Genomic DNA, 144,179 nt, shown 5'->3' on the forward strand with positions numbered 1-144,179 from the left:
ATGCTTTTAAGCTATCTATTTTAAACTATGAAGCACCGACACAGACACGTAGACACCTGTAATATTCAAAATATAAAATATAGTACAGGTTTCGTGTCGGTATCAGACACTAACACGAACGCGTGTCGAACACCGGACACGACAAGGGACTGAAATGTCCGTGTTTCATAGATTCTGAATATATAGTCATAACCACCGATATGAATGTGATCTCTAGTTTGAATAGAGAGGATTCACTCACTCGCTTCAAATAAAAGTAATAAACTTTTTCGTGCATTTAACAATTCTTTAATAGTTGCTTTTTTTATTAATAGCAATTCTATAAGAGTTATAAACGTAATTATTGGTGGAATTTAAATAAATTTAAAGTATTTGTATTTTATAAATAAAATTGATTAATTAGACTTCTACTTCACTTTTTATGTTACATGAATTTAACAAAATATTCGTTGAGTCATGTAACATTAATAGAATAATTATGCTTGTCAAACTTTAAATTATTTAACACCAGTCCAATATAAGAAATATTTGAGGTGAAATTTAAAATCTTGTATGGTCTTCCAAGAGTCAAACTCCAATTAGATCTTGGATTTGTTATATGCTTAATTATTCATTAAGTTTGGATGATGAATATTATTGGACTAACAGTGTTAGGCCATATGGGCCCAAGTGAGTCTAAAAGTGTCCCAAAACATAAATAAGTCAAAATATCAAAGGTATATGATGTTATAATTAACATTTAATACTATTTTAAATGAATTTATTTGATGAATTATCAACTTGTGATTATATTTTTTTTTTGTGCTGGGACAAATATCAGGGATGTTCTTTAATTCAATGGGTTAGAAATTAATCTCCCTTGTTATATGTGACTGTCACTAGTCTTCACTAGTCTAAAGAATTTTTGCATAAAAAAAAATTAAATACAATTTTTGCTCTTGTTAAATAAATTATATGTAAATATAATAGGACCTTACATTATTCTATTAATTCTATGAGTTTAATTTATAATTATATAACATATTTTAAGCATCATCTAACAAGAACGGCAATTATTCATAATAAAAATAGAATGATTTTTTTTACAATAACGATAATAAAGATCAAATTTAAGTCTTCATGCATCAATTTCAATCCTATCACGAGGCTGATCCTAAAGGTTTAATTATAACATTTTTTAACTTTAATAGAGTAAAGTTAACTATACTTACTATTGCTATTTTTTTTAAAGAGATACTTACTATTGTTATTTTTTTATGTCTACTTACTATTGTTATTAATAGTTTTAATTTTGATATTTTTACATAAAACTATGGCCGATAAAAAAAACATAAATTCAACCATACACTATATTTCAAATCCAAAACATAAGGGGAGAGGCTTTCTCATGATTGAATTTTTTATTAAAAATAAAAAAATGCTATAACTATTATTACTATATACTGATTCAAATTGATTTATAAATTGGGACCAGCTAAAAAAATATCCTCGAATGATTTGAAAGCTCGGAGAAAGAACAACTCCAAAAAGCTGGAGGGTTCAACCAATGTTTTATTTTGTTTTTGTACATACAACAAACTGTTTGATAAAAAACTAAGAATGACAAAAACAACGGAAAGCAACTGAGCAGTGATTAGCGGAATTGATCATCAAAATCACAATCAACAAAACATTGTTCAGTCATTCAACGTGGCATTCACATTCACGACTCTAACAAAGTAGTAGCATCACTCAGGTATGCATACATGTTATGTCAATTCGATTAGCCCCACAAGATAAACCAAATGGTATAGCTAGAAGATTTTTATACTTCAACTATTTATTTTGATTTTTGTACATGATTTCTAAAATTACTTTACATATGTCACACACATTAGTTAATATTGTTGAAAATAATTCACATCGACTAAAAGTAATCCCATATTAGAATATATAAATGAGGAGCAATCCTTATCCCTTTAAGAATTAGATTTCTCATATTATAAATTCTAAAAAATACAAGTTGAGATAAATGGACCCGTGAGCTAACCAGTCAAACTGAGAGCACACAAATTCTAAAATTTATACAGCAGTTTTCTTTGTTAAAAAGTTGGATAAATTATTCACTTTTCTTCCTAATTAAGAAGAAAAACACCTCAGCTTTATCTTTTCAATATGAATAAATAAGTATCTCGAGTAATTTTTTTCTACGACATTTAATTTTAACATCATTTGGCTTTTAAATTTTAATAAACGAAATGAAGTTTTGAATACCTTACTCGTAATATCATTTTAAATTTTTGTAATTTTATCCAGTGATGAAGCGAAACCATTTGTTACTTATAATTTAAAAGAAACTAGCGTTCAATTTACTAGATGAAATTACAAAAAATTTGCAATTAAAAAAGATTTAACGCTTCACAAACTCACGATTTGCCCAACAAGTTCATTTCACACCCCATAATCTCCATCAAAGATAAATTTTATTATCATCAAAATACCCAAAATTTTCGAGCTTTTGCATTCTTTTCATCCCAAATGCCTTGTATTTGGAGCCCATCAAAAGGTTTCTCTTCTTCTACTTCTCTGTACTTTTTATGGCAAAATTTGTATCGAATCTGAGTAAACACCTAGTGTTTCTAGTTTTAAGTTTTAATACATGCTTGGAATGGAAAGATTTTAGAGAAAAATATTTCTTTTTTAAACTCTTTCATGATGATGTAAAAAGGAAAATTATTTCTCTAAAATTAACCTAAACATCTAAACTCCGGTTAATCTTGGATCATTTCAGTCTCAAAAAAAAAAAATGTTCTCAAGCAAAAGATTCAAACTAAACACTTAAAATAAATAGGCATGAAGATTAACCGGAAGCATACATAATAACATATGAAATGCATCTACAGGGAGGATGCAATGGAAGTTTACATGCGGAAAGCCACCAAAGAAAAGATGCTGGAATGATGTAACATTTAATTTCTTATACGAGTTATTTTAGCTTCTTGAATTCCCATGAATTGGATAAGCATCTTTATTTTGTTCTAAATTTCAAAATGCCATCAAGTGCTTCCTTGTCAGCTTCATTGTCATATAGTCTCTTTTAGATTTTGATGGAATATAGTCTAATGAAATCGATTTTGAATTATTAAACAAAGGGACCTTAAACAGGAATTACCCTAAAAGATCATAAATTCAAAATGCAAGTTTAACTATTATAAAACCTTATTTTCAAGGCCCATCTATGATCCCTTTATTGAGGGGTGCACCATAAAACTGCCCTTGCTCTTAGCCAATCAGCTTCGTTGTAAAGATATATATAATCATTGAAATTTGAGAACCGGGTTAGGGAACAATAATATTTATAAGGGATTGCTAGATAAGAACCACATGCTCCAAATTATTTGATCGTTGAAACTATGATGCGAATAATCCATATTCCTTGTCAGAGTACATGTGCTATCCGACACGAACAGTATAGAGTAATCTTAAAAATATGCCGAGTTTTGACCCAGAAGAGCATATTTTTCGAATTAACATATTAAAAAAAAAGCTGTTGGATAATATTCTACTTGGTATGCATATCCAACACAAAACTCACATATTTTTACATAATTAACACTTTTTGTCTTTTAAATTTTCATACGTATATAGCATTAATCAACATCCGAGTAAAATTTTATTTAGATCTTTTGATTAAAGTCTCAGTTCGAATGGTGTAGATAAAAAAGACATAATTACAAGAAAAACTTCAAAACTTTTAATTGAAGTCTCAGTTTTAAATCTTGTAAAAGACGTAATTACAAGAAAAACTTCATTACAAACGATTAGGTACTATGATGGAAATTAGTAAGTTTTGCATATATTTGCAAAACTGAGTTTACACCTGTAGTGCAGTAACAAAAAACTGTATATAACATTATCCAAAAGTGTTGTCCAATGACCAATATAAATTTCAGATTTTAGCACACTGATAAATATACATTCAAATAAATATATTGGGTAGAAAATATGAGATTTCACTAGTCTACAATTTAATGAAAGGCTATACATAGTAACATACTATGACTATAAGCATCTCAATGAAGAATGCTGATTGCAGGGCTGCCTATATAGTACATGGGGAGCCAAATGTCTGAGCTAAAGGTCACAGACAACTAAGTGTGTCAAATGATAATTGTTTAGGTGGACATGGTGGGAAAAAAACAGATCCACTTTGTTTATAATTTTTTAGACTTTAGATTCATTCTATTGTCTTGATGATGATTTCAGGCACCAATTATTTGTCCACAAAAGCAAATGCACTTTTGCATTGGCAGCAAGACATCATGTTCCAGGCAAATTGCTGCCTGTGCTGGAAAGAATTATGAAGGCACAGACAACTGAAAGTGAGAAGACAGATAACCAGGTGTTCTCTGTGTACATTTCCATTGCATCGGTGAAAGAAAATCGGGCTCGATCTTCAGCCCAATTACGAAGTCGGTCTGCTTCAGCTGCATATAATGCTCTTCCCTGAAACACACACATGGCTCTAAGTTTTGGTTCAATTTATATCTCTCCATTTAACCATAGCTAAGTAACATTGGATAACACACAGCAAAAGAAAGGGTTACATATGTACCTCAATAACCTGAATCAGTTTTATCGGGAAAAATCCAAGTTCCAAATTGACTAGAGATTGTGTCTGATAAGAGCTTATAAAGCTTGAAGGTAGGGGTGCCTAAGCTTTATACGCTCTAATCAAGCAATATCTCTAGTAAATGTGGAACTTGGATTTTAAGTTTAGATTAAAAATTAGGACACATCCCCAACTTGGTCCAGCAAGCAAATTAAATTGATTTTAAATTAAAATTTTCACTGAAATATAAGATAAATACTGTGTTTAAGGATAAACATTCATATGCACTTGCAAGCTTAATCCTTCAGGTCTCCCTTATATGCTATTATAATTTTTCGAATTCGAACGAAGTATCTTCAAAAATATATTTGACATTATTGAGACTTTTTCGTTTATGAAGTATACCATGTAGTGAAAGTTTATATCATCATAACATAATAATATATTTTGATTTCATCCCCAAAACAATTGTCACCTGATCATCAAACCAGCGACCTCGCCGTAACCAAGCAGTGACCAAAGCAAGTAAGATTCTGGGAGGGGTCAAGTAATTGATAGCTTTGCCTGTTCCCTTAACAACCCGCATGCGTGGAACTAGTGTTCTAGCAACAGTTTCGGGAAGCTCACAGATGATGTTAAACATCTGCCTGTTTTGGACAGTTGAGCCACTGTGAAGAAACATACTTATCACCATTATGAAGCGATATTCATTTGATCATAGAAAGTTATGTGAAGTAAACACAAGAAAGTTCTTAATTGTGGGGGAAAAAGAGACCGACTATGTTATGCTCAAATAAATAACTAGTTCTTATAAGAACAATGAGGGCCACCAGAAAATATTGTTGAAGGCCGGAAAAGAAATTAGAACTTTAAAATTTGCAAGCTTAGGGAAGTGACCCGTGCAGAATAAAAAAGCACTTCGGAGAACCAAGTTGAAACAGGTTTGCAATAGACATCTACCTTAAAAGCAGATCTGTAAGAACCATGCCTGGAGATGCAGTATGGACACCTACTTTGGATCGCTTGCACTCCTTTAATAGTGATCCTTGAAGTTGCCTAAGGCCACACTTTGTAGAACCATATCTACCATATTAAATGAAAACAAAGAATGGTAAGCATCATTAGCAACCACCACCCACCATGACTTTAGAAGAATATTGCAAAAGCTTAGTGGAATCATCAGAATCCTCCCATAGAACAAACTACATTCTACTCACACAGCAGTCAAAGGTGTGCTAGAGCCTCCAGAACCCGCACCATCCATATTAAATATGTGACCTGCAATGGCTTGGTTTCTCATAACACGCATGGCTTCTCGAGTGCAGAGGATAGATCCAACCAAATTTGTTGAGACAATCTACAACAATTATAGACCAATCAATTTTTCAAGATGAGGTTAAAGACAAAAAATTGATAATTTAGGAACAAAACTTTTACATCTCAGTCTCAAGAGTCAAGACTGATAGAGGACTATTAAACTTAAACAACATTTTGTTTTAGCAAAATAAATAAGAAATTACTCATAACATATACCTGTTTAATATCTTCGTCACTAAACTGAAGCAATGGTCTAAAACCTTTATTTGTTCCGGCATTGTTTATCTGTTGAATAGTTTTAATATAAAAATGCAAAAACAAAAAGATTAGAACCAGAAACATAAAACTGCATTCTGCAATGGAAAACTTAACTTTCACTGAAGGGATAACAAGCATATTAGTAGAGTCACTCAATTAGCACAACAGCTCCTTTTCTCCAAGGCTTATCTTCATCAAATTATTGCATGTAGACAGACACCTAATTTATTAGTTTTTAATTACGCATACTAAAATGTAAATACCATAAAAAATGACTACAGAATTTTTTTATCTGAATATATTTCTATTTCTTCATAACATTGGAAAGTGACAAGATGAATATAAATACATGAGATTTTGATTGATAGTCAAGTTTTACAGCTGCAAAAACTGATAGTTTACAACTATTAGCTTCAATAGTCAGTGTTCATGTACAGGTTTTATTATTATGTTCCCTCTTAGTTTAGATTCCGTATGCACTTCTCTGGTTTTATTTATAAAATCCGATGATGTTCAACGACAACAACCACAACACTTACCCAAATGTCAATATGACCAAGTTCTTTGACAGCGAAGTTAGCCAGTCTCTGCACATCATGAGGTTCACAAACATCACAAGCAATGCCTACAACTTTTGCATGTGAAAGCTTTGTCAGAGAAGAGCCAACTGCATTGGCAATGCCTTCCTTTAGATTTTCCTCAAGCTCTTTGATAGTTGCTTGCACAGACTCGGGGCTGTCTTCACAAAATGAGAGAACAGGTGCAACGACAACGACATGTTGTTAGTAACGCATAGATGAAAGCTGCAAAATATATTATTTCAATCTCTATAAAATGTTCTCATAGTTCAAAACACCACCTGCGAGAGGTAACAATCACACGATCTCCAGAAAGAAGAAACTCCCGAGCTAAGGCTTTACCCAATCCCCTTGTACTGCACAAACCATTTACAAGATGCAATAAACAATGTCATGAAGACATCAGTACATATTATTACATATTATCAAAGTAAACCAATTCACAAAGCCATAAATGTTCATGTAATGATAATTTCTATCTTCCACATCAAGCCAGAAATATATAAGATATCACAGGTTCATTAAATAGCAAAAATGATGATAATCACTTAAGAAGAAGAGCATGAAGTTACTTTACCTCCCCGTTATGACAACATTACGTGGGCCGGCACGACAATGTTCCTCCAACACCATGTTAGCACCTATCATTGTCCCAATGATTACTCCTCCTAGCCAACTATACCATATTAATGCATCCATCTGACTGTCTCCACCTTCACAAAACTCACAGAAAATTTAGCATCCCATTTGGGGAACCAATGCATAACTAGAATTTCATATACATCAACAATTAGGAAAAATTGCATATAGTCCAACCTGACATCTGAAATCCAATTGAAAGGATGACCCCAGTGCTCATCATAGTCACAATATATCTTCCAATTTGAATGGCGATCTAGTTTTTGCCAATACACAAACACAGTTAGTTACGTTCAGCATTCAATACTACACAATATCAACCAAAATATAAACTCAGTAACATGTTTTTACAAAAAAACAATAAAAGAAAAACAACAACTTACCGAGGATAGGAGACCCTCCACCTTGGCCACAGCTTGGCGATACTCATCATCTGATTTTGAACCCACCATGAAATTCCTCAACAAGATAGACTTGAGGGAACTCCAAAACCCACTTTCCCTTTTGGTTTTCTCTTCATTTTTCTTCAAATTTCGTAACTTTTTCTCCTTTACATCCCCACCATCCTCAGTCCTAAAAGCCCTGCACACTTTCACAGAGAACCGATCACAATAATGGCCAAAACCAAGCACCCCAGGGGAAGGGCATGAGCCAAATCCCCTCCTGAGCGACCTCGTTTTCTGTTGGTTCAAACATTCTGGGACAACATGTAGCTTCACAACTGTGGCCATGGATGTGATAGAATAATAATGGTAGATGCAAGTTTCATGGAAAAATGTTTGTTTGGTGACTGAAAGCTGTTCAATTTGAGATGGCTTGTTGCTTTATTTATTGTTATCTTTTTGGTGAAAACTGAAAATTATGTTTTTGTAATTTTCTGGTGGAAAAAAATATCCAGACGAAGCTTGATCTAAGGGATGTGTAACTAGAAACGTAACAAGGAACATAGTAGAGTGTGATGACCACACGTTGAAGCAACCTAATCTTCATTGGTTAAAGACACGTGGCTTTGTGGGTCTGCGGCCACCTCACTTTCCTTTCTGCTTGCTTGCTTGAGATTTATCAACCCTTTTCGAATTTATCTTAGATTACAGAGAGGACAATGAATAATTGTATTTATATTATACTTAGATTGTATAACTTTATTTTGTTTAAGGAATTCAGCTTCTAGAATTTGTATTTATATTATACTTAGATTGTCAAACTTTTTTATATACAAGCATGAAATATCTAATAAAAAATCATTCTAGATTCTCCAAATAAGACTCTTGTATCAAAAAATGTGAATTTGATTTCTATTTTTTATGTAAGATTTTTTTGAATAATTTATAAGTATTTTTATAAATATTTTGTAAGTGTTGAGTCTATCATGATTTTGATGAGTCTCGCCATCTAATTCACATAAATTTTTCTTATAAAAAAAATAACTGTATTGTCACATTATTTTATTTATTATTAATATAAGTGATAAAATGATAAAGATTTAGGCTAATTGATAGGCCAGTGTAACCCATTTTCAGGCAGGTTAGGTGAAATCCAACCCAACCCATTAGCTTGTGTGGTTAGCCTTATTTCAGTCTATCAAAAACAGACTCGCAACAGGTCGGCATGCCGCATGGGTTAGCTTGACGAGTTAAGTTTTTTTATTAAAAATATAGGTAAAAATAATTAAAAATAGTACTACTATAAGATTTCATATTTTTATTTTATTTTAATATAAAAGTAGTGTTTTGTTTAGGATCCAATATTTTAAGTTTAGAGATAATCAATACATTTATATGTGTATCTGAAGTAATTTTATTGTTGTCTTTAACATTGAAGACAAAGTAGGCAGAGAAATTAAATAAAAGGAACAATTTGTTTAAACTTTTTTTCCGCATATTTTGTCTCATATTTTTAAATTTCCATGCATTTTTTTTTCTTTACTTTCAAAATGATTTTGTCGTTCTATTTTTAAAATTTCACACATTTTATTCTTAATCATGTGTACTGCTAGGCTGACATTAGAGTGTCACGTTAGTAAAATTAAAATTGTTACGTTATTAGTTAATTAACCATAATCAATATTTAACTAACAAAGAGGCAAATTTTGCAATTTTTAAAAAATGGGAGGTAAACTGGGTGAGAAAAAGAATTTGTAATAAGATTTGCCAAATTATAAAAATAACAGAACAAAATATACGATCATTAAAATTAGGTGAGTAAAGAAGTGTTTGGTTTGGTGAGTTATATTTTTATTTTCACTACAAATAAAAAATGGTAATAAAGATGTGTTTGGTTAAAATCAGAATCTTGATTTTGGGTAAAATAAAAATGTAATGACAATAAATATAATTTTAAATAAATCTAAAAATATATTTCTTGTTGAAAATATTTTTATTTTTCTAAAAATAAAAAATAAAAAATTAAACCAAACATATTTTCAAAATTTTAATCTTTTAAAAATGAAAACAATTTAAAAACAAAATACAAATCAAATATATCCTAGATATGCATGAGATTCAACGATTAGTATTGCTCTAGCAGCCTGCTTGTATCTTAGGTGGATCTTATGTACGTGGGGTTGCTTCAGGTAAAACTCAGTGTTCGGATTAAAATAAAATAAAATAAATCTAACCACTTATTCCACAATGACTTCACAATTAATCATAATTATTTAATGTTAGCATACATAAAAAAAAAAAAACCTAAAACAATTCATGCTCCGTCGGTTCTTTACAACTCATTAGCATCCTTTGTTTCAAATTACAATGACATTGATCATTCGTGAAATGTCATAATCCTTTCTTTTTTCCTTTTTTTAATCAACAAATATCACAATGCAATGCCAATTATTGAAGCTACTTCAAGCAATTAAACAAAAGGAAGGATAACAAATTAATCAATACAACATTCGATGAAAGTTAATTATCTAAATGATTGAGATCAAGGAAATGCTTGAATGTGACTTTTTGTTTAAGTTTTTTCTAATTTTTTATTATAAATAAATAAATCATTTTGAATGTCACTGGTACAAAATTATTCCAAATTAATCAGTATTTTTGAATTCAAGTCATAAAATACAACTAAATTAATTAAATAATCAGAAAAAAACATGGTTTTACTTGTTTCAAAATCTATTTTTAGGAGTACATGCGTATCTAAATGTGTATCTCAATCGCAAAAATAGTTTGTTTTTAATAAAAAATACATGTGTATCTAAATAGATACAGTAAGTTATTTAAATTGCACTAAATTATTTTTAAAAGAATAATAATATATGGATATCTATTAATTATAAATATCTTCTTATCTCTTTTTTTCATCATTTCATAAATTGTATTATATTTATATTTTTTTTATCTCTCATTAAGTGTTTGGATAACATCATGGTGTACACCAATTTTTTTTTTAAATTAGGCTTGTAAATATTTTTTATTCTTAATAAATATTCAATTTTTGTATTTACTTCTTAATAATTTTTTATTTTGCTTTAGGTCTCTAATAAAATAATATTTTTTTATTCTCAAGAATTTTTTTTAATCTACGATAAATTAACGAATTTTACGTTTGATTTTCAATAAACTTTATTTATTTATTATTAGTCGGGATTAAAATAAAATTCATTAATTTGTGAGGAAGCAAACACAAAATTTATTAATTGACTAAAATAAAATATTAAAGGAAAAAAATAATTATTTTATTAGAAACTCAAAAAAAAAATTATTAAAAAATAAACATAAAAATCAAATATTTATTAGAGATAACAATATATTTAAACACTTAAAATTATATTAAAAGGTAAATTATTATTTTTTTAGAGAAGAAATTAACATGCAAAGTAAAAGCATCTCCAATGAAATTTTTTTGAAAGATTTCTTAATTGGAGTAAATCTATATAACAAGAAAATTTCTTAAAAATAAGATATATATCTCTTATAAGAAATTGTTTTTCTAGTAATAAAAAATAATATTTATCTGACAAACAAAAAGTCACCATGATTAAGTGAAAATAAATTATATAATAAAATGTAATTTTTTTATTTTTTTAAGATTTTCTTACTATTTAATCAAAATTATGTATAAATTTCTTACCACAACATAACATTTTAAATATAAAAAATAATATAAAAACTACAAAAAAAAAACCTTAAAAAATCTTAACAAATTTCTATTGAAAATACTATAAGAGAAAGAGAAAGGAAGACAAAAGGAAAGAGGAGGGAAGAGTGGCAGAGAATCGAGGAGGCGCAAGAGTAGGACGCGGGGAATCCTGAACGCCAAAGACTGAGGCGAATATTTAGCTGAAAATAAATTCACACCACAACCCAACACAAACACTTTCTCTTTCTTTCTCTCTTCAATCTTGATCCCATTTTTTTTCTTCTCTCTTCCTTCCTTTGGAATTGAATTCAGCATCAGCATGAACAGCAGGTCTCAGGATCAACGCTCAAGACCTGCCAAGCCAGCCACAATCCATGGCTGCGCCCTCTCCGGCGACCTCGTTGGACTCCAGAGGCTACTTCGAGACAACCCTTCTCTTCTCAACGAGAGAAACCCTGTTGTAAGATCCCCATTTCCACCGACTGGGCATCCCCAAAATGCTATCCTTTTTCTTATGAAGCTTTGAAAATTAGATCTTTGTGATGTTGTGTGTGAAAAAGTTTGTGCTTTTGTTGATGGGGTAATGCCATTTTCAGTTCTCACTTCTTTTTTTTTTGGTTAATTGGGGGTTTTGGAATGATGTGCATATGTTCAGATCTACTTGGTTTTGACTAATGATGACTTTGGCTGCCGGGTGTAATCTGGTTCCTTGTATGATTAAGTGGTAGGTTTGTGATCTTATGAACTAGTAAACTTAGTGAGGTGGTAGGAAAAGATACCAATGTCATATGGGGATTACCTTGATTGTAGCACTCTTGTTTGATTTGATCCTTATTTTTTGCAATACTAGCACCTTTTTTGTTCAATATGTCAGCTACATTAGGAATTGGAAGACAAATGTGAGACAAGCATGGTGCCTTGGGTGTTAAATATGCTAGGTAGGTATGATGGAGATTGCTCAGGGGGTTACAGCTTATTGACAATTGTTTTTCATGACAGTTTTTTGGCGTATTTTGGTTGAAGAGGAATTGGGTTGGTTTTCAAGGGGAAGACTTCATATTTTTAGACTTATCATGGGAAAGGACTAGTTTATGGCTTCTCTTTGCTGATCATTTTGTTGGGTTTTCATCTTGTGGTTTATGTGACAGATATGGCCAATGTAAAGGGATAGGAGGGTGTTATTGACTATCTATTTATCCGATTGCTTCCTTTTGTGATTCAAGTATTAAGGTTTTAAAAAGGTGGGGTGTATGAGGCATTAGTAAGATTTTTGCTTGGCTTTTCTATGTATTGGTATTTTGATTTCTTGCTTTTTAGGATTAGGATTCCATATGATTCTTATAAATTTTATATGCTTGAGGCTGAGGATCTCATCTGTTATACATGCAGATGGCACAGACACCACTTCATGTCTCCGCTGGTCACAATAGGACTGAGATAGTTAAATTTCTTCTTGATTGGCAAGGGACAGATAAGGTTGAGATGGAGGCCAAGAATATGGTGGGCACACATCCACTTTTTACTAAAGTTATTCTTAGAATATAAATATGTATAATCTAGACTTCCAGCAATTGTCTTGTAATTCTGAAAAGGTTTCTTTGTATACTATTGCAGTATGGAGAAACTCCATTGCACATGGCAGCTAAGAATGGGTGCAATGAAGCCGCACAATTACTTCTTGCTTGTGGTGCTACTGTTGAAGCCAGAGCAAATGTGATTATTTTTGTCATTCCATCTGTCATTTAATCTTGTTTAAATCAAACAAGAATTTTTTTTAGGCTTTATAATGCATATAAAAGTTTGTTCTTGCAGAACGGTATGACACCTTTACATCTTGCTGTTTGGTACTCACTACGAGCAGAAGAATTCTTAACTGTGAAAACATTGCTTGAGTACAATGCTGATTGCAGTGCCAAGGACGATGTAATGAACTTATTTTCCTGATTTATCTGTTATTTTAACATTGTCGGTGAAATCATCATAGATGCTCAAGACTATTAATTGCAGGAGGGAATGACTCCTTTAAATCATCTATCCCAAGGCCCGGGAACTGAGAAACTTAGGGAACTATTACTCTGGCATCTTGAAGAACAAAGGAAGCAGCGAGCCATTGAGGCATGCAGTGAAACCAAAGCTAAAATGGATGAGCTTGAGAAGGAACTATCAAATATTGTCGGTCTTAATGATCTAAAAGTACAACTACGCAAGTGGGCAAAGGGCATGCTTTTGGATGAGAAACGTAGATCTCTTGGTCTGCATGTTGGCAGGAGAAGACCACCTCATATGGCCTTTCTAGGCAACCCTGGAACAGGTTTTTAGAATACTATTCTCATATTAATGATTGATTATTTTAGAATATCTCACTATTATTATCTTGCAATCAATATTGGAAAGATTTCTTATTGTGCACTTAATTTCATTGTCTCCATTCACCATTCCATGCTATACTATTTTTTTTTATCAGCAAAGTCCATGCTATACTATTGATTGTATTTTTTTATTGAATTGTCATGTTTCTATCTGATCAGTTTGGCATGATATTCTGATTGTATATACCCATTTTCATGAACACTTGATTGGTATAGGGGAATGATATTTAGTTCTAAAATTAATTTCTATATGACTTGTGTATTTAATAGGTAAAACTATGGTAGCACGGATTCTTGGAAAATTACTCCATATGGTGGGAATTCTACCCACTGATAAAGTGACAGAAGTACAGCGGACTGATTTAGTTGGTGAATTTGTTGGGCACACTGGTCCAAAAACAAGGAGGAAGGTATGCTATTTACTTTGAAATCCTTCTCCTATTTCAGAAACCAAATTTTCTGTGTTGCTTAATGAGTTCAAACTCCAAACACTGCCTACAGATCAAGGAAGCAGAGGGGGGAATTCTTTTTGTTGATGAAGCCTATAGATTGATACCAATGCAAAAGTCCGACGATAAGGACTATGGGTTGGAAGCTTTAGAGGAGATTATGTCTGTCATGGACAGTGGCAAGATTGTAGTAATATTTGCTGGCTACTGTGAGCCAATGAAGCGAGTCATCGCTTCTAACGAAGGTTTCTGTAGACGGGTGACCAAGTTTTTTCAATTTAATGATTTCAACTCAGAAGAACTAGCGCAAATCCTTCACATCAAGATGAATAATTTAGCTGAAGATAGTTTGCTATATGGATTTATGTTGCATCCCGATTGCTGTATAAAAGCCTTAGCAGCATTGATAGAGAGGGAAACAACAGAAAAGCAGCGTAAAGAGACAAATGGAGGTTTGGTAGATACCATGTTGGTTAATGCTAGAGAAAATTTAGACCTAAGGCTCAGCTTTGACTGTATGGATACAGAAGAACTTCTTACCATCACATTGGTAGATTTAGAAGCAGGCCTTCAGCAATTAACACAGTAATCATTCTTTGCAATCTAGTAGATATTTTGGAGAGATTCATTTCAGCTTACCTCAATTTTCACACAAGTTTGACATCTGCACAATGAGGAACATATCATGAATAAGTTTGGTACAATAGGTTGATTCTTTTGGGAGTTCTTTTCCTTGTATTTTGTAATTGATAATATTATATAGGCTTCATTCATGTACTTTGCTATATTTTTTTAATCTGAATAATGATTTGTAGACACCTAATGCAAATCTATACCTTGAGAGAAAGAACTAGAAGAGAGAGAAGTGATTATTTGATGAGTGATATGATGTGATTAAGAAGGGAGAGGAAGAGAGATAGGGAGAAATGAAGGGTCAAATGAAATGAGTGTTTAGGTAGCTATGTATCATTGTTGTTTTTATCTGCCTTTCATTTGTATTCATTGTATGTTATTATTCATTATTGTGGGGGAGTAACGAAATCTTCTTTTATTTGTGGCTGTCCCAAAATATTTTCATTATTATTAACCATTAATGGTTTGTTAATTGGTGATGCTTTTTATTTTTGAAGTATTGCTTTTGCGCGTATGTATGATACTGAATGGCCGTTGGATGTCACATTCATATTTGTTGAATATCGAGTTTTTCAAGCTTTTGGTCATTTTGGTGTTCGAATATTAAAATAGGCTTTTAATAAACGATTTTCCACGAGAAAGAAGGTTATTGTTATAACAAAAATTGCTGACAAAAAGATTAATTTTCTATATTTTCATATGTAGGTCTTATGAGTTGTTCACAAAAAAATATATACTCTTCACAGATTTAAGATAGAAAATATATTTTTTAATGTTTTTATTCAATGGAAATTCGAATAGTTGTTAACTTGTTATATATTTATATATTTCAATTTAAAAATACTTCCCCTTAATAAAAATCACAAACTAACCCACCTCAATAACTCATCTTTATATTTAAACATATTTGTGAAGACTCAATTAATTACTTTGTCATCGGGAAAATTTTCCAATTACGGGATGAATCAATGTTTTGAAAAAAGATTATGGAATTCGAGCAATAAGACAAGACATTCTTTACCTAATTCATCACCAAAACTTGTTGTGTCTTGAAAAGTAAGCACAGAATCTAAACAGGCCAAATCAACTTCTTGTTCCCATTAGCAAAATTCAAGGAAAGTTTGTAAATCCAGAACATTACGTGCAAGCCAGTAATAACAAACACTTAGAAAATTTGCATTTCTTTCCCCGAAGAAAACCCAACAACGGAAAACAGAACATATACAAAAATAGCAAGACAAAGGTTAAGGAAAACAAAAACAGCAATGCTACATGGTCAAAGATTTTTTTTTGACTGAATATAAAGGTGACTAGGTGAGTGTTAGTGATAAGAACAACCACTTATTCATCTGAAAAAACACCATTACTGAAAAAAATATTAACAAAAAACTGATTCTCCAGTACTTTTCAAACAAAGATGATATAAGAAAGAATCAGATCAGCCAATTGCTTTTTGTTTTAAATTACTTTTGTTTGACCAATTCTCATTTTCTTTTAATGAATATTATTATTTTTAATTTATTTAAATATATTTTTAAAATTTTTCTACTTTATAAAATTATGTTTAAGACTAAAATCATCTTCCTATGGCATATCCTTTTTTTTTCCTAATCAGTAACTATTTTATTCATCTCATTACTTGACTTTTATTATTTCAGTAAGAGTAAAATTGAATTAGTTATCAAAATTGTATAGATTCAACTTTTTAATCCTTAACTTTCTAATAAACTATACCTTTTTTTAAGTGTAGTAAAATTTCATTTAATATCTTTCTGTTTCAATTTTACAAAACTTCTATTAATTTATACAACATATTCCTCTTATATGTATCCTTTTCATCAACATATAGATATATCTCTTATATTTCTTCATATGTAAAAGTTTATTTTTATACATAGTTAATATAAATTTTATTATACTATCAAACTAATTAAAAATTATATTAAATATGATTTTTAAGATAAGTATAATATATAACGAGAAAAAGTATAGTAGAAATTAATAAACTTATTATGTAGTTATGATTGGAAGAGTTATGCACTATTCTCTCCCAATAAATTATGAAAGCTAAAAAGAAAGATATTTTATAAATTTTTATGGGTAAACTATATCTGATTAGCCTAAAATTTTGAAAAGTATTAATTTTGAACTTATAATTATTCTTATAAAAATAAAATATATTTTTACTTGTTTTTGGTGGTAATCTAACTTAATTAACAGATCTAAAAATTCCTAAAATAAACTAAACAATTTATGGCTACTTAAAACCTAAAAAGTTGCAACTTTTTATGACTTTTTGGATAATTTTTTCGCAACCATGAGGAAAATGAAACATTAAGAATTAAGTGTCATTTACATGTACTTGAGAGGGTGAAAAAAAAAATTAGATCTGTTAGTTAGTTACGTCAGACACATCATTAACAAAGTTGTCATTATAAAACAGCGTTATATTTTTACAAATGACCAAATAAATTAATATAATTTATAAAAAAACGAAATTAATATGTTTTTTTTTTTAATTTTACATCAACCTAAACATATTTAACCCAAATTTATCAAACCTCACTAGCGGTGAGTGGTAAGTGGTAATTGCAATAACCGAACGTAGCAGGGTCAGTATTCGGTGACTGGAAAACCAAATCCTAATTTTCTGGTTATCAAAACTCTCTCTCTCTCTATGTGTGTTTGCATAGCATAGAAGAACAAAAATGGTGCTAACTTCAATTTCAATAGTCTCTTCTTCATCTTCATTCGTCTCCGATTCTCCTTCCACTTCTTCCCCTACCACCAGAATCAGACCCTTCTTCTTCCCTTCCTCCAACCGAACCCCTCTTTTTGTGTTCCCCAGAGCTCCCCTTCCCAATGCTACCCTCAGAGCCTCTTCTTCTTCCGTTTCCGCACCGCAGGAAAATGGGTCGCCGGAACAGTTCCTGAAGAGCAATTCCATCGCCGATTTCTTGCGGTTCAAGCGCCGGGCCGATGGTGGTGTCAGTGCCGAATTGCAGACAGCTCTTGTCAGCTATAAGAAGAGGTTCCCTTGGTCACTTATGCGCCCTTTCCTTCAGGTCGCTCTGAAGTTTACTTCTTCTTTTTTCTCAATTGGGTCTCTTTGATTCCATTTTTTTTATTGATGATGTTGTGCTGTTTTTGGTGGTGTTGTAGGTTGACTTGGTTTCCACAATTCACATCGCTGATGAAGAGTATGTGTTTGTCTCTCTTAACTTGTTGCTCTAGTCGGGGTTTGGATTTGGTAGTTGTTAGAAGTAATTAAAGATGCAATAAATTGATAAGTGAAAGGTATTGAGTGTGCGAGTGTGATGATAATTTCCAATAGAGGTTATTCTTGAAATTCTAAGAGATAATTAATTGGTTCTTATTTGGGAAGTCTTTAGGAGTCATCACTACCACTATAAATAGAGGTTTTTAAGATGAGAAGTACAACCCCAACTTGGAGAGGGCATCATGTACCCAAGCAGAAGAGATGTGAAAGAGTTTCTTGTGAGTGAGAGAGTGTTTACCATTCCTGGTAACTTTTGAGTGAAAGACTTGAGTTTGTAGGGTGATACACTATGGTTTTTTCATGTTTTTCCAGAAAACTTGTAATCTTATTTGCGATATAAATATTTGTTGAGATAGGAAAGAGGTGCTAAACCAGGTTTAATTTGTGTTTTTTTTTTTCTATTTTTTTTTGTAGTGTTGATTGTGTGTATTCTATCCTTTGATCCTTGTTGTATGTGCGGAGGGTTTTTCATCATCAGAAAGGAAGTGAGAAAATTATGTGGTTCTCTTAGTTATAAAGAATTAAGAGTGTGTTTGGATAAGGTAATTTAATTAGGTAATGTATTTTTTATGGGGAATTAAATTCTTTTTTATTAAAAGTAACTGTTTGGATATTTTAGTAAAAAGAATTCAAAATTTTAGAATTTTAAAAGAGACTTTAGTTACTTGAAAGAATAGAATTTCAAATTCTATCTTCAAGAGAGAGAATTTTAAATTCTCTAGTTTGAACCTTTTCTTCTTGACCGTCCCATAAGAGCATGACGCTGGCCACCGGGTTTCTTTCTCTGTGATCTTCCAACACTCTGGTGGCTTTCCTCAACGCATCCCCTACGCTGGAGCCTTGACCTATCACTTGCCGGTCAACGATGCGACGAACCACGCGCTGACCTTGGCTTGTCATTCTTCGCAAAGGTAAGAGCCGTTTGGAGGTGGCTGAGAAAGCCACAATGGAGAGCGTGTCAGCGGTGCCAAGCGATGAGATAACCAAACGCATTGCGCGCTTCAGCATGTGAAGATTCCCGCCAGTCATGTTTCCACCTATGTCCAGCACCGTCACCAGATCTATTGGCGCACGCTGGGACAGCACCGCGCTGTTCCGCGAAGGAGGTGGTGGTGGTGGAGCCTTCACTTTTAAGACCAAAGCGTAGGTCTCGTGTGCTCGTGAAGCTGAGATGACCGCGCACTCCGGCATCAGTTTTACCTGAACTATTCTGGAATCTCCATCACTGTTTTTTGGATTGACGAAAAAGCCGTGGAACTCGCCGGGGTCTTCATCCTTGTCCTCGTCGGTAGAGTAAGATCACGAACTTGTTGAGCATGTGATGGTAGAAGTAGAGAGTGATGGAGAAGTTTGCTTTTACTTTAATAAAGGAATCTAAACACAGAATTTTAAAAATAAAGGAATTTAAATTGGAGCATTTGAAATTCTCAGAATTTTAAATTCTTTAGAATTTTAAATTGTTTCATCCAAACATACTCTAAGAGAAATCTATTACGGGTAAAGGGAGATGTTGGAATTCTAAGATGAACTAGTGTAATATCTAACAACCAAAGATATTACAGGAGTTTGATGAGGATGGTTTTAGATATATATGTCCATGCACGTCTAACAAACCACTGTTTTACAGCTCTCGTGGTTTTGGATAAGATCAATGACGATGCATGCTGATGATTAAATTCAAACTTCTGGTTTGGTATTGTCAGTGTGAACTTATATTGATAATATTAATGACCATCGGGGGTATATGTAAATGGTTTGTTTAGTGATGATGCTTGCTTGATAGTATTTTTCTCCCTCCAAAATATGTTGGTTCATAATGAACTTGAAGAGCAAGATGATCATCATGACATTCAAACATTGCAAGGGGGAAGGGGGGATGAGATACCTTCGGTTTATTTTCTAAATTGCATTCCAGACTAATTACAACATGCTAGCTTTTTTGGTACGGACAAAATTCCTAGTTTTTAAGAAGTCATTAATATAAACACTTTTCTAGTTTTGGCCATAAGATTTTCTTTTGATAAGTACAAGTGTTTTTTGTTGCGCTGACTTAATTTGTATATTTATTGTTTTTACGTTTTATTTCGAACCAATATTAACTATTCATTTGAATGATCCTAATAAGCAGGTATTTTCTGGCCCTCCAAAAGGAACTTGAGAGCTATGATTGTGTCCTTTACGAAATGGTAGCTAGCAGGGAAAGTTTAGAAAATAGAAGAAATGCTACTACTACAAAAAGGTTAAAAAGTTCACGCACAAGGGGTTTTAACATTTTGGGATGCATCCAAAGACAGATGGCTCTAATTCTTACACTTGATTTCCAATTAGATTGTCTCAATTACGAGTCTTCGAATTGGTACCATGCAGATCTTGATTATGAGACCTTCAAATTACTTCAGGTTTTAAACTGCTTATTTTTCTTGCTTAATTCAACATATTGCACTGATTATGAAGGCTACTCTGAATACAACCATTGGGGTGTTGTCCTTTCAAGCCAATATCTGATTCCATGCATTGCATTATTCAGTATCATTTCATTTGGCTGTCTCATATATAATATAGCTAATAACCGTCATTTGAAAACCATCAAATAATTGGAATAATTTCCCCTTTCAGCACTTTCACTTTATTTTCCTTGTTCAGGTCTAATTTCATTCTTTAATTTCAGCTTGAAAAAGGTGAAAGCTTCTTTTCTTTCGCAAAAGATATGACTCTTAAGTCTACAAAGGCAGTATTGCAGCCAGCTTCAATTCCGGAAGATCTTGACCCATTGAGATCCAAACTTTTATGGGCTTCACGTGTACTTCCTATGCCCCTTGTTGGCCTTCTTATCATTGGAGGTGTTTGTACAGATGTGGGAAGTCAAGCATCAGAATATCCTGAAATAGAGGCATTGTCAAGGCTTGATTTTGGTGCTGCCTTGAAGGTCTTCCTCGCAAAGAGACTTACATCTGAGTAAGTACCTGACATTTATTCTTTTAATCCAACTCTCTCTTCATTTTGGATCACTAGACAAATATACAAACCCTTGTTTCAGTAGGTTGAGTTATGAGAACACACTTTACATTTTCATTTGAAAGTATAGTCCAAGACATGAAGCTTTGTTGATTATCTCATATTTTTCTCTTTGTAGAGACTGCATAGACATAATCATATTACTTTTGTTGGGTCACTATTAAAAACTTGGGTATTGATGATGGCATATTCTTGTTAAGGTTCACACTGGTGACAGCAGATGTAGAGGAGAAATCGGTTATAATTGGTGAGAGAAATAGAGTAGCAATAGAGGCCCTAAGAGCAGCAATGGAAAAGGGACACAATAAAATTGCAATACTATATGGGGGTGGACACATGCCAGATCTTGGGAGGAGATTGAGAGAGGATTTTGATTTAGTCCCGTCTAATGTACAGTGGATAACAGCTTGGTCCATAACGAAAAAGGACCTAAATACTGATTCATTTCCATTTCTGAAGACAATTGCTAAGGCCTCAGGCTGGCCATTGAACCGCTATCAGACCTTGGCATTGCTCATCTTTTCATCAGTCTTAGCATTGGATCTGTGGTTCTGGGAGCTCTTCTTTGGCACTGCAGTGAATTGGGTCTCTGAACTTGGCTCAGAACTTCTTCAGTATGTTGATAATTCACAGATGATATGATCATTGGACTCGGAAAATTCATACTAATTGCTAAATAGGATGAAGAAATCTTATATATGCCACTGTAAACATCAAAAGCTTTTTAATTTTTATTGACAAATATAAAATTCCAGATGTTCCCATTTTTCAGTGTTAAAATGATACGATTGTTTGCATTCAATGAACTTTAGCCATTAAGCATATGCTTTATTAGCTAAATATATCTTAGTAATGACTTACCTAATTACACTTGACTGTTTACTTTAGTATCCTCATATATATAACAAAGAATTCTGCAAATTGCAAATAGATGTGCACAGAATAGCAAGTTCATATACTCATTTTGGTTACAGTCAACCCAAAAGAAAGATTTGGCTATAATATTTGCAATTTTATACTTTCGAGACAACATATTATGCAGCTGTAATGCTGAACCACAGGTCAAGACAGGCCAAACTACTTAATACATTCGGCATAGCCTTTGCTTTTAGTCACAAATATTAGTAATTTAATACATATTTGCAGTTCATAACTTCTTAACCTTAGTTCACAAGAACAGAAAATACAACGCCACAAATGTAAAGGTTTCCTTACTGTTTTGAAACTGGGTAATTGATTTTGATAAAATTAGTTTTGAATCGTTGAATATTATTAGAATGTCTGCTCAAAGAAATTTAAGTCATAAATTTATATTGAAATGCATGTCAGATAGGAATGGATTATGGATATTTCTCAAACAAGGACAATATGGATGCTCTTTTCTTCCCTTGGAGCTGAGTGCCTCGTTGCAGTGCATTGGAAGAACATGACCAAACAATATCAGAATGCAATAAATTGATATCAAGTTTATTATTTTTAGTTATTTTTTTTATGAGAGCGTTTTTAAAGATTTTTCTTAACTTTTTATCTCTTTTCATCTATCATATTTAGTTTATTATCTTCATCTATCAAGTTTATTATCTTTAGTTTCAATTTTAATATTTTTAAAATACATTATCAATAATTAAAAATTATATTGTATAACAATATAAATTCTTATCATAAATCTAAAATATTATTTATATGTTTAAAAGTATTTATTTATTTCAAATTTTTAATTAAATACAATTTACTTATTTATTATAAATTTTACTGGTAAAAAAAATATTTATTCCATTCAGTGCACAACCTAAATTCACAACCCAAACTACTAGTTTATCATAAGAATTCCGGAATAAAAAATCTCAACATATAAAAAGTTGTTGGATGGGTCGAATCCACAGCTACCGGGGGAATACCTTTTGTCATTATATTCAATAATAACACCCAAAGCATAAATGAAACCTTTGGTCATGCTATTCTTATCTTCAAATTCACTTTTAAAATCTATTATTGTGTGAGTCTGTTTGTGTGTTTGTGTTATATCCATATATTCTCTGAAAATACTCAAAATCTTATGCGTCTGTTTTTGGACTTTTTTGAAATTAACCGGTCCCAGTCCAACTTCATCCTATCTGGCTAAGAAAAGGTGATAAAGAATAATGACAAATGATTAAACGTGTGCTAGGCTGTTTTTGGGTTGCTGCAACTATACAGTGCTACAATTTTGATCTTGACTTTTTTTTTTTTCTCTGGTATTGTGCTTTTAAATTTACCAAACTAATATTTTTTTAAAAATTATTTGTATAGTATAAGTCGACCTTACTTTATATTTATATTTTCCGTCCACTAAAAAATACCATAAATTTTTTTATCGTAAAAAATCACTAAAACTTACTTTTATAAAGCCAAATTTGACTTTCAAAAGGTCGATTTACACTATACAATTATTTTTTTAAGAAAATACTATTTTGATAATTTCAAAAGTAGAATATACCATTTTGGTAAAAAATGTTCGTTGACTGTTTCATCATTTGCTATTTGACTGGTATAATTAATCTCTTGACTTCTTTGACAAAAATAAAATGGCTTGTCTATGATTTTGGCCTTGTTATATTTCTTGGAGTGCATCAGTGTTTCTCAGATAGATAGTAGTGCTATTTGAATTTGCATAATACGCAAATCAATGAATAAGTATGGATGACAATTGAATTTTGCTTCTACTTGTTTCGTTCAAAAACCCTTTAGTAGAGACGGGAAAAAAGAATGAAAAATTGTAGAATTTAATTTCCATCTCTGTTGTCAAGTATTCATGCTTGTGTTGTACTTTTTTTTTTTTTTTTTGAGAAAACTTGTGTTTTATATTGGATGAGTCAGAAATTGGATGTCATATATATTAAAAAAAAAAATAAGAAAACACACACAAATCTATCAGAAGATTGTTCAAGATACTCACGTTACGTCTTTAGAGAAATGTCTTCGTACGACACTTGAGTATAACAAGTAATAATGAGTAAAACTTTGAAATTATAAAATAATTTAGTAGCATAATACATGAAGAAAATGTGTACGTTAATTCAAAAGAGACTAAAGATAATTAATATATCCTTAAAAAAATAAAAAATAAAAGAGCTTCTTTTTGTTAGGTGTTATTTTATGTTGACTCCATTAACCAAGAACAAAATATAAGTTATTTAGTAAAAGCAACATAAGATTTAAAATATTAAAAAATATAAAAAAAATCTTACATATTATTCTAATAAGAATGACATTGATTGAAGTTTTATTTAAACCTCAAAAGAGTATTATATTTTAAACATGTTAAAAGGATATAGTAATTCAATTTAATTTATGTAACATAATACATTGATCAAAAGACTACATACTAACATAATGACTTTTTGACAAACACTAACATAATAACTAAAAAAATTAAAATGGCACTCTATGGCATTTTTTTAATTAGGTATTATTTTATATTGACTCCGTTATCAAAGAACAAATTTGAGTTATTTAGTAAAACAACATAAAAACTAAAATACCAAAACATATAAAAAAAATATTTCTTACATGTTATTCTAATAAGAATGACATTGATTGAAATTTTATTTAATCCTCAAAAGATTGTTACATTTTAAACATGTTACAACTTACAAGGATACAGTTGTCGCTTCCAGGTCCAGTCATATTAGAAGTTACTTCGTTGACAGATTGCTCTTTTTTATTTTTATGATATGGAAACTAAGTAACTTCCGTCGGTCGGAATAAATGATTAATCTTCTGCAGGAGAACATATATGTATATAAAATTAATATTTTTTTAACATAATTTATTCAAAACCCAATTGATCCACTACTTGATGACATACTATGTAATATAAAAATCAGAGGAATATCCTCTCTGAAATTTGTGTTCACACAAAGTTTGTCTTCGTCAGGTTGTCCTCCATATTACTTTCCCTTGGATTTTGTTTAAACTTTTTTGCTATCAAACTTCCAACAATTATGAAATAGAAGATTATTATTCTTTTCCATTTTGATATTTTAGATTTTAAACCTTCCTTCTGTTTTCTTATTTTGTTTTTGTAAAAGATAAGTTTATAACAAAGTAGTAGAATATACATTATTATTATTATTATTATTATTTTTGTTAAAAACAAGGTTTTCATAAAGAATCATAGGACTAACTATGAAAACATAAAGATCGAAACATAAAGATTATGGAAGTAAATTTTATATTTTTCAATAAAATTTTATTCATACGCACCATCACAAAATCAAACTACTTTTAACATTGTTGTTGTAAAATGTTGTGTTCATTGTATAGATAAGGTAGCCGAATCTTCAAGTTAAAAAATTTGTACTTAATTTTATAAATTAAATCATTATATTAGAAGTTCCATGAAATAAATTAGTTTTGTATAATTTTATAAAAAATTGATATTTCATCATATTATATTATTTTTATATAAATATTATATTTTGAATATAATTTTTTTAGTGTTATATTATATCTATGTTTTTTATTTACAATTTAATATATATAATTATTATAACAATAATAATATAGTTGAAAAGTCAATTGATGAACTTTTTGTTAAATATGCGATTTCACCGACTTTAGCACGTGTTACACGCATATATAAAAGCTTTGATATTGATATTATGAGGAGTCTTAATAATATACTACTTTCTAACACATTCTTTATAATACATATATATTATTAGTTAAAATTCATAAAAATTACAAAATTAATTGATAAATGTATTAAATAAGATGTAAGATTTATAAACATTTGTAATTTCAAATAAATTGAAGTTTATAATAAAAATGTGTTTAAAAGAGTATATCTTATTATTCTTAAAAAATATATATATTCATAGTATTTCTCTTGATATGTATCCAAAGTTTAACAATATATAAATAAATAGGTTTCCACTTTCCATAGATGTAAATCCAGCCACACTTACAAAAAAGAGACAAAGGAAGGCCACAAATAAATCTACATGTGGTTTTCACTGGGTCCCTTATAAGCTGTCTGATGGGTGATAGAAGAACTGCTTCTCGGCCAGCAACTACGTGAAACGTCTGAAATTTATATCGATATCATTTTTTGCATTGTCATGCTTCATTATAATATTGCTTGTATCATAGATATTTGTCTAAAAAATATGGTCTAGAAAATGTAATATTGACAACAGCCCTGAAATGGCAATAGTTTGGATCCTTATCAATTAAGAATTTGTCACTCTTAGTTATTAAGTTTATAAAGGCTAATAATTTGCAGAATCACTTATTTTTAACAACTTTTGTGTCTTGTACTTCCAACATTCCAATTTTCTTTTTCTATGGGAGAAAAGATATAATAGATTTCATAATAAATATGATTAGGCTAATCTAGATTTAAACAAGTTATAGACAAATAAGAAACATTAAGAAGATTGTAAATTTGGCCTTTGAGAGAGTGGAAGCCACAATTTTTGGTAGCTTCCAATGATCTCTTCTGTCGGGTATGCTACTGTCGTTTCCATATAGAAATTAGGGGTGAAAACAGATTTGTTTGATTTGATGGTCTGATCAATCCAAATTAAATTGAAGAGATTTTTTTTTTTAGGTTAGTTTGGATGATTGTTTTGGGTTTCAAAATTACAAATCCAAAGAAAAACTAATTCAAACCTTCACTACTTTAATTTCTTTTATCTTTTTAATTCTATAATTCAATAAACCTTATGTTGTATTATTTTATAATTCTGACTTTTGAGATTATTAAATATTATAAGCTCTTTCATTTTATTATAATTGTTTTCTTCTATTTTTCATTTTTTTAAATTTTATTAAGTGATTTGATGACTTAATTGAACCAACGTGAATTTGATTGAAATTAATCAAGTTTGAGTTGTTAAAAAGTATTTTAAAAAATCCAATCCAAATCAATTAATATTAAGTTTAATCTAAATTCAAATTAATCTGATCTTTTTATCACTACTAAAAATAAGTTTTTTTACGATACTTCTTTTACGAAGGTTGTGAGAAAACTGTCTTAGTTAATAAGGCGGTGGCATTACCGTAAATATAAGTGCTCCTGAACAAAGTCTACGACAACAGGTACATTAAAGACCGTCTTAGAAACCACACTATTGAAAAAATGTGTTTTTACAACGCAAATTCGACAACGGTTCTAGTAAAACCATTTTAAAATTGAATGCGGTGGCAATTTGGTAAATAAAAGGTTATGAACGAAGACGGTGTTTTCCAAATCGTATTTGAATGAAGAGTTCGACGGTGGTTTTGATCACAACTGTCTTAGAATACCATGTACCAACTAATTTAATACAATTTTTAAATAGCACCGTTGTTAAGTGAAAACATAAGTTTTCGACTCATGCCTTTCAACTCTACCTCTTGCGACTTAATTTGGATCCCCTAGTATACGTGTCTTTCTCCCTTAGCCTTCCCTAGCATTCCTCTTGCGACGTTCCATAGCTATTCTCTTTATGCCCCTGCCCTTCAACCCTATCTCTCGCCTCTGTCTCCCACTGTTGGATTCGCTCCATCTCTTCTGTCCTCGTGCAAGACGCCAGTCTCCACGACCCATCAAGTTCTATTTTTATTAACTTGTTTTTTTTATGGTATTTCGAGGTTGTGTGATTCCATTTGAGGTTCAAGAATTCGATTTTTATTGTTAGCTTTGTCTTTAATAACATTGTGTAATGTTCCCAATAATGTAGAATATTCAAGTTTCCATGTTGATTCTTAACATAATTGAACCCCCTAAGTTCCAAAATTGCAATAGTAAAAAAGGTATTTTCTATTATAAATGAGCTTTCTTAATTAGATTTTTTTATATACTAGACTTCTTCTAATGATCTATGCTTATTATTTTGTCGTGCTATGTTACAAAAGGAACTATGTAATGTTTGCTAAAGGTACACATCCCCTTCTCCTCGAAAGCCTACTTTTTCATTTGTGCTTTCTTATTGTTTTTAGATTTTGAGGTTCTTACAAACCTTTTTGAGTGGCTAGTATGGAAGACTTTTGTTTTTTTAGAGTTAAAGTTCTCCTTAGTCACACAACTCCCATTATCCAACACTTCTATGATAGCTAGAATGACACCTTCTTTGGATATAAGAGTCTTGTCACCTTCATCAATTGATTAATTTAAAAGTTCTATCACAACATGTTCTTGTATTTTCACTGAACTTGTTGAATTATTATATTAAAATCATAACCATAACATGATTTGTTATTTTAATAAAATAAGTCATGTTCTTAAGAATGAATGTTACATCATCTTTCTGTTGTCACATATCCTACACGACATGATTGAGTTATTGGCTTCATTGTTTATTTAGATTTTCCTGTAAAAGTTGAGAATGATGTAAATATGAGTGACAAATATGTGTTAGAAGCAGACTAACGCAAAGCACACTACACGACACAATAATTAGCAAATGGGTCAACTATGGCTGGAATGTGGACATAATAAACTCATAAGAATGGAATTTTATTAATGAAACCTTTAGACATAATTGTTCTGGTGTTGGATCTTTATTTTTTGGATGTTTACAACAATTGATTCATTTTTCCTCCACTTAATGTTCAAATTGTGTTCTCTTTCATGGGATTATTGTTCTGTTGGTAGTGCTTTTATTTTTTTGGGGGAGACAAAAATCTTAGTCATATAAAAACAAAAGTGAGAAAAAAAAAAGATTAGTTTTGTGCATGCTTTTAGCACCTTTTTATTTTAGAATGATTTACTTGCCATTCTTGCTCAATTCTTCATTTGATGATGAACTCCAAATGAATTATTTGCATTGGGAGATATCATATTATAATGTCAATAACAGTTAGTGTGCTCTAGAAAATTCTGCAACATTGGAATTCTTCAATATCGAAATCATGTTTTTACTTTCCTTAAAAGTTTTTGGAATTCTACATGCTTACAAATTTATAATATTCAAATGTTATTCAGAAATATAGTAAAAAATGTTGCACAATGTTGGCATATCTCCTACCTCTAATTAAGCTCCCTATCCCTATCTTCACTATTAGTGATGGATCTAAAATTAGAATACATGTGGCTGTCCTAATGCACAACTTGGAAAGAACCATAAGTCTTTACTTATTTATACTTCATTGCAAGACGATTTATCTTTCACGCAAAGAAGACTAGTAATATATCTTTTTCCTTTTCAATGCTCAATAAGCCAAGTGTAGCTTTCTTAGGTGACCTTATATCCACAAAATGTAGTGGCGCACTGCTTCATGTAGTTTGCCATTATTTGATTAAGAGATAAACTGCAAATGAGACTCTTACATCAAGCTGCACCAAAAGTGGTCATCATGCAATGCTATAATATCCTCCAAAGCCTAAACAAAACATAGTCTTGTTGCACTTATTAATTTAATAGTACCATACAAGTGCTTATTAATTTAGTTGTTTCTCGAGGGTTGCCTAAAGGAACCAACCAACAATAGTGGGAAAAGATGAATATATATATATATATATATATATATATATATATATATATATATATAATGATATTTGTTATGTAGTCTTCTTTTATTCCTAAAAATAAGATGATAACATTTTTTTTATATTTGTTAGAAGGTTATTATGAACATATATCTGAATCATATTTTATGAGTATTATCCGATATATGTGTGTTGATTTAAATAACAAATGTAAAACAAACTGCACAAGTCAGATTTTTGTAGAAAAACTCCTTTTGACATTTATTGATCTCTGTAGCATGACATCGACTCTTTTTGACATTTGCAGACAATTACCATCTCTAGTACGAGTTCAATCACCAAGGGATAGACGTAATCAATTTCCTAGCATTGATCACTACTCCAACAAGTATTCCACTACAAGAGATCAACATATTTCTTGATTGAACTCAATATACCAAACACTAGTTGTTACAGTTACCTTCAGGATATGCCTTTTCAATTAAGTGGTTGTTTACTTAACTTCATTTTAGAGAATTATTTGTTTTACATGCAGGATCCCATGTGCTATGAACATGGACCAGTGTGAGTGACATTGAAACATCTTTCCCTTGTCTTGAGGTAATTTCTTCTTGCCTTTATTTTTATTGTTTTGGCCAGAAATAAACTACATTAAACATTCTAATTTGTTATGATGGTTCCATTAGTTTAACATCTTAGAAAGTAGACTAGAAACTACTCCAGAGAGTAACAAAGCATTAATAGAAAAAGAAAAAGTTATTGGGGCATTTTATTTTCAGTCCTAATTCACCATTCCATCATAGAAAAAGTCTCTTTTGTATCACTATCAATATATCACCTAAAGCAATTGTGAAGATCCTATATATAAAGTTATGCATGTAATTGACACACTGAAATTGTAGTCCGTAAAATTTGCTACAAGAAAACCATAATAGCTTAGTAACATAAATATGTAATAGCAAACCTTGTCTTTGTTAGATTGTCAAGTAGATATATGTGACATTAGTTGGCAGCAACACTAGAATTAACATGACTCCTCACATTGTAGAAATAGGACCAAACTTGAGCCACCTCATTGTCACTTGAACCAAACACTTAGAGTGGTATTGACATACTCAAATAAATGGTATCCCATCATTAACATAGTTTAAGCAAAATGAACAAGACTTTCTAATTTTGGATGAGACTATACATTATTTTATACGTGTATCCTTTTTCACTATAGATAATGATTATATTGTCAGAGACTATTAGACTAGAGTAATGGTAACGCCTCAACTAATTGTTGCTGACATTACTACAAATATGTTTTTTTACGACACGAATTCTACACAGCTATCAACTGAATTTGTGAATTCATGTTGTTGATGTGAGAGGTACCAAATTATAACAAGAGCCTCCTATGAATATTCATTGTATTATAGAAAAATTCAAAACTGTACCAAAGTGATATAGAACTTGATCACAAGAAACAACAGATGAAAATACATGTTCATGAAATACTAGGAAGTTAAAGAGTACATTTTCTCTCCCAAAAGTCCCTGTCTACTTTAGTCTGACCTTTTTTTGGCAATTTCCCACGATATATGTCCACTGTCCATTATCCCACTCTTTCATAACCAACTGAATAACCGGTTATAGGCTAATTTCTATCTCCCCCCAACTTCCTTGACAATATTTCTCTTTCTTGTAGTACAATATTTACCAAATTTCGTATGTATTTGGATCCCATGCAAATTTATATTTTGGGACTTATGAAATGGCCACTTGTATATTTGAGAAAAAGTGTCATGTAGCTACTTATGAATCAATTAAAGTTATGGCTTACCTTGATCCATATTTATGTAGTATAATATTAGTTCCTGGTTTTCATCATACCATACTCACCGATGCTAGATACATGTTAAAAACTGTGAACTTCTATTTATGTATAGAGAAGTTTTTCGGAACCAAATTCCAACACCTTATATGTAGGTCAAATAAATTGCTAAAGCTCCCACCAAGTAATTGATGTGTTCTTTGTTAACACAGAATGTATCATGTATACACACAATATGTGTTGGTTTTCATTGTTATCATCCTACTCTGTAAGAGAAATTCAAGAAGATATTCATAAAAAATATACTTTTATTAAGAAATTCATAAAAAAGACAAATTTGTCACCATTAATTAATGAAGTGTAGCTTCTGTAAAGGCTAAACAAATAAATGTCAGAATTTGGCTTCATACTATTTATCATCCTATTCCCTTATGTATTGCTTTGTATAATGGTGATGTTCTTGGGACTTCATGTTTCCTTTTCTTTAGTCAACCTCTTTTGACTCCTCACCACTAATTTTAGAGACTCAAGAATAACTGGTGTTGGTTACAAGGAATGAATGCAAAAACAAAACATAAACCACTTATTCATACAATGACACCAAACATGTTTGTAATGATAAGGGTGCAGGCATGTGACACAATTGAGTCCTAATGATTGAGGCATCTATACAAAAACACAAAGAAAAACACTAATATTTATGTTGGGACACTGCATAATAGACCATAATTATACAAAAAATGCCTTTTTTTATAACAATAAAGAGTAGAATAAAAACAAGGGACAAAGCATACAACCAACTAGGACGTGGAATATTCTCCTAGTAAATTAAATGAAACCATTATCTTTATTAGTATATTTTGCAATCATTTGATAATGCCTTAATAGCTTAAATTGTGACTGCCTGTGTGTTGTTTTACTTCATGTATTGATTATTTCCCCCATTGACCTTACATATTATATTTTCTCTTCATAACCAGTTAAGTCTTCTTTTACGAAAAGTGTTTTGTTGATTCAATAGAATAAAGATGATTTATTTATTAATATTCAATAATCCTTTCTACTAACATTTTATGTTTTGTTGCTTTGTTAATTGTTATGCAGAGAATCACTGAGAGACAGAACCACATAGTGATAACTAATAGAATGTGGGCTAGGCTTTTATCTTCAACAAATCAGCCCAGCTTTTTGGATGCCAAGGGTGACAATGAAGAGAAGGAGGAAGAAGAAGCATTGAATTAGTTACCAGATGGACATTGTGCCAAAGACATTGTTACCCAATATAATAGGTTCGATATCAATAGTGTTAAATTGGGCTTTAGCCAGCTACTAACCTACTGTGGGTGTATGTTTTCCTTTTATTTTTTGTTTTATATTTTTCACTTGGGAGACAGTCAAGTTATGTTTGTTTTGCTATTATAATGAGTTATGAACACAATCACGAAACAACATGCTTCATCTTTTATGTATGTATGATTTCTTAAGCACTTAATAGGGTGCATATACCATGTTTAGAAGTCTGATTGATTTACTTTAATTAACATTGGAAGTAATAAAGGAACCAACAAAATTCTTTGGTATTTCAAGTTCTTATTATATTGTTCATAGTTGTGCTAGGGCTCAATCAAACTTCACCCTAGAGACTTGTAGTTAGTTTTACTGAATTATGTTTTTGACCCTGAGATTTGAAATTAGTAGGTTGGAGAAATGTGAACATAATTTCAGATATCTTATTTTTGATCCTATGGTTAAGAAATTTTATTTTTGGTATGTTTCTTATGCATGTTGTCAATCTATGAAGATATTGTGCATATAAAGTTTATTATGGCCATCTAAGTATTTTTGCACAAATTGGACATGTGTCACTACAATGTCATTATATGGATTGTAATTGGTGTTTTATGGACATGTTGCATGTCTTTGAATATTACATGTGTTTGTTTGTTTATTTGTAATTTGCTAATTGTAATTTGGTAGTCATTCAGAAGGCCAATGTAAAAATTGGGTAGTCATTTCAATTTTTAAGACGATTTAGGTAAGAATCATTTTAGAAAATATACATTCTAAGACGATTTTTACCTAAGACTAAGACCCGTCTTAAAAAGCATAAATTCTAAAACAGTTCTTATCTAAGAACTATCAAAGTGTCTTTTCTAAGACGTTTCTTACCTAAGACTCGTCTTAGAAATAATACATTTTAAGACAGTTCTTAAATAAAATCGTCTTAAAAAACGTACATTCTAAGACGATTCTTGAATAAAGATCATCTTAAAAAGATATTTTTTAAGATGATTCTTAGATAATAACCATCTTAGAAAGATTGATTTTTCTACGACGGTTTTAATAAAAATCGTCGTTAATAGTTTCAACTTTCAATGACGTTGAATATACCGATAGTTTATAATTGTCGTTAAATATCTTTTTTATAGTAGTGATATTCATCCTAATAATAATATTTTTGTTGTTCTAAGGTGGAAACAAAATGTCCTTTTTATTATGTTAATATTTTTTTATTGATAAGAATCAAAATCAAGAATTAAGCGATTTATCATAACTCATATGTCATGTTTAACTAATTAAACTAAGCATTTTTGGTAGACTTTAATAATATACTAATACTTATGTTGCTCACATGTTGAGTATATATATTTTTTTAATGAGAAGCAAGATTGAAAAAAAATCCTAATGTTAAAGACCAATGGTTCATTAAAGTGATAAGAAACTTAATTTTCCACATTTAAATTTAATGAAAAGAAAAAACAGAGTGAATTTTATAATTTTTATCCATTTAAATAAGTTCAGTAATTAGGATTCAACCTGCCTATTACAAAGACAGAGAAGAAAGACTTTGTGTTGTGAAATATGAATAATTGAAAGGGGTTGGGACTAAGTGCATGTGGGTGTAAATGAATACGGAGCAATAAACACGTGCTGTCTTGTCCTTTTCACCTTGATTGGACTGATTTGGACACAGTTCCTAGAGAGTAATCTCTATACTATTATATTTTATAAATAAATCTTAAATAATAAATACAATATATATATATATATATATATATATATATATATATATATATAATATTTTAAAAGTCCAAAGAGTTATTACTAATTTTTATTTAACAATTAAGAAAGTTATTTTATTTTTTTGATATCATAAATATTTTTCACCCAAAATAATCACGACCAAATGATCAAATAAGGTAAGATCATTATAGAAATGAAAGCTATTTACAAGAAATTAGCATTTTTATTTATGATTAATTTTTAGAGTGAATATGTATTTCTTGATAGTATAATTTTTATAATAATTAATTTAAAAATTATATTTATACCATGATTTTCTGTTGGTTAATATTAAAAAATTATTTATATTAATAGTATATAAAAATTAAATTCTATTTTTTTATAGTTGCAAATTTTTTTATGCAAATTAGATAAAATTCATTATGAAAATTAACAATTTCATCGTATATGACATTTTTATAATTGAATGATAGTAAATATATTTAAATAAAGTTCTTTATTTAATACTACTAACTATTTAGAGTTACTGGTGTGATTTTGCTATCTTATTTTTTAAAAATAATAATTTTTAAAACGCCACATTCTTAAGAAAATTAGAAAGCCCCGTGATTTTAATCAGACACTCATTGGTCTTTGTATTAATCCCCTAATCATTATTATATTGGTAGATTTTTTTCTTTGATGAATTTTAATATTTGAGGCTGTGGTACAAATTTTTGAAGTCACTGTTGCTTTTGCAATAGAGATGGAAGAGAATTCTGCTCTGGAACACCATTGTTACTACCCTCTTCCTGCTTCTGCTGCAAAAGCTGATCATCCCAATCATAATGATGGTGAAAAAGAAGAAACTTGTGCAGAGGAAGGTAGCTCTCAACATCAGCCTAACACATCACAGAATTGTGTTTCATACCAAAGCAATAAGCCTCGCCTCAACAGATATGCACTTGGTGGTGCTATCTTGGCTTCCACAAACTCCATCCTCTTAGGCTATGGTGAGTTTCACAAATTCCTGTTCAAAGAATTCAATGCCTAACAGATACACAAATATACTTATAATATATTTCCCAGATCAAATCCTCAACCAATGGCAACATCCCAAGTTTCTCTTAGTTCTGCTTTTGGTGCTGTTCTGGAATCAGAATTGGAGTTTTATCTCAGTAATTTTGCGCAATAAAGTTTCTTAGTAATCTGCCTAATAAAGATTCGGATTGTATGTTGTGAGAGATTTAAAAACAGATTATCAAAGTGAAATTTCAATTCTGATAGAAGAGCACTGCAAAAATAATCAAGAAACCGCATTTTAAGTTTTGCCTGCATTCCAAACCCAGATAAAATTGAGAAACTTTGATAACAAGTTTTATGATTGTTGATGCAATTATGCCAAGCTTAATCACAGGAGTACCTTGTATTGAAGAATTTTGATTTTTATGTGTGTGCAGATATTGGGGTCATGAGTGGTGCTTCTCTTTTAATAAGGCAAGATCTAAAGATCACATCAGTCCAAGTAGAAATCCTTGTTGGGTGCTTAAATGTGTGTTCCCTGATAGGATCTCTTGCTTCAGGCAAGACCTCTGATTGGATTGGGAGAAGGTACACCATAATGGTTGCTGCAGCAACATTCCTGATTGGTGCTATTCTGATGGGTTTGGCCCCTTCATTCCCATTCCTAATGGCAGGTCGTGTAGTTGCAGGCATTGGTGTTGGTTACTCCCTCATGATCTCACCAGTGTATGTGGCTGAGCTCTCTCCTGCTCTCACCAGAGGCTTTCTCACATCACTCCCTGAAGTCTTCATCAGTGTTGGAATTCTACTTGGTTATGTCTCCAACTATGCCTTCTCAGGTCTCCCAAATGGCATCAACTGGAGACTCATGCTTGGCCTTGCAGCCTTGCCATCAATTGCAGTGGCACTTGGTGTGTTGGCAATGCCCGAGTCGCCTCGTTGGCTTGTAGTGAAAGGAAGGTTTGAGGAAGCAAAGCAGGTTTTGATTAGAACATCAGAGAACAAAGGAGAAGCTGAATTGAGGCTTGCTGAGATACAAGAAGCTGCTGCTGCTTCTGCTTCCATCACAAACATGGACAAAGCAACAACTTCTGATGGTTCTTTTAATGGACAAGGGGTTTGGAAGGAGTTGCTTGTTACACCTACTAGCCCTGTGTTGAGAATTCTTGTGGTTGCTATTGGTGTTAACTTCTTCATGCAGGCTTCTGGGAATGATGCTGTCATGTATTATAGCCCAGAAGTGTTTAAGGAGGCTGGGATTAAGGATGAGAAGCAGCTTTTTGGTGTTACAATCATCATGGGAATAGCCAAGACTTGCTTTGTTTTGATATCAGCCTTGTTCTTGGACCCGGTTGGGAGGAGGCCCATGTTGTTGTTGGGCTCATGTGGCATGGCAATCTCATTGTTTGTGCTGGGCTTGGGCTGTACCTTGCTTAAGTTATCTGGTGATAACAAGGATGAATGGGTCATTGCTTTGTGTGTGGTTGCTGTCTGTGCTACAGTATCATTCTTTTCTATTGGGCTTGGGCCTACAACTTGGGTCTACTCTTCAGAGATTTTCCCTTTGAGGCTAAGGGCCCAAGGTTCCAGCTTGGCCATTTCTGTGAACCGTTTGATGAGTGGGATTGTGTCCATGACATTCCTTAGTGTTTCAGAGGCAATAACATTTGGAGGCATGTTCTTTGTGCTTTGTGGGGTGATGGTGTGTGCCACACTTTTCTTTTATTTCTTTTTACCAGAGACCAAAGGCAAAAGCTTAGAAGAGATTGAAGCTTTGTTTGAAGATCAAGCACATTGAATCTGAGAATAAGCTTTAAATTAAAGCCTTGATCTTTGTTTGAAGATCAAGCCTTTAGAAGTTGGAAAAAAGAAATAGTGCTGTTGTCCAAGAGATTGGCAAATGAGTGCTATTATTATTTTTTGTTTAATTTGCTGTTTGCCGGGCAAGGTACATAGTGGTTTATACATTTGGATATATACATTGGATTGTAGATTATAGATAGACTAGTCCAAAATTAGACATACCCGGGAATGAATCTCTCCCAGGAAAAAAATTGTTTGGAAATTGAAGCTTGAGCTTCTCTGTTTCATTGGACAATGTATTTATTAAGGTATCTGATTGTTTACTCCGTGAGTGCATGCCCATAAAAGCATATATATATATAGATATATATATATATATATATATATATATATATATATTTTGTGGCCCCTAATATTAATGATGTTACTGTTAAATCACTTCACAGTGAGAGGGACTCTTCAGTCTTCATGGATTTACTGTAGTATGAGAATGAATGAGAGGGCATACACATTTCAAAATTAGCCTCAACCTATTAATCAAGTTGAGAGCAGATTCGGCTGAATGACTTCCAACAATCAGAAATTGAATGCTTCCTTGCTACATGCTAGACCCCAGAGAGAAATTATCGAGTATTGTGGCGAATCTCCTTAAGAGCAAATCCAGATGAATCTTTATTTAGATATAAATTGAATTGAATCCTGATTTCTATTTTATAAGAACAAAACCATGACCCAGATGCCAATCTCATGGACCTTGTCCCTGAAGACTCCATCAACACCCTCTTTCCAAAGAGGCAAAAACAAATAATACACTTGATCACGGGTATATTTATATCAATCAACATTTATCCTTGACATGTTCCAAGGAAAAACTTCATGAGTACAAATGCAGGATAGACAAAACATAGACACATCAAAACGTATTAATCTCCAATTGTTTTTTTCTTTTCAAGTGAAATTCAATGTCTCTAAATCACAAAGTTATTATCAGAAAATGATTGTGTCTCTTGATGAATATAAAACAGGTAGGAAAGTGATACATTTTGGTTGAGAATAGGTTGAAAAACAAAAGGGATGCATAGAGTGCCATGTGTGTAATGTATGAACCGTATCCTTAAGAATCAAGCACGAGTGTATTTAGATTTTAGACTATAGACTAATATTATGTTCCTTGTTTTCTGTGACGCAGACTGGTTCCAAACTCTATAGACGCGTGGCCCATTTTCTATTAATGTTCAAACTTGGCTTGTAGGCTAGCCTCTCTGTTAGTACCCTTACCAAATTTGATGTGTTGTTGCTTAGTCTTGGTCAAATTTTGCCCCAGGCAAGTGGCCAGTTGTTCTCTTTCTCAATCAACTTCCACTATTAACTGTTTGATTAATAGTTAATAGTTATAGATAACTGGCTACGTACCAGGCTTGTATTTTACTATGTATAGCACTACAATATTTAGTCTTGGGACGTTTTCTAATTTCTATCAATAGAAGTAGCCCTATCTATACTTTGCTTCCTAATTATGCAAATGGATAGCATCATCAAGTCAACAAGGACAATCATAAAAAAAAATTATTTATGAGTTTAAGAGTCTGTCACCGTCTCAAATCAGTCTAACAAAAGCTTACCAATACCGATAAGTGGAAAATTTTCAATGAGAGACACACTAAGAACTACCTGTCTTAACATGAAATAAGAGGATAGGACAAAATACAAAATGAGACCTAATTAAATCAGACCCTGTGCTACTTGTTGCGTTGAAAAATATCTATGATGATATTGTGGGTCCAAATTCTGTAAAATAGCTGTAATACTAGTCTCAACACCATTAACCAAATTTGCAAGACAACAATACATGTCCAAGACTGGGAAATAAACAAGGAGGAGGATGGCCTTATTGTCAACGCCGTTCATCAAATCCATGACAATATGCTAAAAATAAAAGATGCTTAACAACAAGATTGAAACTCAGAAGAACGTGCCATTTTGTTTTGAGCCATTTAAGGGCTAATCTATTTTTTTTTTTAATTTACAAGATTTGAACCCCAACACTTTATTTGAGGAAAATTAAACTCTATTCTTTAGACTAACAAATGCTGGTAAAAGGTTTTATTTATTCATTGAATTTTCTATTCTATATATTACGTTTATATGATAAAAAAAACATAAAATACACTCCTTAAAATATTTTTAGTTAATTAAAAAATAAAAGTATTAAATAATTTTTACTTTTTACAATATAATAAATATTTTTCTAAATTTTTTTAGTAACTATAATATTGATACAAGATAGTTCCGTTAGAAACGATGATTAATTTTCGTCCGATACCATGAATGCACATAAGATGAATATTATCCTCTTAACATATATTTCATACCCCAAAAGTCAAATTATGTTAAAAGAAAAATACTCATCTTATATGCATTCACGATTTTCCAACAAAAAATAATCACGATTTTCAATAGAGTTATTTAGTACTATTATGGTAAGGAAAACGAATATTTTATACTATTATAGCCCAATCATTATTTTATATGTTAAAAAAACATTTTTTAGTTATTCAAAAAGAAATTGCGAGCATAACATTAATGCCTAACAAAAGGGTGATTATACATACACAACGGAGGACAGAGATGTGATTCTTATGAGCAATGAAGAACTTTCTATGATGTGGAAAATATAAAAGTCGATGTTTTGGTCATGAGTCAAAGCTCATTAAATGAAAGAAACAAATATCATTCTACTTTTGGGTGAAATACAACATGCTCTTTTTTAGATTATGTTCAGGTGTATAAATAATAAGTAAAATAAAATAAAATTAAAATGAATAAAATTATCATTTTATTAATTGGATATTTTATAATGAAGCAGAAAAAAACATATGTTCCATTATTTAGGAGGTGGATAGAATGATAAAAGATATAATTTCAATGACTAATAAATACATGCTTATATTAACTTATGATTAAATAATGATATACTATCAATACTGATAAAAACAAATTGTGTTTGGTTTGCTACGCCTAATGATGAGCATAACTAAAGATATTAAAACATGAGGTCTGAGAGCAATATAAAAGTTTTACAGGGGTGTAACAAAGGTATCATAGGCTATTAAGCACGAACATTCCAACCTTTTATCGTGTTCGTGGTGTTTGGATTGACATCGACATGATACCTACGTCCGTCTCGGGGTTGAATTTGATGTTTTTGACAGATATTTATGTGTCGGTGTTTCATAGATCATAAGTTTTGATATCTAAAATGTCACCCGTGAACAGTGATTTCATGAAGACAAGAGAAAAATAAATGAAAAAAAAAAGAATAACAGTACATATGCAGTTGTTCAACATCGAAGATAATTGATTTTGACCCGACTATGGTTACCCAAAGAAACGTCCCACACCACACCACACCCGCACGCACCCATATTTTCTTCCATTATTACATTTTAATTCCTCCGTAGAACCACTTGCTTCAGTGTGTGTATATAATTAACACACACATGACCACATGGAACCACCCACCCACGCCAACATTAATCCTCCTTCATCGTTGTGAATAATATACCCTTTGACAATCAAAGAGGAAAAATAAAGTTAAAATTTCTCAACAAAACAAACAAATATTATGTCTAAGCATGTTTGTAGATGTGTATACTAAGTTATATTTTTCTTTATCATATCGTTTATTTTATGTTAGCTTTTCTTTTTTCTTATCATCGCTCTCCTAATTATAGAAAAAAAAGTTATAAAATATACGTATCAGAATAGAATTTGTTGTAGTAATGTTTCTTTCATGGCTTGCTCGTTAAAAAATTAAAATTGACCTGATATGCAGTGAAAATACATTGGCGTACTTGACATGTGAGGTCATTGTACACAGTCACGTGTAGTAAGTTACAGACCTTTCAAGAAAGCAATCTACATTTTAAAAAAATAAATTGTAGTCAAGCAAGCTTTTCTTTTTCTTGTATTCAAACTTAGCAGTATCCAACTTGTCAAAAAAAGTGCTAGTTAATTAAACGTTTCAAAGGTACTAATTGAATACGTATTTCTTTTTCTATGATAAAAGGGTATATTTAGTTGACAGAGTTAAAGACTAATTTAAGGATATAGTAAAATTTATCTAAGTCATTAACTTCTCTTGATAAATGATATTTCATATATACAAATATAAAGATTGAATCTCTAATAATATATTTAAGAAATATGATTTTTCTATCAATCATATCACATTATCTTGATAATTAAAATACGTATATGAAGCAAGGTGAATTAAGACAAATAGTGATGTGATTAGTGACTACTGATTAGGAGAAAAGATGCCATAAAATGTAGGAACCGAACTGTTTAAGAAAGGTCCAATTCAACAACCACCATCCCCTTTCATTTTCCCAAGGAGGCTACATACCAACTCCACCATCAAAAGTAAAGGCAACGAAACTTACAAAACTAGTTTATAATGAAAAAGGGTCACTATCTTCCAAGTTTGGAGATTGTGGGGTCCAGTTAGGAAGCAGAAAGAAAATGGGACAACACAAGAGCTAGAGTGTGAAGACAAAGGAGAACAACAAAAGAATAGGAAAGAAAAGGGAGTTCCATTGATCTTCCAAAAGGAAAAACTAAAGTCTCTTTAATGGCTCCTCTCATTGTGTCAACTTTATAGAGAAATCTTCACTGAGATCATCACCTAAAAAGAGATACATTTACACATTCTCACACAGGTAGATACAACTTTGTGTCCCTTATCTGCATCAGAAGGTACCAACCAGAAAATCTCATTTATAGTTAATTACATACATAGAGGAAGTGGTATTACTACTACCCTTGCCATCACCAATGTTGCTAAGTTCCATTTCCAGAACCAAGAAGTTCTTCCAAAAGACTATAAAGAACTTCAAGTCTTTCTTCTCCCCAGGTTATTACCAAAGGCTTCCCAAAGCTTCTCCACACAGTCATTTCTCTTATTCTGCGGCTGCTGCATCAAGTGCCATGGATATGACCAGCAACACAAGCTATCAAGACATGGAGAAGTTGTACACCGATTTCTCTGACCAATGGGAGTCAGAAAATGAGAAAGCAAGGAGGAGAATGAAGAAGAAAGCTGCATCTGCATTGCCATCAAAGCAAGAAAGTGAGGTCTATAGTGGAAGCTACATTAGCTTGTCCAATGCAAGCCATGCTCAGAAGAAGAACAAGGTGGAGAAAAAAGAGGAAGGTGGTGGCAACAACAACAAGAGGAGCTTAACTATTCAAAAGGGAAGGAAGAAAGAGTCATCGTCATCATCATCATCATTCATGTCTATGTGTATGAAAGAACACAGATACTGCATGGTGGAACAGAAGCTGAGGGAGTTGGAGATGTTGGACATGAACAATGTGGAATATGTATTGGACATTGAAGAGGTTCTTCATTACTATTCTAGACTCACTTGCCCTGCATATCTTGAAATTGTGGATAAGTTCTTCTTGGAAATGTACTCAGAGTTGTTTGGTCCATCTATGCGGCATGCTTCACCTCGCAGTGTTAACTCTAGGCTCAAGATGAGATATCAGTGAGAGGTGTTAGGTTATCTGTTTTGCTTTGTCTTTGTTTCTTAACTTCTTAATAATATCCTCTAAAGATTATTTGACGCTTTCTTGGGTTGATTCTATGTGTTTATTGACCTTGAAGTTTCATGGACGCCTGGTTATAGCTGTTTGTGTTTTGTGTGACCAAATAATTCAAAGGTTTATTTATTTTGTTCATTATTTCATTGTTGATCAACGCATTTCATTGACCTAAGGATCAAATATTTTGTGAAAATAGTTCAGAATGCTTTCTGGAAATTGCTGTTTTTCCGAAAATAGTAAATATTTTTTAAGATAGTTTTGCTGGGTGGTGTGTTCTTGAGACTGAGATGTAAGATGAAATTATTGAGTGCTTTTATCTGCTTAATCTTGTAGGAGTGGTAGGAACCTGAATCTTACAGGCTATTTTTGCTCGTCTAAGATACAAGTAACTACATGTGGTTTATATATATTATTAGTTGGGTTGATTTGATTTGAGTTTTAAAATTCTTTTACTAATGCAAATTAAACCAATTAGATTAAGATTAAGTTGGTTTGATTTGGGTCATTGGATTATAATAAAAACAGGTTAAGTTTTTTTCAAGTATTATTCTTCACTTATTGTCTATTGTTTATATAAGTATTTAATTTATATTAATACAAGGCAATATTCTTTATTCTTTAACGAGTAGTTATCAATTTTATTTAATATTTAATTTTTTATAGTTACTAACTTACATAAATTATTAATATATGGTAAAAAGAAATGCATAACAAATAAGACCAAATTATAACACTTGGTAATACTAAATAAGATAAAAAATGAATAAAAAATAAAAGTAGGAGAAAAATCTAAATTTTAAAGTTTAAGATTTATTAACTTTTTTTAAAAAAAAAAAAATTGATCGGCTCTTGAGATAGTTTGGGTTGAAAACAAAATAAATATGAAAAATAACTAACTATCATTGTTTTGGTTTAGATTTGAAGTAAAAAAGAATTAATCCGAACTAAAATTTATTTGTTTGGTTCATATTATTGGATCCATCGGGTCTATTTGATTCGACAATCAATTATGTCTATTACTTTTAAAATTTTATGAAGCTATTATTTATTTTTTCATGTAGTCCTCTTATCACCTTCGTTAAAATTTGTTGTTATCTTTTTACATAGAATCCTACGTGGAGGGTAAGCATTCTGTGTAAATTTAATGAACATTGACGTAAACATTAAACCAAAAAAACGAGATTAAAAAATTCATGTATCTAAAGGTGCTTTAACTAAAGCAACAAACTGTTATATTTAGATGAAATAAATACATATTTAATTTGGTACTCATACATCATAACAACATGCAACACTCAAAGGTTTTACTCTGGTAGAGATAGTTTTCTTCAACGAAAGAAACTCTACCTTTGGACACAATTTTCTTCCACTTCAAACTCCAAATTTAAGCAATTCATTGGCCCAAAATCTATTACTTAAGCTAACGGTCATCTATCTAACTTTGAGCAATGATTTTTTAACATCTTAATTTTTCAAACACTTAATTAACATTTTTTTATATTTTTTATTTCTCTTCCTATTATATCATATTATTTATCATATTGATATTTTTCTCCCTTTTATCTTTTTATAGTTAGGTGTGAAATAACACTTTGATTGTCTAAAAATCATTTTTGGCGTAATTTATGTTTGCTATTTGTGGCTTAATTTTCTCAAGGGCTAGCTAAAAAATATGTGATTTTTTTTTTGTTAAAGGGTAGACTCACCACTAAGGAAGGTTTTGAGAGAAACCCACTATATATAAAAGTAAAGGACTAAAGAATGTTATATGGATTTTGCCAACAACATTAATTGATTATTGTCCTGATGTGTATTTCAATTGAAAATCCTACCACATATCTTAGTTATTTGTAATTTTGTATTACAGTTTTGGTTTTCTATAAAGATCATAAGGTATTTTTGAAGCTTGCGGTATGAAAACCCCATGCAGAAATATTTGCATACTGGTAACGAAGTACTCATAATAACATCTAAATTCATGTTTTTTTCCTTGACAACAAGATATTTCACAATCGAAAGTCATGAGATTAATTTTTTGAAAAAAAAAATACCAGTTAAGAAAAAATTTCTCTCTCCACAAGTGCGACTGTATTTGTACAATCAGGAATCCGCTTACAGGACTTCATCTACTTGTTCCTTGCATCACATTTTGCGGGAGCATCTAAATTCGTATACTATACTAAAATCTTCTTACATAAAGTAAAATCTGCCTCAGTACATACGTTCCAACTTTGTCTATGACATTATAGTTTATAGACTAATAAAAGTTCTTGTAACGTAAATATTATTTATTTATTTTGGTCTGACATTTTCAGTACGTGATTGAATTAGTTTATTTTAAAAAATAACTAATTTTTTTCATATTTCATAAAAATAATTTTAAAAAATTATTATTTCCTAAAAGAAAGTTTAAAGAAGTAACTTTTTTGTTGTAAAACGCGTACTTATGTAGTGTTACTTAAAATGTTAACAATATATTGTTTAAAATATATTCTTAGAAGTTAAAAGTTGATTAGGCTTGCACTATTAATAAGGTGGGGGAGGAGGGAAATGATTTTTTTATTTAAAAAAAAGATGTGAATATAGGTAATTCGGGTATTACAAAAAATTCAAAACAATTATGGAGTATGAAGAGTAAAAAAGGAAGTATGTATAACAATGCCCTAAAACATCCGCATATAATATACAGATGGGCCAATTCTAATGTGTATCGCGTCTTAATTTGGCTATGGGTCGATCCAATGGTATTAGAAATGGGTTCTTATAGACCTAATTTTAAGCCCACAATAAATACAACATTTTGATCCCAATCTTATAAGTGCACCCAACAAATTTAAGTGAAGTGGCAAAAATATTTTTTACTTAAATTTTAAAAGTCTTCTCCCTCTCATCTCCTTCGCGCATTCCGTACATGCTTCCGCCGTAATGCAGCTTCTTCATCCTCCATCTTTACGTTAATGTTGTCGCCCTGCCGCCGTCGTCAGTCTTCATTGACTTCGTTCAGGCTGTCTACACCACCGTCATGCTTTTTTGTCGTTAAAGTAAGATTTTTTTTTCATAGTTTAGGATTACGTTTGATATTCGTATAATACATACAGATCATCTACTCCGTATGAGTTATACGGATTAGTTAATTCGTGTAATACATATGGATTACTTAATCCGTATGAGTTATACAAATTAAGTTATACAAATTAACTAACCCTCTCATGGATTAGGTAATCCATATGAGTTACACGAATTAGTTAATCCATATAACTCATATGGATTAGCTAATTCGTATGTTTTTTTAATTTATTAATAAATTAATTTTATTTATTTTTTTAATAATAAATATTTTTTTATTTATAAAAATATTATTTTATTTTTTTAAAATATTTACTTTTTATTAAATTATATTATTATTTTTTTGTTTATAAATATTTATTGTTTAATTTTTAAATAAAAAATATTATTTTGAATTATGTTTTTAAATAGTAATTGTTTTTTAATTGTAAATATATTATTTTGAATTATGTTTTTAAATAGTAATTGTTTTTGTAATTGTAAATATATTAATTTTATTTTTGTTTTTAAAGTTATTGTTTCCTTTTCAACAATCATATTAACATATTTATAATTTATAAAAATTCAAAAATTTAATATTTCTTTTAATTAAAAAAATTTACTTAAAAGGAAGTTATATAACATTTAATCCGTATAAAGGATTAACCAATCCATATGAATTATACGGATTACGTAATCTGTATAACTCATATGGATTAATCAATCCACAATCCATAAGAAAACACTTAAAGGGTGTTTTTGGAATTTTGTTTTAATATCGGGTGCAAAAGCAATATGGTTTGTGTACCTAGTAACACCTCAATCTTCACTTATTGGATTCATAAAAGGCCTCAACACTAACGCAAGGGAATGGATTATTTATATGCTAATTAAAGGCCATTATTTTCAATTTGGGCTATATATGCTCTTAACGTAAATAGTGGGAAGCAATGCATGTGAAATTGGATACTGTGCGTCACATGGAGGAATTAATTGCTGTGTGAATGAAAGTAAAAGATGCACACAAACACACACTATAATTGGAAGAAACGTCCAAGAAGTTGAGGATGAATTGCATGACTACTAAAGTAAGTACAAAATTAAAGGTTTTCCACTAAGCATGCATGGTGGATCCCATATCATATTCCCACCTACTAAGATCAAGGAATTGAAAGGAATCCAAGTGACAGACACATGCCAATGATCGTGTTCTCAGGAGATATATATTGTTCTTTATGTGCACCTGGCCTCGTTCTTGAGACAAGGAAGATTCCATAGGTATCCATTGATATTCCAAGAATATGGGGTCAATATCACTAACAAAAGTGACTCCCCTACTGAGTTGGAGTCTCCCCCTTCAACCAAAACAGTAGGGAAATGAGGAGGCTAGACTTTCACTACTGTCTCACTCAAATGGCTATGTTATTGTAAAATGGAATGGAAGAGCTAGGAGTCAATTTAGGGCTATACTTTCAAGGAATATATATTGTTCTAGCCAGCTACCATCTAGGTATGTTAGATTAGAAATTACCACCATCATTGCCCAATTGACCTCATTGCTACCACATAGTACTACTCTCTAACTTTAAAGGCATTAATGGAGCTTGCATGATAGATGGTCACTTCCTTTTCATCCAATGAAAAGTTCCCCCTAGCTAGCTGCCACTAATCGTACACCAAGCACTCAAAGAATATCAAAATTTGATGAGAAATTTAAAGACTACTTCATGAAACTTGTGAAAGATACATAATATTAATCTTGTTGACTAAGACATTGTCCATCTATATAGTCTATCACTACCTCATTATTATCAAGGATTCCTCACATGTAGCTAGAAATATAAAAAGATGTATAAAGGGTAAGAGGAACTTATTTGGTTATTGCCAACCATGTCACGATTTCGTGACAAAATCAACTGATGATCGAGATCATTTGAGTTAAGAATTAGTTAATTCCAATGCACATTGTATGGTATAACAAGATTTTCTAGTTACGGTGATCAAAGTGAATCCCGTTCCACAGCTTATAATAATTAAAAGTAGCTAGATAGAAAACTAAATTTCTATCTAATCAATGTGTACAAGTGTATGTTTTATCGTGTTGTTTGAAAGTGAAACTCGTTTGTTGACATTTGTAGAAGAAGACGCGTCGATCACAAAACCCTTGCTCGGGATCAGTTGTACGATTTGACATATAGTTTATTAGAGCATATGCATGCTTTGATTTGTCAGTGCACTCTGCAGGAGCAAGTTTGTTTTTATTTTGTCTTGTTACATAGTTCCTTCCTCTCTCTTTTTTTTTACGTCCTTTTAGCGTTATTTTATATATATATATATATATATATATATATATATATATATATATATATTATGACCATTGACAAATAACAAATTGATCTTATATATATATAAATATAAATTCATTCCTGGAGGTGGAGGAGTTAAAGATAATGAGATTTCACGAAAGTGGAAATTGAATGCAACATGTTTGGTTTGGAATCCCCAGAACATGTGGAGTGAGGAATGGTGTAAAATGATGTACAAGACAAGTCGCAAGTGGCGTGGTCCATGGCTGGCTGCTTCAAGAGGAAAGCCCCTATTAAGTGTACAAAGATGAGCAGTACCCATCTACAAATTCTTTTCTCAGGACTCTCTTTCTCTCTCTCAATTTGAAAAAGGAAAATGTTAAACGTAAGATGCATAATACAAAAGATGTAACGAGAAATAAAGACATATATGTGAACAAAAATGTTGAATAAACATCCAACATTTATTTGACATCTAGTAAGAAGAAAAAAAAATATAAATACAATAAGATTTACAATAATGTCATAAGAAAAAAGATATGAAGAGAAAAAAGAGATATTAAAAGAAATATTTAAAAATAACGAGATATTTATGTATCTATATATATATATATATATTAAAAGAATGTCTAACATGATAAAAAGAATATTTGGTTTTTAAAGAGTTTTATGTTCATAATGTGCATTAACTTTATTATATCATATATGTACTATCAAAGTTTTAAATTACGGTCAAATCCCAATTATAATTTTGTCCTGAGCTTTAATATTGTGAAAAAATATGAACAAATACAAGTAATGTAGCCACAATTGTGGTAACAGAAAGCTAAAAAAAATCGACATTATAATTATAACGACAGTCACAGATATTTTTTGAAAGAATGAAGATGGATGAACACTCAATTTTTTAGTATATGAACAAAAGAAAGAGAGATAAACAGTAAAATTAAAAGAAGGAAAAAATTATAAATACTTTTTTTTTTGTGAAAAGAGATAGTAAATATATACGATAATAATAATTATTTCTTAAAACCTTGTACAGTATCATTACCTTTCACTAATTAACCATATATCCACACTTTGTATTTAGTATAATGACACGTTAAATTTATTTTTCAGTTCAATTTTTTTTTTTGGGTTTAACAAGAGTATTTAAAGTTTTTTATTTAGCAACTAACTAATTTTCTCCTACCCAATTGATCTATTTTGGAATAAAAGATTACCTTAACTTGTAACTTTATATCCAAACTAAAAATCAAACCTCAAACATTAATTAAAAAAATTTAAATATCAAATCACTTACACTAAGTAGTACTTTTTATGCTAATTTTCCATAGTGGAAGATAATGGTAACCTAGGTAAACGACGTGACACACACAGAGAGCTAGTGTGTACACAACCCAAGAATCTTTGGTTCCATATACGTGTATATCCCTCTTCTGTTTTTCTTCCTTCCTTCTTTTTCCATCTCTAACTAATGCTTCTGACGACTGGTCATGCTCACACTCACACGCTCACCCGCCTGCATGTCTTGCCCCTTTCATCTACACGTAATAAAGTTGCAACACAGCCATTAGCCAAGATCCGTTTCCATGCCAACCTTCGCAACCATCGTGCTGGTGGCCATTTCTTTTGTGTGCATAGATTCGGCAAATATCTCGTAATTTGTAAAGGACCATTATTAAGTCCCCCATAATTTTGTTCTTATGGTTATCAAAGAATACAGAAACAATTAATCTCCTAGATCCCGGACAACCCTTGTTTTAGGGTTTACTTATAGTTACTTAGCCCGCCAAACCTCTATCCCAAATGATGCAATATCGTTGTTTGTCATGTCACGTCCATGAAAGTTAGATTACGTCCCAAAGCTTCTCATTCTTAGTTTATGTACACCAGGTTTTCACTTTGTATTAATTAGGGTTTCTACACTTTTAATTATGTCTGGTGAATTTTGATTATGACTACCCAACACTGATATGTTAATTTTCTTTACGTATTTGTATCCATGAAGCATGAATAATTTAATTTGTTTCACGTATCCGATATATATATCCTTGAATATTTTGGTAATACGTATGTATCCGTAAAATATATAAGCCTTTAAAGTATATTACGGAAATTCAATATAAGTATGTATATTAATATAGAAACTAAGAAAAATAGTTGCTTGATGAACCAAAATGAAAATTGCTCTCCTTACTAATGATTTCAAGAAAAGAATGAGATTGATAATAGTATTGCTATATGTAAATGGTAAAAAATAATTTATATGTCTATTTTTTTTAGTAATTTCTAAGAAGTATGATTTTAATTTAGATTTGCAAATTTACAATTCAATGTAGATCGTAATAACCGAACTGGAAAATCGGTAACTGAACAAACCAAAGACTAAAAAAAAACACAATTGTTTTCATCGGATTGAATTGAATTTTGGTTTCTAAAGTTAAAAATTGACCCAATCCAAAATCGATTTGAGAATTATGTTGTGTATTCAAGATTGTTCAATAATTAATTGGCTACATGCACGGCTATGTATTCATCGAGAATTTGTATGAACTAATTAAGAATTTGTTATCTTTTGTATATTTATTCTTTTAAAGTTTGTAAAATTATCTTCAAATTACAATTTGAATTTATATTTTGAACTATGCTGTGAGTTATATATGAGGTGTAGTGGCCTTTCAAAAAATATATACGAGGTGCAGTGTTTACTAGTAGACTAATTTAGTATCTTATATTTTATGTTAATATTAGTACTCTTTTGAAAAATTGAAACCAGTTTAGTTTAAATTGAAATAAATTAGATTTGATTTTAAAATTAAACTAATTGGATGCTCAAGGAATAGGAAATGAAGTGATTGAATTAGATTATTTTTCTCTTCAATTAATTTAATCCAATCCACGATTCCTAATTAATTGTATCAATTATCAATTGCTAATTATAATTAAATTAATAATTTAATAATTCTAAATCATTCTAAATAATTGATTAATGTTAATCTATAAATATTCTTACACAATCATCATTATTCCTAAAATATTCCATTTTTTAGTGGGCAAGATAGATGTTCTTAAGGCAGTTCTTGATTGTCAAAGTTATTTGAGTGTTATGACGTGAGATAAAATAGAGCAAGTTAATGTACTCTCCATAATAATTGTTCTTGAGTTGATATTGCTTTTGGTTAAGCAATGTTAATTTATTAATTGAAAAACAAATGTTATTTTCATAACAGTTGTCTTCAAGGTAATATTGTTTTGCTTAAGCAATACCAACTTAAGTTGAAGCTTCCATATATAACACATACAATATAAACATTTATTTGATACTTCTTATTTTTTTTCTTATTATTATATCATATCACCTATTAATTAAACTACATTTATTTTTCTTTTGTTTCTTTTTTGAATTGCCTTCTAGTATGGGCGTGAAAGATGAAACAACCTTAGACACTCGGAAGTAGAAGTAGAAGTAGCTAGATAAAAGAGACATATAGATATAGTAAGTGACATAATATGATAAGAAAAAAAAGAAGCCTCAATGAGTATTTACACTGTGTGGGTCTTATGTCTACCAAACTTGGACTTGTAGGTTGTAACTTAATAATTAAGATCATAAGCAAAAGCTATGTCTGACATATTTGCAAGACATGGTTTTGAAGATGAGCTATCTTATAGTTCTACGTGCGTTTCTTTTCCTCCATACATAGTTGGGCAAAATAGTAACGATCCTAGTGTAAAGACGCAAATTAAAGTCATCGTCAGTGGTCATGCATTCCTTCGTCAAAACTAATGGCAAATGGTCCTAGAGAAAGATATATAACACTGATCAATCATATGGTTATTACAATAAATCTCTTTTGGACCACGTTTATTAAAGGCAGTAAATAAACAAATACAAAATGTATGGTATAGATTGAAGAGCATGTGCACCAGCATCCTGTATACCTGCACAGTACAATATGAAAGCTGAGTAGGGGTTAATTTTCTATGGCGTCACGTGCGATTTGGACCATATATATGTAAGTCCTTCGACCCTTAATGTCATCTCTGGTTGACAGTTTGGGCTCATGCATGTACCAGCTAATAATAATGAAATAGTTGTCTAGACTTAGACTTGATCACTACAATATTCCTAACCCTGAAAATAATTAGAGGGTGGGATGTGATAAGAAAAAAACGTTGATACTTGTCATGTCATATCTATATCAAACAAAAATGTATGGTAAACACTTTAACTACTCTTAGTTATATTTTATAGCAACTTCTATTTTTCAAATTTTTATTTGAATAAAATATCACAATAATCAGATAGTTATAGTATTTTATTTTTTATTCTCATTTTTTTAAAACATGATTTCTTTCTCTCTTAATTTAATATTTATAAATTTTATAATGTACTATAATAAATTCATATCTTATAATTTTAATGTGTAGTATTCTATTGATCATGTCATATGATATTTGGGCTTCACGTTTTCTTTTTTTTTTTGGTATACTTTATAAGAATGTGATTGTTTTGATTAAATATGTTGTTGTTTAAGTATTGTAACACAGCTTGCATTGTTTGTACTTTGACAACGAAATGCATGATTACCTTCAATAAGATTATATAAATTTCTAGCTATATATCATTCCATGCTAAAAGAATAAATAAGTTACTGACATGGTTGGAATAAGCTGATAGGATGTACATTATATAAACTTTACACGAAGTCTTTAAACCAGCTACCTACAGGGGGCTTTGCTTTTGTTTTGTGATCCTGCAACCTTTATGTTACTGTTATGGGTATTTCTTGTATCACTATATTAATACATATTCATATTTTCTGTAGCAAAAAAAAAAAAAAAACGAAGTCTTTAAACAAAATTTGATCATATATGAAAAGTACTTTTGAAAGTTTGAAATCAAAGTCATTGATTTCGTTATGTAACATTAAACTAAATACACTAAAATGCGTTTTGTATGCTTGTTTCAATGAAAGTATGAATTTTCAGCTTCAATCTGAAAAGTGTTTTTGACCTAAAAGCGCATACACATAATCATCTCAAGTTGTGAGTGTAATGTTTGTCTCAATCTTTAGTCCTTATGCCATCGCCGTCCCACCCTACCTTCATTACTATCACTACATTAACATTATCACTATCACAGTTCTTGGAATAGATAGAATAAGACACTACATAATCAAATTCGCTATCCTTTTCTTTGAACATAAGAAATTTCACTGCATTAGTTTGAAGTTGGTTGTCACTTTAATGCCCCTATATATATGCAGTCAAGCCTAGAGAAATAAAAAAATTTGGATATATCTTTTTCTAGTAAGGAATCATATATATCATTCACAAAAAGCAATTTAGTTGCGCTATGGTCTAACAGGGAAAGATTTATAAGGTCTTAGTGGCGGTTGTGTGATTTGCTTTCATTTGATCTATATGGTTGCATAGAAATAACATTATTTTTAAACGCAATATTGCAAATGTGGAATATGTTATGAACCTTATAAAATTTAGGTTTTGGTTTTTAGATAATATCAAGTTGAAAGGGTTTTCTTTTTTCCTTTTACGAAGGGTCTATGAACCTTATACTTTGCACGAAAGTCTTATAGGCAGTATGAACCTTATACCCCTTTTAATATATGTTATTTTACTGATAAAAAAACAAAAAATAATTTAGTTTGAATTATAAATTTCCGAACGACATGAAGATACTAAAAGTTAGATATATTTATTCTTGAAAAATCTTAATCCGACTTAATTAATATCAAAATAAATATATATGCTAAATATTATTATACTAAAATAAAAAAATTAAGGAATCTGCTTGTTGGAAATGGCAGATATACAGTTCTATGACGAAGATCTTGGTCAGACCTTGATATCTAATTGTGGAACAAGATGTTGGGGTGCACCTGCAAGCATTATGATGCCTAAGTTAGTGTTTGAGAGAAAAGAGTGGAATGAGAATAAGATTAGAGTTGAGTTCATATACCCAGGTGCTTATTTATATGCTTGAATCTGGGCAACGAATTAGTTAGGCAGTTACTTACATATATATGTTTTTCAGTACAAATCTACATATCGGATAAAGTATTCTTTATATTTTTAATTAATATTTTTTTTCTTAAAAAAAGTGATGATATGATAAATATATAGGATTATAGGTCATATCCCAAAGCCTAAAATCAATTATTTTATGTAAAAAAATTATTTTTATTTATAAATAAAATTATTACCCAAATATATAGTAAACAAAGACCGTGAATAAATATATTAAAGTCTCTCAACATATAACCCTGCTATGATCAAACAATATATCCTACTAAAATGCTAGTAGGGCCAATCTATAAAAACCAAAAGAAAGATGTTAGTGGGGGAGAGGAAACGTGCTCAAATCCAAAAAGAGACGAGATGGATGCATTATCTTGAGGAATCATTGCTCATATGTTGGCTCTTTTCTTGCTTTGATATTATATGAACATAATATTTTTATTTTGATTATGATGAATAAGAAATCAATAATATGGGATATATGATAGGTTAAGGGACAAAAGAAGATAAAGATGGGAAAGAATTAAGGGGTTGTTAAGGATGGAATTAAGAAAAATTCATGGGGCAGGCAATAATTAGTAGGGAACACTTTTGGTGGTCCTGTTTTGGATTGTACCACTGGAAAAGGGAACCCTTGATGCTGATAGTCTGCAATGTTTGTGTGCAGTGCAGGCTGCAAGCTAAGGTTGGAACTTACTCACTGCTTATGAGTATTCGTCTTCTTTCAAAGGCTTAAGATTCTGTGTATAATAAGCTTACCAACACTCTTACTCGGTCGGAATAAAACACACCAACATATCTTTATCTTAATACCGTAACTAACTTTCTCCTTTATATATAGCTAAATTTGTCATTTTCAATTAAAATCTAAATCATTTGCGGTTTATCTCTTTTCTAGAAATATTTTTGTACCAGCTAGCAAGGGGTTTTGTCTAAACAATAAATTAATTAAGTCCTCTATACTATGTATAACTAGTGTACGTTACTTGCATTATATGTCTGTCTGTGTTATATTTAAAAAAAAAAACTTTTAATAATAAGGAATAGTCAAAAGTACATGATCGATCGCAATAAGAAGATAGTCAAGCTCACGACCACAGATAGTTTTAAGATTTATTCAGCAAAAAAAAAAAAGATGGTTTAGAGATTTGAATCTTAAATTTTGTAGCCTGAGGAGGGCTTTGCCTAACTACTTACCACCCCGATTAGAGAATTAATCTTATAAATTTTTCTATAAGGATTTCCTGTCAAAGACCTAACAAATAATAATAATAATTATTATTATTATAAAAATTGACATAGTCAAGTAAGCTAATAATTGTTTAAAACTCAATAGTTGATTCAATAAGAAATATATTACATTTCTTCAAAAAAAATATTATATAAGTTATTAAATGAATCTTAAGTCTAACAACACTAATGTAACTTAATTTTTCTCTCTCACACAGCATATGTGTGTAATTTCTTTTAATCACTACACTCTCTAAAGTTTATAGATGAAAGTGAAAAATGTTCTAACAATGGTTTAAATTGTGGTTAATAACAACACCAAATTTTTTTTGGTTAATGTGCCTAAACCCACGAGTAAATCAAGCAATAAGGGATGAAGGAGTTTAGTGATTTAAAAAAACAAAGTATAGAGGCGTAGGTTGGCAACGTGCAGATAAGGAAGTAAAGTGGAATTTATCCTATATGTGTGTATCTTCATTTTTCATAAAATGAAGCTTAAAGTATTTTTTTTTAATCAAAATGCATTAACAGGGTAAAAACATTATGTTATCATTCAATCATAAATGATTTTTTTTTTGCAATAATTACTTTAAAAATTATCATCTAGTATGTATAATTTCTGTAAGAAAAATTATATTGATATATAGTGTATAAAAAAAATAAATGTACATTAAAATATAAAAGAAACAGTCATTTTAAAAAACCGAATAAAAAATCATTTTAAAAATGATCTTGTTAAGTATAAATTTAAGAACTATATTTTTATTAATTTGAATAATATATAATTTTGCCCCTATATTTATTGAAAGGTCCACAGTATATATTTTTCTTAGTATTCGCATGAATATCTACATATTCATCAACTTAAAAAGTACAAATTATTTAGAAAAGGGTGTGAGTGATGAAGTTTCACAAAAAAAATTTGGTGATCGAAGTTTCATATTAATTAGCTAGGCATGCATTAATCAAGTGAGAATCTTAAAAGTAACAAGATCCATAAACATTTAACTAAAAAAAATACTTATGTTCACTAAGAATGGGGTCCAAATTATCACTAAAAAATTAATTCCAAGTGTCCCTTGAATTATATTTTCTTTTATCTTTGAATTGAAAGTTTATGCACACAGTATACATGTCCACTGGATTTAATTTTCAACCATATTAGCTTGCCATTCATTTATTATTAATAGATCGACGTGTTGGCATTGGCAGAGATCAATCAAAACTAAACCGTGGAAGACATTCTGTGGACTTTTAACAGCAAAATGTGGTCCGTTTTCCTGATAACGATGGAAAAGGCCTGGCAATGAAGATAACGATTAAAGTAATTTATTTTACAAGTAAAATATTGTGAAAAAAGTAACCTGCATAAGTCGTATAGATAATCAAAGGGCCACTTTCATCTTCATGGGAATTGGGACCTTTCCATAGTTTAATGGACTTTTCTTTTGATGCTATTGGATTTTTCTCTTTTTTGAATGCCTTTTTCCAATGTTCTCCATCAGATTAAGATTTTTTATGGTCCTGTGCTCCCAGCTAATTAATTACTAGCTAGATATATACAATGCATACATATAGCAAAGCTTGCAATTCTCTCATAAATAATTAGAACAAGGACAAATCGATGGATACATTACATAATTTCTATTGGCTCAAAAACTATAACAACAGCCCCTTTTCTCAAAAAAATCAACTAGCTAACTAGGTAGATAAGGCAATGTACAAAATATACAAATGTGTAACATGACAATATTCAGTTAATTTCAACCCAACCAAACTAAAAATACATATCAAATTGGTCGCCAACCCAATCTCCCAGTCTGGTGAAAATGGATTTATAGGAATCACACATTCTATACACACATATATATGCCCTCTCATTTTTGTTTTTTTTTTGTTTTTCCTTTTCTTTCTCAAACTCCTTTTTCCCTTTTGAGGCTGCTGCACCGAAATGGGAGAGAAATTGTTTGGTACAAAGCATTGTGTCAAATAAAAGGCACCACCAAGAGGCTTGGCCATACCTTTTTTTTTTCTAATCCTAAAACATTTGCATATATCTTTCCCACATCACGCAAGTGGACAAGGGAACTCCAAAACATGCGTGGCCTCAGCTTTCCAGCTATGTTCAATATCTTCAGCAATCCTCTTTGCATCAATAGATGCACCAAGCAGGCCACGTTTGGTGAAACCCACCGCATAGAGTCCATTTTCACCTTTCCATCCATTTGGGAATGGCTTCCGGGGAAACCCATCTTTCTCACTAAACATGTCACTGCCCTGCTCATAGTAAATTTCTAGCCCAATCAATATGCCAATTATAACATATATTCCATTATTAATACCATCAATGATGAGAGTAAACAAGCCAGTGTTGTCCAGCTTTTGCTGGAATCTCTCCTCTAAAAAAAATTATTAAACACAATTCTAAAAAATAAATGATATTTTAGAAATTCTAAGTAAATTAATTGGAGTTTAATTTTTATATATTGTTAGTATAAAAATTTTGGATGGTCAATTGATAAGAAATTATTGTGATATAAATTTTTAAATAATTACTGTAAAAGTAATAAATTTATAATTAGTTAATAGTGAAAATATTTTTATTGTGGACTATTTACTCAATTAATTAAATGAAAATTTACTTTTATTAGACAAAATACCAAAACAATACCAAATTAAGTTAGCAACAAAGAATTAAAGGAAGCACCTTTAACCAAGAGGGTACATTGCTTTTGTAACCAGTTGCTAGAATGATGGCATCAAAGTTCTCTACTTTTCCATCAACAAACTCCACCGCATTGCGTGCTAGTCGTTTAATTCCCCGGCAAACCTATACACATAATTGGACAAGGTCTAATGTTGGAAACAATGAAACAAAAAATGTCTTTTTTTTTTTCTTTGAAACCTTTGCCTTAGAGGAAAAAGCAATTTTAGTTGATTAAGACAAGAAAACAAGCTAGATAGCTATGATGAGAGCTCTTTTGGATTTGATTGGCACATACAAGAGTAATGTTATTATGTGTGTTACCTTAATTTTTCCATTTTTGATCTGAGTGAGTGTCCCAACATCCAAAACTGGTGTCTTTCCGTACAAGTTCTTGAGCTCTAGAGGACCAAGTTTTGGACGGCGAAGTCCAAATTGATCTGTGTCTCCAAGCATGAGATGTGACATTAGAAGCAAAAATTGATCCACAAAACGTATAGGGAACCACTTGAGCAAGAACATGGATAAACCAAAAGTTGATTTCCCTAGCATCTGTTGTGGCAAGATATGCACCTGCAAAATGAAGAGAAAAAGAAAAGATCTCAATATCACATTAAAAATTAAAAAGTGGGGTGGAAAGGTGATAGCTTAAGAAACTTTTTAGGAAATTGTAGACACCAGGGTGGAGACTAATGACAATAATCTTTTCATGCTTCCAGTGTTGTGTCTGTGAATACTGACACACAGTGGTTGTGTGCAGACAAAAAAGATTGATCTCGAACTCAAAGGACATATTATTCTAAGGTTTTGGGATGCTGACCTTGTTGCGCATGCAAACGAGTTACAATGAATGAAGTGAGAGAGAACAATGACACAAACTCTTTTGAGAGTGCTAGTTATTGCAAAATATAGTATAGTATGTTAGCAGGCTGTGTTCACTCTCCAGTTTCCAGCTTTGTCAAAAAAACATGGGCCTTAGATCAATTGGTCTATCAGAATTGACTATCAGAGCACTATGACGATTTAGACAGGAACATATTTACATTATTATTTCTATATATTTTTCTATATTTCATCTCAAACTAAGATTTTTTTTCTTTAGAGTTGGGCTTTGATACCCTTAATAAAATGTAAGGGTGTTGGTACTAAACCAATAGTTAAATGAGTTTGAGTGCATCAAGAAAGAGAAAGGAAGAGAGAAAGAGAATTTCTCAATAACAGTACCAAAACTCTTAAATTTTGGAGTGCAGCATAAAATTTCTCTATTTCAGTACAGAAAACTCACTATACTTTTTATGTGTATAAACATTTCAATTATATTAATTACTATTAATATCTAGTTAAGAATGGTGGAAGATCTTTAGCATGTTTCATATAATGAGTTGTTTAAGTGCATGTTTAGTTTACCAAAAAAAATTAAAGCAATTATTTTTTCAGAAGTGAACTCACCGTATCTCGAACCACTAGGGAAGGGCGAGCATTGTGGTTGCAGAGATCCAAACAAACCTCCATGCCTGAATTCCCACAACCAACCACCAAAACATTCTTCCCACAAAACTTGTTTCCACTCTTATACTTGCAAGTGTGTACAATCTGCCCTTCAAACTCTCCCATCCCTTCAATTTGAGGCACTACTTCCTCAGCGCACTCTCCAGTAGCAACTATAAGCCATTGGCAAACATATTCTGCTGTGTCCTCTTTCTTGAGTACTCCTTGAGTCTTGACCCTCCAATGATGACACACATGATCAAATTCAGCACTGACCACAGTCTGGCTGAAGACAGGTTTTATGTCAAAGTGGTCAGCATAGGCCTTAAGGTAGGCCAAGAATTGCTGTTTTGTGGGATAAGAAGGCAAGTTTTTGGGGAATGGCATGAGAGGGAGCTGGCAGAATTGCTTTGGGAGATGAAGCCTGAGGCGGTCATAAGTCTTGAACTGCCACATTGAAGCTAAGCATTGAGCTCTTTCAAGGACTAGGCTTGGAATGCCTTTCTGTTTAAGGCAAGCTGCTGCAGCTAGCCCTGAGGGACCAGCTCCCACTATAACTGGTCCAGGAACAAATATAGGGCTTGCCATTTTACTCATCTTTATCTGGTGCTGGTGATAACAATCATGGACACTTTTTCCTTCTAGTTCCTTCAAGTAGTCCATGAAGAACAACCAGAAAAAAAAATGGTGGAGAGTTTGGAGGGTATAAGGTAGATTATTTCAAGACTTTGAAGCCTAGCTACTAAGGTTTAGGTGGTGCTGAAGTTATATATATCAAAGTGAAAAAAACCATAAAAGAAACTCAACTCCTTTAATCACCAACTCTCCCCTCCTATAAAGAATTGAGCTGATGAGATGAGAAGATGATGGATGGTTTGATGTTATGAAGAATATTGGATTTTGGAAATAGGGTATATTATGAAGGTCTAATTTGCTTCAGCAAACTGAGGGTACTGAGAGTTTGAAGTTTGGTTTTGTTTCATTGGAGGAGAAAGCGGGAAGCAAGAGAGTCTCATACGGAGCAACTCTACTTATGGACAGAAAGAAAGTAGAGGAATAAAGGTTGTTATTCACAAGGGATTTGTACTGGGGTATAGTGGGTTAAATATATGTACATATATATATATATGAAATGGTCAGTAGTGCTCATGAGTGTGTTAAAGGGGTTTGGTTATGTAGGACATCTTTATACCCAAGAATATTTTATTTTCTTTAAAAAAAAAACTCACTAGGGGGAGAGCAAATATGCTAGCTATAAAGACAAGTATCAGCACTCAGAGATCCTATTGATGGTTGTAGAATAGTACTTTCAACTAAATACATAAAAAGTGGACATGACACGTAGAAGGCCAGTCAATTCCAAGTATGATTTTTTGGGATGTTTTGTAGTAGTTGGGTCCATAAACAGTTATGGACTGCTTGATTTAATTAAAGGATCTCACGGCTATTAGTCATGAATCATGATGGACATATTAGCAAATATAGCTTAAGCATATATATAAACATTGAGGTAAAACAAAAGCAAAAGAAGTAGCCACATATCACTTCAGACTCACTAGTTAATTAGTATTATTATTTTATATTTAATTACCATGAGCTGGTCTGATAACTTCATTAAAAATTGCTTTACTATAAAATATTATTTCTACTTCGGATGCAGTAGGTGTATGCTTTTAAAAGCAGCAGTAAAATAATCCTTTTGGAAATTACCATGTCAACACAATTTTAGATCGTGTAATTCATCTTGCTCTCTTGATTAGTTGATTACTTACTATGCAGAATTCCTTCACCTTGTCCGTAATGAAGTTGTTGAAATTATGCAGTAGCCTGTCCAAGTCTTGAATTCTGGGTGAGTGACTTGGTATTTTGTTAGATTGTGCTTGAAAGCTGCTTCTTTGTCTAAATACCAAAGTCAATTTGAACTTTTGCGCTAGAACTTTATATCTCCTTAATTATATTTCTTGCATACTCTTTATTTCAACTTTTTCTATTTTAAAACATTAGCTCTCAACTCCAACTGGCCTAGCTTAGTTGTCATTTACTTTTAATCTCCAACTTGAACTTTATTTTAAGTTTGAGTCTTCTTTTTTTTATGTACAATGAAAGCGATAAGATTTAAATTTAGGACATCATGTAAATTACCTAAATTTTCTATCACTAGACTAAATCTAGTGAGTTATTTTAAATTTGAGCTTATGATATTATATATTTATATTCATTTATCTTCTAACTTGTGCTTTTTTTCTTGAGTCTCAAAAATCTAAGGTCTACAATATCTTCTTCATTTAGCAACCAATGTAGTACTTTTTATTTCTACTCATTCATTTGTAAAAAAAAAAAAAAATCATTTAAGGGGGAGATTTAGATCTTAGCATTTTTTTTAATTAATTAGGTTAAGTCGTGAAATAGGTTTAATTCCCAACAATAGCATCTAGTGTCCACTGTACATCGAACTTCTTTCAGGGAACAATTACAGCTCTCAATTCTGGTTTGAAAATGTTTAAAAACCAAAGTACTTAAATAATATCAATATTTTTATAACTAATTATAACTTAAACTTATTAATTTGGTTAAATTATATTTTAAATAGGTCATCTAATATATTTTGAGTTTTATTAAAATTAAAAATTTGGCGTTTTGGTTGATTATTAAATGAATGAATGAATGATACCCGTAATTATATGTTACCCCGTATTATTTTTTATTTAATTGAAAGAGCCAGACAAAGAAATAGAAAATATGACAAATTTAAATGAAAAAAAACTTTAAAATGAGTTTAATAAAATTAATTTTATCTCAAATTCAGTTTTATTAGAATAATTTATTTTAAATATACGTAATTATATTGATAAACATATTATACTTAAAAATTGACTCCATTAATTGTGCTTAAATTAAATAACTAGTTTATATTTGTTATTAATTAAATACCCTACAACAAATATATATTGATATATTACTTTGCCATATGGATCCGTAAATGCATGCCTAATAAATATTGTGACAATATGATACTTTGATTCCTTAATTTAGTTCTGTAAGAAATTGAAAATGTTAACTAGGTATAATTTTGACTCATAAAACACGAGGATAGTGATTTTGTTGTCAAATTACCATAAACGTTAACAAGTATTGTGAAAGGAGAAAATATCTTTGTTGATAAGAGCAGACATGGTAGATAAACCCGTCAGATCATTCTCCTTTAAATTTTCTATATTTGAATGTCTCTCAAAGTATTTGCAAAAGGGTATATACCTTTCCTACTGAAAAATTCTTGCATCAAAGTAAACTTACCTAGTCATTTACGGGTTCCTATTGGATGTAAAATGTGAATCAAACTCCACTATTCGTCCATACTTCATGATGACACTAAGTTGCCAAAGGATCCCATCCATATGTGCCCCCTAATCTTTTGGAGAATCTTTAGTTTATCATCATATAATATTCGATCTGTATTTTATATTTAAACAGAAAAATCAAACATAATAACTAAGGTATCTTAGTTCTTCCAAAGGTTCTTTCGTTCCATGAACACCCTTTTCAGGCGTGCACACAAAAGCTTTTTGATGATTTCCTCAGGTTAGATCGTTTATATATAAGATCTGTTCCTTTTTCAACAAAGAAATGATAACTACAGGAGCTGTATATCCAGTCAAATGACTCTCGTATATAAACCTGAAGCTTTATTTGAAGTTGGTATACATACATGCATATATATAAAATAAATTTTCAAAAAAATTATAAAATAATGTTTTGGGAAAAGCATTTGCATGAGTTATTGTATAAATGAATACTGATTATATTTTCATCAATAAGTTTTTGCTCATAAAAAAATCTATAAAAATATAATGATCCAACAAACATTAATTTCACGTATGTATATATATTATATATGCTAGAAATAAAATTTACTATTAAGAGTCAATTTAATCTCTAATTTTAAAGAAGTTTTTAAAAATTATATTTCATAGGAGAATGATCAACACTTAAATTTTGTCTTTAACTCCTTTTGCTTAAGCTGAACATAAGATATATTTATATATATATATATATATATATATATATATATATATATATATATATATATATATATATATCATAAACGTTTTCTGGTAACAATTACGTACACAAAATTTTTGAAGAGAATTGATTCCAAATATGAAACAAAACACACCCCACATTGGCATTAGTATCTATCCGGCTGGCCCCTCAAAGATACATGTTTTTCTCTGCACTCCAGCTTTGAGGCAATGAGGTTTGTTGGCTGCCCCTATTTTCCATTGAAAGAAGCTTTGATTGGATGTTTCACATATATGTTACATGGTCAACTTATGAGTGTGTTAGAGACCTTAGTAGTATATATGAATTGTCATATAAGTAATTACTACTTATGCAACAGATTATAATGAGAAAGATTTTAGGCCATTGTTGGTGGACATCATCACGTTTGAGTCTGACAAATGATTCTAGCTAGGTACGTAGAGCAATGTGCATCCTTAGATCAAGCCTAGTCCTTTCCTCCTCCTGTATAAAAGAATCGACCTCTTTGCGATAGCATGATGCCAGCATCTTCTCTATATGTAATGCAAATCCCAAAAATTAAACCTCATTAATTATTTTTGTAGTTTCATTCTAGTCGATTTAAGCATCGATCTTCTCCACGTACAAATTAAGTTTTTAAAGAAAGCTGATATGCAGCATGGTTCTATCTATGCAATACCAAGAAGAGTTAATATACATTCCAGACTATAATAGATTGAAAAAACAAACCATGGTCGCTAAATTTTAATTACTACCCAGTTTCATGCAACGTTAGAAACGAATCTTATATATTAAGAACTCTATCTTTTTCTAAAGAATAAAATGTTATTTATAACGCATGAGATGCACACTAAACTAATTTAATAAACTTCCTTTACCAGAGAGAGATGCATAATTGCCATTCCAATTAAGCTATGACCCTATATTGGATCCAATTAGGCTCTGACCCTAGCTATATTATAGCCATGCACATTTCTAAAAAGTGATTGCAAGTTTATTACAGCGATAATATAATTCTTATTCTCCTTTGTTTTTTTTAATGTATAACATAAGCAAAATAAACAGAAACCAAAAGGTTAAAACTATATATCAACTTGATCTTATATTATAAGACCATAATAAACTTTCACAAAATAGGACTACGGCTTGTTGTCGGATAAAATAATTAGTGCATTCTCTTTCAGTCAACTCCAAAACGGCTAGCTAGCTAGATAGGGATCTCGCTTTAGGTTAAATGAGATGATATATTAATAACAAACGCATGTAAACAATACTTAATACTTAAGGTTGTAATCAAAGAATTCCATTTTTGTTATTCTCAACCATTAATATTGACTTGAATTGAAAGGCAGTGGTACTATACTACTATAAATAAACTAATTATATTAAAATGCCACACTAATGAAAAAGGCTATGCATCTACTTGAGGGTTTAAAAGGCAAAACAAACCCTGTATTTTCTCAGGTAAAATATCAAGGCATTTGATGTAGCCATGTGTGTCAGAGGTATCCCCCTTTGCGGTATTTGGGATTTATTTAGTTGTCACTAACTATAGGCATATATGTTTTGCTTAGTTTGCACATATATAATATTAGCATGATTCACATGATCCGTTGCACAGGAACTTAGAACAATAATAATCCCCCATGAAAAGGGACTATAGCTAGAACCCCTATAGCCTTTACAAGTACTTAATGTGCTATTAGATAACTCCTATCCATAGGTTTGTTTTGTTTAATAATGTTTTTGTAAAAGATCGCTTTGCATTAATTCAACGGCAATCTTAATCAAAGAGGTCAGCTCCCAACATGCACAAGAAAAATTATGCTACATTAATTGTAATATTATTGAACTCTAGGAGCGTGTCTCTATACTCTCTTCGTCAAACAAATCAAAATCGTTGTTTGTGAACACTTTCTTATATCCATTTATGGATATACACTGTGCATTTTGTAGTGGCCAAATCAAAATATGAGTTCCATGTTCAGGAAATGTTAAAAAAAATGGCTTGAAGAAAAAGGTCTCCAACCATAGTATAATAACTACTGGACAAATTCATCGATAACTTCTTGCAGGGATACATGGAGAAATATGTTTATTCATATTCTTCAGAGAAGAACGTATTATTCCAACAAAAAAGAAAAATAATTGAATAGCAGACCATTAAAGCTTGATATGGAATTTAAGTTGATTAATTAATAGTTTATTTGTGAGAGTTTATTGTATTAAGATATATCACTTATAAGAGAGAAAAACTCCTTTCCAGTTTTGCAAGTTAAACACGGGTGTAATGGATCGAGGATGTGATGTTCTAGAGCTACTTTATATCCTGTAACAATTTTCATTATTAAAGAAAATATTGATTCTGACCTTCAATACATCAGAAGTGATTCGTTTATAATCACTTTTGGAATAAAAGTTTCCTATTACTCAATTTAGAAAAAAATTCGAACGGATTTAAAGTAAGAAAATATGTAAAATAAAAAAGAAGTTAATGATATTTTGTAAATTTAATTACTTTTAAATCAAGAATAAATATATAAATTATCATTTTTTTCATTTTATATATCTTCTCATTGTTTAGGATTCAAATTCATTTTGAACGTACATTAATAATGGCACCTTGCCCTGAGTTCGTAGGAAATTGATTTGAAAATATTTAGATCTTATTTGAATGAATTTCTTCGTAAATAGGTATAAGTGAAGGGAAAAAAATAAAAAATTATAAGTATTTGATCTTGTTTTTATAAAAATTCTCTAATCTAATTGTCTAAAAATTAAGGTATGTAAGTTGATTTTAACGTGTAAAGAAAGTTTAATTTTTTATTTTATTTTATTATAAGTATTTGTAAATTTGTCCAAACATGATTTTATTCTTGCTTATATAACTAAGTTATATATATTTCTCCATGCATGGAGCGCAATGAAGGCTATATATAATAGCATTATATAGTCGAACTAATTTTTAAATGTCACTAGTGATTCTTAACTTTCATTGCTCTGCAAATTCATTAATTACATGACTATGAGCTTCAGATTTTCTCTCTATCAGCAGCCCCTGTATATGTTGCTCCTTTTAAAAAAGGGCCAATTACAGATAAATGACGATTCGAGTAATTTGCAGGGACACTCAAAAAAGCGCAATTTTTTTTCATGAGCCAATTATTGAACTTTGATTATATGTATGTAGAGAATGTGACTTGCACTATCAAAATTATATTGTGCGATATGACAAACAACTGATGAAGAGCAAACCATATATTATAATAATTAGCTTGTGATTAGCTTCGACTAAAATCCAACAACATAAAGAGCACCATAAATGTGATATATATATACTTTTGATCGTTCAGCACAGTGATTGGCACTATCTATTAGAGATCACAAAAAGGAAAATTAAAACAATGTGATTAACTTATATGATCATCTACGATAATTCAATTTCTTTCTATCAATTTGCTGCCCCATATATGTATGTACGTGCCAACTCTAACATTGCCCTGAAAGGTTATGTGTAGCATTAATCCATGAATTAAGTTCTCTAGGATCATCAACACCACGTCCTATTGGAAATTTAGAATAATGCACATCCTACCGTTTAATTTTATTTCTTAAAAGTACTTTTCTCACGGCTACTTTCAACAAAGAGCACTTCAGAGAATCACAAATTGGTTGCAGTGCACCTACATTTAAATTTCCAAATTAAAGTTAATCACACATCATTGGTTAGAGAAAGAAAATCGGAGAGCTAAGAAATAATGGGTATCTGGGTCTCTCTTTGTCCCTCTTTCCAAACCCTAAACATTCTTTAGAATTAATAAATCTAGTTGTTTCTTACTAGTTCAAGCCGATTATCGAGTTACATATACTTCCACTATATGACAAAGGAATCTCAGTGGGCGCCATATATTCCACCATATTTTTCTCTTTAATTAGGAACCACTTAGAACAGTATGCATGTCACCTTGAAGCACCTGCATACATTCAAAACGTGATTAGACATTATTTTGTTGAAATTTGTCTTTAATTTCTTTCTGGTTGGATTTCAAATTAATATATATATATATATATATATATATATATATATATATATATATATATATATTTACAAATAAAAAAATGTTTAGTTTAATATTGGAGGTGTTATCAATGGGGACATATATATCGTCTGCATAATTGCAAGTTTAAATGCAAGATTGTTAATAAAACAGTTGTACAGTAAACAACTAAGTGAAACGCATGAATAATTGATAGGGATATATATTGAGATATTGCATCTTATTTGGATGACACACAAAATAGAATATGTAAGTAGTAGTGCGAAGAATTTCTTCTTCTTTTTTTTTACAAGAGTGAAAAGAATTTCTAGTTTCTTTTGCGTCACCAAATTATATTATAAATTGCGATGATTTAGGAAATAGCATGAGTGGATGATAAACTACAACTAAATGTGAAATGACATGCAAAAATTTTATTTGCTAAAATCGAATTTAATTTTATCCCTTGTATATATTTTAGATAAAGAATTAAAATTATATTTTGCTCAATTTTATTTTACAACCTTAAAAGTTATTTGAAATGATTTGCAATAATTTCTTTTTTAGAAAAAAAAACAGTTAGGTAAACATTACCAGGTTTAGAAAGCAAAACTAATTAATTAATGAGAACGAAAGTACAATTATTGAATTTTTGTTCCCATTTAACGAATCTTGTGTGAGAGTCGTGTCATCCAACTGGAAGAATAATTCTGAAGGAGGTTGAAATTAAGGTCCTCAATAATAACGGGTTAACTAAATGGTTGTAGCTTCTTCTTTTTGCTGAAAGCTAAATGGTTGTAGCTATTAACATTTTGATTAAAGCTTCATTTTTTTGTGTACATGCACCTTACAGTGAGGGCAATTTTTAAAATAAAAGCAATTAATAAAAAAATTAAACAAACAATTAAGAATGTTAATTAATATCCCCACCTTAATTAAATATACATTGTTGATAAAAGCAATTAAATCTAGATTGATGATTGATGCATCTTTATATCATGAGTTTAATTTATTTTTTAAAAATATATAAGAATGATAGTGGGAATTTATCCCCTATCGGAATTTGAAAAAAGTATGGAGAAAATTGAAGAAATTGGGCAACCCAAAAATCTGGTCTAAAGAAGAAGGACACGTGTTAGGACCATTTATTGGGCCACCCTTTTAAACTTGGATCTGGCCCATTGAGCTTCTTATTTTGGAGACATTTTTTATATTTTCTTTTAAGCCTTGGGGTCCACTTTTTCAAGCTTTGCTTACAGACAGGTCCTTAATGAAGTTTGGGAGAGGAACTACAGTATTGGAAAAAAAAAAGAAAAAGATTGGAATAAAAAGAAATTGAAATACAGAATATTTCTTAATCAAATTATTTTTACATATGCTCATCTCATATTAATTGAACTGTTAACATGGAACAGATTTTATGCATTTCATATGCATTGGAAAGTTCAAATAATTTTTATTTAGTGGTATATATTTAGTTGTATTATCACATCCATGATTTTAAATTACGGTTGCACTGTGATGAGTCAAAAAATCTTTACATTACAAAAGAAATATGACTGATGCAATTGTAATTATGATCATAATGTGGTTACAATGAGTTGAAATATCTTAACTACGTTTCCACAATTACGATTAAAGAACGATATTTAAAACCAACTCACATCACATTCCTTATGTTTTCATTGTAATATTATATGAACATGATAAAAATTTCTCCTTATCATTGTGCTATACTGCAGCTATGTGGCTTCAAATAAGACCCGTATGATGCTCCTTTTTCCAAACAATTTTTTATATGTTGAAAAAAATATTATTGTTCAATGGAATAGACCATGATTAAGATATATTAAGATAATATATGTGTAAGTTTTTGTTGACACGCTTAAATATTTAAATTAGGTCCCTCGTACTGCTACTCTTCTCTGTAGAGATTTACAAACGGTTTTAGTATATAGAAAAGTTTAGGATTAGAAATATATCAATAAGTTGAGGTTGAATTGTTGAAAGAATAATTAGATCGATATGACAATATTTTGTGATTTGTTGTATATAGATCAACTAGAAAAACAAATAAAAGTTAAACTAACTCAAATTGAAGCCCAACAGACCAAAAAATGGTTTCTATGTGCCTCTTAAAACTGCTGTAGTGCTGTACTATACACTAAACCACTTCGATTTTTTTTTTTATTCTTTTAATAGGAATAGATAGCAATAACTCGACCACCTTGGTTAACTATGTTCTTATTTTGCTGAAAGTTATCTGTTGGGGGACATGCATCTCCTATAGTAACAGGAGCTTAATAATGGACAAATTCACCACTCTCTATGACACAAGGATCAGATTTTAAACTTCAGGTTCATAAGTTCGTGGTAAATACTATTGTCACCTGGGAATAATTTTCCCTCGTCATTAGTTATTAATTTGTTGATTTAACATGTTCATATTTGATTTTTATTATTATTTAGCATATTTTGATTTAACATGTTCATATTTTGTCTTTTTTTTTTTAATTTAGCATATTGGATCTTGTCAAATTGACTTCTGTGCTATTTGGAAATAGGTGGACCAACCCGTTTCCATTAATCCTCAACATTATGAAAGAGTTACTGCAGAGTTGAAGGTTCCATAATCTAAAGTTACTTTCACCAAATTGAGCAAGCTTTTAAAAATTAAGGGGGATTTTATTTAAATTTGTATTTATTTATTTGCAGACACACTGTCTCTGGCTGCAAATGTTCTTCTTAAATGCAACCTACTAGATCAGAATTCTGATTTTGACGAGTGTGCACAAGCCTTTGGAGATCTTAGAGAATTGGTGCCTTGAAGATGTAGTTACTTTCATGGACCCGGAAAATCTCGATGCTGATGCAAAAGTTCAAAGTCTATATGATGAATATTTATGGCTAGCCAGGTTTTTAATAGTTTTATTGGTTTGCCATCGTTAAACTACCACACTTAGAAGTGGGCTTATGACCCAAACTACCAAATATATATTAACAGTTATCATCTTTTTTATTTGCAACCCTGATTCAAAACTTTATGAGCCATCTTTCCACCGTTTAGTCCACCCTACACTTGACAAGGTAAAAAGAAGTTATATCGTGCATGTAATGAAATTCATTTCTTATTGGATTAACTATGTTTTTTAATTTCAAAACTTTTTCAAGTTTTCACTTTTAATCGTTGATAAAAAAATTGACTGGTGTTACACACTTTTTTCTAGCATATCAAGACTAGTTAATTTTTTTATTAGGGACTAAAAGTGAAAACAAGAAAAACTTCATAAACTTCATAAACTAAAAAGAAATCGGTTTTAATTCTCATACATTCTTAATTTAGTCTCTATGCATGTAGGCATTCTTAATTTGACACAAATTAATTATATGTTTAACTTTATTAATATAATTATATCTTTAATAAAGATGACATAAGAATGACAGGGGCAGTATTAGTGAGTTGCCTGCTCCACATAATGGAAATAAAAAAAAAAGGTTGTTTAGACTTTTGTCCTGTCTAAACGATGGAAGGATCTTTGCAAACGTCTCACATTGATTTCTAGTTATCTATATGATAAAAAGTGTCAGCAGGCTAAAAGTTTTGAGAAATTTAAGTCTAGTCGAGATCACTCCTATTCCTTACTTAATCTTACGAATGAGAGTTGGATTGAGGCTGAAGCCCTGGATAAAAATTGTGATTTCTACTCCAAATCTTAATTCTTTTACTTACATGGGTTTTGTTGGTTACCAACTCTTCTCCACGTGCAATCTTTAATTTCTTTCCTTGGAGAAGTAAAAATTGGGATGGGAAAAGTTTAATTATCATAGGATGGCTGCAAGTGCTTGCCGACCTAAAGATATTGACAATTGGTTTGGGTGTCATTCAAATAGTACTACTTGTAAGTTGTAACTTACTTTAGTATATTTTCACCTCTTTATATTTTTAATGTTCATAACATGTCTGCATTCATGTGTCAAAAATTTTGCCTGTACTTATAGTCTTGTATTTCAAAATATTCATTTTAAAATGTCTCCAATTCACTATAATTGTGTATGATATCTTAAATTTCATTTCGATGAGAGCTCATCCTTTGCGCTTTGTTAGATTGGAGTCCTTGATAGTGGACAAGCCTTTATTTTCAAGCAAATCTGATGAGAAAGTAATCAAAGTAGTGGAGTACTTGCTTCAAAACACTCCAATGCCCAGAATTGATATCATAAGAAGTAAGAAGTGCTTACCAAAGAAAGAACTAAGAAGTGCTTAAATGATATCCATGCTTAACTCTTCAGGCAGAGAGAATTTTACCAACTTTTGTCTATTTTATGCTTACCCTCCTCCTTGTCCTAAATTTTTTTTTTACATCAAATTATAGGTTGCTATATTGTAAGTGCCTTGTTTCTAATGGATGTTATAAATTTAAAATTTAAGAAACTTATGCTCTCAAAACAAATCTATTTCTTTTTTTTTCCTAGTAACTGCACCCCTTGTATTATATGTGTTCAAGCTGTTGTTGCTCAGTTTGTGTTGTGTCATTCAAGTTGCTTATGATGTGACCTGCGGGTGCAGGTATATATTACAAGGGTCAAGGGTTAGATATAGTGCCTTGTATTCTTCGTAGGTACTTTGGAGAGAAATTTCGAAATGGTTGCTACACGTAGTGATGTGAGTTATGAATGATCAAATAAATAGTTCCTTGTGATTGAACTAAGGCTGGAAGGGATATCTTATAGTTGAAATGGATTTGAGATTGGGCTTTATCTGTTTTTTCTTTCCCATCATCCTTTTCCTTCAATTTGTGAATTATTTTTTTGTCTTTCTTAAACTATGAAAATTTTAAATTGATAGTCAGTCTGCAGAAGCCACCATCTTTCTGCTGCTTGGTTGCTAAATATTTGACATATTTGCCAGAATAAAAATGTGTGCTCAATGTATTTATTTTGGACAATTTAATTTGTAAAGACTAATAATTTAAAATTTTCCTATAGCATTCTTCTTTTTCTTTTTTTTTTAAGACTGGAACATTTTTTAATAATCAGAGGCACTTGCCCTTACATCAAGATCCAGAATTGACATGGCCAGAGGCAGGACCTCTTCTAGCCAATACATTTACTTGTTAAATAAAATATTGAATTTTATATATACTTTAAAATATTAGATACATTCCATATATAATACATTTTCAATAAGGGTCTTGGAGGATTAATAGAAAAATATTACAGGAGGATACAACTCGTCTGTAAATGATTTGCATCGAAACTGGCCAATCTTAGCTATATGTTGCGGGAGAAGTTGGTTAACAGAGAAACAATTACTTAAGTCTTAGTTTCAATTAAGAGTTAAGTTATGTACCCAATATTTTGTGAAAATAATAGATCTTAAACATTATTTTGAGTTCAAGTTGGATATAGCTTTAGTTTGTCATGATTTTGATGGTAGCTGAGAGTTGTTGCCTCAATCTTTTCTGTTATTGGTTTTAACTTTTAATTCTGTTTCGTGAGTACAGGCTGAGCAATTTTTCAAATAAAAAAATTAGCTCTTCTTTTTTCATATTTTTTTAAACATCTTGTTTCAAGAAATAAATAGCTTTTCCAAAATCTTGCTTTTAATCTATAGGCTAATTTTAACTTATAAAAAAATAAAATTAATTTTTTTCTTCTTATTTTTTTTCTGAGTACTAACGGAGAAAATTATCCAATTAAATAATCAAAAAGTGAAATATTGAACTAAAATATGATACAAATGACAATATTTATTAAAAAAAAACTTTTACTGTGATGATCAAATATTTTGACTTCCTTAATATAATATTTTTTATAAAAAAAAGTTGAGCTATTAATATAAATATTATAAAGAATATATATTACTTCATATTAATAAAAAAAAGTTGATATATATTATCAATAAATTATACCATAAATATTTTTTTATATATAAAAATTAAAGATACATACGTATGAGAGATTATAATAGCATGTTGAACTAATTAGAAACTCATAATATGCCATAAATGCATTACATTATATCGTTAGTGTAAATTTATAATAATAATAATAATTTACTCTTCGTTCGTTAAAAAAAAAAAAGTGATACGAACGATGACATTCCTAACACCCAAAGGTAAATAAATGACCTTTTATTCAGTGAAATATTGTAGCTAGAAATACATTGATTGATCGGTAGCTGAAATGTGTACATTATGTTTTGCAGTTCAATTTTTATACATAATAAATAAACATGATAGGAGCAAATATGTATTGGACCAAAATTGTAACAATTTAATTAAGCATTACTCAACAAAACTATTTGATTTATTTACAAACATGAATATGAATTTTACTCAAATTGTGTATATCTTTAAAAGTTTTCTTACGAGCAAGAGATTTTTTAAATGGAACACAAAAGATAATTCGATTATTATAAAGCCAAGAAATATATTGAATCGCATATTCACTTTCTTTTTCTCAACTAAGTGATTTATCACAGGAAAGAAATCTTTACTAATTTAAAATTCGATCAAGAAGTAAGTAAAACTTAATCAAAAATGCTTTCTATTAAGGATCAAACTTTAATACTACTTAAACCATTCAACCTTAACTTTAATATACTAACCACTTATAGTCAATCACTTGATTGTTTATTGACTTTAACACAGCATAAAAAAGTAAGCAACAAATAATTGTAATTAAATTTTAACAAGTACATTATTATTTAAACATTGAATCACTCATTTGTTTATACATTTCGTGATCCAAATAGTTCATTTAATTTATATATTTCATTACTTTTTTCATCTTAAAAAAAGTGTTTTTCTTAAGTTATTTTAGATAGTATATGAAGAAATGGAGAAAGTAATTAGGGGTGTAAGCAAATCAATTTTGGGTTGGATTTGGTTAAACTTGTGATCCAACCCATATACATGATAATACATACACACATCCTAATACAGGTATTATAACACTAATTTGCAGAACTAAAAGTTCCAAGGACAATCTATATTCAATATTTTGAACAATAAATTGTAAGCATCCTCTATTTCTAGGGAGACCTTTCGTTAGTTGGCTTCACTGAGGTCTGCAAATCCCACATTCTCTTTTAGCCTCCTTAACCTTCCAATTAATTCTTCAAGGGAATTAAGGTCATCACTCGCAAACCATCTTTTTGAAGAGCATTTTTCTTTGACTTAGAGATATACTTGCTCTCCTTGGGCAATCACCTCAATAGAATTTGATTTGATAAATATGAGAACAAATCAGATGAAAACAGTACTGTCATTCCAGTCATGATAACAGTCTTCATTGTTTGGTTTGCAAAAAATAGAGAACACAACTAAATATTCCAGATGTTGTATGGACTACAACTTAGAGTATATTTGGAAGACAAATACTTACACAACCTGAAAACATGAAAGTTGCTGCATGAAAAGGAAAAGACTTGGTCTCGTATGGATGTTAAAAGTTTCCACAGTCAATCAGAAATGTATTTGTCATTGAAATCTTAAAATTTTATGACAATTTAGTAGTCTATACCTACTGAAGAAGTGGAGTTATGTAGGCAGGAACACAAAAAAGATCATTATGCAATGAATATTGGAACAATGGTTGAAATAACAAGTTGCAAACAATATTTGTTGATTGTTGACACTAATGTGCTCTGAACATGTTGCATTGGAAACTCAACAAGATGTGCAATATCAACAAATCATAAATGCTATTCTATATAGACACAATGCAAATGTATCGAAAAAACATGTATTTTAAATCAGGACTATTAGTCTTTGAAAAACTACAACAATAAAATATTAAATCAGTCTTTCTTAAATAAAACGGTATAAAAGTTATGGTTAATGATATTCTATAATAAATCAATTTGTTTGTGCATTGTATAGGCTCTAATACTAGTAACCATATGATAGAAATGGAGAAAGTAATTAGGGGTGTAAGCAAATCGGTTTTGGGTTGGATTTGGTTAAACTTGTGATCCAACCTAATCAAACTTGAATTGGTTGGTTTGGATCAATTTCCTAAGAAAAAAATGAAATTCAATTCAAACCAACCTATTTGTAAACGGTTTGGGTTAGGTTGGGTTAATGGATCAAAACATTTAATTTTATTTTTTCTTTTTTTAAATGAAATATTTTTTATAAGCTAAAATTTGTATTAAATGAATTAGACAACTATTTCTTATTAAAAAAAATTGTGATGTTGTTACACCTCACTCCACTTCATTGACTCCTATCCATCTATCTATCCATGAAGAATGAGAAATTAAGCATACCATATTCAAGATAAAGAATTTCATTAAGTATGATAGGGATGAATTTCAAACATTCTTTTCTACCAAAATCAATGGGATATTATGATACTTACTGTTTGTAAATAGATCCTAAATATTTTTTAAAAGTTCATTTGAAGTGATTTCAATCAATAAAATCCTTGTTACTTTAATTTCGAAGATTAAGAATGTGTTAATGCTTACTCAATTTAGGTTGATAAGCTTATATAATTAATAGTCAATATTATTTCATTTTTTTAAAATTTTAAAATATATATTATATATTACATATATTAATAATAATAATAATTTAATACAAATTAATAGGTTTAGATGTAAAAATTTATTACCCAATTCAAAATTCAATAAATTTGATTGATTGTTTGAATTCGGATTTACTTCAATCAGAAAAATATATAATAACTCCTGGTTACCTAATAACACACGAAATGTTCAATAATTTTCATTAAAACTTCTGGTATATAAGACGACAGATGAGAGGAACTTCACATCACAACTCCACGTCCATAAACGCAGCATAATAAATTAGTTGCATGTGATATAAAAGAAAATAGTCCTATTATTTTATTTTTCGAGTATCGTGGATCATTAACAGTCGCAATTTTTTTTTATAATATATAATAGCAAATCACCACATACAACAAACAATTTAGCATGAATCTGTGGCACTATTTTTTTTTTTATCTACCGAGACAATGACTTTCTTATATTAACATTTTGCCAATTGACAGGTGCCACATAGTCTTTTGACTATGCTATCCAATGGCTCAAGCGCACGTCTTTAACTCTAACAAATAGAAAAAAAGAGTAAACAGAGTTGGAATATTCTTTTCAATTGTTGGATTTGTACTTTGAAAAAGTGCATATTCTCTCTTGTGTGTCTTAGAAATGCCGACGGGGATGGGTTCTATGATTAGAGGTTCATATCATTATTTATTTTAGTTGTGCTTTCACGCACACTTTTTTTTTTTTTGAAGTGTACAAACTGCAAATATAAATTGTGTAGAGGCAATAATAAAGTATTGGCTTAGGCGAAAGTCTAATTATTATTATTGGGCTTTAAAACTTCTTGGATCGTGTCCATTGTATTGGACCTCCCCGCCGAAGGGTCAATTTGAAACATTTTTTATTTGTATGAATATAACATCAATATTTAAAAAGTAATAGAAAATAACTATACCAGTTTTTTTTTAAAAAAAAATATGTATAAATGATATTTTTTTTAATCTGATTTCGAGTTTTTACCTGATACGAAAATTTACAATAAAAAATAAGTATCAATTATTATTTATTAATGTTCGTTAAACATAATAAAGATCTATATGCATATAAAACATATGTGTTTCTCGTTTTCACCATTTGGCTATAATTAATTATTTTTCATTGCATCCCACGCTATGATTTTGTCATCCAGGGGAGTGAAGTAAAAAGTATATTGAATAGTATTTATTAATATTGATAAAACCTGGATTGCATATTAGTTTTGAGTTTTATTTTATATAATAGCATAGCATAACAGGGACATCCACGTGGTGGAGCCAAAGTAGTAATGGAAAGTCATGGGTTCAGCGTCCACCACAACGCTGTGTGACAGTGCAGCACCATATCGCCGCTCATCAAACCCATCATAAACCAGAGATAAATTCTTGGATACGCTTCCATCTATAAATTCGTTTCTCCCACATATTGTAAAAAGAATGCTATTAAATCAGATTCATTAAGAAATAAAAAATAGATTAAGTATTTTTTTTATAGAAATTATAAAACAAAAATATTTATGACATAATTTTATATATTTTAATATAAAAAATTCATTTTAATTCCTTGACAGTGTAATTAGCATTTGTCTTATAACAATATCTAAAATTTCAAGATTTATGTTTTTCATTCAAATATTAAAAATTTATCTTCTTTTATCGCATTACACACTTTTTTTATTTTTCCTATTTTTAATTAGATATGTAAGGATGTGTTTGATTTAAATTTTTATTTTTATTTTTAAAATTGTTTTTATTTTTAAAAGATTAGAAATCTGAAAATATGTTTGGTTTGACTTTTTGTTTTCTACTTTTAAGAAATAAAAATACTGAAAATATAATTTCAAGAAAAAATATATTTTTAGATTTGTTTAAAATTATATTTTTTGTTACCGCATTTTTATTCTACCAAAAATAAGATTTCTAGTTTCAATTGAAAACATTACAAATGAGATTTTATTGTTTTCAGATTTTAGTTCATTTGAGAAAATATGTTCAGTGCAAATGAAAACAAAAATTCAACCAAACACGTTTTCATCACCATTCTCTACTTCCGATAAAAATAAAAATAGAAAATAACCAAATCAAACACCCCTAAATTAACATAAAAAATATAATAATTTTTAATAAACATTTATGTGTATAATTTTGTAAAGGCAAGGAATGGGATGGTGGCACGAATCATGTAGTGGCCCCCACGTGAGTTGCACAAGCCAAGGAGGCGTCCCCAGCTGAAAGGCGAAAAGACGGTGGAGTTTGTCCCATATATGAGGCGTGGGACCCACTTCCTTCATTATTTGAAAGGATGGTGGGTCCCGCATTCTCCACAAGATGACGCGTGTCGCTTGAACCCAGCTGGCTTGGCTCCCACATGATTTCTCACGTGCATCTCTTTTCTTTTTTCACTCCAGTTTAGGGCACCTTAAACAAACCTTTTATTTTTAATAAATATAAAGGATTTCCATATCTTTTACAAAATAAATATAAGATTGTTGAATGTGTATTCAAATTTATTATTTTTTTATGTAAAAAAATAACTCAAGTGATTAAATAAGAGCTTGAGTTATTATAAAAAATTTTTCGATCAATTCTCACGGATGAAAAAATAATAATTTATTTCTCTATAATAGACCCAAGATTATTCTAATTTAATGAATGATTTTGACTTTGATTCTTAAATATGTAGCTATATATGTTATATTCAAAGAAAAACATGATTAAAAATATAAATATATTATTTTTCGTCTATAACAATTTTTCCAACCAATAAAATTGTATTTTTTAAAAGATACCCATGATTTTGTACCTAAAGGAAAATTAGTTTGTTTAACGAATATGTCACTATTTTTTAATTGAAAATTATGAGTTAAATAACTTTTATATAAATAAGCTAAAATAAACATGTCATGGAATATTTCAAGATAATTAAAATTAAAGGAATTCCCATTATTTTAAAAGAAGTGGAGAACTCAGAAAAGGAAACTGAAAAATGATGTTTCTATCATAAAGTGTTGAATTCTAAATTTACCAAAAAGCTAGAATTAATGTGATATTTCAACCTGGTGATCAACCTATTAAGACACTTGGCTTTCTCGTTATTGTCCATTTGAGCATATGATCGCTTAGAGTATGAGTCAGCAGTGTAGCATATAAGATTTTGAAAAATATTCACTAGATCACGTCCATATTAAAAACTCGTCAAATTCTCCTTGAATGCTAGTGTTGATGTTGCCCCTCCAACATATTGGGTGTTCACAAATATATATTCTCTCAAGTTTAAGCCAATAAAATATTTGTATATTATTTTATTTGTGTGGGGTTTAGTGTTGCACTGTTAGCTGTTACCCTATCACGCATATATAACAGTAGTAGCTTTTTAATTTATTCATAGTCTACAGAAGCTATCATTTTTTTTAGAACTTCTTTAATATTGTTGGGCATCAGAGATTGATAAAGTATAGTAGTGGATAGAAAGATAGCTATAAAGGGAAGGAGCGCATGAGGAATGGCTGAAGCAAGGTTAAGAGTTAAGACTAGATAATTTTTTGTGGCAAAGGGAACAAAGGCAATGTGGGCATATATGTGGTGGGACATATTCCAAAGAAACTATGATCTACATGATTTATAGTTAACATACTAATTTAGTATATATGTTTAATTGAGAAGTGATTCTAACACGTATATTTTTATTATTAATTCAAATTTATTAAAAAAATTATAAAATTATAATTGTCAGTGTGATTAATGAGGAGTGAAATTAACATAATTTTATAACTGTGGATTTTAGTTAATAAAAAAACAATTAAAAATGTGTTAAAAATGTCGTGATTGCATTTATTACATTTATAAGTTATTAATATCAACAGTATAATTGTATAAAGAACAGAGGGCATGAAGTGAGTTGAGGTAACCTTCAAGTGGCACAAAAGCTAGGAGAGAGTCACGTGGGTTCACAAATGAACTGAAATGAAATGCATCTTTTTCACAAGTATATAAAGACTTTTACTGCCAACTTTTTCTCGTCGTATATGTATGGAGTGATGGAGTTGCCACTCATGTCATGCGACTGAAGTGATGCCAGTGTTATTTGGGTAAAAAAAAAGTTTAACTTTTTATTAGACACGATGCTGAAGATCACAAACACAAGTATCTTAATACAAGAGAAACTTCTCATACGTGTATTGACGCTACAGAAACTAATAAGAACGAAAATTCAAACCCTAGAATAGAAAAGAGTGATTTTTCTCAACATGAAAAGCTCGATCAACGAGACTGATATTTATAGTACTGGAGGGCACCATATGACTTTTGGTAATAAAATGTTGTAAAATCAATAAAAGCTTAAGGTAAAAAATCCCATTATTTTCGTTATTGATTGTAATCCTGCAACATTAAGAACCCAGATATTTATATAAGCTTTTGAATTAAAAATATCTTCAAAAATAATTTAAATAAATAAAGTGTAAATAGATTGTCCGATTCATTATTGCACACGCAAGGAGAACTTGCATTTCGTCAAGTCCACCCACAAGGTCTAACCTCATGCGACCTAAACTTTCATTTCTTATTAGTCACTTTAAAAATTTATATCACAAGTTAATATATAATAATTAAGCCAAAGTTATTTTAGACAACTTGGGACTTTATCTTTTGAAATATCTTTTCAAAAACTAAAAAGCATCACACTTTGTGGAGAATAATAATTCAGCCGTTTAATTTATTGGGTTTTCAAGCTAACTATGTAATTAGTTTTGAAGTTCAAATTCAAATCAATTTGAATTTGAAGTGATTTAAATTAGATCAAATTTTAATTTTTACATTTTTTTTAGAGAGATAACAAATCATTCTTAAAATATATGATAATACAATAAAATATCTTAGCGTATAAGCCAATGGCTATTAGTCTAAAAGTAATATACTTGAGTTGAAATTTACACTGCTAAAGAGATATGCACAATGCTCTTAACATAATCTTTAACTTTAATTAAGTCACAAATTAACTTACTTGATTTTAACTTAGTAAATAATATATACATTAATTTAAAAATATTAAATTGAAAAATAATATCGAAATAAATTTTAATTTTATGCCTCTCCCTCAATTTCTTTGATGTATCTCTCACACATATTCTTCTTTGCTTTTTCATTGCAGTTACTTCAATCTCCCACTTCTTATTTAAGTACTACACAAAATTATCTCAAACTAATTTTAATAAGATAAAAACTTTCGAGGTGAGTTTATTTTAAAAATAATTTTTTTAAAAAAAATTAAATTAAATTTTAAAAACTAAAATTTGATTATTATTTAAAAAAAATAAAACTCACAACTAAAAACTACTCCTAAGTGGGTCTAAATTGCTAGTTTTTTTTTATCCGGCATGTCAAAAACTTGGCATGATTATGATTGAATTCGAATAGGCGCCAAGTAACTAATTCATTAGCAATTGACGTCATTAGCAATTAATATTTCTATTGTTTTACTGCAATATTTTTACTCCAAAGCCCGTAAAATCATGACGCATTAGAGTTGGAACATAACTAGACGTTGATAGGAATAATTGAAGAAAACAATTGAAAGAATTGAATAGTAATTGACATATATGCAGTTATTGCAAGAAATAATTGAAAAAAGGCAATAATTAGTAAAAGGTTGATGCGCAGTAAATAGTCAATGATACGTGTGTGTGGCCTATGGCAAGTTGTACTCATCCAATCAATCCATTTTAATCTTTTTTTTATGGGTTGAATTGGGGTTTCCATCTAGTTTTAACATCTTGTTTTACCTGAAAAACTGGATTAAGCAAAAAGCAGGGCGGCCAATCCATTAATCTATTTTTTATTAAAAAGTAATTTAATATTTATTTTAATGTTTTATACATACATTTATTAATTTTTAATTATTTTGTTTTTGGTTTAAATAAATTATTATCCAAAATTTAAGGTAATATATTCAATTTTTTAGTAATTATTTATTATTTAATATTTATAAAAGATAAAATTAATTAAAATATATTTATTATTTACTTTTTCTTAATATTTTAGTTTTTGCATACCAATGGATCAACCCACTAACCCAACAAAAATGGGGGAGGGGAATTGATACTTTGAACCCATATTTGAAATGCGAGGGGACGTGGGTTGGCCAATTTTTGGCGGGTTGGTGGTGAGGGAGGCCGGACTAACTTGTTTTGTCATCCCTAGAACTTGATGAATGACATGCTAACAATGGCAACAAGCATTACAAGAAAGAAAACAGAATAGTGGAAACAGGAAGAAAGGAATAGGAAATCCACATAGTAAGATCTTAATGGTAAATAATCTATTTAAGTTAATATATAAATATTTATATATTGCTAACACTTTCTTTTATACCGGAAAATAAAATTGTTATGGAATGTTATCTCGGGATGTGTTAGTATGAAAACTTATACATTATTCGATCTAACTAAAAATAACTTAATACTCTCTCTATTTCAGAATATATGATGTTTTAAAAAAAGTTTGTTCCAAAATATATGTCATTTTGTAAGACTAATGTTACATTAAATACTATTTTCGAAGGCTACCCTTAATAAATACTTAAAGAGAGCAGTGTATAAAAAGAGTAAATGAATCATTAATTAGATAGATAATGTAATGCGTTTTTTTAATTGTTTGTTCAAGTGATTTAATTAAATTATAAGAGAAATTAAATTTAGTTTAAGTACTTGAATGAATTAATTAATAAATTTGGTGATTTGATTCTATGTGTGTGTGGTTAGTGAGTTTTAGTGTTTTTGGCTTAAGAGGATGAACTTTAGTTTATGATTGGAGGGATGGGTGTGTATAGTAAGATTTAAGCGTGAAAAGAAGGAATTATAAGAGTCATAAACTCTCATTCAACTCTCAAAAATCTAAAACACAAACACATAAGTTTTTATTTTACTCTCTTCTTTTTCTCCAAGAAAACATATTCCTTAAGGAGTTGAGAACTTGGTTTTCTTGTTGGAAGGAAGTATTTTTCTTCTTTATTTGGTGTTCATTGGTTATCCCATTGTGTGGTAAACATCTCTCTTCCCTTTTTTATATTCCATTTTTTGTTTTTTCCACTAAGGCACCCATGGGGATTCCATGGAAAAGGCTTAGTTTTTTGGTTTGAATTTGACTTTGAGTCGGTTTTAGGTATAGATAATACCCTTGTAGTTTGAATTGCTAGTAGAGTTGAAGAAAACTTCCTCATTGCTGAAAAATGTTGTTAAAAATGAAAGTTTGAGCATTTAAGGTTTTGAGTTTTAAAATTTGGGTTGGTGTTTATTTGATGAATATTGATTAAAAGTTCATATTTGTGAAGTGTTTTGATGTTGTTTATGTATTTGGAATTGATGGGGAAGAGTTTGAGTTTGTTTTAGGATGATTTGAAAGTCATGAGAGACAATTCTGCAGAAATATTGAAATTGTGCAAAATTTGCGTCCAATGACTATTTTCACATCAAGTGACCATTTTCGCATCCAATGTCGTGCCCAACATCCACTTACCATTTCGAGTCCAATGATTAGTTTTGAGTTCGATGACCAGTTTTGAGTCCAATGATCGATTTTGAGTCCAATGACCAATTTTGATGTGAATGTGATTAACTTTTGTTTTTCTTGCATAAATTAACTATTTTGAGATCTTAATGAATTTATGATGATATGAGATGTGATTTAGATGATGTTATTTTTATTATTAGAGTTGACTTTATGTTGAGATAATGGAATTCACATTTGTATGAGTTTTTGGTGAGTTGTTTGCAAGAATTCAAAGTGTTGGAATGCCTTGCTATGCTTATTGAACTATATGTGGGTTCATGAGTGTGAATAACGTATGAATGATGAATCTATGATATTACAACCTCTTATGATGTTGGGATTGGTGAACGAATTTGTGATGACGTATGATATTGATTTAAATTATCATAACATATATGCATTGATGAATGACATTATTTGTGAGAAGAAAACCCTCAACCTAGTGTTGGAGGTTGTCATGGTGGCTAACACCGAATGGACTTATAGAGTGGATGGGTGGATGAATCTCTAGATAGGTTAAGGTATTTGCAAACCTTCCTAAGGTAGGCCATTGTCCATGCTCATCCATTTTCGATAAGACCACGCTTCTTCCGTGGGATTAATTCAAGTCTCCCCAAATGGTCATATCATAAAATACAATTATGTTAAGGGATGTACTTGGGTTAATCGCTCAAAAGATGAAATCTTCCAAGAGTAAACATGATAGTTAGACATGTGCATTGATAATTGTGACTTAAGAATGATGTGCTTACTTGAGGAGCTATATTAGTACATGACTTGGAAAAATGAAGGATTTCTATATCTTTTTAACATCTTAATCTTATATTTTCTCTTACATGTTGTTTCCTTTTGAAATGAGCTTACTCTTGTATTTTTTGTTGAACTGTGATGATCATGTCATTTGATACAAGAGCATATTATGATGTAACCTATGAGGAACATGTCACTCGTGATTGATATGGACTTGGTGGTGGACTTAGAGGCGAGATATGACCCTTCGTCATTTATTTATGTTGTATTTATTCCTTGAATGAGATCTTTGAGTTTTGTTTAAAGATTTGTTTACGATGTTTGATGACGTAATACCTTGAGACATACGTACCTTTATGTTTTACATATCGATGACCTTTTATGAATAAATTTATATGGTACACTTGTATTAAAAAAAATACACATATTTTCATTAGTTAAATTGATTCAAGAGTTTTAAAAGAACTAAAAATAAATCTTTTTACATTAAAATCTTAGTTTTTCGGACACAAATAAATGATATATTAGGAAATTATATAATATTTTTTTGAAATTCAACAAATTTTACATTCCTGATACTTGTGCAAAAATCTTAAACGTTATATATCCGATTTTCTCCTATCCCAAACATTGACTTAGTGTCATGTTTTTTTTTTTTTGTTAGCCAAAAAATATATATTTATAAATATAAAAGAGCATAAGAAGTGCATTATAAATATAAAAGAGCATAAGAAGTGCAAAAAGTTCAAAATACAAAACCTCATAATTTAATACAAAAAGTATACCCCCATGGGATATCTCTCCAACTTGAGTGTTAAAGTGCTTGCAGGTATTTCGACATCGTCGTGCTCTGCCAATTGACAACAAGGCTTGAACTAAATCTTTGTCATTGAATCGAATCTACATCATTTTCATTGAACAAAAATATTTTAAAACCCCGTTAAATATATAGTTTATAGCATTTATAGATATTTAAATCTCACCAAATGCAAAACTTGGTTTTAGGATTTAAAACTTTCGTTAACAAATATGAACTAATTGATTATGTTGTTTGATATTCAATTATGTTACAACATCTCAACGTGATCGATTGTGTCTACTTGACTACTTGGTTTCGTGCACATTCAAAACTCTAAAAAAAATGCAACCAGATACTTTTTTTAACTTTTTATTTTTCTAAATTTCTCTTTTTATTTCTACTATTTTAGTTTCTCTTAAATCAGACACATATGTATTGAATTAAGCTAAAAATAACTTATAAACATATTATAATTTTTATAAGGTCTCAAAACACTTATACAAATATTTATGCTATAAAATGCATCCAAAACAATTGTAAATAATTTTTTATAAAAGCAAACGGATCCGTAGAAATTTAAATTAGTAGTATATTTTAGTTGTTCGTTAATACATTTCTAAATAGAATTTAAGTATAAATGCTATTTTTTTTTTATCCTTAAATCAATATATTTATTATTATTCAGTCGGTAAATTTTTCAATATTAAATTTAAGGACAAAGTGGTACGCTCTCACATTCCCCACTTACTTTATCCTAAAATTTAATATTGAAAAATAATAACTAAATAAAATTTGTATAATTTTTCGACTATTTTTATTGTATTTTATTATACTTTGTATTTTCTATACATCGTTTGTTAAATCATAATCTAAAAGAAAAATACAAACATTGCATAGTGAAAATATGAGATATAAGAGAATAATTTTCAAATCAATATAGAATTAATAAATTTAAAATTATATTCTTAACATTTTAATTAATTCATCCATTGAATCATGCAACATTATCACAGCAACTACTTTTCAATATTTATACACAATCAAATCTAGTAGCTATTTGCCTTTTCTAAACAATAAGGTTAAAAAAAGTGAGATAATGAAGTGCTAATTAATTTTGACAAATCTTATTAACACACTGGTAAAAATTAACATATTATCTAACATATTCTTTTTATATAAATTCTTTAATATTTATTAAAATTTATTGAAAATTATATTTTTTTAAAATCTCACTTTTTTATTTAGTCCGTCTTTTTAATAATTTTATAGTTTTTAATAAATTTTAATTGATAAAATATAATATGTTGAAAATTATTTTGCTAACACACCTTATTGATTTTTGTTATTGTGAGAAAAGTTTATAAAATTGATTTACCTTATAAGTTTAACTTCAACAGTTTGTTACTTGTGATTATGTCTTCTAACAAATTTAAATTCCAGTTTAATCAAATAAAAATATTTTTATATATATATTTTTACAATTTTAGTATTCGATTCTTAAACTTTTAGTGAAATTTTTACAATATACATTAAATCAAATTGATTTAGAAACACCAATATGCGAAGCTACAAAACTAAAAACACCATGTTTTTGTTTTCTTCGTTCATCACCAAAGCGTAGATCTGTCAATACAAAAGTCAGAAGTAGAACGTACAATTTTTTTGGCTTTGCATACAAAAGTTGCGGCACGTTGAGCCATGGTTTGCAGCAGTCCTTTCTAAAAATAACAAATACTGCATTTGTTTCACTTTTGTGATTTAGGACCATAATCTTGTAGGACATCTATAAATGCTTAATTTCTTTCTGAACTAAAAATGTTTTTTTTTTTTTATCCGTGGTAAATCCCATTGGCTTTGAACTAAAAAATGTGTTACAGTTTAAACAATGTAAATAAATTTCTTAATAGTAATGAAAAAACTATAAATGTGTCTCTCTAAGGCATTTATTTGTTGCCTATATAACTTTTTGTGTTATTGGATGTTAACTAATTTCAAACACTTTATTATAAATTTTAAAAACTTAGAAAATGAAATAGTATCTTTAACCTTGTATTTTTAGTTCTGAAATTTTATCAAACATTTCTCATTTAAATTTTTTAAATATTAAAATTAATAATAAGACTTTAAAACTAAGAGTTGATAAATGCTAAGAATCAAACATTCTTCTTTCTTTTTTTATATATATATATATTCGTTTTCCTCTTCCTTTTTTCATATGCTTTCTTTTTTCACCTCAAGCATTCCTTATTACTTTTCAATTTCTTGAGCCCCCTTTTTTTTTTTTCTGTTCTCTCTCAATGTTTTGATGAGACCATGTTGTTAACTTATTGACAAGTGTAGCTAATTTTATCACAAGTAGTAAAGATTAAAATGAAAGTCCAAGTGTCAAATTCACATGAATTTTGGTTATACTCTAGTGATGCAAATCCAATTATTAAGCAATGAGAAGAAATAAAAGAAGAAAATGAAGTGTAAGTGTGAAAATTGGGGGTAAAAGAAAAGAAAAAAGATAATAAGAAAAATAAATAATAGTTTAAATGCGAAAAGATGAAGTCAGAATGCAATAATGTGGGGCCTATGCCAAAACTACTTATAATGTAATATAATAGATTTTTTCTAATTAATGAAATCCATATTTCTACTTGTATCTACTGAATTATCCTATTTTTGGTTTTCCACACAAAGAACCTAATTTATTTATCATTTTTCTCAAATTTCTTTGCAGATATAAAATAACAAACCGCATTAAGATAAGAGATACAAAAATTCTTGGGCAAAATAAATGTCAATCTATTTCTAGCAATGAATTTATTTAGATACTCTTTCCGGGTTCTTTAAAAAATAATCATTTTTCAATGCATTACCCTCTAAATATTATATGGGTGATCAGACTATAATAACAGAAAAGCACAAAGAAGTATAATAAAAAAAGAATTGCATTAAATAGATAATAGGAAAGAATTACATTACAAGAGTTTGGCCTCTAGGCTTCCAACAAAAGGAGTTTAGTCTCTCATAGCCATGAGAGACTTTACACTTCAGGGGCTAATGAAAGAAGGGACTGGATGACTAGTAGTAAAAAAACGGGGAATGACTAAGAAAGAGGTTTCCCCTACGGGGTAAGCTCAGGCTTTGTATAGTTCTCAGACTCAGTGTGTATTTTTCTTCTACTTCCTACTCCTTTTGTAGACCTAAGATAACTTACTTTTCATGCTAATCTTGCGCTAAGCGCGGGCTTTCACGCTAAGCATGCATCTGGGCATCCTCGTGGGCCTTTTTGCGCTAAGTCTGTGTTGCACACTGAGTGAAACTGTGCGCTAAACCTGAACTTACCTGCTAAATGAGAGTGTGCGTTGAGTTTAGATTACATGTTGAACGAACTGTCCAATCATTCTTCAATGTTTTTTTTCCATATTTTTTTATTAATTTTCTCTAAAATGCTTGAAATCTTCTTCTTTTGACTTCTACTAAAAAAAATTACGAAGATGTTAATTTCTTCGTTATTTCATTGAAATCAATAATAAAGTGAAAAAATTATTATTATTATTAATCAAAATTAACTATCAAATTAGTTCAAATTTCACAGTTATATATGTGAACCCAGTACAAGAGTATTCAGTATTTGTTAGATTATTTGTTATTTAAAAATTAAAGTCAGATCAAAATTTCATTTCAGATATATGATACAATTAAAGTAATGCAACAATAGCTTGCAAATGGAGCTAATAATAAAGAATTTTAGAAACTTAAATTTTTATGACTTTTGGTCGCACGTGGTTACAACTTCACATAATTTATTGGGAGAAGGTTAACCTTTTAAATAAATTTAAGTTTTTTTGAGAGATTAGTCGTCTTTGTCTCTTAGATAGAAGACATCCTAAGTTCATGAAAAAGAATGAATTTAGGGTCCATTTAGTTGTTGGTAGAATTTATTTTAAATGAATTGATATTAAGAAAACAATTCAAAAAGTATTTTAAATTTTTTTATTTAAATGAGAAAATCATACTATTATACTTTTGAATTGTAATTAATATAAATACAATATTAATAACTTTTGCGAATCTCACATCTGAAAGCATTTCTACTAACCATAAATTTTTTAAAAAGTCACTTTTATCAAAATTATATATATTTCTTCGCAAAATTTTATAATGATAAAATTTATATCAAATTTCTTAAAGTTTTATCATTAAACTTTTAAACTAAGTGAATACATATGTAGATATTTTAATCGTCATTAAATTACTTCCATTAAAATTATTGTATAGAATTTATATATAAAATGCCAGCACGTGTTCCCATATAATTTGAAGACCCAATGACAAAACTGTAATTAATAAATTCTATATAAATTTTATTCAATTTAAGCAGTCAAAATCTAAAACATAATCACGAATTACGTTAATTAAAGTAAAATCGTTTAAACAATATTCTCACACTTTGAAGCAGCCATCCCTTCCAGAGGGGGAAAAAACACACACACACATTGATCGAGTAAGTTATTGTTGGACAGTCAAATAACTTACGTAAGGGATGAATTCAGTTATTATGCATACATATGCGTCCATATTCAATTTGAAATGTCTAAATATAAGGTTTAAATGAATTGATTTGGGTAGTGGAATAAAGGTCTAATGACACTAAGCTTAGTTTGTCTAATGATCATTGATTCACATTAACGTAAACATAACTTAAGAAAATATTTGAAAATTAGGTAAAAAATTACTTTTGAGTCAAAAATATTTAAAAAAAAAATCAAAATTTGTATTTGTTGGAACGCGTATCATACCAATTTCAACCGGAAATCAATCAAATATGTACTTAATAGTAGTTTTACTTTTGATTTCTTCTTCCTTGTAATTTCATCCAATTGTCGTGAAACAAAATAGTTTTAAGCACGTATCTCGAATGCTGCAAATGTTTCTTACAAGGAATACATCTTTCTTTACATGTGTGAAGAAAAAAGGGTATTGTCAAAAGTGTGTTTGTTTCTTGTTTTCTATCATCATTATTTTTAAAAAATACAATAAAATAGGTTTGATCAGATTTTTTTTTTCCTTTCAAATAATCTCCTTTTTTTTTCTGGATATTCGAACAATCTCCTTTTAGTTTTTTAGAAATAAAATAAAATAAAACAACTGTAAACTTTTCTAACTTTGTATTTTTAATTTGTTGTTATATATTTATATTCTTTTTTATGTTGTTCTATTTTTTCTTCTTACTTACTTTCTTCTCTCTTTAAAAATTCTATTTTAAAAAACATTCTAAAAGTTAATTTTAAATTTTGATAATTAAAAAGCAAAAACACAATTAAATGCACCTATAATTTTGTCTACTTTTTTAATGTAACGATGAAATATTTTGAGTTAAATAAGATTATTACAAGTTATAAATATGCTCTCTCAATATTTAAAACAATTATATATGTATAGACTCAAACACTATATTAAATTGGAGTAATTTTATGTCACTCAATCCATGCCAAATAACATTATATACAAATCATTAAACTAAATTTGAATAGGAATATCTAACAATTTTTCATGAACCTTTTTCTTTTTACCTTTTCTTCACCCAAAAAACATCCTAAACAAGTTAAATTAAGTAACAAAACTCACAGTTTGAATATTTTACATAATTATATATTCAAGATTCTAATCCGATCCTACTCATTAAATTGAAACAACTCTATGTTACTTGATCTACACCATCCGCAAAGCATTTATTTAAAAACAATATTTATGAAAAAAAAAACCTGAAACCGAACACAACTATAAATATCTAACAATTTTCCCACTACCTTTTTACTCTTTTTCCCAACCTTTTTTCTTTACACAGAATCAACGCACAAAAAAGGATAGAACTTTCAATACGACAGAAAATCCAAGATGAAATTTTGTGGCAGTAATAATTCATTCATTTCATAACCTAAAACTAAATCTAAAAGCCCCCTTCCAACAACGAAAACGGATAAGGCGGCACCGCATTCCCCTCCGCCGCCATTTCCCCCCAAAACCCCCCACGCCTCAAATACCCTCCTCCCATCGTCGGAAACGCCGGCGCTACCACCGTCAAAGGTGCCGGCACGGAGGCGCAATTGTACCCATAACAACCCTGTTCACCCCAACACCCCAGCGGCGGCGGCGAACAAATATTGTTACTATTGTTGTCGATTTCCAACCCTGTCTCCGGCGACGAAGACTTGATATTATAATTACCTTCGTCTTCTTCGAACTCTGTCTTGATGCCGGAGGACGACGACGACGACGTCGCTGCCGTCGGCGGCGGAGGCGGAATGAGGCGTCGCTTTTTCTCTCCCAGGTGTTTCTTTTCTCTTTCTCGGAGAATCCGAGAAAGAATCTGCGGGTCCTCGACAACCTTACACAGAAAAGCCATCATTTGTTGTGGTCGTTTTTCTGTTGTCTCTAACCTCTTGTTCATTTCATGAAGCTCTTCCTCCAACGCTTTTTGCTCCTCCTTCAACCTCGCTATCTCCATCACCATAGCCTCGTCGTCCAACTCCTCCAGCTTCAAGGGATGCGAATAATGCGAATTGGAATTGGTCCTCCCAGCTCCACCGTGCTTCTTCCGCACGATGTTCCTCAATAAGTGCTTTTGTCCTCGCAGGAACCACTCGTTCGCGAACTCCCACCGATCCGGATCCACCTTTCTGAAACCCTAAATATTATATACAAAAAAAAAAAAGAAGATTAAAATTAACAGAATTATGAAAAAAATAAGAGATGCCCAGAATAAAAAATCTGATTTTGGTAAGTGGGCTTCGGTCCAAATTGCTAAAAACTCAGAAATTTTTGTGTTTTTAGTATTTTTTTTCTTCCATCAAAATTAGAATTTTACATCCATAATCCGTATTAATCTTAGGATAAAACTCTAATTTTGTTTTATAAAATAACATAACAACTATCTAAGAATAATATATAAGTTTTGTTCAAAATTTGAATACCTAATTCCCAAGCTATTAAATGGCAAGGTAGATAAGTGAAGTGAATCTTCAATCTTGATTAGAAAGTAATACCGAAAATATTTTAGATACTTATTTAAAATTTTGTTGAATGTGTTTTTTATATTATTCTCTTATCAGAGATGAAATTACAGTAATCTATGTTTTTTTTTTATGAAAAAATTATATTAGAAGTTGGCATATTGGAATAAAACCTGAACGATAGTTAAAGAATAGCAGAAAAAACAAAATACATAAGCATTCTACTGAAACTAAAAGTGAGGTGAGTGAAACACTAACATAGGTGTTGAGTTGGCGAACGAAGCTGGAGAAGTTGTTGTGCTTGAAGAAAGTAGGGAGGAGGGAGTGGGAGAAGTCGAGGGGATCGAGGACGATGAAGCTGTTGTTGGCTGGGCCCCACGTGATGAGTTTATCGGTGGTGGGATCGTTCACCATATTGTAGGTTTTTATGACAAACGGTGCGATCACGTTGTTGTTGACGATGATGTTGTGTTCCATCATTCCATTAAGAGAAAAGAAAAAAAAAAAAGAAAAAGAGGAAGAAGAAAGAACAGTGAGAGATGGTGTGTGCGAAGTGTGAACGTGGGTGTCTGAGTTTTTCTCTGTGCGTGACAGAGAGAGAGAGAGAGAGGGTGTGGGTAAAGAGGGTGAGGTTAAATTTTTTTTCTTTGGATGAGGGAGCACCGCGTATATAAAGGGAACGCATGCACAGTAACGGAGGGGGTACACGTGGCGAGCATCGGGAGGGGTTTCGATATTTGCTCTGGGATCGCGGTGGGACCTACGGGCGCTTCGCTTTGGTACACGTCACCTTTCGGATGGAGATATTTTCTGAGAGGGTCCACGCGCCATGGTGGCGCGTGGGGTTCTTAGAGGCGGTTGGGTTGGTCCCCGCCCTCGGCTCAGAACAATTGCGAGTAAACGACAGGGTGTTTTTGGTCGAAAGTTGCGAGTGAGGCAACTCTTTTGTGCTGGCTTTGTCACACATAATGTTTAATTACTTGTTTTTTTTTTTTTTAATAACGAGTGAGTTTGTTTAAATTTTTCAAAAAATAATTTTAAAATAAGAGATTTTTATGTAATTTTTTTAAAGAAATAGATAGGATTTATTTCTTAAAATAAATATAAATTTTTTTAAGTATGAATAATTTAGACAAATATACTAAACAAATAAACTAGCCCAATATAAAGAAAATTTCGAATTATCACAAGTCTTTCCTAAAAAATAATGCTATATGTTACTACAATTTTTTTATATGCGTGTGTGGATGGATAAATATACAGATATATAGAAGTAACTAAATATTATTGATAACTTTGGGATAAATAAATCTTTGTGGCTTTGGTTTTGTACAATGATATTAAAATTCTTTTTAATCGTGCAACGTTATATATAATGAGATGTTAGAAGGATGACGGGATCTGGACGAGTGAGAAAAACGAGCTTAAAACTATATGTAAGGATGAAGCCATCTCTTGTTTTTTTTTTTCGAAATTATTTTTCTCTAATTAAGGGCAAGGTTGTGGGGAATTAGAGTTATTGATAATAGACAAGAAGAGCCAAAGTCTCCAGCAAATCCATCCAAAAAATGGGACAATATCCCGGCACTAAAACGTGAAACCAAAAGTACAAAAAACCAAACAACTAATTAAGAAAAATATTATTAATTCACTTTTTAACATACTCTTTCAACACATTCATTATTGTTTCTTTTTAAAAAACACATTCTTTATTATTAATTAAAAATTGTTTAAATCCCACTCACGAATATGCAGATTTTAATCAATAAAATAATCTATTTGTAGGTGTGTTATTAGCAATCCTTAACAATATTTGTGTTACGATTTTTCTTCCCCACAGTAATAAATACATGTTATGAGATATTTGTGTCAACTAAGTCTGAAGTAGCTGGCTAATTAGCGAAATTAACGTAATCGACCAATCGTACCTTTATTTCTTTTCATATGAAGTTTGTGAGATGATACGAATTTCCCTTTTTGGAAGTTCATTATGATGATTATATATGGTAAAAAAAGTTGACAAGTCAGTTGAAGGTTAAAGCAATTGAAAGTTGACAAATTAGAATTGTTAAGTGCATGTATGTCTGGTTGTTTCTAACGGAATTTTTATCATTTTGAGGCACCAAACGCAAAAGAAACAACTTTATTACTTTTGCGTTTTATTAATTGGAATTTGTGCACTGTAATTGGAACAAGGAAATTAACAACATGTTCTAAACTGACCTCAAAATCTTAAATATTTTTAATAAGACTTAAGATCAAATCTTGTAAATGTAAAGAAATAAATTAATAGGCAATGACTGAGGTCACGGAACTAGAAATTATTTATTATAAGGTCAACTATAAAGATTAAAATTCATTTGATAAATATATAAATGTTAAAACGTATACAATTTTTTTGATAATTATGTGTTTTCTAACATTATCCAAAAACATGTAATAAAATATATATTACATATATAGGAAGACATATTTTTTATTATCATTCAGAAAATTAAACAAAACAAAGACAACTAGCTACGCAAATGGGACATTCCCATAGCATCAGATCAGACACCATTGCAAGATTGAGGAAAGACGGACTATGTTGTAAAACTATTAGATTATCATTAGATGAAGTACCAGATTTTGATAATAAATCTGCTCAACTGTTGCAATCTCTATAGGCATATTAAACATCTTTTTTTTAAAAAAAAAAAAAAACTCAAAATTACAAATGAAAAAAAATCAATTTTATATGTCACCAAGAATCTTTAAGAATTTATAATAAAAACATCAGTACATTTTCATTAGATCAAAATGTCAATAAATTATCATTAAACCAAAATATCAGTAATTTATCATTGGATCAAAATGTCAGTACATTTTCATTGAATCAAAATGTCAATAATTTTTTCACTGAATCAAAACATCAGTAATTTTTTTTAGACCAAAATATCAGGATATTTTCATTAGACTAATTTGTCAGATCCCAAATTTCGTTTCATTTAAGGATAAAATATAATTTAATCTTGATCTTCCACCCTTTTTTCAATGTTGCAAGCATAACATTATAATAAACACTTAAAAAAATAAGGAAGCAAACATGAGTTAGAATAAACATAATATTGATTAATAAGCATAATTTGTCTGTTGTTATGAAATTTCTAATGTAATAGTACTTTACTCAAAATATGAAACTAAAACAAAATTACATAACTATTAAGTTAATCCTTACAAAAAATGAGATCCAACTCAATTTTGTTACTATCTAATGTTGTCACAATAGAAATTTTTCAAAATAACATTCTACCAATGTACAAAAATAAACATTGTAACAGTGTATCAATCATTACAAATTTATTCAAATTATAATAATTAGTCAAAATTTACTTTAAACAAAATACAAATATATCTTATATTTCACTTCTTCGAATCATGGCGACGGAGTAGCCCTGGTGTGGGTATGAAGCTCATGTAATTTTATTGGTTTATCCTATGAGATGGTACATTAGGGAATGTAATTTGAATTGATGTTGAATGCCTAACTGGAGCTTGTTTTCTATAACAATTATAAATAGTGACTAGTTATGCATGACATAATTTAACAATAACTAATCAGTTATATATAAAAGTTACTTACAACACTAGGAGTCAGAGCACTTTGAGTGGTAGGCTGGAGTTGGAGTACTTTCAAATATGTTAATGTTGTTCAACTTGTGGAGCAAATTGAGAGCAATTGATCTCATTCTACAAATATGTTAACATAAATAACTTGTAAGCAACAATAAAAATAATCAATCAAATTTTTAAAAATATTACTTGTGTTGTTTGTGGTTGCATTTGAGTTACAATGTTTGTTAAAACAATTATATTTATTATTTTGTTTGTTCTAATTTATGTTTTCTTTCCTATTTTTAAGTGTTTATTGTAATGTTATACCTATAATGATAAAAAAAGAAAAGGAGGGAAGGGGGTGAAGATTAAATTATATTTTACCTGTAAATGAAACGAAATTTGGGGTTTGACAAATTAGTCCAATAGAAATGTACTAACATTTTGGTCCAAAAAAATTAGTAACATTTTGATCCAATGAAAAATTACTAACATTTTAGTCCAATGGAAATTCAGTGACATTTTGGTTCAATGAAAACTTACTAATATTTTGATCCAATCTATTCAACAGTCATGTTTGTAATCATTTTAGAGACATTTTCGTCCCTCTGTGCTACGTAGACTCTTTGATTAATGTAACGGCGAAAGTTAATCGATGGAAGGATTTGTTGTACTTTTTTCACTTTTTAGGACTAAAATTTAAATTTTTATCTTTTGAAAAAAAATTTGTCAATATTCTATATATTCAGGAATAAAAATGATTATTTATTCTAAAATATAAATATAAACTAATTTAAGAGTCATGTATTATTAGTATAAAAAATTTTATATTGTCAGTGAATAAAAAATATCATTAATATAATATTTAAGATAATTATTATAAAAATTAAAAATTTTATCACTATAATTTATAATTAGATGATCGGATAAATTGCTTTGAACTACTCTTAGTATTAAAGACTATTTTCTATTAATTTAAAGTAATACTAACTTTTACTGGCTAAAATTTAAAAACAAATATTTGTTTTTGTTTATTAACATCAACGGTAATTATTTTCTTTTTGAGGTTTAGTTATACTTAAAAAAATTATTTCTTCTTAAAAATATATTATGTAAAAATCAAACTTATATCTTTTCTCATAAACTTAATATGTATTATGAACTGAATTAAATGCATTGAATAAAGAAACTTCTATTTCATATCCTTATATCTTGAGTGGATCATATGAACTATATAGTTGACATAGTCTTATTGTGCCGTGAAACGTACAGTTGGGTATGAAGCTGGACACGCGCGGCAAGGGAGAGAGTGTGAGATAAGAGTTAAGAGAGCACTATTTTGATTTTTGCAATATTTCTCCCAAACAGAACAGTGGCTTAGATTCGTTGGCTTGGAATTCTGATTCGCTTTAGGCTTTACTTTTGGGCCAGGATTAGTCGTGGGTGGGCCATAAACTTTGTCTCTCTGTCTCGTCCTCATTGGCCCATTTGTATTAGCCTCCATTCTATATTATACTCCTTTGCCACTTTTCAACTGCTGCTTCAGCATCCTGGAGCATATTTTTATACAATCCATTATTCCGATACTATTTTTTTTTCAGAAAAAAATATTATATGCTATTATAATTGTGATACAATTTCTTTTATTTGCATGATTGAAAATATATGATCTCGAAGTACTATATATAAGTCTAACAATAATTATATTAATTATTATTTAATTAAATAGATTGACTTGCTAGATTAAAATTCTTTTTAAAATGGTATTTTTATTAAATAAATTTAAAACATCAACCTATTTAATTAATAAACTAAAATGGATATGCCAAACCTTAACTTGGTTTAAGTTAGACCGTAGGTTCTTAATAGACAAGCTAATTTATTTTTATCTTTGTCTCTATACAATTGTATAACGATCAAGAAAGCATGACATGATACCGAAGGAAAAAATACTATCAAGCATATCAATTAATATAGAATTATTTTGAGTATACAGTTGCATTAAATATTAAATATTTAAAGGAAAAATATTACTTCCTATAATGATTTCATCCACTTTACTGATTTCGCCCAACTTAAATATGATTATTTTCTATGAAAATACTTGTGATATTTATCAAAAAAATATTATAGATAATAAGTGGTTAGCATAACAACAATGATTTATATAGTTGCTGAACAAAATAAAGAAAGAAAAGGCAATGTATATTTTTTTGAAAGGCAAATAAAAAAATAAAAAAAATAGGGCAATGTATATAGTTCTCACACAATGTAGTTGATTGATTTCCTTCTCTTCAATTTGTATTTCAATTTATTTTTCCTTTAGTCCTAACAGCAAAACACTAATCAACGATACATATATGCTAGTGTTTGTGCTCGCGTATCATAGTTAAATGAGATTATCAAACCGGATTCTACTTACCCCACATATCTATAATGCTAGAGATCATCCCTCATATTTTATTATTAATTATGTGTATGATTGCCTCCTCTACTTTAGGCAAGGTGAGGTCCATTACTTGCCCAAAGAAGAAATGGTGTCTCTAATTTGATTGTTGAGAGTTCATGCTTTTGAATATATTAATCTACCTTGCCGACTTCACATCCCAAATTGTTGAGACATAAATAATATTAAATGCCGTACAAGCATAAACTCGAAGAAAAGAATACTTGGCAAAATCACCACCAGTCATTCCTGCAAGATAAAATAATATTTCTAGGTATAAAAAACAAAATATTTTTAGGTCTAATTAGATAGGTATAGCTCATTATTGACTAAGGAGGTAGCAATGTTTAGTTCAACTTTTAATTTCTTCTCTTCTTCCATCCAATAAGGAATCATGATTTCACATTAATCTTGGGGTGAAGCTATCAAAGACAATAAAAATTCACGCCATTAGATAATTAGGTTAATTTGAAGTTTGGCGTGAGCCCAAAGATGATTAAAGTTCAACTGTTCAAGGGTTAAGAGATTATCAACTGTTATATGGTTGAAGTTTGTTTATATATTTAGTATTTGTGGATGGACGGGATAAGTGATTCTAATTGATCATGTCTCATTTCTGTCATATATTCTCACTAATTCCGTTTAGAATCTGATAAAAGTCTGAAATATTTCTAGGATGTTCTTTGATGGAGGGAATAAACCTTTATTGGTAGTACTAAAAAATTTAACTACGTTATGAAGAATTTTTTGAAAGAATATTTGATTTCTGAAAGGAGCATATGAAGAGACTTAAGATTAGGTAAGATTTGAAAATATGCGGTGTTGCAAAAAATTAATCAGAATAACATTTCAAAAATATATTATGAGAGGAATATTAATTAAGGTTGTCAAATTAATAATTTCTTTGAAGACATATGGGTGTGAGCAAGAAGATTTTTTTTCATGTTGTAAAGAACTAATCGAGTCTATGATTTGAAATACAAGACAAAATTCTAAGTTATTTAAAAAGCTTGACGTGAAAAATTGAAATGGTATTTCAAGGTTCCTTTAAAAAGAATCAAGATTAAAAGGTAACATGAAGAAAAAAAAATGTTTCTCAATCACAACAACAATATCTTTTATATATATATATATATATATATATATATATATATATATATATATATAATTTCAATTGAGCATTATAAACTTTTTTTCTCTAAGAATCATATTTAAAGTATTTGATTCAAAGTCATATAACTCATTTAATCAACCATAGTTTTCTATTGTCGTTATCGTTCAGTATCCCGGGTTAGCAACCTTTTAAATATAATTGATCAAACTAATAAACAGCTTAAAAAGAAAAGAAAATTTCATGCATCACAGAAAGTGGAAGGAGCTCTTCATATATAGGATATTTGTGAAATCTGGGAACAAGAATGATGTTTTTATTATAAAATACCCAGACTCTTTCTTTTGATCCTCCGCACACTGTCTCCTAAACATTTGTAGATGCAAAAAAAAAATTGTTATTCTTTCAAAAAATATTTATTACTAGTACTGTTGTTTGAGAACTTATATATATATATATATATATATATATATATATATATATATATGAGTTAATTTGTATTAAAAAAAAGGAGTTAATTCGTAAATGCTTATAAAAAAAGGATTTTGTATATGAATCCCTTAATCCAAAGCCGCAATGTGAATAGCTACTATAAACACGTCCATGTATTATGTATACTGTTATTGAACAGCCAAAACATCAAATAAGAAACATCATCGATCAATGACTTCAATTTTAAGTGGAGTTTGACATGCATGCATTTAAATCTTTTCGTCTCTTGTTTGCTTGTGATCTATCTTTAATTTCCGGTATTTCTGCTGCCCTTTGCTTGAGGGTACTTCCCAATTTAGTATTTACTTCCGGGCCTGCTTAAGTATGACTTAAATATGTACACAACGGCTGTCTATTAATGAGTGGATAAACAAGATAATACCCTTGTTTGATTTAATTATTCATGATAACTTCATCATCCACTCATGGCGATTAATTAAAAGATACAAATATGAGAAGTCTAACTAAGTTTTAGATTATATCAATACAGCTTTATTAGTCATTGCCCCTAAACTAATACTTAAGGAATCAATTAATAAAAATGATTTGATTAGAAATTATGGTAAAAATGTATTCATAATTCTTTTGGAATTTGGACCCCTCTAAGACTACTTTGGCCTACAGAAATAAATAAAACCATGCATGCTACTTAGTACAAGTTCAATGTTATTAGGCTCAATTGTCTTGCAACTCAACGTCTCTCATGGATTGAGAACTTTTTATTGATAAATATTTGTTTTATAATTTAAAATTTATAAAATATATTACTTATATTAATTTTGTTTATATAAATAAAATATTTGTTTTATTTGGTTTTGATTTTTTAATGTAACAAGATTTTTTTGTTAATCTTAGTGGTTAATTCTAACTATATTTGATTTGCTGAAATTTTGTTTCTCTCGTGCACGTGCAGATTGAACGTTGGGAGTAACATTCAAAAGGTGGTGAAGGTGGTATGTAGTTTTTTTTTTTTGTTTTTAGATATTACACTTGTGTCTATAAATATCACTCTCTTTTAGCCAAAACACACACAGAATTTTTATTTTTTTTTGCATTTTTCTCTAAATTTTTTTAGAGCAAGAGCATTGGTCACGATCGAAACCAAACCAACGGGTTGTTTGAGTTTGAGTTTGAGTTTGAGAGAGGAGTACAATTAGATTTTCTTATCGGTGCAGTGGAAGCTATTTTTTTTTAAGGACAATGTTTGCGCGCTTCAACCTAGACTATTAAAAAATTTTCCTTTAAAATTTTTTTACTTTGTACTTATTGTATGTTATATTACATTGTTAATCCAGGTTCTGTCGTATTCTAAAGTTACTTTGTTACCGTTGTATTGTTATTTAGTTTAATGTTTTGCATATTCTTCTCATTTATTCCTTTTATTTTATTTTTTCTAATAGTCTTAAAGAGAAAAATCTACATTCTTCTTGCATATTGTTTCTACCGTAACAATCTATTTTATCAAAATGTTTGTCATGAATATGATTAAGTTCATTTCTAGTAAGCCTGGAAAATTTATGGGTGAAAATGCAATCTATTATGCACCATTAAAAATGTTTTTATTATATTATTTCATTTCTTTAAATTTTAAATTAGTGAAAGATTGTTGGAAAATATTTTCTTATAATTTAAAATTTAAAATTAAAATATATTTTCTTTATCAATTATATTTTTAAAGATAAAATGACTTTAGAATTAGCTTCCATGAAAAACTAAAAGCATCCCACTACTTACTACTTCTATTCCTATATGTTAGGAAACTATCTTTTACTCACAATTTTCTTTGTGAACGTTGGTTACAAGTCTTTAACATTAGAAAGAAGTTTGTTATTCATTTTTTATTTTCTATTTCTTAATGTTATTGTTGCAAGTATTTTATTGTTACACGTTGAGTTATATATGTAGCTCTTTCTAAAAAAAATAAACACTTGAAAATACAACACAAAAAACAATAAAATGAGCATAACACAAATAATAGATATTTTACTTATCTCTTTACAAAATTCTACTATTATTTAAAATATATTTTGGGAGTATGACACATGTGTTAGGAGAAGGTCAAGTGAAGTTAGAGCTATCTTCAATAAATTTTCTTGTTTTAGTGGAGCCTATCATATTTTTGATATCAGGAAAAATTTAATAAGTACTTTTTTGTTAGTCCAACAAGGATACAAAGTTATTTTTGAGTCTAATAGAATTGTTATTACTAGATGTGGTGTTTTTATTGGTAAAGGCTACATTTGTGATGGTCTATTTAAGTTAAGTCTTATGTCTCTTATGTCTCTTCAGCAAATTTTTTCTGAATTATTTTTTGAGAGTAAGAGTATTGACCATTAGAAGGTTTAGAGATTTTTTCGTTTCACACAATCGAAATCAATGGATTGTTATATCTTAAGTGGAGAGTGCAATCAGATTTTTTTACTAGTCTAGTGAGAACGTTTTCTAAGGATAGCGTTTGCGCGCTTTAACCCTGACTATTTAAAATTTTCTCCCTCAAATTATTTTTTCTTTATGCTTATTATATGTTATATTACATTGTTAATCTATGTTTTGTTATATTATGAAGTTATTTTACTACTATTATTTTGTTATTGTTTTGTTATTTAGTTTAAAGCTTTCCATCTTCTTCTCATTTATTCTTTTTATTTTATTTTATTTTATTTTTTCTAACACTTTTCTCCTATGTAATGAGGCTTGTGTAGGTATGAACTGAAGTATGGGATCATGAACACAATTTGTTAATAGCATAAACTCTATATCAAGGAATTGATCTCAGTTGAGCTCTCATACCTCATTAAGCCAAAAACATTATTTTGACTCAATAAGAGCACTATATAAGTAAGCCTAACAAGTATAAGATAAAGAATCTTTTCTAATTTTATGCATTTCATCTACTATTACAGAGACTGAACATTAGGGTCCTTGCAGGTATTCTACTGGAGCTTCACTTACAAAATCATATAAAAATTATAAATTTCGCTTTGAATATTCTCTGCCATGTTACTCTTTTCAATATAAAAACAATTTTTTAATCTTTTACTCTAGTCTTTAGGGAAATATGGTTAGCAAAATGGATATTAATATATTCTTTAATCAAGTTAAAACTTGTAAATTTGATTACTTTTATCACATTCATTTTAGTGATTAAAATAATGTTCTGGCCACAATCAAAGTTTAGGTAAACTCACATGAAGTTGGGGCAAGAGTGACAACCCCTTCAATTTGTCTTATCTCTTAAGAAAACGGATTCCAGTCTCTGATTATTTAGTTGGTTAAGTGATCAGAAAATGATTTGATTGTAATGAAGAAGATTAAGTAACTGATTGGTCGGTTTGAGTTATTAATTAGTAAATTCAGCGGAACGTTTTCTTAGGGTCTAATGTTTGATAAACAACTCTGGAAGAACAAGATTTCCAACACCTGAATTAGTGTGGCAACCAGTAAGATTACTTGAAAATATAAAAAGCAAATAAAATATTTCCCCTAATATTTCTTAGTTAATAGTGTTTTTGACTTGTATTACCAGATTCAAGATTTGCATAGTATGGAAAATTCGAGAGCAATGATGACTTAAATTGCGTGGTAGGTCTACTTCACCTCGTTAACTATATACATATTAGGGACAATGGATTTCTATTTTTTCCTCAAAATCTTAGTAGCTAACCCACGAATGGCTGTTGACAACAATGTAAACAAATTTAAGGAGGTTTTGAGATAGAGAGAGAGTAGATGACGATAGGCACATTAAGGTAAACATCAAAAAGATTTCGAACAGTTTATAAAATCTTAGTGTCTTATCAGGTTTAATACTATAGTGTCATGACTTAATTAAGTTGTCTTAAGCCGACTTATATATATATATATATATATATATATATATATATATATATATATATATAATACAATTAACTACAAAATACTATATATCTTTAAGAAGGGTCCAGTATCACTTCAAGTAAGTTCTTTAAAGATGCTTTGCATCATGTAGAGGGCAAGTTTCTAAGAAAATTTTCTTAGTTGCATTAATTGAAGAGACTATACATGCAGTTCTATCTATCTAATCATTTTTCTGTCATTTATATTCTATCTACCTATATAAATATAGTACTTTAAATACAGACATGCACGTATACTTCAAGAACATATATTGGCATAACTGCTTAGCAAATAAGTTGGATTTAACTTGCTTTTCTCATGACATGGTAAGGTGGGAATGGGATACATGTGTACTATAATCCTTGCTCCATTAAAAGAAAATTTCTGAGGACCTGAATTTGGAGGGTTTATTTTCCATGCTCTTCTTTTCATAAGACACTAGTATGAATCATATGATTCATAATAACTTTATCTAATGTTAACACGATATCATATCGCTTTTCCAATCTAAAAATCAAACTGAATCTTGCCTAGCCAAAAAGTATAGCGTCATTCTCTGTATTTGTGTGAGGGTTGTTACCAATTTACCAAGCAACTAAAAGACATGAAAAAGTTTTGACAAATAACAATTTCACAAGTTCATCATTGACTTCCTCCATTTTGTCTAGGTTTTCATGGTGTCCTTGAAAATCAAGACAAGAGATCAGGAGAAAGCAACGCTGACACGTGGAGGGTAAATAACCAACAAATTAAAAGTGGTGGCTGTCACTAGTCACAACAGATTCTCATATCTCCACAGTAAAACGATACCATAGAATTTTTGTGTGCTTAGTTTTGGATTTCATGAGCAGTTAACCATGTCTACCGACTCAAAATATAAAATTAAGAGTCCAATTTGCATTTCTTGAAAACGGAAGTTCTTTCTTTTTTATTAGAGAAAAGTTTAGGTGAGTTGAGTTTAAAGTTCTCACATTAATAACAAGAGAATTGAACCTATGACTTTATAAAATAAATATGAATTTATTTCTTATTAACTAAATCAATTTTTGTCAGCTGAAAATAGAAGTTCTGAAGTTGCAAAATGGATTCAAGTTTTATCAGCTGTGTTACCCGTTGCACTACGAATGTTCACACTAACAACCCCAAAATCTTTTTGCTTTCGTATGGGTTATGGTAGGTCAACCTGATCTTAGATCCGGATTTATTTTGCTGGCGTAAATGTATACAATAAATAGTGACACTCAAAATCGAATTAATTAATCCAAAATCTAAAAAACTGAACCGAAAATTTTTAAAAATAAATAAATGATCAGCTTTCTAATTCAAATTTAAAAATTAAGAACTGTTTTTTTATTTATACATCGAGTTAAACTTAATTAGATTTAAGTATGTTGTAGCATTGATAATTAATTTAAAAGTATATTAACTATTCATATTATATTTTGATGAATTCCTTTAAACTTATATTTAATGTATTTTGATTATTTAATTTAAACTCGTGTTCAATATAGTATAATTGAATTTTTAAATTTTGATAAATTTATATATTAAAAAGCTCTAACAAGAACAAAAACCATCCTTGAGCTGAAGCCGTTTTTGCTCAATTCAAAATTTCAGTGATAAAGTTCTCCAGGAAAATAAGTCTTAAATGAAAACGGTAAGGATAAAGATGCAAGCACCTTTTGCTTTTCTTTGCGGCAAATGCCACTGTTTGGTGATACATTCACCAGATTCTGAAAAGTTTTCACTTTTCTGGCCAAGCTTAAAAAGCACGGTGGAAGTGGAAGCTTTGGCATTTGGCAGGTAGCAAGAGTCCCAATACGTTGTAGGGTTTAGAATCAGCATGACATTCCTGTTGTCCACCTAAACTACTGCAAGGTCCTCGTCAAGATAAGGAAGGGTAACAGACAAAGATAACATTCTCAGTGGGAAGAAATACTAACCACACATTTTTTTTTCCAAATATAATTTGTATAAAGTGGAATTATACGCTGACCTTGTCAAAATGTAGCCCCCCTAAATCATTTGATGAGACCAATATAAACTCTTACATAAACTTTGTTTTAACAGCAACTTTTTTTTTTACGTAAACTTAAAACATTTAAAAATTTATAACGAAATATATTGTGGTGTTTCTAACATAGAGCACAAGAATAAAATTCATTGGGCAGAAAATCAAAGGATCACTTTGGATTAGTGTGTCCGTTGCATACAACACGTGGCCGAAGCTACAATTATCAAAGCTCGATCAGAATGTATAACGCCGTTAATGTTTAGGTATAATGATAGTACCAAAGAATGCCAAATCACCAAGCTTTTTTTAGGTACAACAGACGAAAACATGTTGGACATGGACAGTGAGTATCCCAATTGTGCTATGCACCTATCATGATAAAATGCATCAATTATTTTGACACATTGACATGTCAAACTACCTGCGTCTACGTCGTGATCAAGCGGGGGGACAAGTGTCTTGCACGACAATACTCCAATAAGGAATTCAATTGGAATTTTGCTAGTTATGCATGAATTACAGGGCCCCCAAACCCAACCAATTTATATATTATCTGTGTTTGTGCCTGGAAATATTTTGTGAAGCAAGCAACAAAGGTACAACTCGCAGATTGTGACTAGAAGGGGTTTGGCAGGCTATAAGGCTTTGATCCCTACTTCATGCACTACTGATAATAATCCATATAAAGAGTCAATTTTTAACATGCACACTTTAACATTAGTGAAGCAAAAAAAAAAAAAAAATGATTAGGGTATTTCAACGGGATTAAAGTGACCCTTCATTCTTTATATCCAGCTATTGATTCTTCACATCATCATGACCGGGAAGAAAAGAATAGGGTACACTCTTGAACCAATAATACAGGACAAGACACGACAAACAAGCCATAATCAAAGTAAGGAAGACGGTACACAAACAAAAAAAAATATATAAAGATTTTCGGTTGAGCTGCAAGCAATCCCCTACAGGGTAGTTTGACTTTACATTATACTCTCCACAGGTAATAATAGTATGTCAAATGAGCGAGTGGACATACATTTGTATATGTGATTCAATTCAGTTCAAGTCACAACAGTGACTTGTCTAAGCAATCAACTGAATTAAGTGTAGAACAAAGATGGTTTTGATTACTATTTCTTCTGCACTCCAAAACCCACAATAATCTTGAAAGCATCAACACATCAGTCATGCAATACCACCATCCACAACACATCAGTCATGCTCATTACCACCATCAATTACCAGAAGTTACGACAACATTATACTCATTTAAACGTCTCTGAAATTGAGCCAACTGTGACTGCAATTGAAAGATTCCTGCAGCCTTTTGTGATAAAATGGTATTCAACTTGTAAATATAATCATCCAGTTGATTTCCTGGTTGGTCAGCTTCAACGAGCAAATTCATCTCCTGCATAAGAAATTCACAGTATTAAATAAAATACTAAGTTTAACCTAATCATCAAAGAAAGGTGAAAGATTTGTACACACCTCCCTAACAATGCCTATTGTTTCCTCCACCTGTCTCCGGTGAGCAGTTACAAGATCTTCCTCTTCCTATTTACCAAGCCAAGCAGGCACCATTCAGTACTTTAATAGTCATAAACATTTTATTAGCATGGCAAAAGAATATACCTTCAGGAGGGCATTTAAATTATCATGGGGATCAGAATGATTAGCCTCAAAATCTGATTCATCCACATGTTTAACACGAGATTCTATCTTCCTATTGTCCTCCACAGCAGCTAATTGGTTGTTATCCACCCTCTTACTTGTTTTTCTTCTTCTGTCTTGTTCATATGCCAGTCCTAGGTAATCATATTCATTTGCAGTTCTGGCATTTTGACTACCTCTTTGACCATTTTGTGGATCAGAATACATAGATGGTGCCAAATTTCCCCCCATTCTACCACTTGGAACACGGTCTACATTGTTTGGAGGAGAGGGTTCTCTTTCCAGCTGTTTGGGCCAACCAAATCGATTCTTGTCACTAGAAACATAAGTTATTTCATCCTCCATGGTTTCATCACGAGATAAGACTGAAGAGCCAGGCAACACAGTGGAATCTCTAAGGTTTGAGGAGGAAAGGGGATCCCTTCTAGAGCTGTTCCCTTTTGACAGGCTCTTAACTCTGAAATGTAACGGTCAATTAGAATATTTTATTGTATCAGATAAATAGCTTCCTTACCAGAAAATTTCAAATTATATACCTGTCAGCATATCTTAATGTGTTAAGAGTATGCTCACATGAACCTGAGCTAGGTGAAATGCATGATATCATTACAGTGCGCGAATCACCGACAAATGAATCTCGCAGAACTTCAGTCAATTTACTTCCTCTGAAAGGTATATGCCCTTGGTCATTATCTAGAGCTCTAATGCATTCTTTCAGAGCAAGTAAGCTTTTATTTATTTCTGCCCCTTCAATCCTAGCATAAAAGAAGATAAAAAAGCAAGTTAATTAAACCAAATAGGCAATATAACATAAATACATAATTACTTCTGGATGTAGACACATACATTATTTGGTAAATCTTCCAGTTACTCAAATGAAATATCAGCTAACAAAATCCCACCTAGTCTGCTTGTCATTATCTGTAGTATCTGCACCGCGTTCACTTCCAGCCAGATCTATAAAAGATAGTTTGCCCACAAGTCGAGCAGGCTTTGAGTCAGTCCCATCAGCTGATCTCTTAATACAAAGTTGAAGTATAGCATGTGATCGAGAGGATTCCTCATTTGCTCCAGTTGTACCTGTACTTCTTGTGGCATTTCCTCTCTCAATAAATTCCTTGATTGTCTCAACTTTAGATACTCTATATTCTTGCAAGCCAACAATGCAAACCTGCTGTTTCCCATCCTCCCTCATGCAAAGTTTTCTGCAAAATCAAAAACTAATCAAGCAAATAACCCCCAAAGTTAAACCTATTCTAGCTCACAAGTTGATGACTTACTTTCGATCATTGAGAAGATCAAAAAGTTTTCCCCCATATATTTCGAAGAAACTAACAAACAGTTGGAAACCTTGGTTCCGGTATGTGTGGTGCATTAATCTTAAAAGATCGTGGGATGCTTTGAGAGGCAATGGTTGCATAGTATATGTCTTCCCACTCCCTAGATAATGAAGTAATTCCATATCAACTAAAAAGTTCTGAGGTTGGAGAAAATCAAGGTAAACAAAATACATATATGTTTAACAAACTGCCTCATGCATTACTGATGAAATAGAGATTAACTTATTCACAATATATAGCAGAACACCAACATCTATTGAAATTCATCTCCAAAAAGAGAGAGATCCATACATATTCTAATTTAATTAGGATAAGGGGTGCAGTTAAGAAAACAAAGGAAATTTGGCATTGTACAACACTACAACTAAGCAAAATAGGTAGAGGGAGTTTATAGAGTTCAGAGAAGAAATTTGAAGAGAAAAAAAAAACAATCTAGAGGAAAAAATAAAGAAATCAGGCAGACTCGGTCATTTGTCTAGATAATTTTATAAGTGATATATGTATCAAATTTAATACACTATGTGCCCAAGACAATATTTACTTGACATATATAAATTGAAACAAAATATCATATGGGTTAAAAACAAAACAGAAAGAATGTCTTGTGATTCAAGCCTTCAATGTAAGAATCACAGGCATAAGTTTCCAAGCCTATAAAGCACAGAGATGCCATTATGGTGGTGTCCATATGACATGACATATTGACAACAAGTATCCAGATGTGACTCATTTCAAAAATTATTCAGATACTACTGCTACTACTATCCAGATATACTGCTACTACTGCATAATACTCCATCAATCAACTATGTTTTAGTGTATAATGTTGACATACTTTTTAAAGTATAAGTAAATGTCAGCTAATCTATATGATTACATACATACCTACGAATACTTAAATCCAAAATTAGGCAAGCATGGTCATCAAGATAATACATTATTCAACATTTAGATTTGTTTAATTCATATCCTATAATAGTGGAGTAAGTATCGGAGATTTACTACAGAACTAAGTGCATCCCTTCCCTACACACACACCACACAGAGTCCAAGTACTGAAATTTTTAGAATTTGAAGTCTCCCCATGTTTGTGTCATTGTCACATGTCTGTGTTTGTGCTTCATAGTAGCAAACTGGTATGTCAAATTTTCAATTATAAATGCTTCATGGATATGGAAGTAAAAAATCATAGAACCTACAAACAATTTAAATCATTAGTCATCTTCACTATCATTCATGCCTTTCACTTTCACTATATTTGTAAACAAAATGTTTTGAAATATTCAAGGAACATTCTATGTTTTTATCTTAAAAATACAGTGAACAGATACTAATTGTTCAGCTCAATTCTGAAATGTTGAAAGGTTTTCTTAATTTTATAATTTGTGGTTAGAGCTCAAAGACACACTTCTCAATTAGTTAGCAATAAACAAAATCTTACCAGTTTGACCATATGCAAAGCAAGTTGCTTTTGTTCGTTGGAAAATCAGTGGAACAATCGGCTCCACAGTCTCAGCATATACCTAGGGAAAAATGAAAAGTAATTAATCTAGTTGTCAACATGGTCACAAGAGCTGTAGTTAGTTAATACTCACTTCATCATTTGAAACATCTTCATTCAGCACAGCATCAAAAACAAACTCATGTTTCTCAATATATTCTGTTAAGTCAACCTGCAGACACAAGTGAATTGGAGATACACCTCAGAAAAAGATACAAACCCAGATGTCCAAGTTCAGTATGAATTTCAATTGTAAAATTGTAACATGAATGTATCAACATTAATTAGAAAAATATTGAACTAAGGCATATTTAAATTTGAAAGCAACAAATAAATGAGCAAAATCTTCATTTAAATTTGCCAGAATCATTGGCAATATATTTGAGGAAGTTTATCAAATTCCCTTAGGCATATTTAACTTTGAAATGCAATTTATGTTCTAAAAAATCCTTAATAGAATGTAAAAAGCATGAGACGTTACATATGTGGAAGTTTGATGTTGAAGTATCAGAGATAAAAGCAGCAGAGTATTATGTCATGCTGTTCAGTAGTTTGGGTTGACTCCAGAATTGCAAGTGAAAAGTAATTTGTATGTGAAAACCATGCCAACTGCTGCAAAGGCAGCATAGAGTAGTTTGTATTCAACTTAAATACTTGATAATATATAATCCGGAGTTGACATCAAGAAAATGTAGATTTTTTTTACAACCTATAACTTGCTTACCTTGAGTTTTCTTTCATGCACTGTGAGAAAATTTGAATCTATGGAAATAATGTCTTCCTCTTTCTTTGCTATTTCTTTCTTATTTAGTGGTCTCTTCCGAACCTGCGAAAATGCAATTGTTAAATGAACTAAAGCCAAAAGCCCTTAATTTGTCAATAAAATAAAAGAAAAAGTCACAAGCAGCACAAAAAGGGAACACACAACGAGAAGCATACCACAACTTTGATCTTGGCAGCATTCTTTGCTCTCTCTTTTTCTGTTGAGACACTTTTAAGAAGATGGCTCTCAGGCAAGCCCCGAGACCTTGGTACAAGTTTGTTGCCAGAGAGAATAGACTCGTAGTCATCAGAACTCTGACCCCGAACAGTGTGATTGGTTAAATATTCATTGTGAACACCATACATCTATTAAAAGTCAAATAAAAATTTCCTGTCACTTGCATGTTCACACTAATCATCATGCTGAAATCTGAAAACCTAATTAACTAGCAACAAATATGCACAATTCACTTAAATTATTAGGCAACAACTAAAAACTAACATCATGATGCTCATTCAAGCAACTCAGTTCAATTCAAACTTAATGAAACTCAAACTTTTTAGCTTTTCTGCTTAGTTTTCAAAACTTTTCAGCTAAAAAGTCTATCTGATTATAAGCTACTTCCGTACACAGAATAGGCAAATCAAAACACACACATACACCAAACCTCAGGTAAAAGCTCGGTATCGAACGAATGCAGATCAAGCAAGCCACTGGCTAAAACGCGATCATCGTCGTTTCTCCTCAAGCTCGAAGATCGAGTCCCGAACTCCTGTATAAAACGATTCGTTCCGTACACACGCCGACGAATAAGCTCTCGCCGTGTCTGATTTTCACATAAACAAACGAATGATCCAGAAAGCGAAAACGAAAACCTCACCTGCGCGTAAGTCGAAGAGAGTAACCACCTTCCGTGAGCGTCGAACATGAAGTTATCGGAGCTCTGACGGTGGTGGTGCACAGCGGAATTGGATCGCGGCATCGCTCTCCCACCAACCAAACTTATCAAAGTCGAAATTCACAATCAATTTCTCGTTCAAGCACGAGTATGCACTATGAACGCGCACGAGACGAGAAATAGAATCGGAAACTGGAGAATCTAAACAGTGGAGAACGCTTCAACGTTTATTATCATTCCTCTCTCTCTTATTTTCTTTTTCAAAAAATTTTCTCGGGAAACAAACAGTGCTGCGAGGACAGAAAGTGAAAGAAGAAGGGTTTAAAAACTTCAAAATGAAAAGCGCTCTTTCTGTGTGAGGAGAGTGAAACGGAGTTGAGGCGCGTGTGTCACGCCGCAGTCGTGAAGAGGAGAAGGAGCGCGTGCGCGGGCCCAGTAAATGTTTACGAAAAAAGAAGTGTGCCAGTGTTTCGCGGCTTTGCGTTTCTGGGCTTTTGCCCCACCTGAAAAATTTGAATAACAATCCACGCGCTGTGGTCCAGCAAGTGTAACACGCGCGTATGAATTCTGAAGCGGTCTGAGTCAGTCGATGTGGTAAATTGTCAAAGGTAATTGTTGGCTTCACGTCGTCGACGAGAGCGTGTCCCACTCTGTTTTATATTCACACAATAACCATAAATATTCATTTGGTTACTGAAAGTGGGAGGCAATGACATAGTTTTGAAAGCTAAAGAATTTAAATTTAGTATTAAATGTATAAAAATTGTTACACATTTATCTTATGATTAATTTAATCATAAATTAATTTCTAAATTTTATAATTTAATGAAAAATTATTTATTAAAAAATATGTTAAATTAATTCTTAAACATCAAAATTTAATGATAATTTTTATTAGCTTTTAGAATTTATTTCTTAGTTCAACTCTCAGTACCTTATTAACTCAAATAAAAAAAAATAGTAGATGTCTTCCATCCAAAATGGGATTAGGTTTGTCTCACAAATGATACAACTAATTTGTCCTATTCTTCTTGCACAATGAGTATTAAAGGTTTAAATACATTTTTTGTTTTAATTCTTAGAAAATGTGTTTATTTTATTTTTTATTCTTAAAAATTTTTAGATAATATTATTTTTTACTGTTAAAAACATTTTTCACTATTTAAAGCGCTATCCAAAATGCTTTAAAGACGAACAATTAAAACAACATATTTTGGAAGAACTAAAACAATTTTTTTTCAAGGACAAAAATGAAAAAAATACTAAATTAAAAAAAAATATTTTAACCGGAATTAAAATTAAAATTTCCATTTTTAAAGAATCAATTTATTACAATGTTATACTTTCATAAACCAAAATGGGTGTTTACCGCTCACAATAAACTTGTTCCTATGTTGTTGATAGGTTGGTTTGTGACTAAGTTGATACTTCAGGTAGCATTTGGGGCTTCTATCTTTTATTGGACTTTTGCGGAAATATTTGTTACCATGCTCCCTTCGGAAGGGTAAGGAGAGGATACGATTCTTTGGAAGTATGTTTCAAATGGTAATTTTACTACTTCAACTGCTTACTATTTGTTGGTCAATCATGATGGTTTACTCAAACTAGAAACTGGAAATACATATCAGAGTCAGAAATGTTTCGTTTGGAAAGTTCTTCAAAATGGTATTTCTACAAACACATCGCGTGCTTCTAGATATGGCTAATCAAGAAACTGTAAGCCTGTAACTCGTTTCAAACATGTACATATAGATGGGTACATGGGCCGCGGTCAGCCTGCAGGTCACGCTGGCCTAAAGTCTCATTTGGATGTGGACTCATATGGATGGGCCCATCTATGGGGTTAAACGGGTTTGGTCTGCGGGCTTGTGGTCCAACCCGTTTAATCAACTTAATATATTTTAAAATTAAATAATTATATTTTTTATCATTCATATTCACATGTCGTTGAAATATTTTGCTTTTGGTTCCTACAAAAAAATTTCTTAAATTTTATTCCTGGAAAAGAAAATTTATTTTGCTTAGGTAAAGTTGAAAAAGAAAATATAAGAGTGTGTTGTTTGCATTTTTATTTCCTATTTTTATTTTTTGAAAATTGTTTTCATTTTTAAAATATTAGAATTCTAAAAACATGTTTGGTTTGATTTTTTGTTTTCTGTTTTTAAGAAATAAAAACATTAAAAATGCATTTTTAAAAGGAAATGTATTTTTAGATTTACTTAAAATTACATTCCTTCTTGCCACCGCGTTTTCATTTTACATGAGATTCCTGGTTTCAACTGAAAACACTGAAATTAGATTTTATTATTTCCAGTTTTTGGTTCATTTGAAAAAATATTTTCACGGAAAATAAAAAAAATCTAACCAAACACATTTTCATCACCATTTTCTATTTCTAGTAAAAATGAAAATAGAAAACAATTAAATCAAGCAAGCATCCCTAAGTTATGTCCCAAATAAAAAAATAAGGAGCTAGAGTTTTTTCTATTAGAAATATAATATATATATATATATATATATATATATATATATATATATAATCTCCACAACTAATATGATAATATGTTTTTTTATGTATTTTGCATAGTTACAGTTGAAAAAAGAAAAATAAAAAGGTCATAATTTATAAGAATTATAAAATAATATAAGAAGATAAGTTATGTACTAACAATATAAAATGATTTTATATTTTTACTTAATAAAAAATTTATTATATATTTTAAATTTATATTAATTTTTATAATAATTATTTTAAAATTTATATCAACATTTATTTATAATTAAATGCTGATATAAAATTATTTTTCACCTTAAAGTAGTGGGAGAAAGTTAAACTCAAATAATATAATTTGTTAGCACGATTTCTGTGTTCATGTTAAAACAGCTGTAACGGAGGTTAGAACCTACCACATCCACTGAACCTCTATTGCGTTTGGTCCAAGTCCAACCCAATAAGAAACCCCGTGAGCCGTTAATGCCATCCAGCTCAGCTCAAAGATTCTCTTTGATTCCCTTCACTTTAGATCCTCTCCGTTCGTCATGCTTCCCACACTCCAAAGTCACCAAATCAAACGGTCAACATCCTTCTCACTCATCCCATTTTTTATTTTTATTTTTGTTATCCGCTGCGCTAATTTTAACATCATCTATCATATTCATAGTAAATCATTGACAATAGGACTTTTGAAATAGTTAGCGTAAAACTCATCACATTTATCATAGGATTACGGTTGAAAGAATGTGTAAAATTATTTCTAGTGTATGAATTATTTATTCTTACCAAAAAATATTCAAGTGGAATTGTTTTAGCTTGAACGTATTAATTTTGAATTTTAATTTGTTAAATATTTGGAATTTTTTTGCACTAATTTTACCTGATTCAACTAAATTTTTGCTTCATGTAAAGATAAGTGTAGTTTCTGTAAAACAAAATGAGAAATATTGAAAACATATTTTTTAAGCAACTTTATTAAATTGTTTTTATTTTTTAATACTAATAACTAATAGTAGTATTAGCAAAAGGTAAAGGTCATTATGGTAAATAACAAGCCTTAAAATTCGCCTTTTTCTGTCTTCTCCTTCACTTTTTTCTTCTTCTTCCTTACTTCTTCAACCTCTTTTCCACTACAGCTCTGTGCTATTGCTCAATCTGCGGCCAAAACGCGAACGCGGCTTCGTCAGTGGCGAATCTCACATTCCGAGCTGCCGAGTCGAATCGTTTGCTGAGTCACTTCACCGAGTCTGATCTTCCGGCATGTTGGACAGCCTCCTCGGTCGAGGATTCGCCGCGAAATGGTTCAACGCTGCGATTTTCTCTGCTTCTTTACTCTTTTTTATATCTATTAACTGATTCGGTTAGAGAATGTAGCTATTGATATTTGTGTTATGCTTTGCTTTGTTTTGTGTTTTGTCGTGTTTAGCAAATCGTTGATCAAATTGACGAAGAATCGGATCGACGTGATAAGGAGGAAGAGGAAGGCGACGGAGAAGTTTCTGAAGAAGGACATCGCTGATCTGCTGGCGAATGGTTTGGATGACCGTGCTTATGGAAGGGTAATTACTTTTTATGTTCATTTTTTTTTTTTGGTTTCTTGTTGTGAATTGTGAAGTAACACCGGAATCGATATTTTAGATCATTGCACTGCTTTTGAATCTCTTTTCCTAAAGAGCATGCGAGATTCTGCTAATAGTAAAAAAGGTTAGTGGTGGATCCAGAAAACAAGCGGAATATAGCAAAAATTAAAAGAATAAAATCCTTTAACATATACTAGCAAATTTACATTTAGATAATACCCACACAATATTATTTACTTATTTTTATGTAGAAAAATATCACCATTGTCAAATAATTGAGCTAGAATAAGGTATAATAGGAGATAAACTCATTGTCATGAATGTAGATTTTATTTTACTGTATAAGAATAAAATATAAAGAGATAATTAAAAATTTAGGAATAAATTGTTTGCTTCAATTATTAATTTAATATAAGATACATGATATGCAGAAAGCCACGAGATGTATTGAGATATAGAAGTTGATAATTAAGTTAATAAATTATAAGAATATATAGGAAAATTATGCATATAATTTTTAAGAGAAATTTTGTTTTGGGGGGGGGGGGCTAGTTTTTGGAATCTGCCCGTCGAAGGTGCTTAATGGATTCTGATAATGTTTTGGCAGCACAATGAGACTTTGTCAGAATAGAACTGGAGTGAGATGGCTTACGAGAACTGTTTTTCAACTGTGTTTGTTTTCTTTTTTTGTTTAAAGTTTGAGAATGATGAATTCCTATCTACTATCTACTTATTGTTTAATTGAAAGGGACTTTAGGACTTACAAAGTGTTTTGCTTGTGCCCATGATTATTGTCATTACAACATAATATTTTGCTCAATTTGTGTTTTATCCTTCTTGTGGGGTGGTTATACAGGCTGAAGGACTCTTTGTTGAGTTGACTTTGTCGTCTTGTTATGATTTTGTTGAACAATCTTGTGACTTTGTGTTGAAACACCTCTCAGCGCTGCAGAAACTGAGGTATGAATCTATTTTAATGACTTATGCTTTAGATATTGATGTGACTTTTTTCTTTTTGTTATTTTTTTTTTCATTTGAACCATGCTGATAATTGATAAAGACAATCTACTGGCTTGATGTGTCTGTTATTATGACTTCTTTTCTGTGGTTATTTGAAAGAAATTATCAACCAAGACTGTATATTTCTCAAGTGGTAGTCTGTACCTTATTTTCTCAATGTGGTCCTATAAGAATTGAGTGTCTAATTGCATTTACTCTTTAAGTTTCACTGTCCTGAGATTTCCCATTCAAAATCACTATTTATTACTAAGAAAATATTAAAATAAACCTTAAGATCATTTCAATGTGTCTGATGATGTAGAGACTTTCTTACAAAATCTTCCACTTTGCTGTTCCGTGTTCACTTTAATTTTCAATATTAAAATCAAATGAAAGTTCTGAGGTTTTGTTTGGAGATTATTCATTTTGGTTCAAGACAGGCAGTGGAGCTCATGCCATGGATAATGACTATGCCCTAGTTGGTTATCTTCTTTATTTTGATGTTGTCATAAATTGTCTTTCCTCCTTGCATGCAAAACGAAAACAATTGTTGAAATGCAATAATTTAGAGGGAAATATTTTCCTTCTCTTGCGAAATAAATGTTCATTCGTACAACACTATACTTACGTGGGTGTGCATGTATATATAGGCTTTAAGTGTTCGGCATGTAGTCCTTCTACATGATGCAGTGCACTGCTGAACATAGCCTCTGACAAAAGTTGAGCCTTTTAATGATCCTATACTTGAAATTTCAACACTCAAGGTTATATAATTGAATTTATCTATCTAAACTTTGTATATGATAATATCCGATCGTAATAATATGGCCAAGAAATATTCATATTATGGGCTATGCAAATTTTATTATCAACTTGTTACGTTTTGTCATAATTATTGTGAGCTGGTTTTCAGATTATTTGCCAAAATAATTTTTTCCTGTATTCTTTTAATAAGAGTGGGAGCACTAGGAATATTGTTCTCCAATATCTGTTCCTGTTGTTGAACTGTTTTTTTTTTTTATGTTTTTATGCATTGTTTGGACACATGCAGTGTCTAAATATTCTTAAGTTTATGGGACCATTTCATATTTTCCCTCGTGTCTTTTGCAGTGGATGTCCTGAGGAAGTCAGGGAGGCTATATCATCTCTGATGTTTGCCGCTGCAAGATTTTCTGATCTACCAGAGTTACGTGACCTTCGTCAAATATTTCAGGATAGATATGGAAGTTCTTTAGAATGTTATGTCAATCAAGAGGTCACTCTTCACACCTTTTTTATTTCATGAGAATTTTGCATATTTATGACTTGTGCTTGAACTGACTCATTAAATTTGCCAATTATCAGTTTGCTACGAATTTGAATTCGAAGTCTTCTACGTTGGAGAAGAAGGTTCACTTGATGCAGGATATTGCTTCAGACTTCGCAATAAAATGGGATTCGAAAGCTTTTGAATTAAGGATGTCAAAATCCTCTGTTTTTGCACAGGTGCTTTTCTCAGCCCTTTGTTCTCAAATGGATCATTTTTGCTATTATCTTAGAAAAATACTTTCCTCTACGTTTTTTGTTTTCCAGTTGGGAAATCATTTTGAGAATGTACATGAATTTTATTAATTACTTACATGTGTTAGTATGTACCATAAATATATATCTGCTCATGCAGGATCACAGTAATTTTAAGTCAAACCACACGATTGATCGTGATATACCATTACAAGGCAAGGATGCTACCCCAAAAGGATTCAAGTTTGAGAGAAGTCATGATCATCCTAATGACAGGCATAAATTTCAGAATGGCAAAGAGGCTGTTGTCTCAAAGGGAGACGAAAATCATCTTCGTTCCAAATCCAAACCTCCAATCCCTGAAAATGGATTCAAGCCACTAAGCAGTTACGATGAAGTCAGTCTGAAAAGGGATGGCCATGGCAATCTGTTACCTGGAAGAGAAGAACTTTCTAAGATGAGTGATAGAGGCTATTGGAAGGAGGGTAGCATGCTAAAACCAATTGGATCTTCTTCCAAGGATACAAGAGAGGAACAATTTGGAGGTGGTTCCAATCTGCATGATAGTTGGGGGAATGCCAGGCGTATAAAAGAAAGCCAGGACACTGCCACTGCTAGGAAGTCTCCTGGTCGTGCAGGATCTCTTTCAAAGAACAATGTGAACGAGCCATATGTTGTTAATCATGGTGGCCTACCTGATGTTGATTACCTGGAGAGAAAAACTCCAAAGGATGAAACTCCTAGAGTAAAACCCTTCTACAATAATGCGAATCCACCTGCTTATACAAGAGAGGAACAATTTGAAGGTGGTTTCAATCAGCATGATAGTTGGGGGAATACCAGACTTGTAAAAGAAAGCCAGGACACTGCCACTGCTAGGAAGTCTCCTGGTCATGCAGGATCTCGTTCAAAGAACAATGTGAACGAGCCATTTGCTGTTAATCATGGTGGCCTACCTGATGTTGATAATTCTGAGAGAAGAACTCAAAAGGATAAAACTCCTAGGGCAAAGCCCTTCTACAATAATGCCATGATCCCACCTCCTTATGTAAAACCCAATTCTAAACTGAAGAACAACACACATGGAAGCAATTCAGTATATTCAAATATTGACAGTGATGGCATCCGGACATACCCTTTGGTACATGAAAAGCCTGATGCTACTCCTACAATGGAAAGGATCCAACCAGGTTTGGATGATTCTGAACGGGATTTACAGGCCATTAGACACGCAAGACTGAGTAAACATGGTCATGAAAAAGAACTCTCTGTTCAGGAAGATGCTACAGAAGTCATTGTATTAAAACAAAAGTCTACAAGACAGAAGCACTCAAAATCAAGATCTACTCACGATGATGCCAGTAATGAAGATGCTGAAGTTGTGAGAAAACCAAGGAGCAGGAGACGAGATGAACAAAAACGTGGCCTGCAAATTTTGTTTGATGATGAGCAGCACAAAAACGATGAAGAGGAAAGGGTAATTGATAGATTACTGATACATTATAGCAAAAAACCATCCATAAATGTGCCTGAAAAAGCAAGAAGAAAGTCTAGAAGTCGCCATGCACATCAAATGGATAACTCAACCAGAGATGGACCTGATGAGACACCAGAGATGGTGACTCGTCCACCAAGATCAGTTTCACTTCCCCATGAACAAACAGAAGCCGTGGAAGTTAAAAAAGTATATGCTCGTGCTGCTTCATTTCAGCCTGAGAGGTCGAATGAAGCTCGGCATGTACATCCCAAGTTACCTGACTGTGATGATTTAGCTGCTAGGATTGCAGCCTTGAGAGGAACATAAGTAATAGAATCACGATGAATAAGTTCTCGTCAACCAGCATGATCAGTGATTACGATCATCATGCTTTAATCTCACGTACTGTTGGTATTGTTGAAGGATGCACTGTAGTGCATTAATTTCCAAGTGTTGAATACGCCTGAGCTATATTATTAGTCAGCCATGGCCGTTCCTGTGTTGTCATCATTTTTTACTAATGATGGTTTTACGCAAAGTTTATTGAGTTTTTTCAAATGTTATGATTGTAAAAGTGTTTTGTGTCGAGTAAATGTTGAGATATGTGGTTTTGTTGTGCCGTTTACTCGAGCTTATACATTGTAGTACTACACCTCCAAACATGAATTTCATTGAATTTACACTATTACGGCTATGTTTGTTTTAACGTTCAAAACCCTCCTAATGGACATTCAACGGCATTTTACGCTTTCCGAGGCAACGCTATTTGAGGGAGGCTTTAGAATGAACGTCTGTTACGTTCCATTCAACGTTTTTGCAAACACACTGTACTGTACAATATTACCGTTGCTTTGGAATCAGTTTTATTCATTTGACAAAATAAAGAATAGTGAAATTGATCTTAAAATGGTCAATGTAGTGGAAATAGAGGGATATCTCTTATCTCTAAGGGTGTGTTTGGTAAGAGAGGAAGACAGAACGAATAAAAATAGAAAAGAGAAATAGAATAATTTTAAGAATGTTTGTTGAGAGAAATAGAGAAAAAAAGATAAAATTAAAATAAAAATTACTCTCTCTCTCTTCTTCCAATTCCATCCTCACCACTTTCCATTTCCACGGCATTTCCTCTATTTTCAGCAGTAAAATTCTTTTATGTGAATCCGCAATTTTTTTTCTATTTCTTTTCTTGCTATTTTTATCATACTACCAAACAAGGTATAAAAGAATTCTTATACATGCCAGATAATAATTTACAAACTGCTTGAAAAATAATTTGATAGCACTATTTAAGAAATATATTATATTAGGATGTTTCAATAAAATTTTCAAAAGTGGAGTTTTGCCAAATGCCAGCTTATTTCATCCTGTAAGTGTTGATGGAGTTGGTTGTAATTTTTTTTAATGCAGAATTGGATTGTAATTTTGACAGCCTAATAGCCTATCATAAATTAAAGACTTGTTTAATTTTTCTTAAAACATATTTACTTATAAATTTAACTATATATATATATATATATATATATATATATATATATATATATATATTTAAAACTTTTGCTCACCTAACTGTGGTTACTAGTGAGCTGGTCTTAGCGCTATATTGGCCTATGTAAAGGTAGAATAGCCCATCATACCAATATTAACACAAGAAATAATAATTTTTTTTATTTTGGTTTAGAATTTAAATTTTAATTAATTTTTATACATAAAATTAGAATTTAAATTTTGATTAATTTTTATATATAAAATAAATGATGTTGTATATAAAATAAATGATGTGAGAAAAATATCCACATGTAACAAGCAATGCAAAATCATTTCATTTTATCTTTTACCCATTTCTTGACAAATAAAATCGATACTCTGGAATAATAAAAAAAAACGCCAAGAAAAACTTACTCCCAGAGTTTTGATATTAATTTTTTAATACAATAGTAATTCTTTTAGTATTAATTTAAAAAGAAAAACTAATTTCGCGGCAAATCCCAACCCAATATAGGCTTCCCATCTCTAGGTGAAAATTTCACAATAACACTAGTCCTAGAAAACTATCAAATTGACCAATCTGACCATTGTCAGAACTTGCAAGTTCTGAAGTCCTAATTAGTTCAGACTTCAGAAACAAAAGCCTTTACCCTTCCCTAGAAAAACATCATCTCTTTCTAAGATTCCCCCTTTCACCACTACTTCTTGCCAGAGGGTAGGTAAAGTAAAGTATCATTTCCCGCCACAAAAGCCCCTTCCTTCATCTTCTCTTCCTCTTTTTCCCGCCACATATATGTTCCTCAAGAAGAGAAAAGAGAGGCAAGTAAAATAAAAAAGACCATACTAGTCCATCATACACACACCACACACCAAACTTCATAAAAAGAAGAAAGAAAATGAAGGGAACATCCAAATTCATCATGGGAGCAACCTTGGTAATGGTGGTAAGCCTTGTCATTGTTCTTGGCCTCATTCTAGTGCTACTTGCTGAACTCTATTGTTCTCTCTTACTCCGCCGCCGCCAGCTCAGGAAAAAAACCAACACCATTCCCATCTCCACCACTCAAACCACCACAACCATACCAAATTCTTCCCCTTCAAACACACCACAACACTCTCCTTCTCCTCCTCCTCCTCCTCCTCCTCCCTTTAGCAATGTTTACTCACAAGGGGTCCTCCAAGCCCCAAGAAGCTTCCTTTTCCCTTGCAAAGATGAACCAAATGCAACCCCACGTGGCATTGGACTTGTTTCTGTCTCATCATCTCCACTAGCATCATTCTTGGCAAGGGCTCCACCACAGTCTCTTCTTCAAGTTGGTGCTAGTGACAATGAAAGTCCATGTGTTGATAATAACAAGTACTCTTGTGGTGGTGTGGAGCAGCACCTTGTGTACATTTCCAACCCCATTTATGAGAAGTAAGAACGAAGAGGGGAAAGCAAGTGGGGAATATACCCCGTTTGAGACCACACACTTCACCCTCTCGTTTTGAAACAAGTGGTTCTTCTGGGGAGGATGATGCTCAAGGATCACCACCACCTTCACTTACGCCTCCTCTCACCCCTATGAAGAAGCTCCCTGCACAAGGTTCTTCTGTTTCTCTTAGAGGTGCCACTTCCTTGGGCACTTCAGGCAGTGGTGGAGCCCCTTGTACTTCTTCTTCATGGTGATTCTCTTTTGTCAACGGCCCAGTAAGGAAATTAATGCATGATCTATCAAATTATGATAGGAAAAAACTTAATACAGAACTATTGTTTGTGCTGTTCTCCAATTAGAACAAGAGTTTTTACCTTGATAACACGTGATGACATCTAATGAAATCTGTTACTATATAGATTATCGAGATAAAACTCTAATTCTAATTAAAAAACAACACAAGGCATTGTATCTAAGTTTTGTCTATTATTATATGGGCCTAGATTATCATGTGATTATGGTCTAGTCAATTTTCGCATGACACAATGGAGTTTTTCAGCTTATGAAGAAGAGTTAATAGAACTCAATTATGTGTGTCATAATGAATTAGGACCATGTAATGATTTTTACTTGAATTTATGTCTATAGTTTTAGAAAACCTCTTCCCCTTTACCTAGTTCCCTACCGTTCTGAGTACCCAATAAGAGAATGCACCAGTTGTATTAAGATACATACAACGAAGGGGATTTTCAACAAAAATATTATATGGTTTTCACGTTGTGAAACCCACACTAATACCAGCACATCACAGAATCATTGCTAGATCAAATCATCAATCCGTTATTAGGAATTATGTAAGCAACAAATTAAGCGTTTCTCCAATTCTCACAATTTTAACTGCATAATAATAATGAATCAAAAGACAATGTCGTTACATAATCATCACATATAGTCATCCAATCAGAACTGAATAGGAAAAAAAAATACACAATATTAATGAAATTTAATTTATCATCTGCATGTTTGGATAAGCGTCAAAGGTAAACCTACTATTAGTAGCTTTCTTGTCTTTCCTTCAATTTGACGTGATTTTAGTTTGAGACGTGCATGTATAAAGTGGATCCAAACACACTATTATGGTATGCAGAGTGAAGTAAAAACTTAAAAATCAGAGCAGCGACCATTGCGTTCCCAGTCACCATACCTAGTGGGCTCAGGCCCCTTGGGTCCACCAATCTCACCTGTTTCTTTGTTAATACTGTCACCATCTTCGTGGTCTTCTTCGGGCTCATGGCTTTGTTTGTTCTCATCATGGAGAGATTCTTGAGGTGGTGTCTGTGCTTGTTCCCTGAGAGGGTTTTCGTGTTGTGGCTGAGTTGAAGAGCAGAGGAGCCGTGTCACTGTGTTGGAAACAAAATGAGTAAACTGCTCGGATTTGGTGCGGTGAAGAGCAGTGTTGGCTACACAGGACAGTGAGCGAGGGAAAGGGGTGGTCATTGTTGTTTGTTAATGATGTAAGGCAGATGATCAGAAATAAGAAAACTCGTACCAGAACGAACAAAACCCTGAAAATATGGTAAACAGGAATAATTAATATTAGTACAACAAATCTTGATGCCTCATGCAGTGAAAAATCAACAAACTTACCATATGAATCATTTTTTTTCTTTTTTGAAGACAAAGGATATGTGCTTTGGTTGAAGATTATTTTCTTGTAACACCACATACCAACTATTTTATCCAAAAAATTTCCACTTTTTATCCTGTAAATTTTCACTTCAACCATAGTAAACTATCTATAACTTATGTGTGAACAAGGAAACTCAAAGAATTACAAGATTAAATTATGGCAGACTATTCCACTGGTAGTTCCAAGGGAAGAACCTATCTCATTATTCATCAACTTTTAGTACAGATTTTTATGCAAAATAAAGCCTAGAACTATTGCCTCATGAGGCAAGTATTTATAGCATCACAGGAGGCAATAGACCATAATCCTACCACTGCTGGGTAGGTCTAGCTTTTTCTTGCAATCTGAAACCATTAGTGAGGGGAGGTTGTGAATTTGAAAACTAGGTAGGAATTCTAATAGTTAAAAGCAATGAGAATATATAATTTACTATTTGTAAATATCAATAGATACCTGTAACTGTAAAGTGCAAATTTTTACAAGACTTCTGAGTGCTCATTGCTCAAACACATTTTCCATGGACACAATTTTTACAAGACTTCTGAGTGCTCATCTATAGTAGCATCTCAAGCAATTTGCACATATATAAGAGCATGTTTTCCGGATTTCTTCCTTTCCCCTTGGCTAGACCATAACCATAACCCACCCCAAACCTATGTTACCTAAATCAATTATTAAAAACCACTCTTCCAACAAAGTTCCACCATTCCTAAGCCATCCATGTAAGTGAAAACACAGAGTCATACTCTACTCATACAATATTTAACAAGCAACAACAGAAATACAAACAAAACCCTATCCAACAATTTTCCTCATTACAGCATTTTCACAAATACCTTATGGGAAGAAAAATCACAAGAGTTCACAAAGTTGCAAGTAGCACACACATACCCAGTTATTCTATTTTACCGAGGTTGTAATTCTAATTCTAATTTTGAGTAGAAAAAAAACGCTAAAATGAAATTGTAACTACAAAGGAGTACGTTGGGGGGTTAGAAAGCTTAACTGAAATGGTTTAAAGCTCGCCCTTGGATTTTGATTCTTGTTGCTGCGCGTTTGACAGATAAATGGGGAAAGTAGAGTGAGGATTGGGTATTAGGCTGTGTTTGTTTTGTTATTATTCTTAAGTTAAGGCCACCGAACCGATAGCACTTACCGTGCTGAAACCACGAATTTGCTGTCAAACGAAGCACGCAACCCAGGGGACACGTTTTCTCTCCTCATTTTGCATAGGCTAAATTCATTCAATTCTCAAATATATTCTTAACATGCTTATAAAGAGGATCACTATTATGACAATAACGTTTTCTCCTTTAATATTGCATTTTTAATATTCTTAGATTTAAATTGAATTTCAATCTTTTTTTTTATAAAATTAACAATACATCAAAATATAAATTATTTATCATAAATCTAAAATATAATTTATATGTTCAAATATAATTATTTATTACATATTTTAATTGTAATATATATAATTTATATATTTGAAATTACTTATTATAAATTATAAATTTTAGTAGTATAAGATAAATATTCATTTTTTACCATGTACAAACTAAAATGTATGTGTACATAACAGAATAAAAGAAATTTTTTAATAATATTTCTGTTTAATTTTTAATTAATATTTTTTTCACTTTATTTAGTAAAAAAGTATTTATAGAATGTTTCCTGTCGCGCGTAAGTTGAATATTGGTTTGGTAAACTGGGCACTGCTATGGTTGATGTTTTTTAAAATTCTAATTCAACAGAGTTGAATGCTAAATTTCTGAAACGTATCAACATTCATTCAAAATTTAATTATTTAAACTATAAAAAACAAAACTATCCTTTAATAAAAGATAACACAGATCTGATAAAAAAAATTGATAACACGAAATAAATTTAACCTTATCTATTTAAAGAAAATTTAAATTCAAGAATCGTAGATAGTATTTACCAATTTGTATGAGAGAAGTGTTTGCCTTTGCGAGGAACGTAACATAATACAAGTACAAATGCTAACCCCGGGAAGAAATTAAGGGAGTCTAGCTTCCTTTCACTCCTTATTACACTACTAAAAATAGTTTTTTTATATTGGTTTTTTAAACTTTTTTACATCGATTATGACAGGTCATCGTAGTCGACAATGTTAAAAGTCACGCATCCTACAACGATGATTATTTGACCGATATGGAATAGGTCACATTTGAAGACGGGTGTCTTGTAAAACCTCTCTTGGCCAACCCTAAATGCCATGGAAACATATATCTCTGCTGAGATTCTCCAACAACTTTCTCTCCTCAACTCTCCATATCACACCCTAGTCAAAAGTACCGTCTTGGCCCTCGTAAAAAATGTTTGGTGTAGGTCATGGGTCCAAGAGGACCTGAGGGATACTATGGTCAATTGGGGTGTCATCCCTACCCTAGCAATGACCCTTCTTCCTGCAGCTCCTGACCTTGACGTCCAGAAAGGATGTGCATATACATCCTTGATTGGCTTTCTTGCAGATGATGATAAAGTAAGCTTTCCTTACTAAATCTTGAATCATGCTACGTACTTGGAACAACAATATTGAATCTCTATTTTGCTATGATGCATAGCTACGATACCACAATACCATTATTTAAAAATATATATAGGATATGATGTGTATTTAGAAATGTATAAAAAATTATAAAAGTAACATATTTAATATATAATTGTAATTTTGTAAACCCAAATTATAAATGTATTTCTTGAACATTAGTAAAAATAACTCATTGTCATAAATTATTTTATATTATTTACATACAGGAAAAAGTACTATTAATCTCTTTATTTTTTTCTTGAAATCATTCATAAACAGAAAATTTTCTATTTTTCAGAAAATTTTCTATTTTTCCTTCATCAAGGGATAACGACATGTTTATGTATTTTATGTAGTTGTATTAGATTGTCATGAAATACTTCATCCATGTATGTATCAACAACGAAGTATCCAAAGAATATACTTATTAGATAGTGAAACAAATTGAATTATTGATACTTCATAGGTTTGGATACTTCACAATACATATTTGTAAAGTATCCAAAAGTTTCGATATTATTGGATACGTGGGGCAAATTGGAGTATTAGTTTATGTGCATTCCGTTTGATTTGTTTAGAGGAAAATGTTATGTTTTTCTTATTTCAGATTTTTATAAATCATGAAGATTCTTAACTCTGATTTTTTTTCTTTTTCTTATCTTTACATCATCAAACAGCCAGAGCATCGGCAACTCATTGTAGATGCTGGAGCCTTGCCTTGTCTTATAGATTTGTTAAGGAGGCACAAGAGCAGCAGTACGTACCATTTCTCCACAAATAATTGATCTTTTAAAGAAAGTAGCTGCTGCTATAAACAACCTTGCTCGTAGAAATACCATCAGTAAGACCCATATCAGGTTTTTTCTCTTTTTTCCATACCTCTAAAAGATATATTCTACAACTATATATTCTATTCTTTACACTTATATATATATAGATATGCTATATTCAGGATGGAAGGTGGTATCCTCTTCTTGTTGAATTGTTGAATTCAATGACATAGAGGTACAAGGAGCAGCTGTAATGACCTTGAGAATTCTTGCATTTAATGATGATGAGAATAAATAAAAAAAAGGTAATATTTGACTTAATTTCTTCAGTAAATTGGTGTCTGATGTTAACAACAACATTTTTCAATTATCCAAAAATAATCTTCGAAAAAGTATTAAAAAATAATCTTTTAATAGACTATTTTGATTAAGTGTCAAATTATAGTGTTTTAGTTAATTAAGAAACGCAGATTTAGAAAGTATCAATGTACTAGAAGATATCAATGATGGAGATTGAAAATACAAGTTATCAAGTATGAAGATCAAAGATCAAAGTCATGGACGGTGAAAATTTAGTGAAAGTTTGTAGCGGATAATTATAATTTGTAATCTATAATTATAGAACTTGTATGTTGTAATAAGGGAGGTTTTGATACACAATCACTTAATTTCTCAAAACACAACTTGTCTATCATTGAAATAAGTAAAGGTTCAACAAGTTATCATGTATGTATTTAATTCCCCAACTTTTATGAACTCATGTCTTTTTATTTTACAGCATATTTTTAAATCTTTTACTTTTTTCAATCTTCATTTTGTTTTAAAACTTTACTTTTTCAATTTCTATTTCTAATTATTGTAGAAATTACTTACAAAATAATTATTGCATCGAAAACATTTCTATAAAAAAATATTTTATTATTTTATAAATTACAGTCTTATTATAATTAAAATGAATATGTTTATCAAAAATTATTATCATAAGTTACATTAAATATTAAATAATTCTCTATTAAGTTGAACTAAAAATTTGTTTATTTGACTAAAAAGAAATCATAATAAAAAAATGAATTTTATGTTTCACTTTTAAATATTTATTTATTAATAGAATCATTAAGTGAAAATTTATTTATTATTTTAAAAATATTTTCCTTTTAAGAAATAGATAAATTTTTCACAATTAATTAATTGTGTTATTGCTATAGTTGTTTACGATAATTAAAAATTGCAGATTGTTGAATGGAATGCATTACCCGCTCTTGTACTAATGCTTCGATCAGAGGATCCTATAATATAATGTTTATGCAATACATGGCGGTGAGATGCTTAGCTTATGATGTTTAGCTTTTTTTTCAACAAATTGGACCAGATGAAATCAGTATAGAATTCTGCCCCCACTAACTTGTAGATCATCTGAGTATCAATTGTATTTTTTTTTCTTTGTCCCTTTGGACATCCATATAAATTGGAACAACACTTGGCCAATGATGAACTATCATTTCAAAGACAAAATGCTTCTAAAAGTGACACGTGCCCACAATAAATCTCTATCAGTTTTTATCTGCTTACCTTTCATGGAAGGACAATTATTGGATCATATTATTCCATAGGACCAATAATATATATCCTTTATAGAGTGGATTAGCCAAGCTTGCTTGTCAACTTAATTTGTGTGGCTTGTACATGAAACGCAAGCAAGATTTTCAAGTGATGTTCAACAATATACGAAGAGTAGAAGATTCTATTTTTGAAAAAATCAAAAGAATTTTCAGTACTTTACTCGATATATATATGCAAATCAAAAGAAAACTAACTAAAAAAATAGTAATAATTACACAGACATACAAAATAACAACACACTTAAAGTTAAGCGTATTAAAATACCCTTTCTAAAAAATAAGTAGGAATATTTAATTTTAACAAATTATATATATATATAAGCTGGAAATGAAAACATCAGGATTTATTTATTTTAGTTTTCCTTTTTTGGGGTATATTTTGCTTCTCATATATACTTGATGTCTTCAACATTCTTACGTATTTAAATGTGATTGAGCATGAAACTGCCAGGTGTGCACTCAGCCATATGAAGGCATGAACTTCCCACGTGGTCACCCTCTAACTCTTCATGTTGCCTCTCTCAGCCATTGTCATGTTCTTTCGATTTGATTCCTCATCTAATTGGGTCCCCCAATGCAATAATTAATACTTTATCCCTCAATTAATCTCGTCTTTTAATTTATTAGTTTAAATCATATAATTAAAATAAAATAATATAGTAAAGTGTATATTAATCAATTTTAAATTGCACAAGAAACTCCTTTTAAAAAAACTACACAAAAAGTTCAGGAACTCGATCTATTAAAATTTTATGAGCACATAAATGTATAAAAGAAAATATTTTTTTTATGCTGGTATTTTAATCCACATGCATATGTTGGTGTATATGCCCTATGGATTGGATTCATTGTTCTCTTTAATGTTCATTTGTGCTTTATATATATAATTATATACGACTTAGAGTTCCTCTTGTACTTTATAAATAATTAAACATGTTGCTTATGTAAAAAAAAAAAGTCTATTTAATATCGACAACTTTCATATTTTATTAATATTTTAATTATAATTAAAGAAAAATCAAATATAAAAGATGATTCACATTAAAAAAATCAGGTAAAAGATAAGAAAACTTTTCAATTTATGGATTATTTTCTTATTATAATTTAGAATAAAATCAAAGGTCATGTGAACAGAATTAGATAGGAAAAATATTCTTTATAATATCAATAAATTTTTTAATACTTTAATGTATTTTGAATAAATAAAAAACATAGATGATGTTATTCAGACAACAAATTAATAGTTTATTCTTCATGTCCTATCTTTTTTTTTGTGTTTGCTTTTTGCATCATTAACCGTTGGATTCCTTATTATTTTAGTCTTTTTCTTATCTCTTTTCCATCCAAAGATCAAAGATGGAAAGAGGTGGATAGATCTTAATAGATATGTAAAATCACCATCATTATTATTATTATTATTATTATTATTATATAAAAGGGTCTATCTTTGCCTTGGTGTGTTTTATTCTATGTAAAGGAACATCCTGTTTTCCCAACCAACTTGAAGCTCCTTCTACCAAAACCAACAGCATCATCATCCATGGCATCTCAAGGTCACGGTAACAAGCTCATCGTTTCAACATCACCAAAGAGTGATAGTGGCGGCGGCGGTGGCGGCACGGGATCATTGCCCAAAGGACAGTGCTTGTGCTCACCAACGACACATGAAGGGTCCTTCCGGTGCCGTTTGCATCGTGGGCATACAGCTTCACCAGCTAATTGGATGAAACGCTCCAAGTCCATGCCTGCCAATAAGCCTGTGGTTTCTGACTCCACATGCTGATGATAACAAAAAAAAACTATTGTGAGTTATGTGTTCATGTGTACCTTTATATGATATGATATGAATCCTTGCTTGCAACTCTTGAATTTTGGCAGTGTTGATTTTATATATGCTTTGGAACTTTGTTGTTCCACCTCTCAAGTTTTCCCTATGCTTAATTACATATACATAAATTAATTATAGAAGTAGGTGTGACTATTTTGATTATTGGGTGGATCGTGGAGTTGCTAGGTCTTAATTTGCTTCTCTGATTTTGTCATAATCCTTTTCTAGAGTGTTTAATTTCATATTAGGATGTGATTTTTCACGTGTCATGTGATTTTAATTTTCATATCTCAAATATAATTTCTTATTTCTCAATGGATTTTCTATTTCTAGACAAACTAGAAACCAATGAAGTGGTGGATTTCAACTTTCTAGCAACTTCAAGTTTTTCTAGATATTCGATGGGTTTAGATCCTGCGCATTGTACTATACTTTTTTGGGTGGGTATGATATATTTTATGAATTTTTTTTCTTCAATAATATATCATAAGAGAATTGAGGATATGTTTTACTAGATCATGATAAAGTTGCAAAAGCAGAGGTCCATCGTTTCAGATAACAGAGTCATATAGTTTGGAGCTGTAGAATTAGAAGAAGAAAAAAAGCTTTTATGTTTTTTGTATTTTAAATATATATTATATGATTGGTTTTCTCACAATATATAAGATGTTTTTTTGTAACTGAGATGATATAGCGTGGTTTTTGCATTCACCAGGAATTGAAAAACAGAAGGAAAAATAAAAAAGATGTTATTTATTGAATTACTAGTGATCTAGATGATCAGAACAAATACGATCATTGTAATTTACTTGGCTCACCCATTTTGATTATTGATATTATTTTTCTGGACAACAAGTAAACGAGTTGGATGGGCTTTGAATGGCTTGCGATTTTAGCAATATTGCATATATATGAAGACATTGAGAATGACGATAATCATGTAATGTATGTATTCAAGTCAACAATTAATTGGTAATACCAGAAAAACCACCCTCTGAAAACAAAACCGATGGCTCTTAAATCTCGATAAAGACACTGCCATTGCATTATCAAGATTTTTTGCTTTGTCGCCTTCTTCCTTCTTCCACTAGGTTCTTGTTTTTAGAATAAGAAAATACTACTTTGAAACATGCAATTTGTATTTTTCTAATGAAAATCAACAAAAACGGACTATCCTTTATTAGCTGACTTTCAAAAAGAAATGAAGCCATATGCAATAGTAATATTTATGTGGTATATACTCAACCAAACAATATGAACATTTAGCGTTATTAAATATGGATTTTATGTAAACAAAGTTTAATAGATTTTATTAAACTTACTAAATGATAATATATAAAAGAATCGTCATTAGATGAAAAATATTCTATTATTAATACATCGTAATTTAACTCTTTAAATATTACCACGGTTGAATAAATGGTTACATATAACATTAACTGTACCATAGAATGCGTAGATTAGTTAGCAAAAACTATTCCACCTTGATCAGTAAGTCGTCTTGAGTTCAAATATTAAAAATGCAGATATTTTAAAATTTGATAGGGATCTTTATAATCTTTAGTGGTTTTCGGTTGACTTACATTACATGTGTATGAAATTTAAAAAAAAAAAAAATATGTATGAATTTTTGTTTCATAACTATTGATATCTTAGCGTTTTCATTTTCTTTTTATGAAAAAAACTATTGATATTTTATAAACTTAAACTTAAAGTCATATTAATTAATTTTTTCACCTGTTAATAATTGCCACAATAACTTATTGCAAATAATAATTAAATAAAAAAACAGATTAATCTAAATCTCTATATTATAATATCTGAGTTTATTAAATAGTAGTATTCCATAAATTATACACATCAACTTTATCAACAAAGTCGTTAGTTGAAGTATATTGAATTTAATTTTCTTAAGTAAGATGATAGGTTTAAATTTTGTAAATAGAAAAAATATGATTGAAATAAAATAATTTTATTAAAAATGATTCGTTAGATTTTTTAAGAAAGATTAATCATAAATAAATTCGATGAGTATTTTATATTATAATTTGTTTGAGAAAATAAAGTCGGTCAAGAGCCAACATGAGAATAAAGTCGGTGTAGCGGAGATGAGGATGTTGCGGTGGATGTGTGGTAAGACTCGACAGGATAAAATTAGAAACGAAGCTATTAGAGTGAGGGTTGGAGTAGCGCCTATTGTAGAGAAGATGGTGGAAAATAGACTTAGGTGGTTTGGGCATGTAGAGAGAAGACCGGTAGACTCTGTAGTGAGGAGAGTAGACCAGATGGAGAGAAGACAAACAATTCGAGGCAGAGGAAGACCCAAAAAGACTATAAGAGAGGTTATAAAAAAGGATCTCGAAATTAATGGTTTGGATAGAAGTATGGTACTTGATAGAACATTATGGCGGAAGTTGATCCATGTAGCCGACCCCACCTAGTGGGATAAGGCGTTGTTGTTGTTGTTGTTGTTTGAGAAAATATATATTAAATGAAGATAATATTATATTAGAAAAATATTAGGTAGGTTTCAACCAGCTCCACCGTTTGGGAATAAAGAATTCAATGCCAATCTTTTCAGCATATATGTAGCTGTGATCGTGATGATTTCATTACAAATTTACAATGGCGCTAAAACTCGTTGCCATCATATGAATTCTAGCTAATAATCTTTCACATGGAAATCAATGATAACTTGCTCTAAGTGGACCTATATATCCATTAAAGGTATATAATATTTTGTCTCATTTTTAAGAATAATTGTATCCTAAACAAACTAGAATTGATGTCACTATCACAAGTCTAGATATTCTAAACCACTTTGATCATTTCAATTCTTTAAGATATTTGGATAGATTACTTGTTAATAAAAATTCGGTCACTATCATTTACCTAAAAGAAAATCAGTCATGTACCAAATAAAATAAAAACCGTCACTATCACATGATTTACATCTACTAAGGAACTTGAATTATTGTTTGGTGGCTAGTAGAACTTATCCACATAACAAATTAAGGGAAAAAAGGGGTTGCTAGAAAGGGTGAATGTACAATGTATAGACAGGAACATAATTTTACATGTTTAAATTTTAATTATGTTAAGATGTCATTTTTTTAATTATGTTAAATTAAAATACAAACAAATATATTTTTAATTTCAAAATAAATTATTTACCTTTAATTGAACTTCAAAAACATAATTGAACTTCCATGCGTATTTTTATTTTTATATTATAGGTATTTTCTATTGAGACTATTAGTTAACCTTGCGTTAATTAATTTATATACATTCAGTGGTAAACATTATTTTATTTAAAGATCACAATACTTAAATATTTAATTAATTTAAATCAAGTTAGCGATATGTGGTAATTACTAGATCGGGGGGTTTGTAAAAAAAGCACGTAATAATGACAAAATCTTAACATTGGTTGATAAAAAAACTGTGTGACCAAAAAAGAAACTAATATATGCACATGAAAAATCCAAAAAAAAAGATACAATATAAAAAAGATAAAATACAAACAGTAAATAATTAATTCTAAATATAATAAAAACAATAGCCTCATCAAATATTGATTTTCAGCAAAACTATTATAATTACTGAAAATTAAAACATTGAAAACTTCAAGAATATTACATCATTTTGCTAGAAATATATAATTAAAAGGGATATATTATCAAATTCTGAATATATCAGAGAGACTTCTTGCATATTCTTCAATATATTTACCTACAATCTCCTTCTATTTCTTCAATTGTCATGGAGATAGTGTTTGAATAGGTTGGGATGATGAATCAAGAAATCATATCTCGTAGCCTTTTGAAAGTAACTTAGAATGTGTTTAAAAATCCGGTGAAAAATGACTTTTAAGACAAAAGTAATTTTATCAAAGGATCATCATGATCTTTGTTTTGGAACGTATTACAATAATTTCAACATTCACTTATTTGTTCAAATTATATATGCGTAATTCTCATTTTGAAATTTTCATTTTCTTGATAGGTCAAGAACAACCATGCTCCAAATTTCAAATTATAATGTTTCATAATGTTGTTTATTCCATAAACGAAAGATGCATTGCTATCAAACTTTTGCATAATGATACCTATTCAAGTTCCAATTTCATCTATAAACCAACATTTTGAAGGAACTTCTTCCTTATATGATTAATAAAAACTCCAAAAGTAACAGAAACTTTGACCAGTTCATAATAAAAAAAATGAACCAAATTAATACTAAATTAAATATCAAATACAAATTGAAAATCAAATTAGAAATAAACTATACAATTGTTTTATTAAACATGACCAAATTCCATTAAATAGAGACTTAATTAAACACTTACTACCCACTGTTTCAATATTTCTATACTTAACTTTTATCATAAGTGAGTACTTATTCATTGCATCAAGATTGTTATATCATTCGGCAGAATAAAGTTTTAAATTTATTGATGAATATTGTCAACATTTATCCCAACTTTTATCATAAGTGAGTAAAAAACAAATGGAAGAATTTTTTATTTTTTTATCTTTTTTACAACAACAAATAAAGGGATTTTTTTTACGACCAAATGAAAGGAGTTTAAGATTACATATACATTGGTAATTTGTCTCAACTAAAGTATTATCTCTTGCATCTAACATTATGTTTAACATTTTGGGCGTGAAAATGAATAGTCACACTCTTGAGCAACCCTCCTCTCATACCCACTGACCTACACGGCTACACCTGATACTCAACCAGCTCCACAACTAATCCAATTGAGAACCATCAAGACTCATATATGCAGAAAGGGATCAATAATCGTGGAGGTGATGATGGTCATGGAGGCCTCAAAGGCCCAAGTGGAGATGGCGAAATGGATAGATATATCAGTGATGGTTGTCATGTTAGTGATAATAAGTGGAATGATCCTATTAGTAATAGTTATATTGTCACATGGGTGATCCTATTATGGGATTAATCATCAATTTGATTTAATTACACTAAAATTCATTATATGTCCTAGAGAGTGTATTTTGTAAGAATTAAACTCAAGTCTTTTTCACCCATTGAGTTATTTAATTTGTTTAATTTTTATTACTAAAAAATTAGCTAAAATATGTTATTCATACCTGAAAAATAGGTTATTTTCAAACTAATACCTCAAATTCACTTTTGGTTAATTATGTGCCTGAAAAACTTTTATGTTTTAACGAAGTATCTGTCATCAGTCTCATTATATTAAGTGATGACATGACACACAGAATGTCACGTCATCAAGCCTAATCACTTAATATGTAATCAAATTAAGTCATGTCATTATTTATTTTTAAAAAAAATAATCAAATTATTATATTTTATTAACTAACAATTTTTTTTAAAAAAATGACTAGAATTTGGAAAACGTTCCCTCTTCAAAAGCATAAGTTCATCTTCTAGGTAATGGTAGTGGCTTTTTGTAATGACTGATTGTGAGTGTTATCAAGGTTTATTGTGATATCTTCTAAGTGAAAACAAAACGAGAGAGTCTCCTTCATGTGTACGCGTTATCTCATTCAAGAGATGAGTCATCTTCGAACTATAGCAGGTAATGTGATTTTTTCATTTTGTTTACTTGCTTTCCCTTTCTTAGTGGTCTCTTTGTCTCCTATTATGGTGTTGCAATGGTCCATGTTTTGTGAAGTTGAAAATTTTTTATTTGGATTTTTTCGGGTTTTATTAAGGTCTGAGTACAAAATGATTAAGGGTTCGACTATAGTTTAACTGTGTTTGATTAGGGTTCAATTATGGTCTAATTAATGGTGAACATTAAATTGATAAACATTGTTTATATTTTTGTTGCAAGCATGAGTTTCAAATTAAAAGAAGACCCTATGATGCAATATGTTGGGACTAGCATTCTAGAAGTGTCATTGATATAGATGTTGACAAGTGATCATTCTTTGAAGCAATTGGAATTTTAAAAAAAGACTTTGGATATGGTGATTAACCAATGAGGCTATGGTGGAAAGGTGGTGATGGTGAGTATAACAAGATTACTATGGACAGTCATGCATTGGAGTTGTCTAATTATGTCATTGCTAACAGTTGTGAGGTGGAGTTGTTTGTGGAATGTGCTGGTGGTAATAAGGTGGTTGTGGATGGAAATTTTTCTGGTGATTCTAAAGACAGTAGTGATGAATCAGTGAAGGATGTCTAGTTAGATGACTCTAAGGAGAAAAGAGTAATTGGATTGGATGATGGTTTTAATTTATCTATTCCAGAAATTGTTATACTGAAAAATAAATGAATAAAGAGGTCAACTTTAAAAAAGGTGTGTAATCCGAGGGAGGAAGGTGATTCAAGTAATGATGCTTGTGCTAGTGTTTTTGTTCACAAAGATGATGACATAGCTAACAACCAACGTGTATGTGTTGAATTAATTGAAGTATCTAACGATTACTTCAACCAGGAGGAAAACTTAAACCTACCAAGTGAAGTGCAAAGTAATGCACATTTTAGGCTGGTGGACAAGGTTGATGGAGGTAAAAAGGTTGTTGGTAAGGGTGAGAAGGCTAGTAGTGGAGGTAAGAAGCTTCCTGGTAGAGGTAAGAGGGCTTAATACAATTATGTGAATTTTAGTGGCAGTTTATTTATGGCACACACTTTGCCTGCAAATCATATTGAAGATGGGTATGTTAGTGAACATTTATGCAATGATGATTCAGTTTAAGAGGTATTTAAGAAAAAATATGAAAGATTCAACAAAAAGTTGTTTTGTAAGGAATTTAAATGGAAGTTGGGATTGGAGTTTGTTTCTCTAAAAGAGTTCAAAGAAGCCATACTGAAATACAATGTGTTAAATGGGAGAGAAATCAAGTTTGATTTTAATGATAAGAGGTGAGCAAGAGCAAGGTGTAAGCATTGCATTGACTATCTGGTATATGCCAGTAAGGTAGGTTAAAGTGAGACATATATGCTTGATACCTTACATCCTAAACACACATGTGAGAGGGTTTTCAATAACAGAAGTATTAGTCTACCTGGGTGACCAAATGCTTACATGTCTCTAAATGACATAATTGGTGAAATAAGGGCTAACTATTCAATTGGAATTTCAATGTCTAGGGCATGGAGGGCCAAACAACTAGCAAAACAAGTAGTTAATGGTGATTGTATCAAACAGTATTCCTAGCTTTGGTCAAATGCAATTGAATTGAAGGATAGATGCACAAACAATTTATGCTTGATTCGAGTGGAAAGACCATCCATTGAAGTACTACCAAAATTTTGTAATTTCTACATGTTCTTAGAAGGTCCAAAATCTGCTTTAAAAAAGGCATGTAGATCCCTGATTGGTGTAGATGGATGTCATCTCAAATCAAAGTTTGGAGGTCAATTCTTGATTATTGATGGCAGAAATCCGAATGACCAGTACATGCCTATTGCTTTTGTTGTTGGAGGATATTGGTAATGTTGAATCCAAAATTTGCTTTTGTACCTGGCTCTCAAAAAGAGCCCATTAGGTCAAGAAGAAGATATCACTCTGCATAAAAAAAGAAAAGAAGGAAATTTTGAAAATCAATGCACAGAGCAGCGCAAAACCCTTAAAGTTAAAAGGAACCAATCTGGTGGCGCCATTTGGCGAGCTTTGTGAGATAAGAGAAAAGGGTCATCAGGTAACCCCTCATTCCTCACTCTCTCACGTTTCCTAACCATCTTCTTTTTGTTTTTTCTGTCTCTTTTTCTTTATCTTCTTCCTCCTCCTCCTCATCTTCTTCTTCTTCTTCTTCTTCTTCTTCTTCTTCTTCTTCTTCTTCTTCTTCTTCTTTTCAAACCATTGTGCCACCCTTCGTCCATCATGGTTGTCGGCGAGGCCTACACAATTTTTTTTCCTCCCATCCCTTTATTTTGTTGGGTTGTGCACATGCTTCTTTGATGAGTTTTTTGGTTTTTTTAATATCTTTTTATACATGCACCCTTTTTCGTTTTGGGCCTAGTCCATTTTGCAAAGTCTATAATAAGATGCAAAAGCTATTCACACCACTTTTTTCATACATACAACTTCTTGTTTTGGGCCTAGCCCATTTTTGTTAAGCCTGAAATAAAATGAAAAAATTCTATTTACACCTCTTTTCTTGATGCATGCACCTTTTCCATTTTGGGCCCAACTCATTTTTTTTGTTAAGTCCAAAAAATAAAACTGATGGTTACACTTCATTCTTTATATGTACACCGCTATCACTTAGGATGGTGACTAGGCCGTCGTGTCAGCACTCCGTCAATGTTGACTAAGTCCAAGTCAATTCTTTGACTTTAACAAAAGCAAAAAAGAAAAAGAAAAAGAAATAAAAAATAAAAATAATTATATATATTAGTGATTAGCTCTTTATTTTATTGTATTTCTTTATTGTCTCTATCGTTTATTTTTCAATGTAATTTTCTTTTTTATCATTAACTAGCTAGTTAGTTTAATTAATAATGCATTATAAATATCTCGTTATAAATCTTATTTTCCCCACGTTTCAATCTCGCATCCTTAATTACTAAGGGTACTCCCCACTTTTATTCTATCACTTTCCATTTTTATTCTATTTATCTGATTTCGTAGCACTATTTCAATATTTATTTATTTTTGAAAATCCGCATTAGCATTCTTTAATACTCGTTTATGTTATGTGCACTCCATGCCGGGTTTGCGACTTGCTTGGTGGTGTTTCAATAATGTGTGTGTAAATTTTGTGAATAACATGTTGGGTCTCCGACTTGCTTAAGTTCACAAAGTTTATCACAAAACTAAAATCTTTTCTAAAAATGGTAACATTCTCAAATAAATGACCACTCAATTCTCCTTTTTCATGTTACACGCACTGCATGTTGGGTCTCCGACTTGTTTGAAAATGTTTCAATCAAGTGAGTAAATTTTGTGAATGTCATGATTGGTCTCTGGCTTATTTAACTTCACAAAGTTTACTACAAAATCAAAACCTTTCAAAATAAAATAAAATCAACTAAACACACAACCTTTTTTTCTACAAAGAATTATGTAAGTCTCATTTTCTCATTGCACCTAGGGATACGTAGAAACGAGGACAAATCCTCTGTCGACCCAAAATAAAACTAAAAAAATAAAATCTTTTTTTAAAAAATAAAAATTTGATTTTCCTTTCTAAATAAAAGAAAATATAACAAAATGTAATTTATGTTTTCAAGGAAAGATAAATAATTAAAAGTCACTTTATTTTTTAGAGCACTCAATTAAAGGCTGTCGTTTTCATGACAGGCACGTGGGGTGCTAACACCTTCCCCGGGCGTAAACGACTTTTGAATCCTTTTTCTCAAATCGTAGACTATTCCTTATCCTTTTTTATTTTTCTGACATTTTCCTTAAATAAACGTTGGCGACGACTCCTCAAGTTTTTCATTTTTTTGGAAAACAATTTGTTTATTTATCTAAATAATTTTTTTAATTTATTTTACCGTCCCATCATGGCCCACGTTGCGACAGATATAATAAGCAAAGTTGTTCATGTAACTTCTAGGGATTAATTGGCATACCTTGCAAACATGCAATGGCTGTCATACAATTCAAAAAAATTAAGGTTGTGGATTATGTGAATAATTGTTATTCAATGGATACATATGGTATTTGTTATGGACGTAAGGTGACATCAATTAATGGTATGGATATGTGGTCAATGAGATTCAACCACCAAAATACAAAAAAGGTCCTAGTAGACCAAAGAAATTGAAAAAGAGAAAGCCTGATGAAGACCCTAATAGGACAAGGCTAAGAAGGGACCTAACTCCTTATAAATGCATCTGATATGGGGCATCAGATCATAATACTAGGAGATGTTCATTGCCACCTCTAGTAGTACCTGAAGAAGTAAATGAGGAAGCTAGTAGAGCTATTGAAGTTGTAGCTGAGGATACAACTCAAGGTGCAAATGTTGAGGTTCAGACTAGGCAACTCAATGTAGTTAAGGGAGGCATTGAGGGAGCAACTGAGGGTGGAAATGCGGGTGCACCTAGCTATTGGAGTTCAGACCGGACAAGTCAATGTTGTTGAGGGTGACACTAAGGGAGTAGCTGAAGCTGGAACTGAGGGTGGAGGTGGTAGAGTTCAAACCAGTCTATTCAACATCAGAAGAATGACATCACACAAATCAAATGCACAAACAGAAATAATAAGGTAAGTTTTTTATACGTTTAACATACTATATGATGGTTCATATAGATTAATTGTTACACTTAATTTTTTAGGGAAAAGGTGTGCAACAGTCTGTAACAAAAGCTCTCAGTCCTCATTAATAACAGTAGGCCAAACCTACAAATAGACATACAATGGTATTAATGCCTATGCATTAATTTTGTACTTACTGGTATTAATCTCATGCATTAATTTTTAGAAATTTCAATTTTGTAGGGGCATTGTAGGCATAATAGATTTGTTAATGAAACACTTAAGAAACTTGCTCCTAAACGCAAGCCACCAACAACTAATATTACAAATTCAAGAAAAAAATGAAAGGTTGTCAACTACCAACTGTTGAGAAGAAGGTTGAGATGAGAATTGGTCTTCTTGCCATTCAGGCCAAGACAAACGCATCAATTGACAAATCTAAAGAACCAATTGAAGATACTAATGGACAAAAATAGGATTGTATGAAATACTTTTGTAGTGGGGTGTGGGAATTTTATTTTGCAGTGTAGGAATCTTGCTTTATTGTTTACTTTATTGGAACCATGTGCAGAATTTGTTGCACCTTTTGTGTATTTATTCTAGACAGTGGGCATCTTAAGTACTAATTTAGGCCTTTTGGGATCATGTTACTTATATTAAATAATTGTGACTTATCATTAATAAATTCAAATCTCTTTTGCTAAATAGAAATGGTCATAAATGCTGAAGTAAACAGTAAGACACTGAAGTGTTCAATGAATCAAAACAGTAGAACAAAAAAAAAACTCAAGCAGTTTGACTTAAATAAGTTTTTCATACCCGCAAAATAAACAATTTTTATTTTATTACCTAAAATTTATATTTTTGACATCGAAGTACCTGAAAAATAAATCATTTTCATTTTACTACCTCAAATTCATTTTTGTTCCAACAAAGTACCTAACATTGTTGGGCTTAGTAATTAGTAGTAAGCCAGTATCGAATATCACAAAACAATAACAGGTCCAAATTTAAAATTAAGCATCAGTACAATACAACTTTAACACATCATAAACTCATATCATTGGAAGCATCCAACTGCATCAAATACAACATTGTTACTTTCCAAAATTTACATCTCAACACACCAAATTTAAGAAGACAACTACCAAAAACCTACCATCAGTAAATACACTCAAGGAAAATCAATTCCTTCTATGACCACTAACATTCATTGCAATTACAATACTTGGTAAATAAATGAACACCCAAAGAACTACAACTACAAAACCTAATAGCTTCATTCTATTCCTTTCGACAACAAGATTATTCTTTTTCCTTCCAATTTTACTCTTCAACTGCACAACTTGAATCGAGGATGCATAACATTCTTCCTCTTGTGTAACAATTTATTTCCTCATATTTTTATTTCTTCTTCATTTGCTTTTGCTTCCTCCATTGATGAAGCAACTTTCAACTTTAGCTTTTCATTTTCCCGAACATACCATACCAACTCACTCCTCTCTACAGACATGTTATTGCCATCCTCAATACCACCAATCCATTGAATTTTTTTGCAAAAACGTGATTCCAACATCACAATACCAATTAAACAAGCAGTACAACAGAATAAAACTCAATACAACACAAAATCGACATTTGCTTACATTCTAATGTGGGCATCTCCAAAACCTTCTCCATGTATGATTCACACTACGCAACGTGAACATGATAGCAAGTACCTCACATTTGCATTTCACCATACCAAGAGATGAGGACAGCGATGACGATCCACCCTTTACATTCATCCTCTCACCCATTAACAAAAACACCCATAGGATTCAAAATTCCCAAGAACCTTCCTTAGGGTTTGAAAATGCAACAACAACCAAAGGCATGGAGGGTTTGAAAATGGAAGTTAGTTTTTTTTAATTGGATTTAAAAAAAATTATAAATAATGACATGGTTTTAATTTGACTACGTGTTATGATTAGGCTTGATGACATGGCATTTCGTCTATTATGTCATCACTTAACAGAAAGAGACTAATGACAGGTAATATTTGAAACATAAAAAAATTTTAGGTACATAATTGACCAAAAATAAATTTAAGGTAATAATCTGAAAACGATCTATTTTTCAAGTGTGAAAAATATATTTAAACCTAAAAAATTTAAAAGCCTCTTAAGTTTTAAAATAGACTAAACTAAACAAATTAATTAAATTTAAGATAACAAATTAATTTTTTTAATAATATAGATATTATCTCAAACAAATCAATTAAAAAAGGATGAAAAGATTAATATAGCCTAGGGGGGAATAGGTCAGGCCGGCCTACAGGGGCCTACGACCTGACCTGAATTGGCCTATTTAATTAAAAGGTTAGGCTCATACTTTTTTAAAAGCCTATTAAATTAAATAGATTAGGCTTAGGCTCATTAAAAAGTCTTATAAG

At 30.7% G+C, this 144,179-nt stretch overlaps 12 protein-coding genes across 14 annotated transcripts; 7 read left to right on the plus strand and 5 right to left on the minus strand.

The window, feature by feature from the left end:
* Window positions 1–3,865: 3,865 nt before the first annotated feature.
* On the minus strand, window positions 3,866–8,275 carry LOC114418559 (probable chlorophyll(ide) b reductase NYC1, chloroplastic). Of its 2 annotated transcripts, XM_028383979.1 has the most exons (10): window positions 7,767–8,268; window positions 7,561–7,639; window positions 7,322–7,457; window positions 7,026–7,100; window positions 6,706–6,901; window positions 6,125–6,193; window positions 5,809–5,948; window positions 5,552–5,674; window positions 5,067–5,259; window positions 3,866–4,485 (listed from the first exon to the last, which is right to left on the minus strand). In XM_028383979.1, the coding sequence occupies exons 1-10, from the start codon at window positions 8,112–8,114 to the stop codon at window positions 4,300–4,302; spliced, it is 1,545 nt and encodes a 514-aa protein (XP_028239780.1). In that variant the 5' UTR covers window positions 8,115–8,268; the 3' UTR covers window positions 3,866–4,299. The 2 variants fall into 2 exon arrangements, with proteins under 2 accessions (XP_028239780.1, XP_028239781.1); XM_028383980.1 differs by lacking the exon at window positions 5,067–5,259 and having other exon boundaries at window positions 7,767–8,275.
* Window positions 8,276–11,576: 3,301 nt separating this feature from the next.
* On the plus strand, window positions 11,577–15,338 carry LOC114418560 (protein CbxX, chromosomal-like). 2 transcript variants are annotated; one of them, XM_028383983.1, is made up of 8 exons: window positions 11,818–11,926; window positions 12,615–12,707; window positions 12,856–12,966; window positions 13,081–13,179; window positions 13,279–13,389; window positions 13,474–13,777; window positions 14,106–14,245; window positions 14,337–15,338. In XM_028383983.1, exons 3-8 carry the CDS (start codon window positions 12,856–12,858, stop codon window positions 14,871–14,873), a joined length of 1,302 nt encoding a protein of 433 aa, XP_028239784.1. In that variant the 5' UTR covers window positions 11,818–11,926; window positions 12,615–12,707; the 3' UTR covers window positions 14,874–15,338. The 2 variants fall into 2 exon arrangements, with proteins under 2 accessions (XP_028239782.1, XP_028239784.1); XM_028383981.1 differs by lacking the exon at window positions 12,615–12,707 and having other exon boundaries at window positions 11,577–11,926.
* A 2,155-nt stretch (window positions 15,339–17,493) lies between these two features.
* Window positions 17,494–22,036, plus strand: LOC114418561. Its single transcript, XM_028383984.1, has 5 exons — window positions 17,494–17,982; window positions 18,080–18,117; window positions 20,326–20,596; window positions 20,866–21,152; window positions 21,413–22,036. The coding sequence occupies exons 1-5, from the start codon at window positions 17,626–17,628 to the stop codon at window positions 21,852–21,854; spliced, it is 1,395 nt and encodes a 464-aa protein (XP_028239785.1). The 5' UTR covers window positions 17,494–17,625; the 3' UTR covers window positions 21,855–22,036.
* Window positions 22,037–35,172: 13,136 nt separating this feature from the next.
* On the plus strand, window positions 35,173–37,638 carry LOC114418562 (probable polyol transporter 6). Its single transcript, XM_028383985.1, has 2 exons — window positions 35,173–35,502; window positions 35,950–37,638. Exons 1-2 carry the CDS (start codon window positions 35,256–35,258, stop codon window positions 37,308–37,310), a joined length of 1,608 nt encoding a protein of 535 aa, XP_028239786.1. The 5' UTR covers window positions 35,173–35,255; the 3' UTR covers window positions 37,311–37,638.
* A 4,216-nt stretch (window positions 37,639–41,854) lies between these two features.
* LOC114418767 lies at window positions 41,855–43,060 on the plus strand. The gene has a single exon (XM_028384271.1). The coding sequence runs from the start codon at window positions 42,152–42,154 to the stop codon at window positions 42,869–42,871; it is 720 nt and encodes a 239-aa protein (XP_028240072.1). The 5' UTR covers window positions 41,855–42,151; the 3' UTR covers window positions 42,872–43,060.
* Window positions 43,061–57,124: 14,064 nt separating this feature from the next.
* Window positions 57,125–60,843, minus strand: LOC114418563 (indole-3-pyruvate monooxygenase YUCCA2-like). Its single transcript, XM_028383986.1, has 4 exons — window positions 59,705–60,843; window positions 58,580–58,828; window positions 58,259–58,381; window positions 57,125–57,828 (listed from the first exon to the last, which is right to left on the minus strand). Exons 1-4 carry the CDS (start codon window positions 60,404–60,406, stop codon window positions 57,619–57,621), a joined length of 1,284 nt encoding a protein of 427 aa, XP_028239787.1. The 5' UTR covers window positions 60,407–60,843; the 3' UTR covers window positions 57,125–57,618.
* Window positions 60,844–91,176: 30,333 nt separating this feature from the next.
* On the minus strand, window positions 91,177–93,115 carry LOC114418564 (heat stress transcription factor C-1-like). The gene is made up of 2 exons (XM_028383987.1): window positions 92,731–93,115; window positions 91,177–92,147 (listed from the first exon to the last, which is right to left on the minus strand). Exons 1-2 carry the CDS (start codon window positions 92,950–92,952, stop codon window positions 91,410–91,412), a joined length of 960 nt encoding a protein of 319 aa, XP_028239788.1. The 5' UTR covers window positions 92,953–93,115; the 3' UTR covers window positions 91,177–91,409.
* Window positions 93,116–106,897: 13,782 nt separating this feature from the next.
* Window positions 106,898–112,565, minus strand: LOC114418565 (kinesin-like protein KIN-13B). Its single transcript, XM_028383988.1, has 12 exons — window positions 112,164–112,565; window positions 111,951–112,055; window positions 111,460–111,648; window positions 111,245–111,346; window positions 110,615–110,692; window positions 110,461–110,542; window positions 108,960–109,119; window positions 108,582–108,884; window positions 108,216–108,434; window positions 107,641–108,136; window positions 107,497–107,562; window positions 106,898–107,416 (listed from the first exon to the last, which is right to left on the minus strand). Exons 1-12 carry the CDS (start codon window positions 112,263–112,265, stop codon window positions 107,240–107,242), a joined length of 2,079 nt encoding a protein of 692 aa, XP_028239789.1. The 5' UTR covers window positions 112,266–112,565; the 3' UTR covers window positions 106,898–107,239.
* A 3,199-nt stretch (window positions 112,566–115,764) lies between these two features.
* Window positions 115,765–120,937, plus strand: LOC114418566. The gene is made up of 6 exons (XM_028383989.1): window positions 115,765–115,976; window positions 116,102–116,234; window positions 117,112–117,215; window positions 118,365–118,509; window positions 118,599–118,739; window positions 118,915–120,937. The coding sequence occupies exons 1-6, from the start codon at window positions 115,936–115,938 to the stop codon at window positions 120,556–120,558; spliced, it is 2,208 nt and encodes a 735-aa protein (XP_028239790.1). The 5' UTR covers window positions 115,765–115,935; the 3' UTR covers window positions 120,559–120,937.
* A 1,699-nt stretch (window positions 120,938–122,636) lies between these two features.
* Window positions 122,637–123,385, plus strand: LOC114419714. Its single transcript, XM_028385477.1, has 2 exons — window positions 122,637–123,133; window positions 123,214–123,385. The coding sequence occupies exons 1-2, from the start codon at window positions 122,637–122,639 to the stop codon at window positions 123,383–123,385; spliced, it is 669 nt and encodes a 222-aa protein (XP_028241278.1).
* Window positions 123,386–123,997: 612 nt separating this feature from the next.
* LOC114418568 (succinate dehydrogenase assembly factor 4, mitochondrial-like) lies at window positions 123,998–126,072 on the minus strand. The gene is made up of 2 exons (XM_028383990.1): window positions 125,827–126,072; window positions 123,998–124,696 (listed from the first exon to the last, which is right to left on the minus strand). Exon 2 carries the CDS (start codon window positions 124,626–124,628, stop codon window positions 124,293–124,295), a length of 336 nt encoding a protein of 111 aa, XP_028239791.1. The 5' UTR covers window positions 124,629–124,696; window positions 125,827–126,072; the 3' UTR covers window positions 123,998–124,292.
* A 4,929-nt stretch (window positions 126,073–131,001) lies between these two features.
* LOC114418569 lies at window positions 131,002–131,754 on the plus strand. The gene has a single exon (XM_028383991.1). It carries the CDS (start codon window positions 131,305–131,307, stop codon window positions 131,545–131,547), a length of 243 nt encoding a protein of 80 aa, XP_028239792.1. The 5' UTR covers window positions 131,002–131,304; the 3' UTR covers window positions 131,548–131,754.
* Window positions 131,755–144,179: the final 12,425 nt, after the last annotated feature.

The sequence above is a fragment of the Glycine soja genome, chromosome 7 (assembly GCF_004193775.1).
Source record: "Glycine soja cultivar W05 chromosome 7, ASM419377v2, whole genome shotgun sequence".
Taxonomy (NCBI): domain Eukaryota; kingdom Viridiplantae; phylum Streptophyta; class Magnoliopsida; order Fabales; family Fabaceae; genus Glycine; species Glycine soja.

What these genes read in the sequence shown, in the direction of transcription:
- LOC114418563 (XM_028383986.1), bottom strand. Translation starts at nt 60,406, where the DNA reads ATGGACTACTTGAAGGAACTAGAAGGAAAAAGTGTCCATGATTGTTAT. An exon ending in CCCTAGTGGTTCGAGATACG is followed by an intron (nt 58,829 to 59,704) that starts GTGAGTTCACTT and finishes TTCATTTTGCAG; the next exon opens with GTGCATATCTTGCCACAACA. An exon ending in ATGTACCCTCTTGGTTAAAG is followed by an intron (nt 57,829 to 58,258) that starts GTGCTTCCTTTA and finishes TACTATGAGCAG; the next exon opens with GGCAGTGACATGTTTAGTGA.
- LOC114418560 (XM_028383981.1), top strand. Translation starts at nt 11,786, where the DNA reads ATGAACAGCAGGTCTCAGGATCAACGCTCAAGACCTGCCAAGCCAGCC. An exon ending in CTGTTGAAGCCAGAGCAAAT is followed by an intron (nt 13,180 to 13,278) that starts GTGATTATTTTT and finishes TTGTTCTTGCAG; the next exon opens with AACGGTATGACACCTTTACA. An exon ending in ATTGCAGTGCCAAGGACGAT is followed by an intron (nt 13,390 to 13,473) that starts GTAATGAACTTA and finishes TATTAATTGCAG; the next exon opens with GAGGGAATGACTCCTTTAAA.
- LOC114418561 (XM_028383984.1), top strand. Translation starts at nt 17,626, where the DNA reads ATGGTGCTAACTTCAATTTCAATAGTCTCTTCTTCATCTTCATTCGTC. An exon ending in AGACCTTCAAATTACTTCAG is followed by an intron (nt 20,597 to 20,865) that starts GTTTTAAACTGC and finishes CTTTAATTTCAG; the next exon opens with CTTGAAAAAGGTGAAAGCTT. An exon ending in GCAAAGAGACTTACATCTGA is followed by an intron (nt 21,153 to 21,412) that starts GTAAGTACCTGA and finishes ATTCTTGTTAAG; the next exon opens with GTTCACACTGGTGACAGCAG.
- LOC114418568 (XM_028383990.1), bottom strand. Translation starts at nt 124,628, where the DNA reads ATGACCACCCCTTTCCCTCGCTCACTGTCCTGTGTAGCCAACACTGCT.
- LOC114418562 (XM_028383985.1), top strand. Translation starts at nt 35,256, where the DNA reads ATGGAAGAGAATTCTGCTCTGGAACACCATTGTTACTACCCTCTTCCT. An exon ending in CTCCATCCTCTTAGGCTATG is followed by an intron (nt 35,503 to 35,949) that starts GTGAGTTTCACA and finishes ATGTGTGTGCAG; the next exon opens with ATATTGGGGTCATGAGTGGT.
- LOC114418559 (XM_028383979.1), bottom strand. Translation starts at nt 8,114, where the DNA reads ATGGCCACAGTTGTGAAGCTACATGTTGTCCCAGAATGTTTGAACCAA. An exon ending in AATGTTGTCATAACGGGGAG is followed by an intron (nt 7,101 to 7,321) that starts GTAAAGTAACTT and finishes TGGTTTGTGCAG; the next exon opens with TACAAGGGGATTGGGTAAAG. An exon ending in GTCGCTGGTTTGATGATCAG is followed by an intron (nt 4,486 to 5,066) that starts GTGACAATTGTT and finishes TGTGTGTTTCAG; the next exon opens with GGAAGAGCATTATATGCAGC.
- LOC114418565 (XM_028383988.1), bottom strand. Translation starts at nt 112,265, where the DNA reads ATGCCGCGATCCAATTCCGCTGTGCACCACCACCGTCAGAGCTCCGAT. An exon ending in TCTCTTCGACTTACGCGCAG is followed by an intron (nt 112,056 to 112,163) that starts GTGAGGTTTTCG and finishes CGTTTTATACAG; the next exon opens with GAGTTCGGGACTCGATCTTC. An exon ending in CTGCCAAGATCAAAGTTGTG is followed by an intron (nt 111,347 to 111,459) that starts GTATGCTTCTCG and finishes GCATTTTCGCAG; the next exon opens with GTTCGGAAGAGACCACTAAA.
- LOC114419714 (XM_028385477.1), top strand. Translation starts at nt 122,637, where the DNA reads ATGGGAGCAACCTTGGTAATGGTGGTAAGCCTTGTCATTGTTCTTGGC. An exon ending in TCCAACCCCATTTATGAGAA is followed by an intron (nt 123,134 to 123,213) that starts GTAAGAACGAAG and finishes TTTTGAAACAAG; the next exon opens with TGGTTCTTCTGGGGAGGATG.
- LOC114418564 (XM_028383987.1), bottom strand. Translation starts at nt 92,952, where the DNA reads ATGATGGAACACAACATCATCGTCAACAACAACGTGATCGCACCGTTT. An exon ending in TTCGCCAACTCAACACCTAT is followed by an intron (nt 92,148 to 92,730) that starts GTTAGTGTTTCA and finishes TATAATATTTAG; the next exon opens with GGTTTCAGAAAGGTGGATCC.
- LOC114418767 (XM_028384271.1), top strand. Translation starts at nt 42,152, where the DNA reads ATGTTGCTAAGTTCCATTTCCAGAACCAAGAAGTTCTTCCAAAAGACT.
- LOC114418569 (XM_028383991.1), top strand. Translation starts at nt 131,305, where the DNA reads ATGGCATCTCAAGGTCACGGTAACAAGCTCATCGTTTCAACATCACCA.
- LOC114418566 (XM_028383989.1), top strand. Translation starts at nt 115,936, where the DNA reads ATGTTGGACAGCCTCCTCGGTCGAGGATTCGCCGCGAAATG. An exon ending in CGAGGATTCGCCGCGAAATG is followed by an intron (nt 115,977 to 116,101) that starts GTTCAACGCTGC and finishes TGTCGTGTTTAG; the next exon opens with CAAATCGTTGATCAAATTGA. An exon ending in AATGTTATGTCAATCAAGAG is followed by an intron (nt 118,510 to 118,598) that starts GTCACTCTTCAC and finishes GCCAATTATCAG; the next exon opens with TTTGCTACGAATTTGAATTC.